General features: G+C 38.1%; 3 protein-coding genes across 9 annotated transcripts; 2 read left to right on the plus strand and 1 right to left on the minus strand.

Annotated features, from left to right (window-relative positions):
- Window positions 1–9,602: 9,602 nt before the first annotated feature.
- On the minus strand, window positions 9,603–89,428 carry garnl3 (GTPase activating Rap/RanGAP domain like 3). Of its 7 annotated transcripts, none has more exons than XM_048188478.1 (31): window positions 88,934–89,427; window positions 66,544–66,613; window positions 44,647–44,721; window positions 43,242–43,341; window positions 39,654–39,772; window positions 39,294–39,358; window positions 39,125–39,188; window positions 38,725–38,751; window positions 38,514–38,589; window positions 38,155–38,253; window positions 37,945–38,048; window positions 33,345–33,453; window positions 33,124–33,169; window positions 28,010–28,116; window positions 27,436–27,551; window positions 26,569–26,673; window positions 26,403–26,477; window positions 26,200–26,314; window positions 25,117–25,143; window positions 24,813–24,917; window positions 23,918–24,034; window positions 23,515–23,690; window positions 23,181–23,339; window positions 22,754–22,820; window positions 22,571–22,678; window positions 22,326–22,444; window positions 21,323–21,458; window positions 20,675–20,734; window positions 15,518–15,736; window positions 13,918–14,035; window positions 9,603–11,844 (listed from the first exon to the last, which is right to left on the minus strand). In XM_048188478.1, exons 1-31 carry the CDS (start codon window positions 89,032–89,034, stop codon window positions 11,694–11,696), a joined length of 3,135 nt encoding a protein of 1,044 aa, XP_048044435.1. In that variant the 5' UTR covers window positions 89,035–89,427; the 3' UTR covers window positions 9,603–11,693. The 7 variants fall into 7 exon arrangements, with proteins under 7 accessions (XP_048044435.1, XP_048044433.1, XP_048044438.1 ...); XM_048188476.1 differs by having other exon boundaries at window positions 26,569–26,691; window positions 88,934–89,426; XM_048188481.1 differs by lacking the exon at window positions 88,934–89,427 and adding an exon at window positions 79,071–79,639 and having other exon boundaries at window positions 26,569–26,691.
- A 31,607-nt stretch (window positions 89,429–121,035) lies between these two features.
- On the plus strand, window positions 121,036–125,525 carry LOC125267143 (membrane-spanning 4-domains subfamily A member 4A-like). Its single transcript, XM_048188485.1, has 5 exons — window positions 121,036–121,215; window positions 121,350–121,469; window positions 121,556–121,612; window positions 121,738–121,854; window positions 124,410–125,525. The coding sequence occupies exons 1-5, from the start codon at window positions 121,057–121,059 to the stop codon at window positions 124,545–124,547; spliced, it is 591 nt and encodes a 196-aa protein (XP_048044442.1). The 5' UTR covers window positions 121,036–121,056; the 3' UTR covers window positions 124,548–125,525.
- Window positions 125,526–126,232: 707 nt separating this feature from the next.
- LOC125267142 (membrane-spanning 4-domains subfamily A member 12-like) lies at window positions 126,233–141,540 on the plus strand. The gene is made up of 7 exons (XM_048188484.1): window positions 126,233–126,626; window positions 127,242–127,425; window positions 127,581–127,694; window positions 127,786–127,842; window positions 128,425–128,538; window positions 133,095–133,232; window positions 141,290–141,540. Exons 2-7 carry the CDS (start codon window positions 127,255–127,257, stop codon window positions 141,296–141,298), a joined length of 603 nt encoding a protein of 200 aa, XP_048044441.1. The 5' UTR covers window positions 126,233–126,626; window positions 127,242–127,254; the 3' UTR covers window positions 141,299–141,540.
- Window positions 141,541–144,179: the final 2,639 nt, after the last annotated feature.

The raw sequence follows: 144,179 nt of genomic DNA on the forward strand, positions 1-144,179 counted from the left end.
TCAGAGCGATTTCTGTCTTCCGATTTGAGAAGCAAAGTCGGAGCAACGTCACAAAAGCTGACGTCATCGTGTACTACCGGCAAGATCCGGAGTGCTGGTTGGCTCCAAGTATGGGCTGGTCGAACATGCCGACGTCAACAGTTTCTACATTTATTCATGTAAAAAAGCACATTCAATTCAATCCATGCACGAGGAAGTATCACTTCTCTCGCCTCTGTCTCTGTTGTCATTCAGAGACATGGGTTGTATTTATCAGTGCTACAACAAAAATGCATTTTCCTGCGACGCGTCCAGAGCAGAAGTTTGGGTGCATGTGGTTTGTTTTGCTGTAATCTACCATCACAAATGGAAAATATGTTCGCATGAGATCGCTTTACAGCGGATAATTCAAATGTCACAAAAGTGCTGTTCATTCACCTCTGCGTTCGGACACGCGAGCCGTGGGTATGTTTCCCTCAGCACAGCAAGCACATGAATGTTGTTTGTATTTTGCCCGCGATGCGGTCAGAACACGAACACATAAAAAAAAATAATAATACAATTGTTATGATATAGCCTACACGTGGAGCGCGCATATGATCGGTTTCAGCGCGGAGCTCTGTGATGAGTTTAACAACACTAGCCACGTGGATTACAGATCATATACAGAATAAAGTATCAGTTTTTAAAGTTTTTATAGACATATTTAACACATTCTCCTGCACCAAACATGAACCAGCACAGTGTATGCACCGGTATGCACACATATTTCATCAAGTCTTCTTCAAATGAAATATATGTGCAAACTGGACACTGATACGTGTATCTGAACGCGATGACACGATTTTTCTGATGAACAAAAGACTTAGAGAATGGACAAAAATTAAACTATGTCTTTATTCTTTACAGGGCTCGACAATAAGGACTGCCCGATGGCCGGGCCAGTGTGAACGACGCTCGGGACAGTAAGATGGAACGGTCACTTGCCCGATCGGGCCAGTGCTGTAGGGTGTGCGTTATATATCGTCTATATCGTAATTGTTGATTTAACGATCTGATATTATCGAGTATGTCCCTCACTTTACAAAAATACACCCACTGAGTGCACGCATACACTACGTGACGTAGTGTAGTAGGTTAGACTAGTGCGCGTGCATTTTTAGAGTGCACGATTTCACTGTGTGATTTAGTCTGTTAAAATGCCTTTAGAAAGCCCCAGAATTCAAGATAAGAGGCAAAAATGCCCCTGCATATATTTAATATTTATATAATTCAGTATAGTTAACCAATATTACACAAAGAGCGCCGTTTTGTCCAAATATTAGCATGATTACAAACGTTATATTGATTTTATTCAGCGTACAGTTTATTGAACAAGAACTTATCAAGTGACTTACATTTTAGACACCAAATCGTCTGTTTCGCTGTATTTCGCCAACGAAAATAGTTCCAAAGTCCACAGAATTGTTTTGCGTCTCTGAGCAACACTTCCTGAATGAATCAGCCGCTTCAATGAATGGGTTGAATCTCAATGATTCGCTCATTAACAGTGATTCACTGTCACCTACTGGCAGGTTTAATTTCACATTTAAAGTGTCTTCATATTTTTTTTTTTTTATATATAATTTCAAATAACAGTATTTAACGTTTTATATTTTCAACATTAAAAACATTTTTATGCATCTCTAACTGCTCTTGACTGATTAACTTTAATAAAGTTTAATCTATTGTTATATAGTTAGCTATAGCCTACATTAGATTACAATTTCTGTATCTGAAAATCTCCTGTTTAACCTACATGAAAAACTTGAAAAGCACCATTTATTTCATTTATGTTTGTCGGTTGTATTTATTTGTGCTATTACTCGTAATTTGATTATTTGTTACTATTTTATTACTTACTGTTTATTTGTCTAACAATATTTAAAATATAAGTCAGTTAATCTAATAGCTTTTGGTGTCATAACCCTATTTATTGAGGTTAAATGTAACAAAGACAACAAAAACAATAACTATGCTTATTTTATAGGTCCATTTTCTTGTCTTTTACTTTTACAAATTTTTTATTGTGGGGCCAATGAAAATTTTAACCACTGGCCCAACTGGGCCAGTAGAAAAAATCCTTAGCGTTGAGCCCTGCTTTAAGTGTTAAACTACGTGTCGTTTTTAATGAGACTGTAGTGCTCGTAAACGTAATGAAAGTATTATTATCCCTTTTAAATATTCTTTTGCATTTCTCCCTTGTGCTTGGGAGTTTGTTGCCATTTTCTCCATGCTCATATATTAATATTCATTTTTCTGTATAATAAGTGTGTTGTATTGTAGGTCTGTGTTTCATTGGTTGTTTGGTTGAGGGAGAGGGGCTGTCGGACTCCAATGTTAAATGACAAAATAACCTTATAAAATTCACACACTACACGGTTGAGTACATAGTGCATAAGTGCATAGTGTATAGTGTGTCATTTGGGATGCAACTTGTGTAACTTTTGGCCCTCTAGCGGTAAAAAAAAAATGCATATGCATTTTGCAGAACAACATTGCTTTGGTTGTGCTTCGGCTTTGCATGACTGTGCGGATGAATATCTCCCCTATGTTCTGGTGATGGCCCTGGGCTTACCATAGACAAAACATTCTGGATAGCCCTGAAGCACAAGGACAAAAAATAAGTTAGACTCAGTTGTTTCTGGCTCATTATTTGTCAAGCCACAATTCAAAACTATGCAAAAATTTGACAGTATTAATCTATTACATACCTAATGATGATCATAACCAGAAATTCCAGCAGCGGGCAAATTTCCAAAACAGCTGGTAGGACGAATTTTAATATTTACGATGAAAGCTCTATCTGATTTGTCAGTTTTGTTAAACATCTCTAGGGATGGACTAATGGCAAATTAGGTTGCATCTTCTTCTCCTTACGTTTCGGAAACTCACCAGAAATTTGCCAAGAACACAACCAGGCATGTCACTTATCGACGGTTGTATGCGAGAATCTCTACTATTACGGTGGCCGACAGAGCTCAACCCGCTGCAGATGAAGAAAACATATGTAAATATAAATTTATAAATTTAAAAAAGCAAATTAAGAAAAACATGTACTGCATATAAGCACAACACATCCAAATACATAAACGCACAGCAAATATTCACAACGCAACCAAATACAGAAATGTGATGCAAATAGCACAGACGACAAAGGAATTGTTTTAAGGGGATCCCAACAAGTAACGAACCTGGTTAGGACATGCTTATTGTTCAGTCTACTGGTCAGTGGGGTTGTCGATGACCTGAAACTTAAAGGGTTAGTTCACCCAAAAATGAAAATTCTGTCATTAATTACTCACCCTCATGTCGTTCCACACCCGTAAAACCTTTCATTCTCATATGTCGTTTACATCCAGCGCTTCCAGGTTCTTCATCAGAACGTCTACTCATTATTGGCTGGCTCCTGCATCAGTATCACGCATGCGTCGTGCATGCTCACATTTACAGCATTGGCCACACCTGTAAGACCTTCGTTTATCTTCGGAACACAAATTAAGATGTTTGTGATGAAATTGCTTGTCAATCGCATCATATCCGCGTTACCCTCGGTTTCTAGATTTATTTTGTAGAAACCATGGAAACACCAAAGACGCTTTAATATTTACATGTTTTAATAGACAAAGGGAACAACTTTTGATATATTTATAGACAGAAAACTAATTATTGTTATATAGCTCAATTGTTTAGTCTTATTGTTTAAATGTAATTTTTTTGCGAGTACCATGCTTTACCATGCCTCAGAGAAAACACTATTTTGTCAAGTAAGTTAGCTAACATAGCATAATCAGACGCAGCTTTATTTTTAGTAACAGTAATACAGAATTTCCTCCACCATACAGTATGTTTTAAAATTAATTGCATGGCATTTATCAACACAAGCCATCCAGCATTTATTAATATGATATTCTAAAATCGATCTAGTTCACTGCAGTGTGCAACAACTGTGCGCCGCCGAGCGAACGCACAGAGTAACGTTATAACATAATTTTCAACACACTCAAATGTATCTAATAATAAACAGAGCTTCGTTACCTCATACTCATGACTGGAAAAATGGAAGCGGTGCTGACGACTGTGGCATAATAAAAGTTCGGCTGCTCGTGAGGCGTGTGTTGCGCAATCGCTCTAGTGGCCTCGTTCAGCTCCCACAACACTCAGTCCTGCTCTGCTTCATACTACAGTAACATTAATAATCGCATCCATGAACATTGCCCGAGTCCTATCCAGATTCTTTTCCACCGGCTGTGAGGTGAAGACCACGTCCCAAGATTCCGCGTTCAAACTTGGCGTCATCAAGCTACGCCTTTGTTTTTGAATGGGCCTCTAGCGACCTCTAGTGGACAGAAAATATTACATATTGCAACTTTAATGACAGAATTTTCATTTTTGGGTGAACTAACCCTTTAAAGGTGAGTTTTTTTGTTTATTTTAACATCTTGACTGTATGTGCGTTGTGAGTATTTGCAGCGCTTGTCATGATCACTAGTGAGAGTGCCCTAATCAGCCACTAGAGGGCACTTCATCCCGGACTCTTGTTTTCACCTATTGGACTACATTATCCATACTCACTTCCCGGACTCATTACACCTTGTCATTGCAACCAGCTGTTCTGTGTATTGTTCATTAGTGTCTGTCTATTTATACCTGGTTTGTCTCTGCTCTTGTTACGGTGTTTTCATGTATGGTTTCCCGGTTCCCCGTTTTGGTTTTCATGTTTCGTGTTTTTTGTATGGACTGCCTTTATGGATTCTGACCCTTGCCTGTCTGTGGATTACGTTTCTGGATTTCCCCAATAAGTGCTGCAAATGAATCTTGTTTCCTGGACTTTGTGATTTCTGTGACAGAAAACACCATCATTTCTAGATCCAGCAGCATGAGCATTCGGATTCGTCCCCCAGCCTCCATTGGAGAGCGGATGGCTCTATTTCGGGCAGTAGTGGCTCTGCGACAGGAGGGAAGAGAGGTAGGGTGTTTTGCCCGGTTTTTCTGGACTATGGCGAGAGGGCTGCGCTATAATGATGAGGCGCTAATAGGGATTTTCAATGGATGCCTCGATGACCCTCTGCCTCAGTGTGAGTTAGAGGGGCTCCAGACCCTGGATTTTTGGGGCTTTGTCAGCTATCTCTCCCACAGAAGACATTGGGCAACACATGCTCAGCCAGAGTCCGCTCCAGCCCGTGAATCCGCTCCAGAGCCCGCTCCAGCCTGTGAGTTCGCTCCAGAGTCCACCGAGGAGGTGGGCACAGGTTCACCTCCTAACTCACGTAAAAGGAGGAAGAGGAGGAGAAAGGCTTCAGTCATTTCGCAAGGCCTGGAGGCCTTCCCGGAGTCCACTCCAGTCAGTGAGTCCACTCCAGTCAGTGAGTCCGCTCCAGCCAGTGAGTCCACTCCAGAGCCCGCTCCAGTCAGTGAGCCCGCTCCAGCCAGTGAGTCCACTCCAGAGCCCGCTCCAGCCAGTGAGTCCACTCCAGAGCCCGCTCCAGTCAGTGAGCCCGCTCCAGCCAGTGAGTCCACTCCAGAGCCCGCTCCAGCCAGTGAGTCCACTCCAGAGCCCGCTCCAGCCAGTGAGTCCACTCCAGAGTCCGCTCCAGTCAGTGAGTCCGCTCCAGCCAGTGAGTCCACCCCAGAGCCCGCTCCAGCCAGTGAGTCCACCCCAGAGCCCGTTCCAGCCAGTGAGTCCACTCCAGAGCCCGCTCCAGCCAGTGAGTCCACTCCAGAGCCCGCTCCAGTCAGTGAGCCCGCTCCAGCCTGTGAGTTCGCTCCAGAATCCACCGAGGAGGTGGGCACAGGTTCACCGCCTAACTCACGTAAAAGGAGGAAGAGGAGGAGAAAGGCTTCAGTCATTTCTCAAGGCCTGGAGTCTGCTCCAGCCAGTGAGTCCGCTCCAGCCAGTGAGTCCACTCCAGAGCCTGCTCCAGTCAGTGAGTCCGCTCCAGCCAGTGAGTCCACTCCAGAGCCTGCTCCAGCCAGTGAGTCCACTACAGAGGCCGCTCCAGTCAGTGAGTCCACTCCAGCCAGTGAGTCCACTCCAGAGCCCGCTCCAGTCAGTGAATCCGCTCCAGCCAGTGAGTCCACTTCAGAGCCCGCTCCAGCCAGTGAGTCCGCTCCAGCCAGTGAGTCCACCCCAGAGCCCGCTCCAGCCAGTGAGTCCACTCCAGAGCCCGCTCCAGCCAGTGAGTCCACTCCAGAGCCCGCTCCAGTCAGTGAGTCCGCTCCAGCCAGTGAGTCCACTCCAGAGGTTGTTCTCTGTTTTCCCAAGCGCCTTGCCTTGCCGGCGCCAACTAAGCGCCTTGCCCTGCCGGCGCCAACTAAGCGCCTTGCCCTGCCGGCGCCAACTAAGCGCCTTGCCCTGCCGGCACCGCCAGAGCAGCCCGAGCCCGCTGCCGTCACCGAGCAGCCCGAGCCCGCTGCCATCACCGAGCTGCCCGCTCTCCCTGATACGGCCACGGAGGCCGTCACCGAGCTGCCCGCTCTCCCTGATATGGCCATGGAGCACCCTTGGTCAGCCCTGCCGCCGCCATTCAAGCCTTCTGCCCTGCCGCCGCCATTCAAGCCTTCTGCCCTGCCGCTGCCACCCAGACTTTCTGCCCTGCCGCCACTGCCCAGGCCGTCTGAACTGCTGGAACCTGCCGGGTCAGTTCCTCCAGCGCCGCCCTGGCAATCAGCCAGGTCTCCAGACCAGCCGGTGCCCGCCTGGTTAGTTCCTCCAGCGCCGCCCTGGCAATCAGCCAGGACTCCAGACTTGCCGGTGCCCGCCTGGTTAGTTCCTCCAGCGCCGCCCTGGTTCCCCCTTGGCCCTCAGTTGGGGACTCTGGACCTGGCCTGCCATCCCTCCCCCCGATCCTCCTCCTGTCCACCTCCCTCCTGAGTTTTTGTGTTTTTGTGTTTTTTTCTTTTTTGTCTGGTGGAGCGTCTGGTAGCCGCTCCTTTGAGGGGGGGTAATGTCATAATCACTAGTGAGAGTGCCCTAATCAGCCACCAGAGGGCACTTCATCCCAGACTCTTGTTTTCACCCATTGGACTACATTACCCATACTCACTTCCCGGACTCATTACACCTTGTCATTGCAACCAGCTGTTCTGTGTTTTGTTCATTAGTGTCTGTCTATTTATACCTGGTTTGTCTCTGCTCTTGTTATGGTGTTTTCATGTATGGTTTCCCGGTTCCCCGTGTTGGTTTTTGGTTTTCATGTTTCGTGTTTTATGTATGGACTGCCTTTATGGATTCTGACCCTTGCCTGTCTGTGGATTACGTTTCTGGATTTCCCCAATAAATGCTGCAAATGGATCTTGTTTCCTGGACTTTGTGATTTCTGTGACAGTGCTTTTCTGTATTCAGTTGTGTTGTGAACTTTTGTAGTGCATTTCTGTATTTGTTTGCATTGCAGTATTTGCAGCGTGTTTCTGTATTTGGTTGTGTTGTGTGGTTGTGTCCTTCGGAACGAGCTCCGGGTAAATTTTTCCAAGTAGCTCCTTAAAAAAAAAAAAAAAAAAAAAAAAGATTTTCAGGGGGTAACCCATAATGAAACCATAATTATTTTCATCAATAGAACAGTTTGAGCGGCTTTCTTGTGCGATATTGTTTCAAGGTTATAGAGTTACAGAATATGCATTGTGAAGAGATGTCCAACTTAAATTTAGAAAGAAAAGTTACAGCTAGTAATTATGAATAATTAGGGCCCGAGCACTGATGGTGTGAGGACCCTATTGTAATTGCTCAGTCAATTATTCTTCTTCTCTGAAATGAATCACATTTTTGAGGGCCTAAACATGCTTGAAAACTCATGAAACTTTGCACACACATCAGAAGTGGTGAAAATTTACATCTGATATGGGTTTCAGATTTAGGTGTAGCAAAATTGCCTGAACACATCTACATGGCAATATTCAGTGACAGTCATAGCGCCACCTGCAGGCAACAGGAAATGACCTGTTTTACACTGTGATTAACTCCTCATAGAAATTTAACCAGAACCACATCATAAATGTCAGTCTAATCTTAAGGCCTTTGTGATGTTAAATTGCAAAGATCTAGAGTTTTCACTGAAGGGCGTGTCCGTGGCGGCCTGACAAAGTCTGATGTTTCGCCATGAAAGTGAAGGAAGCTGTTGTAACTCAGGCATACAATGTCCAAACTTCCCCAAACTTCACATGTGTGATAAAATTCATGGCCTGAAGACATCTATATGCCAATATTCAGTTAGTCATAGTTCCACCTGCTGGCAACAGGAAATGGCACGCTTTGCACTGTAATTCACTCCCAGAAACACATTTCAATATGCCACGAAGTACCAAACATACTAGAAACATGTTAAATTATGCAACACTTGGCTAAGTGCTAATGTATGCAATTAACACCACGAAACAGGAAGTTATTGTAACTCAGGCATACAATGTCTGATCTGCTCCAAACTTCACGTTTGATAATAGTCCTGGCCTGAAGACATCTACATGGCAATATTCTGTTACGGTCAAAGCACCACCTGTTGGTAGCAGGAAGTGTAGCACTTTGAAATGACTTTGCCAAAATTCTCCTGTTTTTACTTGCTTACATGCATGTCACCCATTGTTCACTGTTTTCCTAAGGCCAACGGGTGGCGGTGAGCCCGGGTGTGTGAGGGGGCCTTTTCATCGCTGCTTGCAGCTTTAATTTTAAAATGAAGTTCTTTCAACTTGTTAGGATATCTTAATAGAAAGAAAATTATTATTTAATTTCAACTTAAAAAAGCTTTGGGATGACAGCTGATCTTCCTAATGTATTTCCTAATACATTTAACATTAGAAGCTCCAATCCTCTAATGGATGATTTGGGCATTTCACAATATGATACTCAGTAACTACAATATGAATTAACCAAACAGTTTGTCTGAAATACAGTTAATAACCTACCAACTCTAGGTGAGGTATCCACTCCAAAAATTGAGATGCATTCAGTATAGGAATAAAAGTTACCAACCTTTTTGAACAAATTTAAAACAAAAACTGTGCCTTTGTCAATTCCTTAATAAAGCGGTCAATTTGCATTATATTTACATATTTAATGATGTAATTTGATGCACATTATGACGTCATTGATGTTTTAATAATTATTCATTTAGGCCTATTATTTCATGAAAATTTTGCTTGTATGTGGTTTTGCTTTGCGTGGCACATGTGGGCTGAACAGTTTGATTCAACAACACTACCACCTATAGGTCAGTGTTAAACATAACTGTCCTTTAATGTTGACAGCATTTTTGGAGATCACAAACACAAGGAACCATGATAATACCAGCAATTTCTTTCCACAGCAAAATAAGGTCGTACAACCACTTACTACAGGTTATCCTAAATTGGGATTAAGAACTCAGTCTTTCAAGTCAGTCTTGAAAACCCATTAAGATGCAGCTGCCTAGATAGCATTACTATCTATCATATTAGTGGCAGGTATATCTTTGTTTCAGTGGAAAAGCAAACAGTTCAATATTGGGAAACCACAAAAAAAATATGCTATTTCCTACGATATATGTCAATATATGATCTTAATGTTTAAGCATGTCTGTAGTCTGCTTACACTCGTTGAAACACAAACTGCATGGTCAAATTTCATAAATATTTATTTCATATCAATGAACAATATTAACTACAGCAGTGGGCTACAGCACTTTTTCAAATAAATGCTATAATAATAATAATAATATTTTTGAGGCCACATTTGAAACACAAACATTTACAAGTAGTACTTGGCATTAAAAACAATGGCAATACAATATTTTAAGACACTTGGTGTTTTTTTATTCATTTTTTTAATATAATTTCCGATATCACAGAGTTTCTGCAACAGTCTAAACAGTTAATATTGATATAGATACAAAACCACTGCAAAAACAGTTAGGAGTTTGAACAGAGGGAGACAATACACAGTATGCCAAAAACAAAAAACAAAAAAAAAAAAACAGAAAAATATATTCCTTCAGTCTCTGGCTTACCCATTCCCCTCAAAGAACAACTAATATAGCAAATAAATAATATGTAAAACTTTTCATTTACAAAAATATTCCAAAGTTTTCCCTTTTTATTCCAGACTGCTACTAGTGTTGAGTGGTTCACATTCAGATGAAGAAAGGTTGAGAGTGGTTGAGAGTGGTGGAGGGGGTGGGGGTGGGGTCATGCATTCAGCTAAGCAATTTAATACTTTAATACTTACTCCTCTTCTTGTGCTGTTCCTGAGGCTCTTGTGTTCTGGTGTCACTTTGATGACATTCTGAGTTTGAACTGTAAACAGCAGAATCAATATTCTCGTTCTCTTATTAGACAGCAAAAATAATGTTTCAGATTTTTGTATTGTTTTCTAGTTTTGTTGACCCTGGCTTGAATTCCTAGAGTTTTATTTATTTTTATTTTTTTTGAATTTTTACCAAATCCATGAGAAATATAAAGATAATACATCCTAATTCTAAAACATTAATACATCAAATCCCTTTTATTTTGTAGTAGGATTGAAGGGAGGCATGCAGGTGATCCAGAGCCCTTTTGAAGTAGCAACAGCACTTTAAGAATGCGTTTGACTGTGTACCTGTAAATGCGGACGTTCATGGATCGAAGCTTATACTGTTAGCATTATAAACCGCTGCAAATTTATCAGCTGTAGTTACCAAACTGTGTTCTTTAATGATTTTTGTTTGTTTCTGCCTCATGACATATGCAGTTCATGGTCAGTCTGATAGAGGGCGCTAGTGGTTGACGGGTGCAGTAGAAAATGGCACTTGTGGGAGACTCCTGCCGTTTCTGCCAAGGGTTTGAATGTCAGGGTTTAAAAGCATGGTATGGGTGAAGGCAGGTTAGATCATAATATTGATATACACAAGAAGTGAGTTTTATTTCTCCATAATACAACAGAACTAGAAAGATATATATATATATACTATATATATCTATATATATATCTATATATATGTATGTATGTTTACATTTGTATGTTCATGTGCATCTGGTCCGTGATGCATATAGAGTTTTTTACAACTTTGAAATAATCACACAATGTACAAATCACAAACATAGAAAACATTTAAAAACACAAAATAAGGAGTTAAAAAATATGTGTCATTGTTTTTAGGAGCGTCAATCTTACATTCAGGTCTTAGAGTGAAAAGTAATATTATTTTGTCTTGACCTTAGATTTTGGCTCAAACCTTTCATGCCAAAATTGTTTAAATATTCTATTTCTGTTCATATGGCTTCAGGTTTGCTACAAAGCTACAAATTTGTCCCAAAGCTGATGGAGAATGTGTCTCGTCAGTCATAAGACACTAAATCAAACACTGGCTAACTCAGATTCTTGGGCGTTTTCAACATTTTTGGTCAGTTTTTCTTTCAGCAATATTCTGAAATGATCGCTGATAATCAGATTTTCTAGTTGTATTCCTATCTTTCTTATAGAGTAAACACAGGATCATACGCACGCACACACACACATGCACACATCCACTAGGAGTGAATTTTGACATCACCATACTGTAAACTCCTTCAAGTTTAAAGCTTTGGGGATTCATTTGCACACAGAAATGGGTGGGCAGACTGAGGAAAAAACAAAATTCAATGTAACATGATAAAAAGGATGATATAAAGTAAAAGGTAAGAGGATGTGTAAGGTGAGAGGTGCACTTTAGATCCACAGACTGTGATTGTCATCACTTAAGGTCCAAAATATCCTCCTCGAAAGATGTGGATAAGGTAAAAGGGCTGGCCGTGGGTGGGCTATCATCTCGTGGCTCCACCTCAGAGCCAGATGAGCAAAGCCGCTGGATGTCAGTTTCTCCCTCTACAGACTCCATTCCCACTCTGGTTGAAGATATCTCATAGTCAGTACACATCTATTGCTCTAACATGCAGAAAAAATGCTTAAAGCTGCATATAGCTAAAAATTATGCAATATCTACTCCTGTTCAAAAGGTTAGGATTAGTAAGATTTTTATTTTGAAAGAAATTAATATTTTTTATTAATCAAGGATGCATTAAATTTATCAAAAGTGATCATAAAGATATTTATAATATTACAAAAGATTTTTATTTCAAATATTTTATAACTTTCTAATTACCAAAGAATCCTGGAGAAAAAAATGCATCACAGTTTTCACAAAAATATAAGGCAGCACAACTTTTTGGTAAGAAATGTTTCTTGAGAAATCAGCATATTAGAATGTTTTCTGAAAGATCATGTGACACTGAAGACTGAAGTAATGGCTTCAATAGAATTACAATAGAAAAGAGATATTTTTAATTGTAATAATATTACTGTTTTTACTTTAGTTTAAAGAAAAATAAAATGCAGGCTTCTTAACTAACTGCATGATCTGTCTCAGAACTGTGTACATTTTTTGCCATATGAACATTATTTTGACACTATCACCTGTGATTAACATAACTTTTTCTGCAAAGGTGCTTTGAAACAATATGTATTGTCAATAAATGTGAATTGAATTGAAATTGAACTTTAAACATTAAAAAAATCTTACTGACCCCAAAATTGAATGCATATGTTAGTAAATTATGGAAGTTTGTTTTGCCACCAAATAAAACATAAAAAAGGTAATTGTGACTTTTTATCTCACAATTGTCTTTTTTCCTCACAATTGCGAGTTCACATATCGCAATTCTGACTTCTTTTCTTAGAGATATAAATGTCAGTTATAATGTATATAATATATATAATAAATAATATAATAATAAAATAATAATATTTATAATAAATATAAATGTGAGTTATGTCAGAATTTCGAGATATAAACAATTGCAAGAAATAAAGTCAAAATTGTGAGCTATAAACTCACAACCGCACGTTATAAACTCAGTTGCGAAATATATAACCTTGCGAGTTTCTGACACGCAATTGTGAATTCTGACTTTTTTCTCACAATTGTGAGTTTATATCTCACAATTCTGTCTTTTCTCAGAATTGTGAATTATAAAGTCCAATTCCGAGGGGAAAAAAGACTGACTTTTTTCTCAGAATTGTGAGTTTATATCTTGCAATTCTGACTTTATAACTCGTAATTCTGACTTTTTTTTCATTTCTCAGAATTGTGAGTTTGTAACTCAATTGCAATTGCAAGTTATAATTTGCAATTCTGACTTTATGCCCCGGTTTCACAGACAGGGCTTAGCCTAAGCCAGGATTCGGCCTTAGTTCATTTAGGGCATTTAAATAGCTTTTATAAATTTTTACTAGAAAAAACAACTGGTGTGCATCTTGAGACAAAACAATGGCACTGACATATTTTAAGATTTGTCAGTACAAGTTACTTTCAGTTAAAACAGCTCAAACATGCATTTTAGTCTAGGACTAGCTTAAGCCTTGTCTGTGAAACCGGAGATATAACAGGCAAATGTGACTTTATATTACGCAATTCTGACTCTATAGCTCACAATTGTGAGTTTATATCATGCAATTCTGAGAAAAAAATGTCAGAATTGTGAGATAAAAAGTCGCAATTACCTTTATTTTTTTATTCAGTGGCCGAAACAAGCTTCCATAGTAAATACTGATGTTTATAAATAAAATAATTTTTCAGTACATGAATTCAAATTCATTGAATAAATCAATGGAATAAATCAACCTATTTATATAATGAATACTCATTTGCACTTTATTTTACAGTATATGCACTTTCAATGTACTTACAGTGTAACTTATCAAGAAAGTACTGAATAATATAAGGTAACTACATGGGTCAAGGTTATAGGTTTAGGGGTAGGTTCAGGACCAGTACCTAGTTATTACCCAGTTATTGTAATTACTACATCAAGTATATAGTATGTACATGTGAAATAAGACTCAAAATAAAGTGCTACCAAATTTTCAATATGTATCGGCCAGCCTTGCCACCCAATGAACATACACACACACACACTTACTGTTCAGTGGTGCTAATCTCTGCTGTTCTCCTCTGCTCTTCCTCCTTGTTCTTCTTGCTCATTCTTCTCTGTTTCACTGAGTTACCGTCTGTTTTACTGCTGGGTTCCTCAGTTAAACCTACAACAGGTACAGAGATTATAGACAAACTCAGAAACAAGAATTCTTATGCTATCGTATTTTAAAGGTGCCCTCGTATGAAAAATTGAATTTATCTTGCCATAGTTAAATAACAAGAGTTCAGTACATGGAAATGACATACAGTGAGTCTCAAACTCCATTGTTTCCTCCTTCTTATATAAATCTCATTTGTTTAAAAGACCTTCGAAGAACAGGCTAATCTCAACATAACACTGACTGTTACGTAACAGTCGGGGTGTACGCCCCCAATATTTGCATATGCCAGCCCATGTTTCCAACATTATCATTATGAAAGGCATTAGACAAGGGCAAAACGTCTGGATCAACGTCTGAATCATCAGACTAGGTAAGCAAGCAAGAACAACAGCGAAAAATGGCAGCTGGAGCAATAATAACTGACATGATCCATGATATCATGATATTTTTAGTGATATTTGTAAATTGTCTTTCTAAATGTTTCGTTAGCATGTTGCTAATGTACTGTTAAATGTGGTTAAAGTTACCATCGTTTCTTACTGTATTCACGGAGACGAGAGCCGTCGCTATTTTCATTTTTAAACACTTGCAGTCTGTATAATGCATAAACACAACTTCATTCTTTATAAATCTCTCCAACAGTGTGTAATGTTAGCTTTAGCCACGCAGCATAGCCTCAAACTCATTCAGAATCAACGTAAACAATATAACAGTATACAATACTCACATAATCCGACGCATGCATGCCGCATGCATGACGAACACTTTGTAAAGATCCATTTTGAGGGTTATATTAGCTGTGTAAACTTTGTTACGGCACTGTTTAAGGCAAGCGCGAGCTCTGTGGGCGGAGAGCACGGGATTTAAAGGGGCCACAGCATAAATCGGCGCGTTTATAATGATGCCCCAAAATAGGCAGTTAAAAAAATTAATAAAAAAAAAATCTATGGGGTATTTTGAGCTGAAACTTCACAGACACATTCAGGGGACACCTTAGACTTATATTACATCTTTTAAAAACATAATCTAGGGCACCTTTAAGCAGAATTTTTAAGATGACATTAAAGACGCACCTGCAGGAGGTGCAATAGCGCTTCCTATAGTCTACTTAGCCACTCTTATGTGTGTGTGTGGGGTGTGAAGTGTGGCAGTCTAGTAGATCTAGCAGCTTATCTAATGTGTCACTCCAACACTTAATAATGAAAAATGTCTGTCTCATCTCAATTTGACTGCAGAACAAGCATTACAACAGATCAACTATAAGTATCATTGCAGTTTTTTATCACATGCAATTAAAATGTTAATAATAAATGGTACTGAGCTGCACCACTTGGAGCTTTATTGTCCAACCCTAAAAACACGTTCAAAGCAGCACTTATCCTGTGGCAGATTTCATTCGGTACATTTCATGCCAGCCTCCCACTGCGCCACACATACATAATGATAGCTTTCATTTCAAGAGCTCACAAATAGAGAGACACTCACCCAGCAGTTCTTTCCGTGTGCGGCTGGCGATCTCTTTGATCTCCATGCGAGACAGCGAGAGGGAGGTTGTGCTTGCGATCATGGGAGCGGGGCCGATCACACTTGGGGCAGGTGCCGTTAGCACTTTATTGACCAGTGGAGACTTGAGGGGCCTCTCTATGCTCCGTCCAACTAGGTTACTCAATGGGATCTTATAGATGTGTTTTGAGGGAGCTTCACCTTGAAGAAAGAAAGGAATGGTTGGAAAGGGGCAGAAGAGAGAAGAGAGAAGAGAGAAGACTAAAAAATGAGACTTTAGAATAAATGATGCCACAGCGCTAGTGGTCGGTCTAGGAGCAGAGCAGCTGTTAGGCACATTATTATCTACTCAGCACAAAACATAATGTGCACACATTGCCTTAAGACACACATACATAGAGATACAGTCAGAGTCACTGCTGGATCCACACTACTGTAATTAGCCTAATTAGCTCAAATGAAAACAACTGTTTCTTCTTCCCACAGGTAAGCCTATTTTAAATATGCATCTGTGAGATAACTAAAAACGAGGTTTTAATATAATTCAAAAACAACAGTCTATTAGTAAACACACACTACTGTTGAAATGTTTGGGGTCAGTAAGATTATTTTTTACGTTTTTTGAAAGAAGTCTCTTAAGCTCACCAAGACTGCATTTAATTAATGAAAAAACAGTAAAAATAGTAATATTGTGAAATATTACAATTTAAAATAACAGTTTACTATTTCATGTTTTAAGGGGGGACACTACAGGCAAAACCCTTGTTTTTTCAGGCACCTGTCAATTTTGAGATTTTGCACTTTTTGGCTTTTCATAAAGTGTTTTTTCAGACTGGTGGGAAGAAAACATCCAAAATACACTTTTAAGTGTATATTTTATAGCACTTTATCTAGTTGTGTCTATAGATTCCAATTACAGTAAATATCTTTAAAGGCCGTTTTCTCAAAATGAGTTTTTTTCTCCTGCTCTGAATCAGAAATCTCCACTTCAGCAGAACTTATATACACCAAACTTTACAGTTTTATTCCTATCTATATTCTGAAGGTTTTTACAGAGGGATTTGTTGATATATAATTTGCCTGATTTTATACATTTTATTCCTATAAAAATGGTGAAAATAATTTTTTTTTTTCTGGCTGTTGACAGTATTTTCTGATTTATGGAGTGATAAAAAGAGATATCCAAAATTCCCTCGGTAAAAACCTTTGAATTTAATATGTCCAAAACATTAAATGAGAATTTTGAACCTGATGTCATCCAATATTCAGATTTTTGTTCTAGAAATGTATGCAAATTAGCACATATTTAATTAGATAATGCCTCATTTGCATATTTAAACATAACATTTTAGAAAACTTGTAATACAAAAAATGTTTGCAATTTTTAATGTAATTAATCTCATGGGGTAGTATGGTGATATCTATTAGTTAATTTTTTTACCGTTCACCTGGGGTGTCTCTCCTTAAAATATAATTTATTCCTGTGATGGCAAAGCTGAATTTTTAGCATCATTACTCCAGTCTTCAGTGTCACATGATCCTTCAGAAATAATTCCAATATGATAATTTGGTGCTCAAGAAATACTACTTTTTATTATGTTGAAAACAGCTGCTTAATATATATATTTCTTTTTGTGTAAACTGTGTTTCAGGATTATTTGATAAATAGAAAGTACATTTAAAAATAGATAAAAAGCTTATTTCTGTTATTTTATTTTTTTTGAAATAGAGGATTATAAATGTCTTTACTCACTTTTGATCAATTTAATGCATCCTTGCTGAATAAAAGTATTCATTTCTTTAAAAAAAAAATCTTACTGACTCTAAACTTTTGAACACACACACACGACCCATATGTATTGCAACACGCGTAACTATTTCATGTCTATTTTTGCGCTGTACTGTTGTTACATTGCTATAAATTCATCAGTTATGTACTGTCGCGCTGCGTTTTCACGTTCAGACAAATTACTTATATCAGGAACCTTATCACGTCACGTCTGGTTAGGACAAAGTGTTATTTAGAGTATTTTTCCCCTCTCCAAAGTGGGCTTTAGACTCATGACTTGGACGTGAGTCAGACTGGAGTCTGTTTTTAGTCGTCATTGCAATTACTTGTGACTCAAGTCAGACTTGATCTGATGACTCTGGTTGAGTTATTTATACACAGACTGACATTGTTGCTTTTTGGGTACATTGAGCCTAATCTTGTGTGTTTAAATTTGTCTACTGTCTCAAACATTCTGAGCCAGATGCAGTAAAACAGTAAGTTTAACCTGATATACAAAATAACGCCTAATGGTTCAGAACAGGAATATGATTTTTTGGAAATTTCATTGTCAGCTGCTATAAAAGTCTGACTGGTTACATTATTGATTTTTGTTTTAATGCTGTCGATTAGCATGAGAAAAAAAGCACATTTACAATGATGCTTTTACAGTAGATATCTATAGAGTAAATGTACATCACCACACTTGATTCTCATCTTTTCTATCCACTAGACTTAAGACTTGACATTAAGTCTTGACTCAGTCTTGTAAAACAATGACTTGACATCAAGAGTGGTTGAGAAAACGAGCCTCTAATTCCTGTTCCTCAGAAACAAGGGCAACCACATGGGAAAGGCAGGTGTTTAAAAGGGAAGCCACTTGATCACTGCTGGCTGTCTGCCTATATTAATGAACAATTCCATGTAAAAATCACTTGGTTTTGGGAAACTTTTGGTAGAGTGAGAGCAGGAAATGATGGAATGGCACTAACAGCTAGACCACTGCAACAAAATGGTTAACATATCAATATGAAGTGTTACCTTCACCGGTGTCTCAATGAAAAAAGAATAAACAAACAACAACAACAAAAATATATATGCTGCCAGAAGCAGCTTTATAATAAAGAAACAACACAATAAAAATCTAAAACACTTGCTACTTTTATCTAAAACATGCTAATTTTATCTGGCTAAGATGCTTCAATAAGAAAAATAATGTACATGCTATGTTATTGGTTATGCATATGACTGATACTGGTAATAGTGCATAAGCATGATTGCTCTCTTGAAAACTGTATTCACTTTTTTTGTTAATCTTTTTTAACTTTTTTTAAACTATACTTTGGATATTTGTCACAGACATGTTGATTTGGAGAAAATAAAAATACACACATATATTTAATAGCAACAAGCAAGAATCTTGAAAACTGAGGACATGTTAGATAAAAGAACAAGGATCTGGTTAGAGACATGACAGCATATACAGATTTCCAGGCGAGGAAGGATGCTTCCCCTTTAAGTTAATTTAAAATAATTAGAGAGTCATAATCAAACACAGGACTATTTCATTATAAATCCATGCGTATGTCTGGAACACACTGAAAGTATTCCACAGACATCTTTGCTCCATGGGACAGCACGATACACACATATATATACATATATAAAACGGTTCCTGTCCTTGATTCTCATTCGTCAATAGCAGTGTTTTATTCATGATAAAACACGGCTATGACCGCTTCACCAAACGAGTGCTGCAACCACTCTTAGCAACGTAAACTGTATGTTCTCAATTGATATCGTTCATTGAAGCTTACTGTATTATGTAGAAGAGTATTGTGAGAAAGAGATCGAGTGAGCGAGTTTATTACTTGCATTCAGATTTAGCATTTTCTTTCAGGTCAGTCCTATGTTCATAATAAAAAATCTGTTTAAATGTCTGATGTATTATCCTGTCCTTTTAACAGTTAAGGGGTTTTCCCATGACTGACAGTCGCTAGTCAAAGCATTTGTCAGTTGCGTCTTGTTCCGTGTTCACAACAATTCATTCTTTACAATGTAAAAGTCTTCGCTACTGACTGACACACTCATAAAGACAGTCTTTGCTGCCATCTAATGGCATAATAATGTAACTTCTGTTGCTGTTCACGGTCAGGGACTATTTTTTCCGGCGGAAGGAAGGCTTAGTGAAAGTTTACTTCATGAAAGTTGCATTGATACATATTTTTGGCTTTAATTTATGTATTGTGTGGTAACCGTTTTATAGAAGCAAAAAGGTACTCGAGGCTAGTGCTGTATCGTGAATAAGTCACGGCTGAAGGGGTTGCAGCCTTGCTAAGCAAAAGACTTTCAGAAACATTTAAAACATCTTAACGACGACAACTATAATGTTATATCAATTTTGTTGTATGCAGATTGATAGAAAACAAAAACATACAACAAAAAATGATAACACTTTATAGTCAAATTCACCAAATTAGCTAATGCATTATCTACAATGAAGAGTAATTTTTAATAGCATTTACTAATCCAGATTAATGTTAATTTATAAATATAGTATTGTTAATTGATAATTCATGTTTGTTCATAATACATGAATGATCATTTATACAGCATGAAAAGCAGAAATTAACAGATTAATACATTAATTTTCATGTTTTAGTTCATGATACCAAATGCATTAACTAATGTTGACAAACTGAACCTTAATGTAAAGTGTCGCCAAAACGTGTAGGCTGCAACACAATGTTGTTGTATCCATGTGAACATTATGATGAGATAAGTACTGCTATGATATCAGTCTATTTCCCATGGTGCAAAAATGGTAGCCACAGACAATTGGCTGGATGTTTAAAAACACCAGGATGTGGATTTTGTCACAGCCCCTTGACGGCCCTCTTCATGCTGCGTGTGTAGACAGAAGCGCTAAGCTCTGGAGGGCCGTCCAGACTGTGCGTGCGCATGAAGGGAAGAGGGGCTCTGACAAAAGTATCCATGGTGACACAGCGATCTGTAACTCATGCTGCAGCAAATGTGTCCCATTTCCCTAAAGTCTCTGTCTGTCTCTATGTATCTGTCTCTGTCTGTCTATTGATTTCCTCTGTCATCTCTCCATCTCATTCACTTCAGTTTTTCTCCACTGTTCTGTTTTTCCCCAAAGACTCCTCATGCCACCATTTCTCTATCTGTCTTTGTTATTCTTTCTGTGAGACTGCAAGAAGGAAGGGACACATTATGTTAGCTGCACACTATTTCACTCAACACCGTCTGCATGCGTCTGTTAATTGAATAATAGACATGGTGAGTCTCCATGGTAACGTGCATTAGTGAGGCAGCATGGGAAATGTAGGCAACAGAAGTGCCTGCAGTACCTTCAGAGTCTTTAGACATGTAGAGGGATAGCTTGGTGCCGTAGGGGATCCGAATACAATCTGGACCAGGGATGGAAAAGAGCAATATATCAACCCAACCCACACATAGGTTAAAAGACAAAAACACCATAAGACAATACACAAAGACAGTTAGATGACTCGCATGTACGTAACTCGTTACCCTATAACAGCAAAAAAAGCAACATATCATATACAATGGCGATGGGTGAATTTGCCCAGTATGACACTCTCTCAAATCCTACACACAAATACATGGGAATTCAGTTTAAAGTGTGTTAGTTCACCCCCCCCAAAAAAGTTTCACCCTTATGATGTTCCAAACCTGTACGAGTTTTCTTCTGCTGAACTACTAAGAAGATATTTTGAAGAATATTGGTAACCAGACAGTTGACGGTAGCCATTGAATTCCATAGTAATTTTTTTTTCATGGAAGTCAATGGCTACCGTCAACTGTTTGGTTACCAACATTCTTTTCTTTGTTGTTCAACAGAAGAAATAAACTCATACAGGTTTGGAACAACATAAGGGTGAGTAAATAATGAGAGAATTTTTTATTTTTGGGTGAACTAACCCTATAAGAAAATGAAAGTAAATTGTGTGCATGTTCCTTCAAGAGCAGAAGCGTACCATCTCCAAGCGGTGAAGGGAAGACAGGCATCTCATAGCCGGTGGGAGTCTGAGGGGAACTCTGGGAACTAGTGTCTCTGGAGCTACAGTTAGAGGCAGAGTTTATAGGTGCTGATGAGATGAAATAGATATCAGACTGTCGAAAAAAGAGAGGAAGAAATAACAAGATAAAACAGTGAGAAATGTGAGTGACAGGAATGCATTGATTATATAAAAGAATTGACACTGTCATCAATATATTTTCTGTTAAGAATTATTCATTGCATTCTTCTTTTTTTATTAGTGTACACTACTGTTCAAAAGTTTGGGGTCAGTAAGGTTTATTAATTAAACTGATAAAAATTACAGTAAAGACTTTTACACTGTTACAAAAACTCTCTATCAAAGAATTCTGAAAATATCACAGTTTCCACAAAAATATTACGCATCACAACAGTTCTCAACATTGATAATGATAAATTTGCCATAACATGAATGAATTACATTTTAAAATATATGAAAATAGAAAACAGTTATTTTAAATAACAACATGATTATATAATATTAAAATTAATACAAATATTTCACTGTATTTGTGATCAAATAAATGCAGCCTCGGTGAGCATGAGTCATTTTTCAAAAACATTACAAAAATCTTACAGACCCAAAATGTTTAAACAGTAATGTATAAAGAGTGTAGAGTTACACACTGTAATAAAAAGACAAGCGTCATATATCAAATAAATACATAAATCACATTCAGTGGGGTCCAAAATGGTTCAACAGCACATTTTTTTCTACTAATTATTTTATCAGTACATCTTAAGTATTTATTATTATTATTATTTAAATGGTTATTTGCAGGTCTACATTAGATTTTAAATCCCAGATGTTAAATATGATCTAAGACTACACAAATAAATAAAATATACTTTTGGACCCCACTGTATACCTGTTGATATATATATATATATACAGCTGTATAATGTATTTAAAATGAAAACTTTATGGCTTGAACACTTACTCTGGATGCAGTCAGCTGCAATTCTGGAACGACAGCTGTATATACTAGGTTGCCATTAACAACTAGCCGGATCTCTATGGAGTCAGTGGTGAATGCGAGGATATATGGGAACGCACACACTGTGACAAAGGAAGTGAAATAATAGGGAGATATCTCAATTATTTCCACTAAAGCAAATGCAAAATGAGTGTTGAAATGAGGATAAAGTAGTAATAATAAAGAATGCAGGTCCTAAAGGTACTGACCAATAGCGTTGGGCATTTGGTTCCAGCTGAAATGGAAGTCTGAAGAGTTGGGCTGAATCATAGGGGTGGCTCCATTAAACGGACACACCTTCTTATATACACAAATATCTGTTAGAAGAGAAGTATAGCATTAGAGGATCTGACTACACAGATACAGTCACTGACATTTTAATAGACACTAACTGTTATAGCAAAGAAGTAGTCCAGCCTCTCCATCTTCATACACATCTATGGCAGCAACAAAGTTCACCTGGAAAAAAAAGTGAAGTTATACTGTATACTGTATATATGAATATGTAGACTACCAAAGTCCCTTTAAGAAAAGTCATTTCACTCGGCGGCCATCTTTGAAACGCCTCTAAATTCTCCAAAGCTGTTTGTCAGGCTTTCGATCAGATTTCATATTTGAAATCTCTAATGAAATCTGACAACAACTGTCTCATAAATTTTGTTTCTAAAAGCTCGAATCATGACAAAAAAAATTGCATTTGTCTTACTGTTTCTATAGGAACCGGAGCCTCTAATGGCAGCTGCAGCGACTTTACCCTTCGGCGATCGGCTCTTAACTCAACCCAAACATTTGAACAGCAATGTTTGTTTGTATTCTCACCCGGTTGGCATCTACATGGTGTAGTCTGTAGGCATCTCCTGTGCTCTCATTGATCAAGTCAAACTGATGTCTGTAGGCCACACAGATCATGTGGTCATTCTCTCCTGTTGGGCCATCAACCAGAGCCATGACCACCGGGGAGTCACATAAACAGATCTCCTAAGACAAGCGACAGCAAACATCGGAAATGTTGAGATCTTAAAAGTAGCCAAATGTCTGTGAAAGAATCTTTCCTATAAGCTACAAATGAAAGTTAAATCCAGTTAACGTATGATGAAAACAGACTTCCATGCATGACATTTGTGTGTGTGTGAGAGATGAATCCGTGCCCTACCCGTATGTATTGGAACTCTTCCACAGGTGAGTCAGTAGTCCCTGTGACTGTAGCAATAGAGCTGAGGCAATCGAGGCGTGACTGTTTCCTGGTGATCAGAAGAAGCTTGTTTCTTATCGCCGCAACGATTCTAAGCTCTACCCCATGATGTGTGTTTATGGAGTAGAGATGGCAGCCTGAGGAAACACAATTCTGTTACTTTCAAATGTATGCAATGTGTATTCTTGATTTTGACAAACTTGGAAATCATTTTATTAGCTTCAGGCCACAAAAACAGTGTCTAAGATATGGTAGTGGTGATGCTATTTGTTGTCACATTGCATTGCACGCACAGCCATATTGAACACAGTTTCCTAGAATATCTCTCAAGTAGCATTTAGAATAAATTATAAGTTTTTCATACCTTTGGTTTTCTCAAGCTTGTTCTCCCGACTGTCATACTTGGTGCGGACAAGCTGCCGCTCCTCTATCCCTCTTTTGAGCGTGCTCAGTCTGTAAACATACAGTCGAGCATCTTTCCCTGCAACAGAATTGAAATTGGTCATTAAAGTAATTGAAATTAAACCAAATTTCAAGCACTCTTATACATTCCTGGTACGGTTATTCAAATGAGCGTGACTACTTCAGCTGTTTAGTGAATTCTACAAATGAAGATTTCAGGACTGAATATATGATAATAGGCAACAAATAAGAGATGCGTCTCATCAAACTAAATGACGTCTCAACTAATGCAACATTTGGATTTCAAATGCCTGTCACAGTGAATGAAAGTTGCTTGGTGACGGAGTTGCTAACGCATTCATTATTTCCCTTCTGCAGAAGCTGTACTTCCCAATAAGAGTGAGAATTTGCTGTACACCATCTTGAACTAATGATCAGTATGGAAGACGGCGGTAGAGATTAAATTACATGGATCTCTACTCTTGGTTCTCTTTATAATGAGCTATACGTCTCGACAATGCGAACCAAAGGTAATGCCCATATGTGTGTGTGTGTTTGAATACTATTTTGTGCTATTCCCAGCTGGATAAAGAGGCTCATTATTAGAGCGAAGGACCAAGAGTTTCCTTCGCCGCTTTGCTTTGGTCTCTTTCTTTCTCACACTTTATCTTTTTTTGTTAGGTAAAAAATGTTAGTCTGAATGCACTGTAAGTCGCTTTGGATAAAAGCATCTGCTAAATGCATAAATGTAAATATAAATCTTTTGGCAGATCGTTTCACACACTTTCTTCTACCCACAAAAGAACTGTGCCATATTTATATGCTTATATAATTATAAAAACAAACCCATGTCTTACCTTTATCTGCTCTTGCAATGAGGAGGTCCTGAGGTTCAAGCACGTGCAATTGTTTGACCGTCAAGGTCTTGTCAAATACCTGCACCGGAGGCAGGGTTGGTGAATCTAGACCAGCATGCAAAGCAAGATTAATTTGTGGTTTGCATGGTAACTCAATCCCCCAATGAGATTCACTTGCTTTGATTAACAGACACATTTGTTAACTGTCACTGCAAAAATGTACTGGGTACATGTTTAAATACTTTGTAATATTTATAAGCATTTATATCCACTGACTGTAGTGTTGTGGGCATGCTATACATACCTACATTGGAGAACAGTGGATCTGAGGCTAAAAGGGAGGACAGATTTGATCAGATTCAGTAAGTTAGTTTCAAAGAACAGGAAAGTGCCATATGCACCATACAAACACTACTGTTCAAATATTTTGGGGTCAGTAAGATGTTTTTTTTTCAGCAGCTGTCAAAATGTATACTTTTCAGTAAGAACACATTAAAAACATATATAATGCTACATTATATAAGTATCCTGAAAAACAAAAACAAACAAAAAAAAAACAGTTTCAGTAAGCAGCACAACCGTTTTCAACATTAACAATAACAAAAAAACTTTTTTGAGCACTAAATCAGCATATTGCAATGATTTCTGAAGGATCATGTGACACTAAAGACTGGAGCAATGCTGCTGAAAATTCAGCTTTGACATCACAGGAATAAATTAACTTTTTTTAATTTTAATATATTTTAAAATATATTTTAAATGTTAATATAATTTCACAATACTATTGTTTTTTCTGTATTTTTGATCAAATAAATGCAAAAAAAAAAAAAATAAATAAAAAAAAAATCTTACCGACCCCCTCTGAAATAGTTGTGTACATTTCATTATGTTAGCCCCCCACTATAATTGACCCAAATAAATTACAAATTTTTCACATGCATACTTTTATTCAAAGAGATGGTTCACCTAAAAATGAAAATTCTGTCAAAATGTTTTTCCCCCCATGCTCCAACATAGAATATGTTAAGCATATTCATTTCATATTTAATGCTCCCCTTTACAATTGCCCTGAAATCTGATTTGTGCAATTTAAATATTCACATTTAAATTTATTGCATCTTGTGACCAATGATATTTGGCATCACTGAAATGAAACCTGGAGGACAAATTCAAACAGCATCAAAACTTCTTTTTGTGTTCAAAGTAAGAAAAAAGTGTTTTTTTTTCCTTCAGAATTTTAATTTTTGGTGTCCGCTGATATGATCCATGTAGTTCTATCTATGTAGAAGCTGGTGAAAATTACAGCCAATGTGTCTTTACATGCCATTTTTAAGAAAAACTGCTACTCTTTCCAGCTGTGTTGTTTCACATAAAAAAGCATTCTTACCCTCCAGCAGCATGACCCCTGCTGAATCTGTGGCGACCAGTAATGACTGTCCCCATGAGTCTCCACAGACTATATCATACGGGAAGCTGCTGCAGAATGACTGTGACTCCCATGGCTGCAGAAAAAAAAATAGGAACATACTGTTAGAGATGAACCGTAAGCAAAATAATAGCATCCCTTGCTTTTTTCCTCTTGCCCCTCACCTCTTTCCTGCAAAGTCCAGTAGTGACTAGACTGGTGGGTGCATCCCCTCGAACTATGGTTTTGAGCTTCAAGGCCTGGACACAATATTATTATTATTTATTAACAACATTTCTCATACTTTTAACTATGTGGAATGTCATATTTGCATAGATGTATACACCCTACCTGCCCCACCCGAACAAACTCAGCCTGACGTGCCTCCTCTTTTTTACGGGCCGATTTGGGCGACTCTGGCAGTACATCGCTGAATGAGCGTCGGTTTAGCATGTTCTGCGGAGAGAAGGGAACCTACAGGAGCGGTAGAGATGAACATGGGTCTGAGAGACTGACCCAGAAACAGCCAGAAAGACAGAGCAAAGCAGAGACTAACAAATTCTTTTACCACTATACCTTATAAGTCATAATACTGTATGTATTATGGGTTCGGAATCATAAGGAAATAATGATGGTTCAAATTGTGGTTCCAACACAACAAGAAGATTTTATTATCTTTGTATTGTTTTGCAGCAAGTCTTTTCTTCTCATTAAAATATAAAAACTGCACATCTTTTTAAAAATGGAACCGGTTCCTGATTCCTAACCCTATAATTGAGAATAGAAACAGGAATAGACAACAATAGAAAGACAGTATCCAGCTCTAGGACAAAGCTGACAGGGACAGAATTGTGAGAAGAAACATATATGGCAGGAAAATAAAAAGTGAGGTCAAAGTGAAATACAGAAAAGTATTGTGCTAGATCAGTGGTTCTCAACCTTTTGGACTCCAAGGTCTCTCATAGTCCACTAAAATATTCAATGGCCCCATGAATTTTCCATTTGTTTGTGATTTACTGGATAATATATTTTTCTCACAATTTTAAGTTGATAAAATATTTTAGAACTTGGCATAACTAGAAAAATGTGTATTCATTATAAAAATGCTCATGATGTTATAATATTTTATTATTTTACATGACTTTTTCAGGTCTGAGGCCCCCTAATGGGCCCTTGGCCACTGGGTTGAGAACACTGTACTAGATTATGTGTCCATACCTTGGGCATGTCAGGCATGAGATCCTGGTACAGGGATCTGATCAGCATGTCCAGCGTACGCTGACGTTTTTGAGCAAAAGTGGGGGTCTCAAGAGTGGCTTTTTCTCCATTTATTACTACAAAAGACAGAAGGATAAAGGTAACAGTATTATGTAACAGAATCACCCTTAGGAAACAGCATGACACATTTTACAACTTCTGTTTAATGAAAGCATCTGCTTTACAGAGTCCATGAGCCAAAACAAATCAATAAAGCTGGCAGCAGAATAACACAGGTGTGTATTCTAACAGGAGGTCTGTGTACTGAAATGCCATGAAATGGCATTTAGAATTAAATTCTCTAATACAATCTATTTTTGACTGAAACAGGATATTCAGTCGGAAACACGTTTAGTAGGATGGGATTTCATGCTTTCAATCAGTATTAATAGGCTTTGATATAGCTTGTCTTTTTTGGATACATCAGCAGAAAAGTGTTGTTTCAGAGGCAAGTTGTTACACGTTGGTGAAAGACTATGAAAACAACTGATTTCATGCTGTCTGTAAAATGACTATATGTACTCTGTTTACTAACATTTAACTAGTAGAAAGTCCCTGAACTCCTGGTGGTCTGTGAACACTGGAGGGGAAGGGAGGGGTGGGCCAAACAGTGGCACACTCTCCTCTGAGAAAATCTTCAACCTGCAACATAAAATGATTAAGACACAAATAATATACTGCTTAAAAATTGGGGTCATAAAGATTTTTAAAATGTTTTTGAAAAAGCATTTATTTGATGAAAAATACTGTGGGGATGTGGGAAAAAACTGTGGGATGTATCAAATATACAATTTAATTAAAGAATTTTTTTATTTCAATATATTTTAAAATGTAATGTATTCATGTGATGCAAAGCTGAATTTTCAGCATCATTACTCCAGTCTTCAGTGTCACGTGATCCTTCACAAATCATTCTAATTTGCTGATTTGGTGCTGAAGAAACATTTATTGTTATTATAAATATTGAAAACAGTTGTGCTTGTGCATATTTTTTATTTTTTTGAAAACCATATTTTTTCAGGATTCTTTGATGAATAAAAGTTCAAAAGAGCAGCATTTATTTGAAATAGAAAATTTTGTAATAATGTAAAAGTCTTTACTGTCACTTCATACTCGCTAAATAAAAGTATTAATTTCACTTTAAAAAACTCTTACTGACCTCAGACTTTTGAATACGAAAGAGGATTAGGGCCAAGCAATAATAAAAAAATAAAACCATCTCGAGATTAAAGTTGTTAAAATATCGAGAAAAAAATGGTTAAAATGTTGAGAATAAACTCGTTAAATTACGAGAAAAAACTCGTTAAATTTCGAGAAAAAGGTCGAGATAAAATGTTGAGAATAAACTCGTTAAATTATGAGAAAAATGTTGTTAAATTTCGAGAAAAAAAAGTCGAGATAAAATGTTGAGAGTAAACTCATTAAATTATGAGAAAAAAGTTGTTAACAAATTCGTTAAAGGATTACTCCACTTTTAAATAAACTTTTGCTGATAATTTACTCACCCCTATGTCATCTAAGATGTCCATGTCTTTCTTTCTTCAGTCGAAAAGAAATGAAGGTTTTTGATGTAAACATTCTAGGATTTTTCTCCATATCATTCATTTCAATGGGCACCAAACAGTTGAAGGTCCAAATGGCAGTTTCAGTGCAGCTTCAAAGGGCTTTAAACGATACCAGACGATGAATAAGGGTCTTATCTAGCGAAACGATTGGTCATTTAAAAAAAAAAAAAAAAAGTTTAAGTTTTATAAGCACAAATGCTGGCCTTGCTCTTTTCTCCGATGCGCATTCGTGACGTCACGTAATACGCAATTACGTTGAAAAGGTCACGGTTGACGTAGGCGGAAGTATCGAGTCAGTGTTTACATTACAAATGTGCGGAAGGAGGATCGTATACACATATTCAAATGTCTTTGTGTCAGTTTATTGTTTAACTCTTTGAGCGGTACGTTCCCACATATGGGATGTTTATTTCTGTGTCCCTGGGCGTACGGTTCCACATATGGGATTTAGAATGTTCAGCGACGTCACATAACTGCTAGATTCAAACTGTGCTTTCGCGCTATGGCTGCGAGACGGACGCGTGCTCTCTTGTCATCACAGCTATGCAGTGTTTTCAGCCACATAATGTTTCTTTTAAGGTTTCAGACATTTAAATACGCATAAGCACTATTAAACAATACATTTGGAGTTTATAAAATACACACTGATGTCAGACGTCAGTGGAAGCATCAATAAACTGAATTCAAATATAATTTGCTGACATTTATTCATATCAGACACACATAATGGGTCTCAGTAACTATAAAGTTTACTCTCTTATTCTTCCAGTTCACCAGCCACTTACTTGCATATATTTCAGGAGAAACTGATGTATTCACGTGCTGTAAATCAGACTGACAGAACTCTGTGAACTGCAGTGCAAACTAAGATGGCGGCGCCCATCTCGCATTATAGATCAAGATAAAGATCATTTATAAAGGTTTTTAAACGACAAAACACACTCACTCACACATATTTGAGAATCAGAATATCATATAGCTGAAGACATGTAAGCAAGTTTACGAATATTTTAAATAAAAAAGGAAAAACAAAATAATAGTGATCCATCTCTCATACAGTGTTATTGTGGCTACGTTCAGCGCTCGTGACACGCACGCGTCGCCATGGAAACAATAAGGGCAAACGTTCTAAAATAAGGGTCGCCTTAAAAAAAAACTCACTCTGGCGGTCAGTTAGAATATTTTAAACTCACGCTTGAAAGGTGTGCGTATCCTGGGTGTTTTAATATTAGAAAGCCTAAAAGAAAATTTTTGTCAGGACAGAAATTTGTGACTTTTCAGAGATTTCCTATACACAAATCCGCCGCGAACTCTATGGGCGCCGCCATCTTGCCTGCCGCCATTACTGCGTGCCTGCGAAGTGTGACGGTGTGACACTTGCCGGCCGGTGCCCTCTAATGACATTTCAATTAAAGCGCATCCTGCTCATTAAAGAAAATGTCTGGTGAAAGGGAACATGGGTAGATGATGTCAGGCAGTGGCCAAAACTTACAGATAAAGGTAATTTATTGACAACATAATGTAATAATGTAAAAATGTAATGTAATGTAATTAAGAAGTGTATTAATTGATGACAACAATAAAACCGAACGCTGTCATTATAGCTGTGTTGCTAATATGTTCACAAGCTTAAGTTTCAAATAATTATTAGGCCATCCTTAAAAATATTCTTGTTTGCCATAACCCGACCGACCCTGTCAATTTAGGACCGACCAAATTAATTATTTTTTCCCCTTTTAGTCCGACCGACTTGCCGATTGTAATTGCGTTAAGACCCACGGATTTTTTTTACTCTTCAAACAGCTAATACAAATGCAATAAAATGTGAGACACACGCAATTGACGCTTTTCACACGCTCTCACGCCACACATCCATTTTCTCACGCACAGAAAAATCGCGAAGTAAAGAGGACACAGAGACCGACAGACTAGACAGAGCAGGTTACTTATGATAGAAAAAAATCTCAGCTCTCAGATTCTGTCAATTTTATTACGAAATTCAAACAATAAATACCGTTTTGGTGCTTGTAAATGTGACATGCTAGAAATACAGATTAAAAAAAATATTACAACATCAAACGACGTATAATGTTATGTTCTTGTAAACATGTTTTTCAAAATGGATTTATGTATTCACACTTACCTTCGTCTGAGGTAACGTTAAATCTCTCAGAAATGACCGACGGCTGTCAGCTAGCAGCCCCTCACACAGAACCTGTTTTGGCTGATATGTGTACTGTATTACATCTTTTTTATATTTTTACTTATATCATTAAATAAAGTTGTTATTATAATAAAAAATGCATTATATTTAAATTGTTATTTTTAAATAATACTGCCAGCTGATAGGGCTTTCTGTATGTTTACAGCATTAAGTTAGGTGAGTTGTTTTTTTCTTGAGAAAAATTATAGCCTACCTAATATTTATCCAAATGAGTCAATATTAAATCAAATCACAATAATAATTAAATAATAATAATTGAATAAAAATAATAAAAAAGTGTAGCTTACCAGAAATTGTAGCCTACCATGTAAACATTGTAACATGTCACTAAACCTAATAAAATTCAGCTTAGTTACTAAAATGTTTTGACAATCACAATACACTTAATGTGATGCAATAAAAAAAATTTTTTTTTTTACATTTTTTACGACCTACCGACCATTTTTTATTTTTTTGGCTGTTACGGCAAACCAAAATATTTTTAAGGATGGCCTTAGCCACGACCAGTTGTTGCAATAAAATACATGTTCTTATAGGTATTGAAGATTATTTTATTAATCATCTGGCATGCGATGAGCCACCTCGGTTATGTGTTTCATCCACTTTTGACGCACATCTTGGTCCTCCGCTCGACCAGGAACTCTGTGCAATCCGTATGGCCGTAAACATGGGCAGTCAATGTGCAACAAAGCTTCGTGGATTACACAAACGGTTTTATTCCAGGCCTGTAGCTTTGTGCTGTTGTTAAAACAACCAACCACACAACACGCTCTGCCCGGCATCACTGGACAGCATACGTACTAAAAAAACTATATAGCTAACATCTGCTACAGCCTACGGGACCAACACACTACTTCTGCTACTTCCTTAGCAGCAAGGCACGCAGTAATGGCGGCGCTGCTTTACTTCCGTGTTTCGCCGGATTTGTCTATACACAATCCTGAGCAAATGAAACTGTGGTTGCTATGCCTACGTCAACCATGACCTTTTCAACGTAATTGCGTATTACGTGACGTCACGAACGCGCGTCGGAGAAAAAAGCAAAGCCAGCATTTGTGCTTATAAAACTTAAACTTTTTAAAAAAAATGTTTAAATGACCAATCGTTTCGCTAGATAAGACCCTTATTCATCGTCTGGTATCGTCTGGTGTGGTTTAAAGCCCTTTGAAGCTGCACTGAAGCTGCCATTTGGACCTTCAACCGTTTGGTGCCCATTGAAATGAATGATATGGAGAAAAATCCTAGAATGTTTACATCAAAAACCTTCATTTCTTTTCGACTGAAGAAAGAAAGACATGGACATCTTGGATGACATGGGGGTGAGTAAATTATCAGCAAAAGTTTATTTAAAAGTGAACTAATCCTTTAAATTACGAATTTGTTCTCATAATTTAACAACTTTTTTTTCTCATAATTTAACGAATTTGTTCTCATAATCTAACGACTTTTTTCTCGTAATTTAATGACTTTATTCTCAACATTTTATCTCGACTTTTTTCACAAAATTTAACAATTTTTTTCTCATAATTTAACGAGTTTATTCTCAACATTTTATCTCGACTTTTTTCTTGAAATTTAACGAGTTTTTTCTCGTAATTTAATGAGTTTATTCTCAACATTTTATTTCGACTTTTTTCTCGAAATTTAAAGAGTTTTTTCTCAAAATTTAACACTTTAATCTCGAGATGGTTTTACTTTTTTTATTATTGCTTGGCCCTAATCCTCTTTCGTATTTGAATGGTAGTTTATATACAATACAATACTTATATTAAAATAAAACGTAATAAATAATATATTAAATAACACACATTTCTACATATATGCTATGCACAAAAGTAAAACGTCCAAACACACACATACCTGTAACTATCATTCTGGCTATTATATCGAACTAAGGCAAAAATATCTGTGGGGTATGTAAAGGAAATCATCCATATAATAGCTTCACATACAAAACTACTAATGTACACAAAAACTTAAAGTCATTTACACTTTTTTTTCTGTAAAAACATGCCACCCATAAATAGCCCAATCACTGACACCGAGTGACTCATTTCAGCAGTTCAACGGATGAAGGATACGTGTGAAATGGGAGCGAATCATAGAGGGCTTAAAGGACGGAGAGGCGTCATCTCCCTCCTGAAACACGATGGTCACGATGTCGTTCCCAATGTGTCTCTTCCTCTCTACCTGCACAGAGTGAAATAATTGAAGCTATAATCATACATGCCTGAAGCACATTCCAAAAAGCTGCTTTTGTTACCTAAAACTAATACACCAACTTTTTTCTCTCCAGTATTAAATGAAAAAGTATTTCATTTTGAAAAGAGTACATGCCTATGTGTGTGTTTAGTTTGGTTTGTGTGCATGTTTGGACATTCATAATGCCCTCTGACACCTCACACCCGTTAGCCAGGAAGCATAATTGAGCTTGTTAATGAGTCTGGACCATTACGCATGAAAAAGAGCTTTTATCTTTTGTCTCAAGAGCACACACACACAAACACACACACACAAAACATCCCCTTAAAGCTCAATTACTACATGGCTGCTTTTCACCTTCCCCTCTCTCCCGGTATCTCTCTCATTTTCTCTCTCTCTCACACACAAAAACACGCATCTAGACAGATACATGCGCTTGACCGCGAGCTGTGACAGGAATGAGTATTTACTTATTTCAGTGACGGATTCATTTCTACTGAGAGCTTAATTATGATTCTCTGCCATTTCTCCTCACCGTTACACAGAACATCCTTCCAGTGACACACATAACACCTGAACAATACCAAACAGGCTCCTTCCTGTTTCCAGCCGTTTGACAGGGTCAAGCAGAGTTTTCTTAGGATTATTTTAAAGGGATGGTTCACCCAAAAATTTTAATTTGATCTTTATTCGCTCACCCTCATGTTTTTCCAAACCCATATGTTGTTAATAGGAGAATTTTTAAGAGAAGCTATTAAAGTAATTTCAGGAGGAGTATGCCTATCTAATCTTCTAAGTAATACCAAGGTAAAAAAAAAAATCTGCCTCTTACCACTTCCCATTGTTAGTTCTTTCAGCATCCCTCCTCCTCCTTTTTGTATATTTTTGTCTATGTAATGGGGTGCAATCAGAGCTTGAGAATATCCTCTGAGCCCCTCTATAGCAGACAGCAAGCAAAATCTGTTTACCACTTACGTTATGATTACATGGGCACACGAACTCGTGAAAGAAACAACTTCTCCATACAACAGTTCATAGTGAACATGTCTTTCATGCAGTCCCTATAAACTGTCCTTGATGGAAAAATAGCTATGATTCTTTAAAGGATAAGTTCACTTCAGAATTAAAATTTCCTGATAATTTACTCACCCCCATGTCATCCAAGATGTTTATATCTTTTTTTTTTTTTTAAATTAAGGTTTTTGAGGAAAACATTCCAGGATTTTTCTCCATATAGTGGACTTCAACAGTTACCAACAGGGTGAAGGTCCAAATTACAGTTTCAGTGCAGCTTCAAAGGATTCTACAGGATACCAGACGAGGAATAAGGGTCTTATCTAATGAAACGATCGGTCATTTTCTAAAAAAAATAAAAATTGTATACTTTTTAACTACAAATGCTCGTCTTGCACTAGCTCTGCAATGTGCCACGCATTACGTAATCATGTTGGAAAGGACACGCGTGATGTAGGCGAAAGTACCGCGGTAGGGCGAAAAACTTCATCTTATTTTCTCCTCCAACTTCAGAATCGTCCGACATCATTGTTTTTTCTTTTGTTGTAAAGGCCGTTTGACTTAGTCTTTGCAGTTTTGCCAGACAAGACCCTTATTCCTCAACTAGGATCGTGTAGAGCCCTTTGAAGCTGCATTTAAACTGCAATTTGGACCTTTAACCCGTTGGTAGCTGTTGAAGTCCACTATATGGAGAAAAGTCCTCGAATGTTTTCCTCAAATCCTTAATTTCTTTTTGACTGAAGAAAGAAAGACATAAACATCTTGGATGACATGGGGGTGAGTAAATTATCAGGGAATTTGAAGTCTGAAGTGGACTAATCCTTTAATATCTTTCTTCATGCTCTACGGAAGAAAGAAAGTCATTTAGAATGACATGAGAGAGAGAAAATGCTGACAGAATTTTTATTTTTGGTTCAAAGAACAGTTTTCTTCTATGAAAAAACTAACTCTCCCTTGGGAACAGTACTTGATTCCTGAGTCTTCCACCTGTTCAGTATATCTGCATACTTTTAGGATCAGCAAGAGACTTTTAGAGTGTATGAGCTGTTCTGCTCTTCTCATGAGCGGTTCAGCATTGGTAAAGGTGGTTATTGATATGGAGGACTGAAGAGGCTCTCGTCTGTAGAGTGCCAAGACCTTGAACTGACACAAATACTTTGAAAATCCTGCTATTGTGAATGCTTCCAAAAGCACTCCAGTACACAAGAGCTCTACTTGTACTCAATCATATGATCTGATAGAGTGAAAGAGAAAAAGTGAGAAACGGAAGGAGAGCATGAGAGAGAGAAAAGGGATTACTGTGTGATGATATAATCAAGAAGAGAGGGATATGAAGTGAGAGAGAGTGAAGTGATTGACGCTTGATGTAATCAGGATATGGAGCTGAGGGGGGAAGGGGAAAAGGCAACAGAGAAAAGAGAGGGAGAGACTGACCGCTGTGATGTCCAGCTCTTTTGGATGTTAAATATAGCCTGTTTTCCCCTCACCACCTACCGAGCTACAGACTGGCTCCTTTCTGCCTCGACAAACACACGCAGCTCCATTCTTTCTATCATTCAAATGTCTCTTTCATTTCCCTCTCTCTCTGTCTTTATCTCATTCTATTTGTAGTTTTACATGGATGTGTTTTTGTTTTTTTGGTAGCGTTTGGAACCAGAATGTCTCTCTATAGTCCTATTGAATCCCAGGATGGGCTGATAATGATACTATTAATATCATAATCAATACTAATAATATCATAATCGATAATCTCATAATTATTTTCATGTTATGGCTGATATTAAATGTCTATACTATTGTGTCTAAATAAAACACTAAAAAGTAAAATCAGTAATTTTAAATGCTGCAATTTAGGCATCACATCATAATAATGTACAGTATGAAAAATGGGTATTTTGAGACTTGCTAAAGATTACATTTGACAGTGTTATTAAAGGTCCTCTAAGTGATGTCACGCGTTTTTAGGCCAAAACATTTTTTGTCACATACAGCAAACATCTCCTCACTATCCGCTAGCTGCCTGTCCTCTGAACACACTGTAAAAAAAGGCCTCTCTGTAGTCGCCACAGGCTCCAAAAACGGCAACAAAAACAAACTGGTGCAGCCTGGACCACGAAACATAATAAACATGCTCCAGCCAATAACCGACAAGAATGATTTTAAATGCGCGTTCATGACTGTTTCAGGAAGCACGGATGGGAGGAGGGGAGGGGGAGGAGGAGGAGGAGGAGGGAGGGTCTAGCTAGCCTCTGTTTTGTTTGACAACACTTCGAATGTCAACAGGAAGTTATCCGCTCAGGATCGCTTAGAGAACCTTTAAATTACATTATTACTGTGTTTAAAGGTTAACTTTAAGTAAATTCTAAATGATGACACATTCTTTTTATATATCCAAAACTGACCAATGTACACTACCGTTCAAAAGTTTGGGGTCAGTATGATTTTCTGGTTTCTTTTGAAAAAAATAAAATAATAATAATAATTAATTCAACAAGGAAAAAATAATATGATCGAAAGTAGGTTTACATGGAGTTACATTTTAAAAAATATTACAATAAAAAATGTTATTTTAAATTGTCATAATATTTAAGAATTTTAAATTGTAATAATATTTCGGAATGTTATTACTGCATTCTGTAAAACTTTAGTTTAGGGTCCAATTCTCACTATTAACTAGTTGCTTATTAGCATTCATATTACTAGGATATTGGCTGTTTATTAGTACTTATAATGCACATATTAATGCCATATTTTGCACAACCATATTCTTCATCCCTTAATCCTACCCAATACCCAACAACTACCTTCCTAACTATTAATAAGCAGTAATTAGGGGTTTATTGTGGCAAAAGTCGTAGTTAAGAGTTAGTTAATAGTGAGAATTGGACCCTAATCTAAAGTGTGACCTTGCATTCTTTATCACATAAACAAAGCCTTGTTGAGCATAAGAGACTTCTTTCAAAAACATTAAAAAAATCAGTCCCACTTTATATTAAGTGGCCTTAACTACTATGTACTTACATCAAAAAATAAGTACAATGTACTTATTCGGTTCATACTGAATTGCAAAATACTTTTGCTGCTTTTGAGGTGGGATACAGGTAAGGTTAGGGAAAGCTTTGGTGGTATGGGTAGGTTTAAGGGTAGGGGTAAGGTGTAAGGGATGGGTCAACAGTGTAATTATAAATATAATTACAGAAATTAATTATAGATGTAATTACATGCAGGTGTTTTTAAAATATAAGTACAATGTAAAAACATGTATGTACACAATAAGTGCATTGTATCAAATTATTAATTTAAATGTAAGTACATAGTAGTTAAGGCCACTTAATATAAAGTGGGACCAAAAAATCTTACCGACCCCAAACATTTGAAAAGTAGTGTAGGAAAACCCACTAATATCGGCCAGTAAACAATATACAACATATTGAGCATACATAGCGTATGTGTTCTACAACTTACCTGTTGCTTGTTCTCTTTAGAATAAGGTAACATGGTGGAAACATGGAACATGAGCTCATGACCCTGATAGACTGTGTAGATGGAATTCATTCCTGTAGTGTCGTCTAAACAGAGAGAGAGAGAGAAAATGAATGAGTAAAATACAGTTTAAAGGGAAAGAAATATCTCTCTGTTCATTTGTAAACATGTGTACGTGTGTATTTGTCCTACTCTTAGTGTCTAGTCCTCCTCGATACCCTGCCCAGCCCTGCAGACAGATTGTGTCGCCAAGGAGATTCAGAAATTTGTCAAAGGTCTCACTTCCTGTTTCTGAAAAAAATACATAAACATAGAAAATCAACTTGATTGTAGAGCAATAATAAATAAATAAGACATTATTTTAAAATCAATGTGAATTGCATTAATTGCATTGTACTTCCATAATGCGATGTATTTCTGAGTGAAACAGAATATTCTTTTATTTGGTTATTGGTTTTTATTATAACATAGTGTGTGAGCCAAATCTTGTCAGTAGAAAGGTAAAGAAATATTTAGTATTATAAGTATGTTATGAGTGGCTCTGTGCTCACCGTTACTGAACATTTCATCATCCGTCAGCTGCCCATCTTTGGCATAAAGAACACCAAATTTAAAGTTTACACTGCCCTGTAAGAACATACAAACATGTGAGAAGCATTCAGGGGGAATTCACTAAGAAGTTGATTTAAAAATCACTAAGAACTTCATTTATTTGCATGGCATACTTAAATCAAACACATACACACATTTGACAGTACACACCTCTTGCTCCTCCAGCACCAGTAAGTCCTGCCAACAATAAATAAATAAATAAACAGTTTAGCTCAAATCAAATCATTATATCCCAGTACAATAAAACAATCAGTTTTCATTGAGGTTAAATTTCTAAACACCAGTTAGGAGCACTAATAGCGTGGGTTACGCAAACATTACAGAGAGCATGTTCATGCATTCAAATATCTGAATGCCACTGACAATGGCCTTTGATTAGCGGCAAACGTTTCCACAAAAGCTAAGCTCTCTGGAGCAATAGAAGCTCAGACAGCGGCTGCGTTTGAATCCTAAAGTGATTGTGAAGCAGAACAACAAACCAGAGCAAAAATAGACAGTAATTAACAGAGAGGAGGACATGTAATGTTGATTGACAGGTGTGGGTGGGCACCTTCTGAATCTCTGGGTTAAGGATCTCCCTCGGGCCCTTTTCGAAACGATCCACATTCATGGCACTGGAGGGTGAAAGGGTCAAGAGGGGCAAATTAATGCATTTTAATTTATTTCGCTCAAATTGAATCTTCGCATGTGTGAATAGGGTGCATCACAGACAGACTTACCTTAATATAGATTTGACTGATAGTGTTTTTGTTGGACTGTATGGAAGGCTGATTTTTAGAGTACCCTGAAAGAGATGGACATATATTATACATATATAAAGCGAAATGTGACATGGCATAAGAAGACAGCAAGCCAGTGTTGCTGGAGGCTATGACACAAGGTTTTATAACCGAGACCTTGTTGCTCATAGGAAGGTGACATTTAATACCGTGTCACTGTGCATTCAGGGTTTTTAGGCATTTAGTCTTCACATACTGGCCTTTGAGACATCAGAACAAAACAGTGTAGTCACTTCACGAAGAGGTCGATCTGTTATGTGAGTCACTGCTCAGAGCAAAAGTGACGCACACACGACTCACCGACTTGCGCCAGAGGATGGCTCGGTACTGTGGGACCCGCTGGTTGTTCTGGTCTGACAGAACCACAGACAGGAAGAAGGGGTTCTTTTCCGCATCCGTCCCCACATAGTTCTGATGAACTACAGAAAGAAGGGACAGAAAAGCTTTTTTTTTTTTTTAAATGTATTTTATTCCTGTGATGGCAAAGCTAAATTTCCAGAAGCCATTACATTCATTGTCACATTAATTATAATCCTTCAGAAATAATTCTAATATATTGATTTGGTGCTCAAGAAACATTTATTATCAATGTTGAAACCAGTTGTACTGCTTAATATTTGTAGTGATGTTTGGTTCTTGAACGAATCGTTCTTTTGAGCCGGTTCATAGGAAGTAACCGGTCGAGCCGGTTCACTAATCGAACTGAATCAAACCTTATCTTCAGGTTGATGACACACGACGCACAAGCCGACGTAGCTTGCTTAAGCACAAGCTTATCCAAGATGTATGCTACTCAATATTGATCAGTCGTATCCGACATAAAGAATCCGTGAATGACAGTATGACCACAAACACCATTAACTTAAGTGAAAGAAAGGCAATAATCCGAAATATGCATAACTTTTTATTTGAATGTTTCATAAAACAACGAATTGTTAGAAAAGATGCGTGGAGACATATCACATCATATCACGCAAGGAACGGATGAAACGGTTTTTGAACTGTCCGGTTTGTGGAAATGAATTGGACTTTACAGTGTTCATTTTTTTTTAGGATTCTTTGATGAATAGAAAGCTCAAAAGAACAGAACTATTTGAAGTATAAATCTTTTATAACATTATTAATTTCTCTACTGACCCTTGTGATCAATTTAATGCATCCTTGCTGTATCATGGGTTGCTTGTGTTGAAGGGATAGTTCACCCAAAAATGAAAATTTGATGTTTATCTGCTTACCCCCAGGGCATCCAAGATGTAGGTGACTTAGTTTCTTCAGTAGAACACAAATGATGATTTTTAACTCCAACCGTTGCCGTCTGTCAATCTTATAATGCGAGTGAATGGTAACACAATCTATAAGAGTCAAAAAATATGCACAGACAAATCCATATTAAACCCTGCGGCTCGTGACGACACATTGATGTCCTAAGACACGAAACGATCGGTTTGTGCAAGAAACTGAACATTATTTATATCATTTTTTACCTCTAATACACCACTATGTCCAACTGCGTTCAGCACTCGCTTAGTGAGGTCTGATCGCGCTCTGACAACGGCAGTGATGTCTGGCACTCATTGAAGTATAAGTGCGAGACATCACTGCCGTTGTCAGAGCGCGATCAGACCTCACTAAGCGAGTGCTGAACGCAGTTGGACATCAATGTGTCATCACGAGCCGCAGGGTTTAATTTGGATTTGTCTATGCATATTTTTGACTCTTATAAATTGTGTTACCATTCACTCGCATTATAAGACTGACAGACGGCAACGGTTGGAGTTAAAAATCATCATTTGTGTTCTACTGAAAAAACAAATTCACCTACATCTTGGATGCCTTGGGGGTAAGCAGATAAACATCAAATTTTCATTTTTGGGTGAACTATCCCTTTAATCAAAAGGGTGATGCATGATGCAGAATGAACGAAGATATACTACTTTTATTAAATATGAAGAGAACTCAAACGCAACAATCCATAAACGTTTACACAAGACAATGAACTGAGGAAGACAGAAGGCTTAAATAGAGGGTATGCACATGACGTCACCGTCGGCCGTTATGACTGCGGTTACGCCCGCTGAGTGGCAAAAAGACTGAGTGGCAGTATTGGTTTTCAGCATGAATGCCTCGAAAAACACACAAAACACATCCAAAACGAGAAAGAGCTTTGCGATTGACTGTACAAATAGCTTTGGCACAAAATCTGATATATTTTTTACAAACTACTGAAAACTACAGAAAAAAAAGAAGAGAAGCAAATGGATCGGTGCAATTCGCAGAAGCATCAGGCACATATTTATGTCAGCAACCATGATTCCTGGCTGCATGTCAATATCCATGGATTAAGTTTCTTTGACATGTTATAAGGAACACTTTCGAGCCCAACCTTTAGTGATATCATTTGTTTTACTCGCGTTTTTGCTGTTTCCCTTATTAAATCCAGTCATGCAGCAGGTTCTTTTACCACTCTGTCCAGCTGAGGGAGCGCGTTCCAGCGGGAAAGTGACGTCAATGCATACCCTCTTTATGAAGAGGATGATGATTAACAGAACAGGGAACAGGTGTGGGGTAATTAGAAACCATGACAACGAATGAATGACTAGAATTCTGGCAAAACAGACAATGGTTGCATCTCAAACAGCTCCCTAGCTTGAGAATCAGTAAATCATGTATACGGATCTGGGCACTGGTAAGGACCCTGGTTTACTACACATTTGGAAAGTGATTACTCAATTTCTGGCAACATGACTTTGTACATCATCAACATAGTAAAATGTTACAGCTGGATTAATCAATACAGGCATGAAGTTTCAGAAATGTGACATAATGAAACAGTATTTTAAGACCAATGCATCAGCTGGATTTTAATCAATGCATCAAGAAAACAAGTGAATCTAACTTCTAATTTTTTTTTCTTTTTGGCTATTTTCTTTTCTGAATAATGTAACTTGTGCTGCCTTAATGTGCTGCCTGCACAATGATGCCGATAGATTCCACACCAAAGCACTGTGACCATGTGAACTGTCCTCTGAGACGTGACTGTGAAGATGCCTGTTTATTTAGAATCTATTCCTGGAGCATCAGAATAAGAGGGAAAGAGGAAGGAAGGGATGGAAGCCTGCTGTTTAAGGCGAATATTTTGGACTGAGACAGTCCAGGTTTACAGACAGAAGACAAATGAAAAGAGGCTGAAATCCAATTAGAAGACAAGATCTGGTCTGTCTCTGTATCTCCACCCTTCCTCTGTAGAATATTCTGTCTCTCTTCCTTTCTCTCATTCAATCTCTCTCTCATTGAATAAAAGGTATTTGCAGTGATTTAAATCAATTAAAGAGACATAATGCAGAATCTGCCTCGGGAATGTGTGTGGGAACAACAGTGTTTGTATTTGTTTGTGAGGAAGGGAGATAAAGAAAGACAAAAAAAAAGAAAAACAGAGTGATGAAGTGTAAAACAGAGTATTTTAGTATAAAATATAAAACACTAGTATAAAATACCAGTATTTGGTGCTTCGTCCTCCTCAGCATGAGAATGCAGACATTCAAAAATTGTTAACAGTACCATATATAATAAAATTTATTTGTTTCCACTATTTTTTTTTTTAATAAAATGGAACTGGTTCTGAACTCAAGGCAGCCATACTAATTTCAAACGTTGTTTAATTATTCCCTACATAATTCAATTTATCTTTCCCACAAACTTGTTAGCCAAAATTTCACAGAATGGGATTTCTCAAAACAATGCCACATTTATGCTCTCCATTAAGCTGTGTTGAGTATCCCAACATGTACTGTATGTGTGTGCATGTACAGTATGCATATACAGTACAAGAGAATTTGTAAATCTGTGTGTGTATGTGTGCATACTCTATACTTGGCAGTGGAATCCCACCTTTTCCCAGAAAGTACTTGAAGTACCATCTGGTGTGGTACTCTGGGTTCTCCAAATGGACATCAGTTCTCCTCCATGTTCCAGGCGTGTAGTCAGAGGTCTGCGGAAAAGCCCCATCAATAATTTAACTAGGTGCAGGACTCAACAGTAAAGATTTTGTTTTTTTTGTACTTGCCCTGTAACATTTTCCTTGACCCCTAATATATATATATATATAATTAACTGTAACTTTATAAGCACATTTTGGCTAGAAAATTGTCATGTGAAAACATTTCTGAGTGGACACTATTTTGTAGTTTGTTTTTTTACTGACACATTCAAGACACAATCACGTCATTCTTGCAATTTTGACAAATTTGCAGCAACAATATAGAATGTATCATAAAAAAACCCTAAATTTTAATTTCAAAATACATTAAAATGGATGCACATTGCACACAATAAATGAAATGTAAGATTTCCATTGGCAATGCAACACTGGATCAAAAGGACAAATGACTATTTCGTCAACTAGCCAGAGACACTATGTTTTTTTATTTATAGAGCTTTGTGGTAGGGAACACACACATACTTGCGAACACAAACATGTCTGGTTGGTTATTACCTCTCCTCACCCAATAATCAATTCCATCATGTTCCAGAACAAATTCCAATTGCTATTTTCAGGCTGACAAAAAAAAAAAAAAAAAAAAAACTCAACATAAACAACAGCTTTCCTATATACTCTGAGAGTCAGGAACCCTAATCACTATGGTGACGGTCCACCCTAAATCATTAACAACCAATCAGAGGTCTGTTTTGGTGGGATAAAGCATTGGAGGTTGTCATAGCTACAGTCCGGTTCTTGAAATTAAAAGGACAAGTGGATGGAGGGAAAGCGAGAGAGAGATAGAGGGAAAATGAGAGCGAGAACATTGAGGATTGATTGAATTGCTTTGCTTTGATTGTTGTTTTTGCTGATGCATGTGTATTTCATTGAAACACCTACAGACACAATCACAAAACACAAAAGCTGGCAGTTTTGGTTTGTTACTCACTGCCAGAAGATGAATACATTTGTTCCCTCTCTCTTTTCTTCATCCTTCCTCCCACTTCTTTTAATCTGTGTTCCTCTTCCTGTCCACCTTCACTTCTTATGCATGTATTTAAATACATTGTATCGCCCCCATGCCTGCAGTACTGCACTGACTTGAACCCACAGCCAACAGTATGCATGTGGATAAGTTCAAAACCTTATTGAATCTCTCCATGGTCATGAGAACTTCAACAATTGTAGGGCTGTTTAACCTCTATCCTGGCAATTTTCATAATAGTTTTGTAACGCTTAGTGGTCTATTGCAATCCAGCACATTCAGTGCACACACACACACATTTCAGACTGCACAATATTTAATGAGTATCTTACCTCATCTATTGAGCCGTTCTCTACTCTGAATCTCCCAGCTCTCTGTATGGCCCCGTCTGCATCACTGGAGATGAGCTGAGGAGAAACACAGATACGGCATGAATGTGAGACCACCTGCATCATGTGGAAGAGCTATACAGTAGGGTCCAAAAGTCTAGTAAAATGCATTTCATTAAAAATTATATTATCAGCATAACAATTTGAGTATTCAAAAGTTTGGGGTCAGTAAGTTTTTTTTTTTTTTTTTTTCCCCAGAAATTAATATTTTTATAAAGCAGACCATCTACAGGAAAAGCCAGATTCCACCAAAGCATTTTTATATTTATGCACACAATAATAATCTTTTACATTGTAATCCTTATTTTTAATGTTTGGAGTGTCCCTGTGTGTGTAATAAGCAGAGTGTACGCGCGTTGTGCTCCCGCCTATAGGCGCATATTACTAACGCGCTCTTTAAATAACGGAAAAAATATTCTGCCATTGACTTTAGACCAGGTTTCTGTTGGTCAATGGCGCAGTCTATTTCAGTTGCTTTAAAATATTAACACGCCAACAATGTGCCTGAACACACCTCGCTTTCAGACCAGAGCACAAATGGGTGCAAATGCATTTGCTGTTTAAACAACGTAGTTGTTTAAATCACTCGCGTCGCACCTTGTGCCGGGTGTATGATAGGGCCCTTAATGTTTATATCCTGAAAACATTCGTATAAAGTTTTATTTTATCAGAAAACAATTTACATCTTATATGGCACTTTTAACATTGACTTTAGACCAGGTTTCTGTTGGTCAATGGCGCAGTCTATTTCAGTTGCTTTAAAGGTGCCCAAGAATACTTTTTCACAAGATGTAACATAAGTCTAAGGTGTCCCCTGAATGTGTCTGTGAAGTTTCAGCTCAAAATACCCCATAGATTTTTTTAAATTAATTTTTTAAACTGCCTATTTTGGGGCATCATTAACTATAAAATCAGGGTATAGTTATACCAGGGTATAGTTATAAAGGGTATAGTTATACCCTTTAAATCGTGTGCTCCCTGCCACACGAGCTCTCGACTATATTACAGTGCATTTACAAAGTTCACACAGCTAATATAACCCTCAAATGGATCTTTACAAGATGTTCGTCATGCATGCTGTATGCATGCTTCGAATTATGTGAGTAAAGTATTTATTTTGATGTTTACATTTGATTCTCTATGAGTTTGAGGCTATATGCTCTGTGGCTAATGGCTAATGCTACACTGTTGGAGAGATTTATAAAGAATGAAGTTGTTTATGCCTTATACAGACTCCACATGTTTAAAAATGAAAATAGCGACGGCTCTTGTCTCCGTGAATACAGTAAGAAACTATGGTAACTTTAACCACATTTAACAGTACATTAGCAACATGCTAATAAACATTTAGAAAGACAATTTACAAATATCACTAAAAATATCATGCTATCATGGATTATGTCAGTTATTAATGCTCCATCTGCCATTTTTCGCTGTTGTTCTTGCTGGCTTACCTTGTCTGTGCACAGATCCAGACGTTAATACTGCCTTTCCTTGTCTAATGCCTTGAACATGGGCTGGCATATATGCAAATATTGGGGTCATACATATTAATGATCCAGACTGTTACGTAACAGTCGGTGTTATGTTGAAATACGTGTGTTTTCCGGAAGTCTTTTAAACAAATGAGATTTATATAAGAAGGAGGAAGCAATGAGGTTTGAAACTCATTGTATGTCTTTTCCATGTACTGAACTCTTGTTATTTAACTATGCCCAGATAAATTAAATTTTTGATTCTAGGGCACCTTTAAAATATTAACACGCCAACAATGCGCCTGAACACACCTTGCTTTCAGACCAGAGCACAAATGGGTGCAAATGGATTTGCTGTTTAAACAACGTAGCACAGAACGTGAAAATGCTAACTGCGTCGGTCTGAAACTACCAAAATCACTCGCGTCGCACCTGACGCCGCATTGCGCCGGGTGTATGATAGGGCCCTTAATGTTTATATCCTGAAAACATTCATTTTATTTTTAAAACAGAAGTTTTATTTGATCAGAAAACAGATATTCCTTATTTGTCAATTTACATCTTATATGGCACTTTTAACCTCTTAAACCACTGATTCATGCTGGAATAACACACTTGATTCCCCCTTCGCTTCTCTCAAACTTTGACATTGATGATTGTGTCTATTATCTAAATGTAAATGTTACAATAGATATTGTTTCTTTGATTTAAGGATTTCTAAAATCCTAAAATGTTATTTATTTCCGGATTTAAATTCGAATCACAGATTTTATTGTAGCCTCAGACTTGCCTCCCGTGCATTCATTCTCTTTGCTGTTGAATTTTTCTCTTTAACGATTCAGTTATTTTCAATAAGAAGCAATATAAGAAGTTTAAGAAATGCCTAAAAAGACACATGAAAGACAGCGAAAAGGCAGCATACCTAATCTGCTGTGACATACACTCAGAACACATACAGATGATTTTGTTTACATAAAACCCCTTCAATGTAGAAGCAGCTGCACACACAATCAGACTAATTACAGACAAGTGATCCCTGTGTGTCTGATCTATCTGTGTGGAGCATTGATCACTTCATCTGTGTGTCTCTGCACACACACACACACACACACACACACACACACACACACACACACACACACACACACACACACACACACACACACACACACACCACACACACACACACACACTTGTATATGTGGTTTACGGGGACTCTCCATAGGTGTAATGGGTTTTATACTGTTGGCTACAAACTGTATATTCTGTCCCCTTACACTACCCCTACCCCTACACCTACCCATCACAGAAAACTGTCTGCATTTGAATGTCAAAAAAACACATTTTAGTATGTTTTTTAAGCCATTTGGTTTACAAGGACACAGGAAGTGTCATCATAAACCATGTTTACGTTGTAATACCCATGTCATTATACACATTTGTGTCCCCATAAACCATGTATACAAGAACACACAATCTGTTTGTTTTAGCACATACCTGTAAGAGAAGTAGTTTCAGTGAAAGTCTACCTGCTCAGATATTGTGTGTGTGGGACAATCACTTGCACCTGACACGATGTAATCTGGTCTTTGCAGTAAAATTGCAACATCCCCCCAGATGGAACAATGTTAGTTGCTAGGCAACAGAACACAGAACCTCTCCCATTTCCTTTTTCTTCAGTCACCTTGTTTTCCTCCTCACATTTCTCTCACCTTTCTTCTCCACCTGTTGGTCTGCCTTCCTCTCTTGCACTCTCTCGTTCTCTTTCTCTTCCCTTTTCTGTGTATCTGGCAGACTGCTAAAAACAGACTGCAGCTGTGTGTGTTAGATTGCCATTGTATGTGTGTGTGTGTGTGTGTGTGTGTGTGTGGAAGATGGTCTGTCTTGGCTTGAGAATGCTAATGGTCCAAGCAGATCATTCTAGATAGACTCTTGCTCTCACACTAATCAATTAATAAGCACTTATTATATGGCATCCTAGTAGAGGGGGCGAAGTTATTTTATAAAAAAAAAAAATGCTCCACTTGGCTCAAATATCTGAACTGCTATGATGCTTGTTTTCTTATGATTAATAATATGTGTTAATATTAGGTTTACTTCTGGTTGAAGCTAGATATTTTACTTCATAACTTGTTAAATATGGATGTTTTTTTTTACACAAACGCATCGCTTCACTTCAGAAGGCCTTTATTATGGCCTGGAGCCATGTGGAATATGCTTATGATGGATGGATGTGGATGGAGACACTTTCTTCAGCTCATACTCGTTGATCCTGTTCACTGCCATTATAAAGCTCGGATTGTGTTCATCAGAAAGAAGAAAGTCATATACACCTAGAATGGCTTGAAGGTGAGTAAAGCTTGGGCTAATTTTCATTTGAAAGTGAATCCTTTAACACTTTTCAATAAGGCGCCAATTGTTAACATTAGTTAATTTATTAGTTAACATTAACTAGCAATAAAAATACTTCTAAAGCATGTATTAATCTTAGTTAATGTTAGTTTCAACATTTAATAGCTACTGTATTATTAAAATCAAAACCTGTGCTAACATGAACGTCTCGGTTACAAAGGTAACCCTCGTTCCCTGAAGGAGGGAACGGAGACGTACGTCGGATGACCGACGAATAGGAATCTCGCTAGAGAGGCCAATCTACTTCGAGTGTAACTAAACGAGCCAATGCACATTGGCATGCAATCATATGCATCAGCTGCTCGCCTCGCAGCGCGGGTATATAATGAGCAGCAGGTGCGTTGCATCTTCAGGTTTTCGCTAAGGGGCCGAACCCAGCGGGTGGCAGCATTAGCAGGACAGCGCCTGTGGCGACGGGACGTACGTCTCCGTTCCCTCCTTCAGGGAACGAGGGTTACCTTTGTAACCGAGACGTTCCCATTCAGTCGGTCACTTCGACGTACGTCGGATGACCGACGAATAGGAATCCCTACCAAAGCGCCACAGGAGGTGCCCTCTTCCAGTGCTCTGTTGTGAGCCACCTGAACCCCCTTGCCTAAGGACGGTGGGACCGGGCTCACACAGAGAGGGTCGATCACTGTTGTTCCCAAAACCCACTCAGTGAGACTATAGATACCACTGGGAGCGTAACCTTACGTCAGATAAGGAACGCTGCGGAAGCCATATCCTTCCCCGAAGGAGTTATATGGATAAGTACATATGGACTAACCTTGTAGGTTGTACAACATATGGAAGAACTGGGGTGACTCCAACTTGGTGGGTTCTCCCAGAGGGAAAGACACGGGCTTCGATTAGGAGCAACCGTGGAAAGCCGCATATGGGATCCCCGTAGGGTCACACATATGGAACCCAGCCTAAATCCGGTTCTCAAGGATTCAACGGAGTAAGGCCTGGCGACCGACGCTCCGCCACGTCGGCTGCCGAAGGATGTCGGAGGACTCGACAGGGTCTGCCTTGTAGGGACTCTCTGGAGAAAAGAAGCGCATGTCGCGCAGCAAGCGGACACTAAGCCGGGGCCTCTCCGTGCCTCTGACCTGAGGCGAGAACACGGGAGGAGACCGGCTCCACACGAAGGCTATAGTACCTAGCGAACGTGTTAGGTGTCGCCCAGCCCGCAGCTCTACAAATGTCTGTCAGCGAGGCGCCACGAGCCAGCGCCCAGGAGGATGCTACACCTCTCGTGGAGTGAGCATGCAACCTGAGCGGGCAGGGCACGCCCTGAGCTTGATAAGCCAGGGCGATGGCATCCACTATCCAGTGGGCCATCCTCTGCTTGGAGACAGCCTTTCCCTTCTGCTGGCCTCCGTAACAGACAAAGAGCTGGTCTGAGGTCCTGAAGCTTCGAGTTCTGTCTATGTACCGTCGCAAAGCGCGGACTGGACAGAGCAAAGCCAGGGCTGGGTCTGCCTCCTCCGAGGGCAGCGCTTGCAGGCTCACCACCTGGTCCCTGAAGGGAGTGGTGGGAACCTTGGGCACGTAGCCAGGCCGGGGTCTCAGTACCACGTGGCTGTCGCCCGGCCCGAACTCCAGGCACGATTCGTCGACCGAAAATGACTGCAGGTCCCCTACCCTCTTGATGGAGGCCAATGCAACCAGCAGCAAAGTCTTCATAGACAGAATCTTTAAGTCTGCTGATTGCAAAGGCTCAAAGGGAGCAATCTGGAGTGCTCTTAGCACCAGAGCGAGGTCCCAAGAGGGTATGGAGGGAGGTCGAGGAGGATTTAACCGTCTCGCCCCCCTAAGGAACCTGATGACCAGGTCGTGCTGACCAACAGATTTGCCATCTATGTGGTCGTGGTAAGCGGAGATAGCAGCAGTCTGGACTTTGAGGGTGGAGGGGGACAGCCTACGCTCCAACCCTTGCTGCAAGAAGGAAAGCACGACTCCGATCGAGCATCTTCGGGGGTCTTCTCGGCGAGAAGAGCACCACTCGACGAACAGGTTCCACTTCGAGGCGTAAGCACGTCTTGTAGACGGTGCACGTGCCGAAGTGATGGTGTTAAGTACCTCAGGGGGTAAGTCACCTAGAACCTCCGCGTCCCGTCCAGGGGCCAGACATGGAGTTTCCAGAGGTCTGGACGCGGGTGCCAGAGAGTGCCCCGTCTCTGAGAAAGAAGGTCCTTCCTCAGAGGGATGGGCCAGGGAGGGGCTGTCGCGAGGAGAGAGAGTTCTGGGAACCAGGTCCGGTTGGGCCAGTAGGGCGCAACTAGCAAGACCTGCTCCTCGTCCTCCCTGACTTTGCACAGTGTCTGTGCAAGTAGGCTCACTGGGGGAAACGCATATTTGCGCAGGCCCCGGGGCCAGCTGTGTGCCAGTGCGTCTGTCCCGAGTGTTCCCTCGGTCAGAGAGTAAAACAACTGGCAGTGGGAGGTCTCTAGAGAGGCATACAGGTCTACCTGAGCCTCTCCGAACTCTTTCCAGATCAGCTGAACCACCTGGGGGTGGAGTCGCCACTCTCCTGGCAGCGCAGCTCGTGACAGCTCGTCGGCCACACGGTTGAGCACACCGGGAACATGAATGGCGCGAAGCGACCTCAGATGCTTCTGACTCCAGAGGAGGAGATGGCGGGCGAGTTGCGACATGCGACGGGAGCGTAGACCACCTTGATGGTTGATGTACGCAACGGTCGCAGTGTTGTCCGTACGGACCAGTACATGCTTGCCCCGTAGCAGGCCTTTGAGGCGGCCCAGAGCAAGACGTACTGCCAGCAACTCGAGGCAGTTGATGTGCCAATGCAGATGGGGTCCCGTCCAAACCCCTGACACTGCATGCCCGTTGTACGTGGCACCCCAGCCGGTGGCCGAAGCATCTGTGAATACCACAGCATGCCGGGACACTTGTTCTAGGGGCACTCCTGCCCGAAGAAACAAAGGGTCCGACCACGGGCTGAAGGCTTGGCGGCACTCCTGAGTGATTGGCACCCGGAACGTGCCGTGTAGCCACGCCCATCTCGGGACTCGGCCGTGAAGCCAGTGCTGAAGCGGTCTCATATGAAGCAGACCGAGCGGTGTTACAGCCGCTGCGGCCGCCATATGCCCCAGGAGCCTCTGAAAAAATTTCAGTGGGACCGCTGTCCTGCCGTTGAAAGTATTCAGGCAGTTCAACACCGACCGAGCACGTTCCTCTGTGAGGCGTGCTATCTGTTCGACCGAATCCAACTCCATACCGAGAAAAGAGATCCTCTGCACTGGGGCGAGTTTGCTCTTTTCCCAGTTGACCTGAAGCCCCAACTGGCTGAGGTGACTGAGCACCAGTCCCTGTGTTCGCACAACTGATCCCGAGACTGTGCTAGGATAAGCCAGTCGTCTAGATAGTTGAGGATGCGAACACCCTGTTCTCTCATGGGAACAAGGGCTCCCTCCACGACTTTCGTGAAGACGCGGGGAGACAGGGCGAGCCCGAAGGGTAGGACCCTGTACTGGTATGCTCGACCTTCGAACGCGAACCTCAGGAATGGCCTGTGTCGCGGAAGAATCGAAACATGAAAGTACGCGTCCTTCAGGTCGATCGCTGCAAACCAATCTCGGGGACGGATGCATTCGAAAATGCGTTTCTGCGTGAGCATTTTGAACGGTAGCTTGTGGAGGCTCCGATTCAAAAGACGCAGGTCCAAGATCGGTCGTAACCCGCCGCTTTTCTTGGGTACAATGAAGTAGGGACTGTAGAACCCTGACCTCATATCGGCTGGAGGGACCGGCTCGATCGCGTCCTTCGCCAGTAGGACTGCGATCTCCGCACGCAGGACAGGGGCATCGGCAGCTTTCACTGTAGTGAAGAGGATGCCCCTGAACTTGGGGGGGCGCCGGGCGAACTGAATCGCATAGCCGAGCCTGATGGTCCGAAGGAGCCAGCGAGACGGACTGGGGAGCGCTAGCCAGGCTCCCAGAGACCGAGCAAGCGGCACCAAGGGGACCACCGGCGTACCCGCCGCGGGGCAGCGAGGTGGAACGCAGGGACGCGGCCCGGGGGGCTCTCTGTATGAGGCGGCCCGAAGCGGGGTCACAGTGTGCTGTGCAACACTTACCTGCTTCCACAGGTGGACAGAGGGAGCAGTCGAGGTTTTGTCTGCCTGCTGCTCGCTGCTGTCCGCTGGCGACAGAAGAGGTGGATGAGAGTGGTGAGGTTCTTGCCCTCCCACTGCCCTCCGAGCCCTCTTCGGACCCGGAGATAGAGGAAACTGCTCTTTTATTGAAAATTTGGGTACCGCTGGTCGTTGGGCCAGCGGCGGAACAAAAAGGGGAAACAAAAGATTCTCCACCCGGCCCTCCTCCGGGGGAAGGAGCGGTGCGGTCACCACCTCCTGAAGAGCAGTCCCATCCATCTCCGGGTCGCCCGTCCTAGGGCCGCTTGGACTTGGCCTTGCCACCCTTCTTTTTAGGGGGTGGCGGGACGGGCTGGGCACCCCGCCCGCGACCGGCTCCACGACGCCGCTTGGATGGAGGCTGCTGCTGCGGCGTGGGAGCGGGGGCGGCCGCAGGGGGGCGCCCTCGGCGACGGGCAGACTGAGGTGCCGCCGGCGGTGGGGGTGCAGCAGCTGACCGCCTCGGCAGGATGTGACTAATGGCCTCAGACTGCTTTTGTACAGCCGAGAACTGTTGGGCAAAGTTCTCGACCGCGTCGCCGAAGAGGCCGGTCTGGGACACGGGGGAATTAAGAAACCTGACCTTGTCGGTATCCCTCATGTCCGCGAGACACAGCCAGAGATGGCGTTCCTGGACCACCATGGTGGACATCGCACGACCCACTGACCGCGCCGTAACCTTCGTCGCACGAAGCGCGAGGTCCGTCGCGGTACGAAGTTCTTGTAGAACTTGCGGATCATGACCACCCTCGTGTAGGTCCTTCAGTGCCTTGGCCTGATGGACCTGCAACAACGCCATAGCGTGTAAGGCAGAAGCGGCTTCCCCACAGGCCTGATAAGCCTTGCCGGTAAGATCCGACGAGTGCTTACAGGCCCGGGAAGGGAGAGACGGCTCCCCCCGCCAGGTGGAGTTAGGGCACAGTTGCATAGCAACGGCCCGTTCCACAGGGGGTATGCGCGCATAACCCTTCGCCGCTCCGCCATCAAGGGTGGTGAGGGAGGAGGACCCACCGACACGGTTTCGGGCAGTAAAAGGTGCCGTCCATGTGCCAGTGAGTTCTTCATGCACCTCCGGGAAGAAAGGCACTGGGGTGGGGGACTGAGAACCAGCCCTTGCCACCCCGAGAAACCAATCGTCCAACCGCGAGGGCTCGGGACACGGTGGAGGATTCCACACGAGCCCGACCCTGTTGGCGGCCCGGGAAAGCATAGCCATCATTTCCGGGTCTGAATCGGGCACAGATGTCACTCCCGAAGGAGGCAGCTGCGCCGAATCGTCATCCCCGAAAGTATCAGGCTCACCCTCCGATGCAGCGATCGACATCTGGTCGTCATGGGGAGCTCCGAAGGATACGGATGGTACACACCTCTGGGGTGGTCCACCGCGTTCCCCCGGCAGCTCTACTGGCTGCGGAGTGCACGAGGGATGAGGGTTCCTAGGGGGTTGGTTCCCCGAAGGAAGCGCGCTCACCATGATCCTCAAGTCACCAGTCCCAGCGCCCGAAGCAACCCTCTGAGGAGGATTGGAACGAGGCGCCGGGACCGGGACTCCACCCCTTTGCAGGAAGTGGAGTCTCGACCGCAACTCCGCGACGGTCATCATCCCACAATGGGTGCATGACTCGTCCACAAACGCCGCCTCAGCGTGCCTTAAGCCCAAGCACGTGATACAGCGCTGGTGACCATCCCGAGGCGCCAGGTAACGACCGCATCCAGAAACACACAAGTAGAACGACATCTTTAAAAAGACGCGAACTACTCGTGTAAGCTCTTTCAGGAACTGCTCTTTCAAGTGCCGAAGCACGCAGGGGAAAGCCGCTGCAGCACAGACAGGGAAATGTGCAGCCTGTCGTGTGCACTCTCTTTGGAGATGCCGCTCTTACCAGCCGTGAAAACAGCTTTTCAGCGCTCTTTAAAGCGCACCGTACCAGCCGTAAGAACGGCTTTCACAGCTGACACACAGCTTTCTTTGCTCAGTGGGCAAAAAAAGAAAATAAACAAAAGGAGAGAATCGGCCCCGCTGCTGTGCTGTTCCACCTGCACCAGACGAGAGAGCAGTAGAGAGAGCTGGCTTGTTCCTTTCACACTCGCTCGTAGATACTACCATGTGTAGTTCGGCTCCGAAGCGAAAAGCTGAAGATGCAACGCACCTGCTGCTCATTATATACCCGCGCTGCGAGGCGAGCAGCTGATGCATATGATTGCATGCCAATGTGCATTGGCTCGTTTAGTTACACTCGAAGTAGATTGGCCTCTCTAGCGAGATTCCTATTCGTCGGTCATCCGACGTACGTCGAAGTGACCGACTGAATGGGAACTGTTGTTTCAGAAGCCATCTTTATTTTTTAACATAACTGCCACAGAATGTAACGCACAGATTTGTGGGATAGATTAAGGTATCTCAGGAGACAGAAAGTGAAGCTAACATTATATTCGGTCATCCCTTGATGCCTTCCTACTTTTGGAATCCATCCAAAGCAGCATTTTTACGCTTACGGACGCAGCCAACGTTTTCATAACTTAATAGGGATGTTAGCAAAACATTCTTCAAGCATATTTTTGTTAGCTGGGTTTGAGCAGTGGAAAACTTCAGCCTGTATTAATGTGCAGAACAGTGAATGCAGACTGACTGCAAAACAGGCAAATCAGTGGTAGGTAAAGTATTAAAAGGTTTTGTGGATAAATTTCATACTGTTTGAAAAATAGATGCAGCTGAATCAAGACTTGACATTTGCCCATGACACATGCCTATGATACACAACATCCCCGCTAATGGACACCCCAGGAATCTACTTTAAGCACACAGGGACACAATTATGTGTGTCACATGATAATTTTTTCTTTTGCTCAGTGACATTCTGTGATGCTATTAAGGTGTTTTGATAAATGGCATGAGGTTAATGATAGCAGGATAATGACAGGACAGTCTACCTAACTCAACCAAAAGTTCAAAACACACACACACACACACACACACACACACACACACACACACACACAAAGAGAGAGAGAGCAGGAAAGAGAGCAAGAGAATCAATGCTATTGTGACTGGGGATGTAGCATTGATCTTTTTAGAGAGCTTCTGTATGTGTTCTCATGCCTCACACAATAGAGCAAGAGAAAGAGAGAGAGACAGATGAGATGAGGAAAGAATATGGAGAGAGACACACATGGAGAAAGCAAAGCATCTGAATCTGAGAGGAAAACAAAAGGAAACATTTCCATATTCTAAATCAGTCTACACAGTGGAACTGAGCTTTGGGTGAATTATGAAATACCGAACAGGGTTAATATACAATGAGACCATCAAACAAAGGCCTACAATTACCATAAAATATTTTTGACCGTGGCAGGAAATTAATCACAGCAAGTTTTGTGCTACTTCAACTTTTTTTTTGCTACTTAAACAGTTTAATTGCATACACGTTAACAAAGTGTATAAACCTGAGGTTGAATATCAACATAAGCTCATTGGAAAAATGTGCCTCTATATTTTTGCGAAACCTGAAAACCGCACATGTAGACCTATTTTGTGTTTGCAAACAGCGATGACATTTTTGTGGGCGGAGCCTACCTGGTGGCAGAAAATGACAGTTCTGCAGTAGCAGTCTGTGGAAGCCACGGAATAAAAGAATAAAAAAAGTTAATTTCATCATTACCACGGTCAACTTGTCAAGGCCCAAAAAGGTGGTTTAACCTTAATTTTATGAAAAGACGAGAATACTTTTTGTGCGCAAAAACAAAACAATCTAATCTCTTCCATGTCAGTGTCCTATGCAGTTGATGCAGTAAGCACAGTGCAGCACTTCCGTGTTTACGTCAGAACGCCGACTCATTATTGGCCGGCCCCTGCGTCAGCATCACAGGCGTGCGTCATGCTGCTCAACCAATACTGAACTGCCGTTTGGACGTAAACACAGAAGTCTTCACTGTGCTTACTGCATCAACTGCGTAGGAGACTAACAGAGTAGAGAAGAAATTGTTGAATAAAGTCGTTATTTTTGTTTTGTTTTTGCACATAAGAAGTATTTTCGTTGCTTCATAAAAATAAGGTTGAACCACTGCAGTCACGTTGACTGTTTTAACAATGTCTTTAGTACCTTTCTGGGCCTTGACAGTGGTAATTAAAGGTGCCCTCGAATGAAAAATTTAATTTATCTTGGCATTGTTAAATAACAAGAGTTCAGTACATGGAAATGACATACAGTGAGTCTCAAACTCCATTGTTTCCTCCTTTTTATATAAATCTCATTTGTTTAAAAGACCTCCGAAGAACAGGCGAATCTCAACATAACAACGACTGTTACGTAACAGTCGGGGTGTACGCCCCCAATATTTGCATATGCCAGCCCACGTTTCCAACATTATAAAAGGCATTAGACAAGGGCAGCCAGTATTAACGTCTGGATCTGCACAACCAAATCATCAGACTAGGTAAGCAAGCAAGAACAATAGCGAAAAATGGCAGATGGAGCAATAATAACTGACATGATCCATGATATCATGATATTTTTAGTGATATTTGTAAACTGTCTTTCTAAATGTTTCGTTAGCATGTTGCTAATGTACTGTTAAATGTGGTTAAAGTTACCATCGGTTATTACTGTATTCACGGAGACAAGAGAGCCGTCGCTATTTTCATTTTTAAACACTTGCAGTCTGTATAATTCATAAACACAACTTCATTCTTTACAAATCTCTCCAACAGTGTAGCATTACCCGTTAGCCACGGAGCACTATCAAACTCATTCAAAATCAGAAGTAAACAATATAACAGTATACAATACTCACATAATCCGCCGCATGCATGCCGCATGCATGCCGCATGCATGACGAACACTTTGTAAAGATCCATTTTGAGGGTTATATTAGCTGTGTAAACTTTGTTAAAGCACTGTTCAAGGCAAGCACGAGCTCTGTGGGCGTGGACCACGGGATTTAAAGGGGCTGCAGCATAAAATCGGCGCGTTTATAATGATGCCCCAAAATAGGCAGTTAAAAAAATTAATTAAAACAAATCTATGGGGTATTTTGATCTGAAACTTCACAGACACATTCAGGGGACACCTTAGACTTATATTACATCTTTTAAAAACATAATCTAGGGCACCTTTAAATTGCTGTCTGTGGAGGAGTCAGACAGCTCTTGGATTTCATCAAAAATATCTTAATTTGTGTTCCGAAGATAATTTTGGATAAAATTAAACACGCTTTTAGTGCCACTCACTGGACAATTCACTTTGAAATTGTTGTGAAAACGTGCAAATAGTGGTGTAACCTCACTTTGCAGAAATGTAGCCAGAGGCGTGTTTTTCCAATGAGCCTGGGTTGTGGAAAATAATGCCACTTTATGACACAAATGCAGCGATGGATAAATGCCAGAGGAGCTGCTTCATGTGCCCTTTTGGTGAGTGGTGGACCTTTATTTTTAAAGTTTAAGGGGCACAGGTAGTAGCAGTGACATAAAACATGCGGCATTTTGTGCAATGGTATTTTTAAGAATGCGTGTTTGTGACTTAATGACGATCTCACTCTTACGTCTTTCTCTAAAACTTTATAAAACACACACATACAGTAGAAAAACAGAATACCAGTGTAGGGGAGTCACTAGTTAAAATTCAAGGTTTGGTGGTTCACGTAAATGAACAGATTCACAAAAATATATACATATTGCCCCATTAGGTAACCTCAATGTAGTTAGCTACTTTTTGTTTGTAGCTTACATTAACTGTTTCTAAATATTATTAGCTAGATTTAAAGTAGCCAACCCTGTCTGCACAATACATACACATGAAATTGTCCACTACAGTTGAATGAACTTGAGAAAAGAGAGAGAAAAAAGGAAGGGAGAATGAGAAAATAGTAAAACTAGCTTTAGTTCAGGATTTCCCTCTAACACACACCCACACATACTGTAAATGAGCTAATCATACTGACTTGATGTGTATATGCGCTGTTCTTTGCCACGTAAGCCATTTCTCACCAGAACTTCACAAAAAATCTTTGACAAGTACCCCGAACTCACAGCTAACCTTCAGACAATCCATAACTAAACTAATATGTCTTCAATATTGCTTAATTCTGTCCCATCTTTGTGAAAGTGACCCACCCACAGCATTGGACACAGTGAGCATGAGTCACTCCTAGTTCCTCATATGATAGAGCTGCAGGCAACATGTTCCACTGAGCCCAACATGCTAATTTTACACACCGCAGTCGCTCTGCAGCCAACCCTCCCTCTGCTCAGCATATGTGTGTGGGGTTTGAAGGCGTTTGGACTTGGTTAGAATCAAATTATTATAATAACAGCAATAAGTCACAGGCAGAAGATGCATACTGTGAGATGTGTATGTGTCATCATGAAGCATTATTAGAAATTTCAATACGGCCAAAGGGAGGCCCTCATGACATACATGTTTAATTCTCCGGTCAGCTATATCTGTTATTATATCTGTATCAATATAAGTTAATGCAAACAACAACCTCTAAAACTCAGGAGATCATCCTCAAGAACTATTTGTATCTATAAGAAAGTATCAGAAATTATAATTATAAACTACTAAACCGCACAGTGCCGGCATGTAAATATAAAGATCCAACTCCATCCTTTATATTAATTGTATTCATATTTATTGTGTGTGCATATATATATATATATATATATATATATATATATATATATATATAATACAATCTTATTGTTATCTTATTTTATCTGTTTGTTTATTTGTGCCTGTATAATGTGCCTGTTTTATTACTTTAAAGTCCCCCTGTGGTGAAAATCATGCCTTTCTCCACTGATGTTCTGAGTTGTTCAAAGCGTCAAACATGGTTTGTGTAACATTAGCAACATGTTATTAGCTGTTTGATAACGTAGTTAAGCAAAACGCTAATCATATTAATTACCACCATGTGTCCGACGTTTTAAAAAGCGATACCATTGTGCAGCATTTACCGCCGTAAGTTGACAAGTGGATCTTGTCTAAGCGAGTGGAGGCGGGGCTAATTATCATATTCATAGATCCATGTATATTAAATGAGGGAAGAGTTACATTCAAGCTATTTTAAGGCATTAAGATTTTTTTTTTACAACCAAAAAAAGTTAAAATATGTCATTTTGGTGATCAAAGAAGAGCTTTAAGGGATAAAATTATTGACTACAGGGGGACTTTAACACACTGGAACATGAAAGCGTTCACTAGTATTTATTTTAGCCTGTAGGCTACAAGCATTTTTGTCATTGCAACATACAGTGGCATGAAAAAGTATGTGAACGCCTTGCAGAATCTGTGAAAATTAGAATTATTTTAATACGTCCAAACGAAGCCGGAGCTTACCCTAAACCGATATTTTTTTTTCCTCGTCTCAAAAAATATCTGCGTCCACACGAAACAACTAAAACGACTCAAAACGATGTAGTATACATGCCAGACCATTATGTGGCGCTGTAATTCTGCCGCAGAAATGCACTTAAAGCAGCGAAGAAGACTTGGAGCATGCGCATAAACCTTGCGCGCTGAATACAAACTTTAGCAAAGCTTAGAAATAACACTTTATTTTGGTTCAGTAGCTTCTGCAGCATGAACGCAAGCATGTAGAGTCTCCGTGTGGACGGGGCCTAGAGGGATAATAAAAAATGCATGTTATTTTTTGTTTAGTACTGTCCTGAGTAAGATATTTTACATAAAAGATGTTTGCATTTAGTTCACAAGACAAAAAAATAGCTGAATTTATTAAAATAACCCCATTCATAAGTATGTGAACCATTGATTCTCAATACTGTGTGTGGTTCCCTGATGATCTACGACTGTTTTTATGTTTTGTGATGGTTGTTCATGAGTCTCTTGTTTGTCCTGAGCAGTTAAACTGAGCTCTGTTCTTCAGAAAAATCCTCCAGCTCCTGCAGATTCTTCAGTTTTCAAGCATTTTTGCATATTTGAACCCTTTCCAGCAGTGACTGTAGGATTTTGAGATTCATCTTTTCACACTGAGGACAATGAGGGATGAAAACTTTTGAATTCAAATATCAAGGTAAATTGTACTTAATTTTTCTGCCAGGAAACATGCAAGTATCTTCTGTTGGTTCCGAAGGGCAGTACTAAATGAAAAACAATGATATTTAAACAAAATAAGAAAAATTGTGACATCTTCATCCTGTTCAAAAGTTTTCACACCCCGACTCTTAATGCATCGTGTTTCCTTCTGGAGCATCAGTGAATGTTTGAACCTTTTTTAACAGTTGTGTTTGAGTCCCTCAATTGTCCTCAGTATGAAAACACGGATCTCAAAATCCTACAGTCACTGCTGTAAAGGGTTCAAATATGCAAAAATGCTTGAAAACTGAAGAATCTGCAGGAGCTGGAGGATTTTTCTGAAGAACAGAGCTCAGTTTAACTGCTCAGGACAAACAAGAGACTCATGAACAACCATCACAAAACATAAAAACAGTCGTAGATCATCAGGGAACCACACACAGTATTGAGAATCAATGGTCCACATACTTATGAATGGGGTTATTTTAATAAATTCAGCTATTGTTTTGTCTTGTGAACTAAATGCAATCATCTTTTATATCTTTTATCTAAAATATCTTACTCAAGACAGTACTAAACAAAAAATAACATGCATTTTTTATTATCCCTCTTATTTTATTCCAATAATTCTCATTTTCACAGATTCTGCAAGGGGTTCACATACTTTTTCATGCCACTGTAGACTCACTGAAATAATGTGCCTCTACCTACATTTCTGAAAAAAAAAAAAAAATTTGTCCCATATAGAATTTATTGCATTTTACATCTGAAATGACCACTAGATACAAATGCACGCAATATAACAATTTAACTAATATAATAGTATAATACAGGTTAATATATTAATTTCTAAATTCCGCACTTTTTTTGTCATCTGTAATTCGCAATAAATATTAATTTATCAATAATATCCATTTCTGATAATCCCAAATTTCTATAGTCACACGTTTGTCACGTGGTCATGAGAAACAGATGTCGTTCCCTCAACATAGGATCTCGAGGAAACAACATAAGGATGTTGTTACCTTGATAAAATCTAGGTAACAACACATGTCTTGTGGCCACGACATATATATCATCTCGTTCCCAAGAGTTAATAAGTGAATCGAGCATGTGCCCTTCTGGTCACCGTATATGCTGTAGACATAACCAAGCAAACGTGGCTACAATGCTTCTTTCTCGATTGAAATTGAATAATAATTTATTTACTCCTATCAATTGCTCAATCAGGTGCCATAAAAAAGAAAAAAACAAGACCTCTTCATCTGGTTAGTTTTTGAAGCTATTTATAAATGTCCATTTAAAAAGAGCTTTAAGAATGAGTGACAATCAAACAAAGTTCCAGGAAGGGAAAATCCTCACATAAACTTTTTTTTAATGCATACAAAAGTAAGAAATATAATGGTGAGTGACTGAGAGACCGAAATTGAATGAGGAACATTGAGGCATTAAAGAGCTCATACAGCAATGTGTCTGAATGGAGAAAAGGTGATGAAATGAAAGAGGGACAGTGAAGCTTAGTACTGTTTGTCTAGCTATCACCAGACCAAGCTCAATTTAAAATTGAACATTGGTCTGGGGAGTCTGTATGTATTTTCTACTGCACAAGAGGCGTGATCAGCGAGCATTATTCACGGATAGTCCTTCAACCAATCAGATCAACGATCCGGGTGACGTACTTTGCAGAGCGACGCTAAAACTCCAGACAGGTTTAGTTTGTATTGGTTTGTAGCATTGATCAGTGGTTTGCAGAAGCAGCAATGGCACCGAGCGATTTTTGCAGGTTGTGCAAAAAAAACATGAAAGTGAGTGGTATTTACACCCACTCGAGCGATTTGTTTGCTAAACTAAAGAAGTCATTCGGCGTCGTCGAGAGGTTAAAAGGAACTGGACTGATGGTCGTGCTTGCCATCGCTTCTCTATCGTCATCGTGTTATACCCGCCAATAGCGAGCAAGGTGGATAAGCCAGTCTGTGATTGGTTCCCGCAAAAGTGTAACAGAAGCAGTAGAAATGAATGTACGGGTTTCCAGACTGAGTTGCCGGGCGAAATCAAATCGCCGGCAGATCAGGCTGGGTTCACCCAGTCTATAGTTCTGTGTCACTCCATATCATTTCTGTTCCTCAAAATTTCTTTTGGGATTATAAAGGTTCTCCAACACATCTTCAACCTGTATACAGGTGTGCACTGTAGGTCAGCTGTGTTCTCTCCATCTTTGATGTTATCTGCTTTCACGTACATCTGAGTCCTGTCATAGACTTTAGTGATGCTGCTGTTATGACAAAGCATTTTCACCTGCTCTCTTTGAAACAAACATTTCCCGCTCCTTCATATGCGGATTACAGATGATGCAACAAGCTCTGGTAACAAGAGCTTGTTAATGTTAATCCCAGTTTTTGAACAATCAATATACAGTATATTAACCCTCAAACATGGATGAGAGATTGATCGTGTAAGTTTAGAAACATTGGATATTTACAAATTCTGTTACAAACACTATATAAAGCATGCATATTGCTGGAAGCTGCAGTAACAACCATAGACACTGAGGGGGACAAGTCCACCCCAATAATTAGATATAGCCAAATTGCCTCCACCAATATTTGATATTATTGATGTTACTGTCCTTCACTCCATTACACACAACTCGTTGTAAGGATGCTTCGACTTTCAAAAAGATAGGGATGGTCAATCAAATCAAAGAAGAAGTGCTTTAATGTTCGCAGACGCTGAACACTTCAGGTTTAACAGTAAAAGAGTGTAATGTAAGAAGTAGCTAAACAACTACCTTTCTGGACATCAAAAGATCTATGTGTGGATCAGATACCCTCGGATTTCATCAAAAATATCTTAATTTGTGTTCCGAAGATGAACAAAGTTCTTACAGGTGTGGAACAACATGAGGGTGAGTATGACAGAAATTTCATTTTTGGGTGAACTTACCCTTTAATATTTAACTGTTTTACAATATAAATGACAGTAATATACAGTGATGCAACCTATTCTATACTATACTAACTTTTGTTTTGTCAAATCTCACTGTTTTGAATTGAAAATAGGCTATACAGTACCATTTACGTAATTATTTTAATGTAATTAGTAACTGAATGTTAAAGACAAGAAAAATTAACAGCCATGATTAAGAGTGAATGTGAGCACTTTAAAATAATAATAATAAAAAAATATAAATAAAAATTACCATTACATTTTGTGACATTTGTCTCCCTCTCCAGTGTTCAAGATATGGTTACAGCCTTGGATGGAATCATATTTTCTTGGTATCTCATTGAATATGTTAATTAAGTAGTCAACCTTTGACATCACAGTCCCTGCATGCAAATATATCTACTTCCATACTATAAAGTATGCAAAAAACAGTACGTCAAATGAGCAGTATGTCCAAAGTCAACACTGCTGATGCATTTCGTACAGATTGTATTCATACTACACACATGCATATGTTACATACTTTATTAACAATGGAGAAGTCATCGAATGCAGCACATATTCTGGTTTCCAAAAATATTGCATTGGCTGTTGATCAATGATCAGGTCCAATGTCTTGTTTGGGTTTGCTATGATTATAGGTTGCAGAGTTTCTAGATGATGTCTAGCCACTTCTAGAAATGGTTGATCGGCATGTAATAGCATCTAAACAACAGTCATGTTTACATTAGGCTAACATTCAGTAATGAGAGGATGGAGCACTTGGGAAGCTTTTAACTTAAAACCCTTACATAGACATACACACATTACATACTTCAACCCTTACATACACACTTTGCACTTAGAGGTCATAAAATCACCTATAAGAGGATCCCTAGAGCTAATGCACTTACATAAACCAACTGAAACATACAGCTAGCCAGCCATGCATATAGAAACTGCATCTAAAGCATCAAGAGCATACACACTTTGGTTCTCAGGTTGCAGCCTATGAAGAAGTATAGTCACAAAATGTCCCTATAATCATGCTCTGATTATAATTCATATAGTCTGTGTGTAATCTGTAAGGCTATCTTCCTTGTGTATGTTTGCACAGTATAATTGTGTAATAATGTGACGAAGGTGGACAATATGTATATTTTTTCCTCATGATGATTAACACTATTAAATGCAAAACACACACATGCAAGTGCAAATGTAAAATGATGCAAACACTGGCATAAAAACTGTAATAGAATCAATTAGCAGTATAATATAATAATTGATATAACAGAAATACGCTGTCAGACAGATAAATACACAAAACAACCAATGATTCCAACCAAAATAAGAGACTTACACACATTCTGGAATAATGAATGTAATTAAGCACAGCAATCATTCGAGAAAAAGAGAGAAACAGTACAAGCACGTTTCTTAGTAACTCATCCTAATTTAATAAGAGAAATGCGGCAAAGCAAAACAAACAGTAAGAAATGGAATAAAAACAAAACATTCAAATGACAACATAACAAATGTAAATGTGGCATTACTTTTTTTTTTTTTTTTAAATAAACTGGATATTTCTTGCTTTAAATTTACAACGGATATAAGAAAGGGGTAATGTGCAATCAGATGGTCATTACGCAAAATAAACCACAACAGAGAGAAGAGGGACGCGGTGTGAAACATATTACACGGTTACTTACTAAATAAATAAACAGACATGAAGTATTGATTTGAGTTTAAATCATTTTATTTTGTGAAAAGAAAGAGCGCATGGAGTGTCCAGGATCGACCTTTCCATGTTTATTTTTGTGGTAATGACTTTCTGAATAATTATGTAAATTCTTAAAAAAATACACGGACATGAAATATTGATTTGAGATGACAATTGGAGATGTAATATTTTACTGCCTTGTAGAAACTGTGAAGAAACAGAACACATTCACAGTATTGGTCAGTTTGCCCTGGACAACGGTCATTATTCAGAAATATCAGAATAAGCGACTGACCAAACCAATCAAGTATTACAGAGCGCAATCAATGTAGGTACTCTTATGCAATTATGCTACATTTTCTACACAACCCAAAAAATTCTTACCAATATTAATGTCAAAACATCATGGTCACTCAATCATAAAAGCTAGTTCTGTTCAAAAATCTGGGAAACAGCAAAAACAAAAAAATCCAAATGCTAATATATTCTAAGATTCATGTATGTTTTACAAAACTTAAAAAAAATTTACATTAGTGGTCTAAGACTTTTTGACACAACTGTAGCTTTAGATACTTAAGAACAATGGCACATGCGGCAACAAATGCCCTTCTCTCTCCTTTTTTCACACACATTTATATTCTCCATCTGTCGTGCATGATAATGCATGTGGTTTTGTGACATGACTCTATCTGACACAAGGTCACCCATTTCATTCCACCCACAAACCTCTTGCACGTTTCACATAGGAAGTAGTATCTAGTGTGGTATTAAGCCACTTCCGTGCAACAACTATCTAGGAGAGACAGACACTGCTGAAAAGTAACACACCCACACCGACTCAATACAGCACATGTGTTTGACCAGTCAAAACACTCATAAATGATGCTGACTATTTCACCTATTGCAATGCTCATGGTATGGTGAGATGATATTTGAGTGAACGTCATCTCAATTTAATTACAAAGATGTACGAATCACATTTGACATAACAGACTGAACCACAGATACATGTAGCTTCTACATTCACAGCAATGCACAGGCCAAGAAAATAGATTAGAAGGAAGAAGAAAAAGAAGAAGGAGGAGGTGGAATATGTAAATATGTACAGAAGAGCTAAAACATGACAGTCCTCACCAGTTCAACTGATCCATAGTGTTTTCGGCTGAACTCTCCTCTCCTGCACCCAAGATCCTCTGATGCTGAGCTGCAAAACAAAGCGTATAACAATTCAAACTGATTTCATGATTTTTAATAACACACAATACGATCTTTTCATTCTCTTGTAAAGAATTATTTGTATGTTTTACACTTTTAAGACAGTCTTATTGTAAATGGGATTCCTTACAGAGAAATGCTTTGCTATTTGACTCATCATATGTGAACATACAGAAACAGCATTTTAGTTTCAATACCAGAAACCTGCATTCCAAAAAGTAGAAGCCCTGGCCTCTCCACCTCACAACCCTGTGATGTTGCAGGTTTTTTGACTTTTTGAGTGAAATTGTTTCAGATTATTAGAGCGAGAACTACATGCTCAGTGACTCAGCTGACAACTAGACATCACACATGTTCCCAAAACCTCAATTCCAACCAATTCACAGGAAGACCAAAGAAGCACTAAAGGTGTGTCATTTCTGTGCCACTATTATGATGAAATAAAATAGCAAAAATAGTACTGTTTTCAAACAGGTTTTCCAAATTTCCCCCAACAAAAAAGGATAGACCACTAGCACAGAACTACGCATCACTTGCCCTGTCAAATCAATGCAGGTGCCTTTTGACAGCAATAAAAATGTTTATAAGCCATTGTTTCCAACAAAAGCGTGTGCATTGCTTTTATGGAGTTATATTACAGTTGTATAATTTCCAGCTATCACTGCAAATATTAACTAGCTTAAACAATTATATGAAATACACACATACACACACACACACAGGTTTGTTTTGCTATCAAAGTGAGGACATTCCATAGGTTTTTATACTATACAAACTGTACATTCTATCCCCCTACACTACCCCTACTCCTAAACCTACCCATCACAGAAAACTGTCTGCATTTTTACATTTTTATTAAAACATTGTTTAGTATGTTTTTAAAGTTATTTTAAATATGAGGACTCATTAAATATTTACGTCGTAATACCAGTGTAATACTCATGTCATTATACAAATTTGTGTCCTCATAAATCACAAAAACGCACGCACACGCACACACACGCACACACACACACACACACACACCAGGGCAGGTACAAATCTGAACTACTCTCCTGATTTGGTACCTAAACCTTAAGCCCTGATACCATTGGTTGAGCCAATGTCAGGTTAAGATGCTGAAACAAAAAATCCATCATAAGAGCAACAGTGTTTACTTTTCAGAGGCATCAACCTACAGATGTCTTATTTATAGATGTCTCTGTATATTAAACTGGGATATGAAAAAGTATTTTTTTTTAAATACAAACCTCAACTTTAATAATGCTGTTGTTTTAGCAAATTACTTGTGACTCTGGCTAAGTGATATGAAGTACTCCTCAAAACTATTTTCTTTTTCATAATATTTGCTTTATCGAGGACAACATCTCCTCTGATTGAGGTTTAACAATTTATATGCTGAGCCACATGAACGCTTACATTTATTATAGCCATTTCACTTCAAGTGCAATGCAAATAGTGGATGTGAGCAAACACATTTCCTCTATGTGAGGGCTATCATTATGTTTCCATTAGTGCAGAATGCAGCTTAGAATGTCTTTATGGACAACAGAAGAGATACTGCACATGCATGCATACGATATATATGTTATAACCAGGTGGAATCTTCAGACATTGTTTGCATTTTTGAGCTGATTTTTATGGATTTAAAGGTGCCATCGAATTGAAAATTGAATTTACCTCGGCATAGATGAATAATAAGAGTTCAGTACATGGAAATGACATACAGTGAGTCTCAAACTCCATTGTTTCCTCCTTCTTATATAAATCTCATTTGTTTAAAAGACCTCTGAAGAACAGGCGAATCTCAACATAACACCGACTGTTACGTAACAGTCGGGGTGTACGCCCCCAATATTTGCACATGCCAGCCCATGATTGAGGCATTACACAAGGGCAGCCAGTATTAACGTCTGGATGTGAACAGCTGAATCATCAGACTAGGTAAGCAAGCAAGAACAATAGTGAACAATGGCAGATGGAGCGATAATAACTGACATGATCCATGATAACATGATATTTTTAGTGATATTTATAAATTGTCTTTCTAAATGGTTCGTTAGCATGTTGCTAATGTACTGTTAAATGTGGTTAAAGTTACCATTGTTTCTTACTGTATTCACGGAGACAAGAGCCGTCGCTATTTTCATTTTTAAACACTTGCAGTCTGTATAATGCATAAACACATCTTCATTCTTTATAAATCTCTCCAACAGTGTGTAATGTTAGCTTTAGCCACGGAGCATAGCCTCAAACTCATTCAGAATCAAATGTAAACATCCAAATAAATACCATACTTACGCGATAAGACATGTTGCATGACAAACACTTTGTAAAGATCCATTTTGAGGGTTATATTAGCTGTGTAAACTTTGTTTATGCACTGTTTAAGGCAAGCACGAGCTCCGTGGGCGGGGAGCGTGAGCATTTAAAGGGGCCGCAGCCGAAATCGGCTCATATTTAATGACGTCCCAAAAAATTAATTTAAAAAAATCTATGGGGTATTTTGAGCTGAAACTTCACAGACACATTCAGGGGACACCTTAGACTTATATTACATCTTTTAAAAAGACGTTCTACGGCACCTTTAAATATAGTAAAATCAAATACTATAGATAAACAAAGACGGTGCACTCCTATTAGTTATGAATGGTAGACACTGCAACGTGCCAATATTGCGGAATATGTCCTGTCTTCTAAAGTAAAGTAATTACATCACTGCAGCTGCTGTTAGAAGCTCCGGTTCCAATCGAAACCTGAGATTCACGCTTAGGACTGCACATGCTCATTAGCTCGCATAGCCTTTAAAATATGCTTTTTAATGCTATTTGAGCATAAGAAACAACATTTATGGGTCAGTTCACGTCAGATTTTGAGATTTCAGGATTCCCCCAATCAAATCAAAAAGACTTGGTCTTGGATGTAACCTTGGTCTAGGAGGCGTTGCAAATATGGTCGCCGAGTGAATAGACTTTCCTTGAAAGGGTAAAATGTGTTTAACGGCACTCTTATTTGTATTATGAAATTAGCCAAAATATTTATTGAAGCATTAGTTCACTTTCAAATGAAAATAAGCCCAAGCTTTACTCACCCTCAAGCCATCCGAGGTGAATATGACTTTCTTCTTTCTGATGAACACAATCTGAGATATTTTATTAAACATTCTGACGCATCCGAGCTTTATAATGGCAGTGAACAGGGGTCACGAGGGTGAGCTGAAGAAAGTGCCTCCATCCACATCCATCCATCATAAACGTACTCCACACAGCTCCGGGAGGTTAATAAAGGCCTTCTAAAGCGAATTGATGCATTTGTGTAAGAAAAATATCCATATTTAACAAGTTATGAAGTAAAATATCTAACTTCCGCCAGACCGTGCCTTCTGTATTCAAGTTACGAAGAAAGCGTAAAACTCGTGCAGTTCACAAAGCTTACGCTACATCCTACGCCTTCCCTATTCAACTTGTGGAAAAAGTGTTATGTCAGATCATAGTGTTAAGTGTTATGTTCAATTAATCGAGGTTTTGATTTTAATCGTCCAGCCCTAGAAGGCAGTCTGGCAGAAGTTAGATATTTTACTACATAATTTGTTAAATATGGATATTTTTCTTACACAAACGCATCACTTCACTTCAGAAGGCCTTTATTAACTTCCCGGAGCCACGTGGAGTACGTTTATGATGGATGGATGTGGATGGAAGCACTTTCCTCAGCTTATACTTGTGACCCTGTTCACTGCCATTATAAAGCTTGGATGCGTCAGGATATTTATTAAAATATCTCTGATTGTGTTCATCAGAAAGAAGAAAGTCATATACACCTAGGATGGCTTGAGGGTGAGTAAAGCTTGGGCTAATTTTCATTTGAAAGTGAATTAATCCTTTAAATTAAAAAAATAAATGAAATACTGAATTCTGCAGATCCTGTGTAGTCATGGTTATATATAATATGTTGAAATTGCAAATGCACATGCATTCTTTGATTATATAGGCTAGCTTGAGAAGAAGTTTAAACATAGATGCCTCATTTCCTATGCACCTATGCAGTCAGATGGGGGAAGGGAGATGGTTAATTGAAAGAGGGGGAAAAAATGAAATGAGGTAAAAGGTCGACTTCAGAAATGGCCTCATAATCCTGTCAGAATGACCCACTGTTGAATTACAGTCAGTTAGGCATATCTTATTTGACTAAGAGCATTTAAAGACCAATGTGATTTTGGAGAACAAGTAAAAGAAAGGAGTGGCTCATCATTAGATGATTTATTGTGGCACGGGGCTGAAAGAAAGATGCTTTACTAAATTCAGAAGAAAGAAGTCACAAAAATGAGATTATTTTTACGAAAAGAAATCCAATAATGATGACAAAAGTGCGCCGGCACAGGATTGTGTTTGCGATTATGATGACAGCAACAGCATGACATAATTAGCGTGGCCATTACCCTCTGGTGATACTGAGAAACCAAATACGGTCAAGTTTGTTCACAGTAATCACTCCTGTTATGCATCTTCAATAATAATTTAGTCATAATGATCTGGCAATGATATCATGTTTCCAATGATGCAGAGCTCAAAGACTCAGACATTTTCAGACCGCGCATCTCTGATGTCTTGCCACATGACCAAAGAAAAGGTTACAAGTGAAGCTGCCACAGACAGTCTGACAACGAACATCTGACATTGCAATCATTAAGAACAAAATTGCCTCGAGCTCCAACTTTCTTATTATGTGCCAACACTGTTGCAGAAAAAAGCAATGGCATTGTTAAAACAGATTAATATAATTAAGCCAGCACTAACTGCAGCGAGAGTTCAGGGAACTTGCCTTTTGAGAATATGTGATAAAAGTGCATAATAGAGATAAACACATACAAAGATATCAGTGCTAAAGAATGTAAGAGAAAATCTCTTATTTTAATTGAAAGATGAACACATTGCAGATATACAACTTGAAGCATTTTTATGGCATTTGTGGTGATAATTCAGTAGCAGGCTAGCTGAAATATGAGTCTATATTACATTAATTAGCCTATATGGAGAGTTCTTAGTAGCCTATGTGTTGCATTGTTGAGGTAACACATGATCTGACATTCTATGCTAAGTGTGTGGGTTTGTTTTGTAAAAAAAAAATACTGTTGCTGTAACAGATGTGTGATACACTCCTGCTGCCTATTTGGGACATGTCAACAGGTGGATTTGTGCTTTTTTGTCCTGTAGGCCTACTCACTGGAGGTTACATTATGTTGTCATGTAAATAATTGCAGAGTGACATCACACTCACCTCAAATTACCGCAGATTCGCTGCGGTGTTCAGGAAAACCGCCTGCTATGATTGCGCATGCCTCACTGTCACAACACAATACCATGACAAGAAATACACTATATAACGCCTTAAAATGAACAGCAAATCAGTTTTTAGGTAGTTCCTGTTTTCTTTCATATTTTAATCAGAGGAAACATCACGTTTACAGTGACACCAGTCACTGTGGCGCATGGATGTCCATTCTACCGAGGCATTCGCATGAATAATTTACTGTTTTTCCGCACTAGTATATCCCACTACACAGTGGGAAAGTCTAAAACATTGTGTTTCATCACCACTGAATCCTATAGGATAAGACAAAACAGAGTTTTCCTCCTTCCCAGCTGAATTTAATCTTAACACTTGCGATGCAAAGACTTGTGGACTAGTATGTACAAATATTACTGCGGTGCTGAAGAGAAATAAGAGCGCAGCTGCTTCTTAAAGGGACAGTTCACACAAAAATGAAAATTCTGTAATTCACTCACTCTCTTTTTGTTTCAAATCTGTATATGACTTCTAAACACAGAATGAGATGCTAGACAAAATGAGCTCAGTCACCGCTGACTTTCACTGCATATTTCCATACAATGAAAGTGAATAGTGACTGAGACTGTCATTCTCCTTTGCATCTGACAGGAAAAAAGTCATACGGGGTTTGGGACAATATGAGGGTGAGTAAAAGATGACAGAATTTTCGTTTTTAGGTGAAGTGTCCCTTTAAGTTTACTAGACCGCGACATTATTAAGACACACACACACACACACACACACACACACACACACACACACATACATTTAACATAAATAAAATATAAGCTTCAAATACCAGTTCGTAAAAAGAAAAATGAATGATTCCTGTTGGAATTGCATGTTTCCAATATCCGCATCCAATATGCTGATTGATCACTCCTGGGAGGGTGCCGCTTGTTGCACGTTGAAATGAGATGTGTTGAGTATATAACCCCTGATACTGCTGCAATGACTGTGTCAGAATAACCTCCACAAACTAACATCTGCTTTCAGATATCTTATTTTAAATATCAGTACCTATAAACATGAAATACAGTAACTGAATGCTTTACCGTTGGTTGAAACTCAACAGTTTGTTCGCTGCAGGGTCTGCAGCGCTCATGGCCCCATGCGATGTTATTCTCTCCCGCAGTCCAAGTTCTTCTGTCCCTCGCCTTTTTTCTTAGTCTACTCTTTCAAAGAGACAGATTAGTAACCATGATTCTCCCTACAGCTGCCCGTGCTGCTGTATCCCTTCATTGCGTTGCCTTTTTAGTAGCCTAGGCTATTGGAAGTAGCGCGTTTCTGCCGGTCGCTTTCTTAATGCACCTTGATGGACGCAGTGGTTAGATTCACATGGACACACCTCGCACGTAACTGAACATTCAAGAAACAGATTCTCATGGACTGGAGTCCCCTCACGGTCGCGCGCCGTGCTCGTGACAGAGAAAGTCAGGTGGGGAGCTTGTTAACTGCATATTCTCTTTACGTTGCTAAAGCAGTAGACCCGTTGCAAAATCATAAAAGACGAGAAAATATTGAAGCAGCCTGTGAATAAGCAGCAATTGCAACAACACATAATAAGGGTAACACACACGACACTAAATTAATGCTATAAACCAAATAACATAAAATCAACATAGCACTCCAATTCAAACAACATTGCTAAAAAACTTTTAAATAAAATCCAAATAAATGTGATGTAATTCTCATACTAAGGCGACTCATGCATAATTTCTATATATTAAAAACATAATTTTAACAATAATTTACCATAAAAGATTATATATTATTGTTAAGTAAAATATAGATTTTATTTTTCTATAACAAAAAATACTTCTTTTTTCACAAATTACATTTTTAAGGGATTCTGGAGTTAACCAATTAATGTGCAGAGATAGACAAGGCTGGTTTCTCGTCTCTCTCTCTCTCTCTCTCTCTCTCTCTCTCTCTCTCTCTCTCTCATACAAAAACACTTGGTGAAATATTTTAATTGGAATATTTAATTGCCTTTGTGGCAAAGTGATTTAAAGGGTGAAAGATTATTATTAATCGAGTGCATTCACTGAAATGCTGAGCATCTTTTTATTAGCAAAATTTCCATGTCTGTTAGTTTTGCTGTCAACATCATTTTGAGGCATTTACACAGGCACTGCCTATGGTGTGCTGAACAGCATGTAACGCTACCCGAGACCATCATGCTGTAGAGCCAGACAGCTTCTCATTATGACACTCATTTACATTAGATTCAGGCTTGCATGATTTTCAATAATGTCACAATTGGTGACTGTGACTTACAGCTGCTTCATCACAGGTAAAGGAATAACTGTTGTCACCAGCTCTGTATGCAAACACATTATGAAGTGAGTCCATGCAAATGATGGTATTTTTTCCACTGGGCTTTATTTCAAAAGGCAGATCATTAGCCATATGTGTTTGCATGCATGTGAGATGTGAATGTGTGCATGTTTTGACATCTGTCTCCAAGGACGCTGCACACTTTGCATTCACAAAATGGACTGAGAACAACAACCGCTAATGAAAAGCATTCCTCCTGCGCTGTTTATGTGTTTCTAGACAGTGTTTTTTGCCCTTATGATCTCATAACCTTCATTTTTCTTTCCACTGCCCTGGGTCTATCCATAATCCTCCTGTCTAGCACAGAAGTGAGGGGCGCAATGAGGTCATTGTTCACACAATAACCTTTTCTTCTCATTTAATCTCTCTCTCTCTTGACTCACCCTCAATGTCTGATGATGTCATACAGTCAGACACATCTACATGCCTGTTCTGTTCATTATACACCTGCAGAGCATGTAAATGTTTAAATGCTAGAGAGTTAGCGAGACCGAGAGAAAGGGGGTGAAAGACCCCCTGTGGTGAAAATCAAGTTTTTAATGTTGTTTATATGTCTATGTGGTGTTTTTAATATGCTTTAAGACAAACCATGTGAAAATTCATAAGTCAACACCATTACTGAATATTTTCTCTTTAAAACTCCATTAAACAAAAGACATTCTCAGAAATGTGGTTTGAAATCTCCGATCTTTCTTATGTCACAAACTACCTTGTAACCAATCACGTCAGGGTGTGGGCAGTCTTTAGCATATCATTAACTATGCTGTGAAGCAGGGGAGTCTCAAGAGAAGCCAGGTTATCTTGAAATATTTTACTGTTGATATGAAAAATCGGGTACTTTTAGCAATAAAGCGGGTGAATTATGTATATGATGTATATTACGATGTTATGATGAACTTTCTCCATTGACGTTCCAAGTTCTTCAAAGCATTTCCAATGATACTGATTTTTGTAATATTACATGGTTTGTGTAATAGCAAAACATTATTAGCTGTTTGATAACGTAGTCAAGCACAAGGCTAATCATATTAACACCGTTATGTATCTGATGTTGTAAAGAGTGATACCATTGTGCAGCGTTTACTACAGTAACTTGAGTAAAGCTGATCGAGTGGATCTCTGAGCTGGTGTGAGTGAGTGGAGGAGGGGCTAATTTGCATATTCATTGATCCGTACATACTAAATGAAGCAAGGGTGTAGAGTTACATTCAAGCTATTTTAAAGCTTGACAAAAAAAAATTCATAGGAAAAAACATTTAAATATGTAATTTTAGATCAAAGATGAGTTTTAAGGGATACAATTACTGACTACACGGGGACTTTAAGGAATATAAAAACCCTGATATATGCAAAAGAAAGTGATTAGAGATTTAATTTCAGACTTATTACTCTTTATAATTATTACTAGCAGAACAGCATGTTATTAGCTGAGGCATGCAGTAAACAGACTCCAACACAAAAGTCTGTGTATCACGTATCAGCGTGTATCTGGTATGTAAGTCCTTCCCTGGTGACATCACAGGTAGTAATGGAATGACTGGGAAGAGGTAATGAATAGATTTGGAAACCTATATTGAAAGAAAATTGGGATGTTTGTTTTATTTGATATGTTTTAAGAATTGAAGTGTAAGGACAGCATAGTACAATTAATTATTCAATTAATCTAGTTATAAAGGACTTTGAATGAACAACAAAAAAAGCACTTAAAACATGTAAAATTATAAAAGAACTGCAATTTTTGTAAGATTATTTGTTTGGAAACTGGCAAACAGAAGAAAATCAAACCATTTACAATTACAAATTTACATAAAATCAAGCTGAGCATGCAGGGGTGTTTATGTGCTGAATGGTTTGTGTTCAGGTGTGTGTGTGCTCAGGCTTTTGTGTGTGTTTGTAACCTAAACTCTTTTGTTTCGAGGCTTGTGGGTATTATAGCACCAAATGAAATGTGCGGTTGAGCACCTCATTGTCAACATAAGAGTTCAAATTACAGGTGCAGTAATCACATACAGGTCCACACACACACACTTCACAACAATACACACGCATACACGTTACAAAAGAATATTACACAACAGTTTAAACCATAATGACATTTTTCGACCAAAGCAGCACACGCAAAATCCAGATGCTAATGACTATAAACAACAGACAGGTGCACGGTAGTCACGTTAGAAACAGCTAGTCTTTGAAAAATTCAGCACATGATAACAGCATTCATCTCACATTGGCTCTTCCAGCTGAACAGCACATTAGACAGGACCGTGTTTGTGTAGTTGTGAGCTACGCTTTGCATGTGTGGTCAGGAAGAGTGAAGCAATTGAATACTGAAGCAGATCAAACTTTCAATGTATGTGGAAGAGGGGATCTTGTGAGCAAGGTGAAAAACAAATCCGTCTCACTGAAATGTGGATCATTTGCACATACACAAACATGTTATTCTCTTCACAACATGTTTAGCTAGTATACTTCTTAAAAACTTGAAATAAATATAACCACACTTCTGTAATGTTTTAAAACATGTAAAACATTCATTTATTGACAGTAGCTCCACAACCTTCTGGCGCCCGATGCGCACACCTGCCCGCCTACATTTACACATCAACAATAGGCCTACCTGTTCGCTATTCAAAAACTTAGCCCGAAACTTTCTTTCTAAAGAATGAAATGTTAGAAACCTCAGTGCTTCAGACTTTGCAAAGAGGCTGTTGTTGTTATAACGGCAATGTAAGTGCAGTATAGCTTGTGAGTACATGTAAAATTTCACATGCAAAGAGGACATTTACATAGCCTACTATAGAAGTCTTACAGGCACAGAAACATGAAATTTAATATTATGAATTGACTCTATGTGCTATAGCTTTTGCATTTAGCCTCAGTGGCCACTGCAACTTGCTGGCACAGTTCAAGAAATTTTGAAAAAATTAAGCACAAATGTATATACTGAAGAAGTTTCCCACAACAGGACAAAGCAATATTGATATGATCCACTTTTTCGCTAAGCTTCTCATGTTTTAAAGGTGCAATGTGTAAAATTTGGGAGGATCTATTGACAGAAATGCAATATAATATACATAACTATGTTTTCAGTGGTACATAAAGACCTTACATAATGAACCGTTATGTTTTTATTAGAATGAGCCATACTATCACATACACTGCAGGTCCCCCCTCCATGTCAAGTCGCCATTATGCGCCGGCATGTTTCTACAGCAGCCCTATATGGACAAACACTACAGAGCGTGTTTTGTCACTATGTTGTTCTTATTCTAAATTGTTTGTGTTTTTAGAGGCAGCTTGCATCGTCACTACGTAGTAGTAGGAGTAGTAGTAAGTCGTCCAGTTTATTAGCAGAGACCGTTCTTTAGAACGTTTGTTAGAAGTAAGAAGAAACCTCATTGCTTCACACAAGCTACACTCTGCTCTCTCAGACGACGACATGTCGGCCAGACGACCACCTTAGTTTCTCTGAAAGGGAGGGGTGTGATGAGTGTGCGCTGTTAGTTGCAGTTCGCAACCTCACCGCTAGATGCTGCTTAAATTTACACACTGCACCTTTAATATACTAAAATGTTACTTTTACTATAGTTAATAATATATACACTGTATTATAATATTGACAGTTTTTAGAAATATGACAGAACAAGTTTGCTATGACAGAATACTATAAAACTGAATCAACATGCACCAATGCTAAATTTTTCTATATATCCTAATCATTTGTTAACAACATGTATTCTTTACTTCATTGAGCTCATTGTTTCTGCTTTAAATTAATACATTGTTTAAACTAATACATTGTTAGCTAATGGCATGATTCCTATATGTACAATTCTGAAATTCATAATTTGGACTGATAACAGCCTGATAACAGGTCACTCTAAATTGTAATGTAGGCATGCATTTTCTGTAAATCTGAATTTGAAACGATATGTATTGTGAAAAGTGCTATACAAATAAATGTGAATTGAATTGAACTATACTGAAAGCTGAGATTTTGATTATAAATAACCAATTCCTAAGTGTTGTTGGTGCAAAACAGTTTAGGAACATTAACACAAAAATGTATGAGAAGACCTTAAATAACAGTAGTAGACTTTGTTACTGTATATTATAAAATGAAACAATATCACACAAGCAAGGGAGTGGAATATCTTCACATATGTGATCATACAACAACAGGGCAGCAATTTCCCCCACGCCGCTTGAGGCAATATCAGCTCAAAAGCAAAGCTTCTAGCCAGCATTTCTATAGTGCCTCGACAGATATCATATGTGCTACTGCAAGATCCTTGGCAATTCCCTTTTGTGTAAAATATGATCCTTTTGATAAGCCAAAAGATACCTTGCATCAGTTCAAATGATTTGCAGCAACAACTTGCAGAAGACAAGTACTCTATCCAAAGCAGGTCTTTCCAAAAACATCCATTGATGGGGAAAGTACAGCTATCCCTGGTTATTCTTGTAGCTTTGGAACTATCAGACACAGCACTGAATGCCTTAAAAATAAATAATTTCTATTTGCATACAAATTGAATTTGTATTTTCAAGCACAGATATTGGACTTGTTTAGCATCAGCTAGTTTATGCATCTGGCAACATTCAAACATTAGATCTGTTCAGCTAAAATGAAAGAACATGTCCAAAAATCCCCGAATGGGATTGTCCAATATAAAATCAATGCAATCAGCACATTAATGCATATTTTAGTGTGTTTAGCTGTTAGCAATCTGAATAAAGTTAATTGGGAAAAACATTTTTTCCCAATAATACCTTACCTATTAGTGTTCTGATACTTTAAGCAGATCATGGGTGAGTCCTTGACTTCTGAGGGTTGCAGGAAAAAAAGCTCAAAATGGCAAAGCTGAAATCCTTGCAAAAGTAAAGATGTCAATCTTCATTAAAACAGCAAAAACATTATTAAAATCCTCATTGGTCATGAACAAGGTCCTCGTAAGTCGGCTTAAACCCTATTACTGCTCCCATCATGAATGTTGTGTGGACCATAAGAAGATTTTTTTTGTAAATCAAAGTAGGCCGTTAGAGCGACACAGGAATAACTGTCCGGTAGAATTCTGCTAAGCGAGCAGTGCTATTTGTTGGAATATTTGTTGTTGTCTATGTACCTGAGAACTAGAAATGTGTTAGAAAATCCTGTAATACCACACCACTGATCCTCTGCTTTCTCTCTCACACACACACACACACACACCTTGGAGAGCAAAGATCGAGTGGGCCCAAAATCACATGAACATATTGTGTGTTTCCTTGCCAAGTACAGACTTAAGCACAGCACGATCTTTTCCCACATAGATCAGCCTTGATGTAAAGCACCCTCACTGACATCATGCTATACAAAATCAGCAATTTTGCACTATCAAAAAAAAAAAAACTTTAGCTCCATTCTATATTGAGTATTCCAATCATTTGCCAAATGCTGGCTTTCATAGGAACTGGTTAAATGATGACAGAATTTTCATTTTTGTGTGAAAACAGAAAGAATAACAGCATCAATGCTAACAATGATGCTGACTATTTAGAGCTTAAAAAATTTGCTTATAGATTGATTTTATGATAATATCTAAATTCTATTTTAACAAAGCACAATAAAAGCATTACTAATGCATCAAAATTCATTAGACTTTTAGTGAAAGAAAACAATGCAAATGCATAGCTAGCATTCAAACATCCTTAGGATAATATGCTAATAATACTGCATGGTTATATAAAATTTTTCACATTGATTTGAGTCTTTTTTCCTTATTACGTTAGTTGTGATATGTTACATAGTACCAACATTTATCAAGAATTTAGAAATATCAACACAGTGTACACATGCTAACCCTCTATGGGACTAATTGTGAAACCACAGCTAGAAAAAAAAAATTACTTTATATTTTACATTTAAGACTAAAATCATTTTCCAGAATTAGATTTCTACATCTGACCTTTGACCTTTTTTAGGATGCCATCATTTATAACTGACTTTGTCAGTTTAGGGTAAATCATTTTTGCCAAATTGTCTGAAACTTCACATACATTCAAATGCATTTTCAATATCATCTGAAAAGTATTAAAAAAGTCTTAGTGTTAAAAAAAAAAAAAAAACTTACAATTTTTCATAACATTCCATTTAATCTTGTGCTAGTACATTTCATTTGGAACTCACATGTAAAAATGTCAAAAACTTGACACAAATTCAGATTCAACTTTACTGCCTGGAAGTGTTTCAAAAAGCATTACAAAAATTAACATTGTTTCTTTCTTGGAATTTCAAATCAATGATTGTAGCACAAGTGAAAGTCAACAAGACTCTTCTCTTTCAGTGTAGTCCACACTTTCCACATGCAACTCGATTTTGACCTGTTTAGTCATTTTTGGAGCATCCATGCTTGTCAGTGTAGTGAGGCCAATAGGCAATAGCATCTGACATTTGGTTGTATTATGGATCACATCTTCCAAACTGCCAGAGGGTAATGTACCAAAATGCCTGACTTCCACAACAATCTACGATTTATATTCTTCATCTCTGGTATCACCCTCACTGCTTCTATTCTCTCTGATCCTCAAATTTCTTTCTTGCTACGACCTAGTTTTCTGGTGCACTGCCATCACTACCATCAATACTTTTAGGAAAAGGAACAGCTTTTCCATTCTGTCTTCTATAAAACTTACTAAAATCAACCTAAAACACAGGAAAAAAGACTATTATACTGCCTGCAAGAACTGAACAATAGTGCCATTTACGCAGAAAATATGTATCCCCTACAAGTTATTTATGCATGATGCAGTTTTTTTTTTTTTTTTTGGTCTTTGAGTTACTGTTTTTACAAAATGTGTATTAAAAATTACCAAAAACTTTAGAAAGCACATTTGGATGTACAATGAAATGGTTTAAAAATTAAAATGTATATGTATTTTCATGTCTAAAATGAACTCACTACGGTGCCTTGACAGCATAACATGTCTCTTTCACTTCCTTGTTGCCAAAAATGTTAAGCACAAGGCAAATAGATTTTAATTTTATTGGTTGAAGGGGATGTCATATTACTATTTTTTAACATTATTATTGTATTTTAAATGCAATTTAGAGTCATTTATAAATGACGATGTCCCATAGAGAGCTAACCTACACTGTAAACATCAAATAATGTGTTAATGCTATATATTAGGAGTGACTTTTGTTTGGTTACAATCTCATGAGAGTTTAAAAGAAACGGTAGTTTTGAACACAGAACACGAGGACAAGAAAAGAGCATTTCTGACCATACAGAACAGCAACCTTTTCCCTTTTAAACTTGGATGTAGATGATCCGAAAAATCATGACTCTGACACAAACATGCCCATGCATATAAATGCACATATCTGCAGCTGGCCAGCTGTGGCACAAAGGTTAAGTCCTTTGATTAGGATAAAAAGTGGGGTCATTCTTCATGGTGTGTGTTTGACAGGGCGACATTTTCAGAGCCCAACCTATGAACTGCTGGCATTTTGGAGCAGATCAGACTGAGGGCAGATGTTAGACTGAGGGCTAAATGCTCCCTGAGGAAAGAAGAATGTACCAAAGCAAATATTCTTTAAAAAATGTTAGAAATGCATTAGACAAAATTCTGAGCATGTTCAGTGTGATTAACAAAAACACAGTCTCTTATTTTATTGTTTAAATTGAATAATAATGCAGTTGGATACTATAGGCTGGATCGATTGGCAGCTTAACAGCAAAACTTACAGCCACCATTTGTATTGTGCCTCAATGTGTATCATATATAGTACTGCAAGACCCTTGGCAGGTAAACATCACATCATTTACCTTTCTTTTGTGAAAAATATGGGCTTTTGACAAACCAAAGGACACACTTTCTTTGTTTAAATGTTTTGTGTCAACTACAGATCTCTCAGAAAATATCAACTGACTTTTGTACAGCAAAATTATGATACCTGGTTCAAAATCCAATGGGTTACATATATTGGACCACAGTGTCCTCTAGTGGTAATATGTGTCTATTGCAGAACCAGATACAGTTGGTAATGTGATCTACTTGACTAGATGCATTAAAGTCATCTAAATCAACCTTTCCCCTCTGATTTAGAGGTAATTCCTTACAGTCAAGAAAATAACTCATCTAAAGGCAGCAAAGCTCTGAGATTTATTGTGAGTTAATATCCAATAATTATATACACAAGGAAGAATTACAGAAAATATACTACATTTCTTAAAGGGATAGTTCACCCAAAAATAAAAATTCTGTCATCATTTACTCACTCTCAAGTTGTTCCAAACCTGTATGAATTTCTTTCTTCTGCTGAACACAAAAGAAGATATTTTGAAGAATATCGGTTACCAAACAGTTGATGGATCCCATTGACTTCCATAGCATTTTTCCCCCCATACTATGGAATTAAATGGGGCCCATCAACTGTTTGGCTACCCATATTTAAAGTCCCCCTGAAATCAAAATTTAAGTTTTTTAGCTTTTAGTATGAATATGTTAGCCTTAATGATATGAATAAGCTGGTGTGTTCCAAAACAATGACAAAATTCACATTTAGGAGATATAAGCATTCAAAACTTAGTCTCTCACTTCCGCTAAAATGGATCACAGATTTTCATGACATCACATAGCACTTCAGCTTCTCATCAAATCTTCTGTCCAATCAAATGCTCTCTAGAATCTGAAGTCCCACCCCCTCCTACACTATCAACATACAAGCTGCGTGTGAAATCGGTCATTTGTTCACACATTTACTAGTTTCTACATGGTGAATGGCTCATAGTGCACTATATAGAGAATAGGGAACAATTCAGATGTAAATATGCTTTCCATCCTCCCGTTTTTGTGTTAGTATAACGTGAACCGCCGCAGCTCGAGCACAGTCTGCTCTGGGACACAAGAGCACAGAGCGGATCATATCCGTAAGTCGGCTCAGACCACGAAAGGTATCGGATCCATTTGAATTGTACACAGAATGCTGTATTTTAAAGTGATATAGAGGAGATTAGGAGGATGAACTGTTAAAAGGAAACAGAGGTTTTACTGAGTTTAACAGCTCTGGCCGAGCTGTGATATAAACGAAACGCTATTGGCTATTTTAAAAAATGGGTGGGGCTGTTTGAGATATCACCCTGTCTTCCTGTTTCAGTTGAAATTACGTCAACACAACAGTGGGCCTTTAAATGAGAGAATTTTCATTTTTGGGTGAACTATCCCTTCAAAGCAGCTACACTGATAGTACTCTGACTCACATAGTTTTTATTTTTATTTTATTTTTTTATTCCAATCACTTTTTGCTTACTAGTTAGTTATGTAGGCTACAATGAATCGAGATTTTCAACAAAAATGTTTTTGAAACAAAATGATATGAAATTCCGTTCCTAAAACTGTAAGTACTGAAATGCTGATGTTTTCCATTAGCAGAGGAAAATATGACCTAATAAAAAAAAATATGTATCTGAACATTCTAAAAGTATGTATCTAAATATTTTAAAAAGATAATGTGACTATATATTTATATTAAGTATTTGCGGATATAATATGAATACGTTGCTATAATAATTACAATCTTATTGTCAGAAGTTGTGGTCACTGACCACCAGGTGGGGCAAACTAGACAAACTATATACAGTACATACTGTACAGTCAAACCAAAATTTATTCAGACACCTAGAACATTTCATTCATTATTACAGTTTATTCGCTATAGTTTAAAAAAAAAAAATGGTAATAAAATATGACAAGATCTCAGAGTTAAACTGTCAGAGAAAAATTAATCTTAATTATGTCAGATAACACTTAAGCAAAACATGGTCAAAGTGTCTGAATAATTTTTGGTCAATCAATTTTACTGGTAGTCCACTGTATGAAGAATTGTTGGGTATAATATGTCATTGTTTACTTTATTTTGCTATCCTCACTTACATAAATGAACAACCCACTAGTAAAAATATATCAAAAATATAAAAAATGTCTGAATAATTAACTGATAGGAACTCAACCCTGCTCCAGGAGCTCCATTCCAGCCCTGCTCCAACACACCTGACTGTATTTTTAATACACTCCATAACTTTAATTATATGAACAATAAAAAAAAAAAGTGTCACTTCATATGTGAAAAATATTTCCTTTACCTCTCTGTTCAGGTATATATAATAGGCCTACCTACATATAACACCATGTCAGAGGGCATTACACATACAGCACTTCCAATTTAAAGATCCCTAACCCTAGCCATCCTAACACAGAGCCACACCACTAAATTTACGCTACACACACCCAGTGTGAATGCCCTTGCGGTGGGGAGCTAACCAACAGTATTTTAAACAGTGGTCCCGCCAAAGGCTAAACTCCAAAAAGCTCCATCCATCCTACGCTGGGTGCGTTCCAGGGTTGCTATAATGGGAAGAGAGTCTTTCCTAGTGAGGCTTCCTGCAGCGAAAAACACTAATGTGTAGGTATGCGTCTTTAAACCTTAAATGGAAGCATATGTGGGCGCGGAATGAAAGTTTACATAGGGCTGTAATCAGAGCGGGACTCTTTCTTTTATTCCGCTGCTTGATTTCCGTCTATTTTTCTCAAATGAGGAGGTTGTGCTCGAGCACATGCAGACCGCACAGCTGAGAGTGATTAGTGTTAGCTGTAGTGCTAGTATTATCAGATTGGTACGAACTGCAGGGCTAGCTGCTCAGACGCAAAAGAGAGAGAAAGAGAGATGACTGAAAATAGAAAGAACTTTAGTCTCTTTGCAGGCACAATCCAAATGATTCAAATGAGTTTAATGAGATACTATACAGGCTCACGCTCAGGTTACTGGATGAGTTTGTGTGCAGCTGCTCAGCATACACACATTCACACACGCTCAAACACAAATGAGCTCAGTGTGAGTCATAGAGTGTCATCTCCACCCTAACAGCTTAAATGGTGCCGTGAACTTTCTCACTTTCATTTCTGTGTTCACTATTCACTCTATTAGTAATAACTACAGAATGCAGGGGGCTTGTGTTTGTTAACTTGTTTATTAACTTTAGATTCAGAATTAGTTTGCTTAGATTGCTTAGCAATGAGTGCTAAAATTCAAAAAGACAGGAAAAAAATCAAGGCATAAATTTGGCATGAATGTTTGGTCGCACTGTATTTTAGGGTGTGCTTGTTACAGTGTAATTATACAAATAAGTACTAAGTAGTATTAAATAACAACATGTACTTACTATATAATTAGGGTTAGGGGTAGAATTTGGTTTAGGGCTAATTGCTTTTAATTATGCATAATTTACTGTTATTACTATAGTAAGAACATGTAAGATGTGTAACCGTCAAATAAAGTGTTACCAAATATTTAAACAATTATAGAATTATTCTTTCTAACTTCTGAAAATCAGGATTTATTTATTTATTTGTTAAAGTTTTGGTGTGTATTTGTGCATGTGCTGGCTTGCATTTAACTACATTAACAGCGATCCTTTCTTGTATTCTCCTGTGGAGAATGTGGGCAGTCCACTGTTATTTCTACTTTTTATGGCGGCTATACAAAGGAAGTAGGAAGTAACACAAAACCAACTGTCAAATCCACAAGAATACATTAATTCTCCTACCTCTAGTGAAAAGGAAGAATTGGCTATATAAAATGCTTTGTTATACTTTCTATGATCACAATGAGGCTTTGTTATTGTACTACAGTATGTCTGCTTTGAAAAATGGTATTTGATTAGCTCTTGTTATTTAATATATTTCATTATTTAAAAAAAAAAAACGAAGTGGGAGTCTGGAATTGATGCTCTCATTGATTTTCAATTTCTTACATTTCACAGTGTTTTTATTATTTTAGTTTGTTTGACTAGTTATTTTGAAGGACTGAAAAAGACAACAGGTATCTTTGTGTCTTGAATGATTTATAATGTTGAGGAAATTAAAGTCCCATTAGAGTTGTTTACAACTGATTCCTGACAGAGAAGCTACTAAAGAAAGTAGATAAAAGACAGCAAAATAAATGGTGCATGAATGAGCACAGAAAGGACCTAGTAAGTAAGAGAGAGAGAGAAAGGAGGACTTTGTAATTAAAGCAGTGTTCAGTACAGAAAGAAAAAAAGGTAGCAAAATAAAAAGCTGTTACAGACATACCATAGACCTCCATAATGGACAGAAATATTTTTTAAACAGCCTTTTCACAGCATTTCACCAGACCTTCTTTGTAAATAGACATAAAGTACTGTGCATGTGTGTTTGTGTGTGGCCTTCAAAACAACTGAATGATCATGTTATACTCTGCCACTTGAGAAAAAACAGTCTTCGTGATAAAACATTATGGAGAAATAAAATGAAAGCAGTGGGTCTCTCGCCTACACGTCATTAGGGGCTGATGCATTCTCCTCCTCATCAATGTCCTTGTCTGAGCACATTAAGTCTGTCCGCAGGAGTAATTTGTTGCTTGTTTGGGGAGTAGTATGTAATTTGCAGTTTATATGGGAAGGGATTTGTGTAGCTTTTATTGAAATAAGGTACATTCCATGGAGCCCATTGAAGATATAAAGCAATTTTTGGTCACACTTTACAGACTTCATGTTTCTGTGTAACTAATTACTTGCAAGTGCTTGAATTATTCTGCAGTTGATTTTATACTTTAATGGTTCAATGTACAATCCGTTAATATTTACATTTTAGACACGATATTGCCAGTTTGTCTAATTTTGTGCCAAAAACTAAAATAATTCAAAACGTAGCCACAGTAGAAATAGCCATTGTGTATCTGAGCAATGCCCATTAGTTTCGTTCTTGAATTGACTCGGTTAAATTAATGATTCAATGACGTGATCATAAAGATGAGTAGGTACTTTTCTGAATAAGAACATTAAAATTTGTCATGTTCAAATTCATCATGTTGTCATTGTCATGTGACCTCCCAGCGTCAGTTCAATTCACTGCCATTCACAAATCCTCTCCTGTGGCCTCATGGGATAGTAAAGTGTCCATTGGATGTGCGGAAGTAGTAGATCATCTGGGTACATTTTCACCTACTCTTTTCACATACTATTTTTTTGCCTGCTATATAGTAAAGTAGTATGCATATTCGGATGCACTTGTTTAGTTTATAAAAGTCTCAGTGTTTTTGAACAACTCGGTTAAGTAAATGATTCAATGATTTGTTCATAAAGGCAGTCACTTGTTTTGTTCCTGCATGAATCAGTGATTTGAATGAATTGATTTGGAATGAATGATTCAACGATTCTCTCACAAAGACAGTAATTTGTCAGCACATACTTGCATAATTAACCAGGAGAAAGGGTCTCTTAAAAATATCTACCACTAAAAACAGACTGACAGTCATACAGACAAGAGGAGTGATACAAACATTGCTCCGCCAGCTAAATTTGAGGACCAGAACAGTTAGCCATATTATAGGCCTGCTAATCAATTATAATAACACGTAATACAGACACAGTAATGTCATCAATTTTTTACTCAAGCAACTTAATGAAAGACCTATGCAGATTTGCAGAACTTGTATTAGATTAATTAGTATTAATTAATTAATAAATTAATTAGTAAATACTGGGTCTCTCATTTTAAAATAACCTAAGATTCAGTAGAAATAGGCTATACAGTATTGTCTCAACATAACACCGCAGTCTACACCATGATGGTCCTAACACAGGCGATAGGCTAAAATGGGGTGTAACCTCTTTCTCATTCTCTTTCTATGTATCTCTGCATTTCTGACATAAACACAGACACACTACATTCATTTGCTGAACCACCAGTGCTTGTGTTGGTGTGTCTGACAGTGATGCAGAACCATTACTGAGCATGAGCTTTAACATCCTGTCACTTTCACTGACAGAAATAGAAAACAACATTGAAAACACAATACTCTTGCACATGCAAGAACAACGGGTCGATACTTGAGATGTGCATTTATAGGAAGGAATATTTCTCTATTATAGCCTATAGAGGGGGTGGGGTGTGTGTGTGTGTGTGTGTGTGTGTGTGTGTGTGTGTGTGTGTGTGTGTGTGTGTGTGTGTTTGCAGAAAACCCGGATCTCCTCACGACTGTTCATGGGGAATCCCGATGGAAAAAGTGGGTTATTGCCAATAGAGGCTGATGTCTCAGCGTTTAATGGACCATGACTCGCGTCTAAACTCTCAAGAAATTTTATATTAAATATATATATATATATATATATATATATATATATATATATATATATATATATATATATATATACACACACACACACATATGTATATGTCAATTTACATTATATTTTACCACCACCCCCCTTTCCCCTTTTTATTTCCCCTCTGGTTTTATGTGCCTTTATTTTCTGTTACTGTATTTTCTGTTTCATTTTCAATACTTTAAGTGCTGCACATATATTTTGGCAATATATGCTGACAATCATGCCAATAAAGCTTTGTTGACTCTGAGATCCCTAGCGACAGCCTTAAGACCCTTTTAATATGCTGCTGGTCTATGCCAAATCCCCCTGAAAGCCAGTCCAAACCCACACACTTGAGTAAACATGTCTATCTCAGATGCCCTAAACACTGCTGTGATAATTTACAACCCAACCATCCGGTAACCGGATGATGCGGTGCTCTCAAAATGCCCACTCCCCACATAAAACCCCTTCCCCATATATCAACTCACCTCGTTATTTCGAAACTGCAGCCTTTCCTGAGTAGCAGGGCTCTCTTTCGCATGATCCCCGTTTTCTCTCGCCCCAAGTACATGTTAATATCCGAATTCATGGTGGTGGGATAGCAGGGCACACTGGTCCTGACTGCACGCGCAGAGACAGAGGCAGCGCGAGCGCTGATGATGATGGTGATGCGGCTCTGCTCCGCGTCTGGCGAATGGAGAACCGGGAGGGCGCACAAAGAGAGAGGGGGATATAAGATCAACAGAAGGTCCTCCTCCACGGAAAAACCAAAAAGTGAACCACACACTTTCTTTGGCCAGAGAAGATATGATTCAAGTGTATAAAACGTTCCCTGGGTTGAGGAAGGGCTTCGTAAACTCCATTCACACTGGATCCTTTGGATCAAAAGTGCAAAAAGTCGTAGGTTAGATAATCTCCGGGTCGATCCCCCGTTCACCGTCGTTTAGGGCATGTATACTGGAGTAATATACCACTCTAGCTGTAGAGTCTGCGCGGTCCTAATGTCTACCCAGAAGAATGGAAGAAAATACATGAATTTTTGTGGGGCGGTGCTCTCAAATTAACGAACATATACGCGCTGTATTTTTTTCTTCTTCTACTTTTCTGGTGAGAACAGTATAATTACCGAGACACAGTTTTCCTTTAATTCATTTCTTTATTACCACTGTGTCATACATTACGCATATTCTGAAGAACTCACAGGGAGCCAAACCTCAAAGCATCACAGCCAAGTTTATAATATAACAGCAGGTAGCTACTGATACCTGATACCTAATGATATAGCTACTGATAACTACTGATACATCCATCCATCCATATATATATATATATATATATATATATATATATAAGTTCTTTTTTTTTCCTCATTAATGTACACACAGCACCCCATATTGACAGAAAAACACAGAATTGTTGACATTTTTGCATATTTATTAAAAAATAAAAACTGAAATATCACATGGTCCTAAGTATTCAGACCCTTTGCTGTGACACTCATATATTTAACTCAGGTGCTGTCCATGGTTCTACACCTTCATTTGAGTCCAGCTGTGTTTGATTATACTGATTGGACTTGATTAGGAAAGCCACACACCTGTCTATATAAGACCTTACAGCTCACAGTGCATGTCAGAGCAAATGAGAATCATGAGGTCAAGGAACTGCCTGAAGAGCTCAGAGACAGAATTGTGGCAAGGCACAGATCTGGCCAAGGTTACAAAAAAATTTCTGCTGCACTTAAGGTTCCTAAGAGCAGAGTGGCCTCCATAATCCTTAAATGGAAGACGTTTGGGATGACCAGAACCTTTCCTAGAGCTGGCCGTCCGGCCAAACTGAGCTATTGGGGGAGAAGAGCCTTGGTGAGAGAGGTAAAGAAGAACCCAAAGATCACTGTGGCTGAGCTCCAGAGATGCAGTCGGGAGATGGGAGAAAGTTGTAGAAAGTCAACCATCACTGCAGCCCTCCACCAGTCGGGCTTTATGGCAGAGTGGCCCGACGGAAGCCTCTCCTCAGTGCAAGACACATGAAAGCCCGCATGGAGTTTGCCAAGATGGTAAGAAATAAGATTCTCTGGTCTGATGAGACCAAGATAGAACTTTTTGGCCTTAATTCTAAGCGGTATGTGTGGAGAAAACCAGGCACTGCTCATCACCTGTCCAATACAGTCCCAACAGTGAAGCATGGTGGTGGCAGCAGGGACAGGACGTTTTTCAGCTGCAGGGACAGAGCGACTGGTTGCAATCAAGGGAAAGATGAATGCGGCCAAGTACAGGGATATCCTGGACGAAAACCTTCTCCAGAGTGCTCAGGACCTCAGACTGGGCCGAAGGTTTACCTTCCAACAAGACAATGACACTAAGCACACAGGTAAAATAATGAAGGAGTGGCTTCACAACAACTCCGTGACTGTTCTTGAATGGCCCAGCCAGAGCCCTGACTTAAACCCAATTGAGCATCTCTGGAGAGACCTAAAAATGGCTGTCCACCAACGTTTACCATCCAACCTGACAGAACTGGAGAGGATCTGCAACAGTGGCGTAGCCAGAATTTTATTTTTGGGGGGGCCCATCTAAAAATGAGGGGGCCGCTACTATATATATATATATATGACACTAATAATGACTACAATGACACTAATAATTCTTAACTTCTAAAAGAAATGCAAAATCAATCGGTAGTTATTAATAGAATAACGAGACATAAACCTTTATATTCAATCGCATTTGGTCCCATTTATATTTGATCACAGTGCATACTACATATACAAACTTTTACTCTCAAAGTGCGCACATTTGTAGAAATACACGTTTACCTCATATTTCATTAGATAGAATTTATAGAACATGTACGCAGAGTTTCATAATTACAGAGGTAATAAAATGTAGTTTGGGGGGTACGGGGGCATGCTCCCCCGAGAAAATTTAGATTTCCTTGGTGTACATATGTGCATTTTTAAGACGTTAAGGCCAAAAAATCGGATAACAATAGCTTTAAAACTATGTCAACAAATACATGCATGCACAGTTTTGAGGCAGCTTTAATAGCATGTTTGGCAATTTCATTTTCAAACGACGGTCATTGCTCGTAGTTTCTATTGCGCTTTTTTAAAGCTATAATAAAGTAATTATGCAGCGCGCGCCGGCGCATTTGCGCATGCAATTCTTGAGTGCGCGCCAAGAGCACAGTAGCCTATAACGTCTGATTGGACAGTCGTGTTATTTTTTCTGAGTTTTACCGACATAGGCTTACATGATCTCATCTGACCTCTTCTAGCAACATTAAATCCAGGAGAGAAGACAATTCTAGAGAAAATGCATGTTTGATTTACATGGAACAAAGTTTGAGCACGCACAGCCGCACTCGAAATATCTGAGCGAGAGCAAATAACGCCACGGAAACTGTCTCAAATTAACTAATTAATTAAATGACGAGAAGATAGCTGTGTGCGCTGCAGTCAGAGGTTCTTGATTCTCTAACGACTTTTTATTGGTTAAAATGAATGAAGAGTATCTGAGCTCGAGCATCCACCGGATTTCACTGCATTGAGATGCGCGTCCTGGAAACGGGAAGCCTCGGGTGCGGCTTCACATTGCCACTCACCGCATAATAACGAAGTCTCACGCGCAAAGATAATAACAGCAGAGACTACGCGCAACACGTGAAATAATCAAACCAATAAGTCTAAAAATAGCTGTTGCATTTTATCGCGCAGCATATACATCAGTGTAAATCAACATAAAAAATAAAAATCGCTCAGAAATCAGTGGCGTAGCCACGGGGGGGGGGCCTGAGGGGGCGTAGGCCCCCTCATTAACATGCAGGCCCCCCCGTGGCTACGCCACTGATCTGCAAGGAGGAATGGCAGAGGATCCCCAAATCCAGGTGTGAAAAACTTGTTGCATCTTTCCCAAAAAGACTCATGGCTGTATTAGATCAAAAGGATACTTCAACTAAATACTGAGCAAAGCGTCTGAATACTTAGGACCATGTGATATTTCAGTTTTTCTTTTTTAATAAATCTGCAAAAATGTCAACAATTCTGTGTTTTCCTGTCAATATGGGGTGCTGTGTGTACATTAATGAGGAGAAAAAGAACTTAATGATTTTAGCAAATGGCTGCAATATAACAAAGAGTGAAAAATTTAAGGGGGTCTGAATACTTTCCGTACCCACTGTATATATATATATATATATATATATATATATATATATATATATATATATATATATTACTTCAAATTATTAGTATTAATGGTAACACTTTACAATATGGGAGCAGCACTAATACGCATTAATTCATGCTTAACTAATGCACAAATAATCATGTTTTAATGTATGACTCATGAAGAACTAAACCATTAATTAATGATTGCTGCATCAGCAACTATTAAAGAGTCTATATGATTAATAGATTAAGTAATATATAAATTGTTATTAATTAAATGTGTCATAATGTATTAATTCCTTAATAACATATTTTATTAACTAATAGTGGAAGTTAATGTGTTAACTACTTCAACTTCCAGTTGTCTGCTTTAATTAATCATTAACTAATGATTTGAAAATGTATCATTATGTTATGACTTTACTTGTCGAGGCACATGACTAATAACTAATTGTTAAGTAATATGTATAATGGGTTTTGACAGTTGCACATGCAGTGAGTGTAATATCAGAGAATGTGTTTGAAGGATAGGTAAGTTGGGCTGCACACAAATATCAGCACACCAGAATCTGAACTACTGACCGCTGTTACACTGTGTTTAAACTGGACGCGACCATTATCGAGTCATGTGACAGACCATTGCAAGTCCGTTTGTCCTTCATAACAGAAGTGACGTTTTGTTGTGTTGTGTTGTGTTGTGTTGTGTTGTGTTGTGTTGTGTTGCATCGTGCCACATTCAGCGTAGCATCACGATTATAATGGGTTCTATTCTCTTTGTCCGGTCTTAACAAAGTGTTACGAAATAGCAGTGCTCGATCGTATGTTCTCAGTGTTCCACCTTTGAATTCTAGACCTCAAGCTTAACCTGACACATTCCTGTGCCATGAACAACAAGGTTATGGATGCAGCAGTTCATCTAATAAAGTGGAATCACGGTTGTAGATGGTTGGAAATTGAAATCATGGCTTAACCCAGGTGACAAAGAAGTACATTTCAATAAAGTATTTAAAGTGCTCTATTTTTGCACACTAATTTTGAACTTAATATACTAAAAATTAAGATAATCTTAAGAACATCTAACTGTACTCAACTGTGCTATTTTGAGACACCATGAAATATGAACTAAATGTGCTTTTAATACTATCTCTGTATTTAAAAAATATATTTAGTTACCACTTGCAGTACACTATGGGTTCAAATGTACTATAAGTAGTATCTAAATACATTTTTAAATATAGTGATAGTATATTAAAAGCACATTTAAGTTCATATTTCATGGTGTCTCAGAATAGCACAGTTGAGTACACTTAGATGTTCTTAAGAAGTACTAAAGAAGAATTTTTTGTATATTAAGTACAAAACTAGTGCACGAAAATAGAGTACTTTAAGTACATAATAGAAATGTACTTTTTTTCACCTGGGCTATTGTAGATGTCAAAACCATAATGATATATTACTTAAAGGTGCACTAGAATCAAAAATTGAATTTACCTTGGCATAGTTGAATAACAAGAGTTCAGTACATGGAAATGACATACAGTGAGTCTCAAACACCATTGTTTCCTCCTTCTTGTGTAAATCTCATTTGTTTAAAAGACCTCCGAAAAACAGGCGAATCTCAACATAACACCAACTGTTACGTAACCGTCGGGATCATTAATATGTATGACCCCAATATTTGCATATGTCAGGCCATGTTCAAGGCATTACACAAGGGTAGGCAGTATTAACGTAAATTTAAAGGGGCCGCAGCCTGAATTGGTGCATAGTTAATGATGCCCCAAAATAGGCAGTTAAAAAAAATAATAAAAAAAAATCTATGGGGCATTTTGAGCTGAAACTTCACAGACACATTCGGGGACACCTTAGACTTATATTACATCTAGTAAAAACTGGTTCTAGGGCACCTTTAACAATTAGTTAATAGTCACGTGCCTCAACAAGTAAAGTCATAACATAATGATACATTTGCAAATCATTAGCTAATGATAAATTAATGCAGATAATTTGAAGTTGAAATACATGGTTTCAAGCCATTATGGTAATTAATACATTAATTTACACAATTAATAAAAATGTTATTAAGGAATTAACACATTATGACAAATTAATAACAATTTATATATTACTTAATCTATTAAACATATAGAAACTTTATTAGTTGCTGATGCAGCAATCATTAATTAATGGTTTAGTTCTTCATGAGTCATACATTAACACATGATTATCTGTGCATTAGTTAAGTATGAATTAATGCATATTAGTGCACCCATATTGTAAAGTGTTATCGTATTAATAATAACCATATTGTGAAAAGCAATATACAAATAAATTGAAACTAAAACTCAGGCCAAGTTAACAGGTTATTTATCAAACACACTTATACACAAGCTCAAAACTTTGATAGAAAGATTCACAAAATACTCAAAAAGAGCAGATGGACCCACAAAAGGGTGGCAGGTCTGTTTTGATTGGGTCATGAACAGCAGGGAAATAGCAATGCTAAATGCAAATACAGTGCAAATAACCACATAATCTTATAGTAACACAACAAAATAAATAAGCTTATCAGCTTTTAAAAGGGAGACAAAAGCTTCCTGTATCTTGTTATTGTTGACTTCAACCACAGATCAAGTTTTAATATTGCCAGTTGTGTGCTAGTGTTTGTGTGTACAGTGATTCTTGAAGTGTTACTGAAAGTTCTGTCTGAGCATGACTCATGCCTGTCTAGTGGCAGCAAGAATCACGCTTGAGGTCATTTAATTTACTCTGAAGGTATATGTTTGTCTTCATCTGAATGCGTTTCATATTGGTTCGCCTGACACCACATTTAGCCTACCACTTCTCAACATGTGCATCATGAGCACAGTAATTTATAATGTACTTTAACCTATTTTATTTTATGCTCTTGTACTATTTAAGTACTTGAATGCCTTAGCAATACTGTAATGATTACAGTCACATCAATAAAGCTTTGTTGGTTTTGACTTGCATAAACTGAAACAGAGACAGAGAGTGAGAGAGAAAGAGAGAGCTTTTAAACAAACCAGCTGCCCTTGATTTACTTGGCATAGATGTCTTAGTCAGTAGAGTAATGGCTAAGACATTTGACCAGTCAGATTTTTTTATTTCTCACTTAACAACAGAATCAACACCTCAGCCAAACAAAGGTAGCTATAAAAACTGATAAAGGTCTATGACATGCCTATTTGTGCTATGTATATTTTGAATGAGAGATGGTGTCCAGCCTCAACTTGTACGGATTCTTTGTTGTCCAGATGGTAATACTGTGTACATTTCACTCACTGAAGGAGAACGTGTGGTATGTGTGTGTGTGTATGTGTGTAGAACTTGGCTGGTAAGCAGCATGTCGATTTCTCTGAGACAGCAGGACGGGAAGAAGAGAGAGAAACAGTAACAACAAAAATAAAATTTTGGTTATTGTCAGGCAGACTTGTCTTATTTTTGTGAAGTAATTTCATTGTTAATGCACAAACAATTGCATCATTTGTATTCCATCAGGTTTCTTATTCTGGTATCACAATGACATTTAGTGCATCTTGGTCAAATTTATATGCTGTTCTTCTGTCCACAATCAGTGGTCTTCTTCTATAAAGCCTGCCAAAATAGCACAGAGGGATGGGGGATGCTGGTAAAGAAAAAAAACATCCTCCATGTATTTAGCAGAAGGTTACCCTGGATACGTCAATGGGTATTTTGGGAAGCTCTGATCAGCTGATAATGTGACTTTGATGAATGGGAGCACACTGATGTACATTTTGAGATCATAATTAGCTGTAATAGGTTTACAAGGGCATTAACAGTGTGATAACAGGAAGAGAACAGACCTATATAGTCAATATTTAATAACTATGGTCTTCATTCAGGAAATACATGCAAAATGAATTTCCGTTCTTGCATATACTGTTGCATGGAATTGAATAACAGAGTTTACATAAGCATGGTTTTTACAAACAATTTACATAAGATGTTGTAACTTCACCATCTGTTTCTAAAAAGTTTCTTTGTTTATTGATTGCTATGCAAAATTAGCTGTGTATTCTGAAAAAAAATTATTCATCATTATTTGCAAGCGAGCAACATTTATATGTATACACATTCAATTTGTTTTTGATCAAAGGTAACAGTTGTCACAGTCTGTTTAGTTTCATTACCATGTTTGGTTTCGTTTTCCCCGTCACCTTTTGCCTGAGTTCTAGTTCATTATTAGTTGTCATGGTTTCTAATTAGGTCTCACCTGTTCCCTGTTCTGTTAATGATCTTCCTCTGTGTATTTAAGCCCTCTGTTTCGTTTGTTCATTGCCTGGCGTTAAAGTGATGGTAGTTGTGTTAAAGTTATTCCTGATCGTTCATTCTGCGTAACGCATCATCTTTTGAATTCTATACTAGTGTTGCAAAGTCCGATTCATTTCCGCGAACCGGTTCTTTTCGGACAGTTCGGCTCAATGAACCGGTTCAAAAAGCCGATCCATATAGGTTCCTGGCGTCATCATGCTATGACGCCACTATGCATTTCTTTTCTAACAGCTCTGTGTCATATTATATCAATGAAACGTTCAAATTAAGTCATTTGTGTCAACGCATATTGAAATTCAAATAAAAAGTTATTTATGTGAAAGCATATTGCTGATTATTGCCTTTCATTCGCATTCATACAAGTTTGTGGTCACAGTTTCATTGGATCGCGGATACTTTATGCCGGATATGACTGACCAATACTGATTAGCCTACATCTTGGATAAGATTCGCAACTACAACACACATATTTATGCACAAACGCAGATATGTTCTATGTCTAAAATATAAAATAAACTCATTGATTTCACTTAATTTAAAATATAATCTGCATGTATAATAAACCATAGTAAAATTTATTTACATATCTTGAAAAAAAGGTTTTTGCAGGTTTTAATTATGTTATTTAATAACAGTAGTCATAATAAGCATATTTTGTATGTGCCTCAGGCTTGCATGTTGTCGTCAACTGACTCATCAGACTCTTCAGTAATCCTCGGCAAACTTCGACATCATGGGTGAACCGGCTCATTCGGTTCTTTTTGAGTTGGACGTGCTACTTCGGCTTGTGCGTCTTGTGTCATCAACCCGAAACTAAAGTTCGATTCAGTTCGATTAGTAAACCGGCTTGACTGGTTACTTCTTACAAACCGGTTTCAACCGGCTCAAAAGAACGATTCCCTCAAGAACTGAACATCACTATTCTATACAGCTCAACCATTACAACAGTATAGACTCTTAGGCTGAATCCCAAATAGCACACTTCTATGTACTTTTGGTCTTGTAGACCCACAATGGCTGCCGCGTATGATTTTAAAATACTGTATATTAAAATATTTCATAATACTACAGTTTTACTATCTTTTAAATGCAGTTTGCCCATTCATCCAGTGGAGCATTTGTGAAGTCAGGCACTGATGTTGGACAAGAAGGCCTGGCTCACAATCGAGTTCAAGTTCATCCCAAAGATCTTTGCAGCCCAGTAAAGATTTTCCACACCAAATGCATCCAACCATAGAAAAGTGCCTTCCACTGTTCCCACAAAGCTGGAAGCATAGCATTGTCCAAAATGTCTTAATATGATAAAGCATTAAGATTTCCCTTTATTGGATGTAAGGAGCCTAGCCCAACCCCTGTAGCCAAGTATGGTGTCCCATACTCAGAATTTGTGCTTGAGTTTTGTGCTTGGAATTTGAGACTCGAGCCTGTGACCTTTGGGTTACAAGTCCAACTCTCTAAGCATTAGGCCACAGCTGCCCACTGAAAACAGCCCAATACCATTGTCCCTCTTCTAACAAACTTTGCAGTTTGCTCAATGCAGTCAGGCAGGTAATGTTCTCTTGGTGTTTACAAAATCCAGACTCGCCCATCAGACTGCCAAACAGACAAGCGTGATTTGTCACTCCACAGAACAAGTTTCCACTGCTCCAGAGTCCAGTAGCCGTGTGCTTTACACTACTCCATCTGATGCTTGGCATTGTACTTGGTGATGTGAAACTTGCATGCAGTTGATGCATGCAAAAGATGTGTCAAATGCTCCCGCTACACAGTTTTTGAGCTGATATTAATGCCAGTGGAAGTTCAGAACTCTGACGACTTTTATGCACCATGCGCCTCAGCACTCGGTGACCCTGTTCTGTGACTTTAGGCTATACTAGGTAGGCAATAGTTTTCATGGGTTTATTTTGATTGACAAGTTCTATGGTCCCATGAGCAAAGACAGATTTCAAATCACATACTTCCAGGACCCTTTGACATTCATCCCATTGAGATGATTTGGAATGCTAGCAGATATTTCTCCAGGTGGGCTATTATAGATGTCCTTGGATGAATACCATAATATTTTTTTGTTGTTGTGAAATGTAGTTGTTGAGTCAGTGTTAAATGAGTCATGTAGGTCCAGCTGGAATGTGGAATTGTACATTAGATTGTTGAGCTCAATTTAAGTAGTAATGCAAGAAATAATCTTTGTGTTCTCTGATAAATTCTCCTACACTTCCATAAACACTCAGTGGCACATATGCATTTTTTCAAAGATCAAGCATGTGCGCACACACACGCACACACCTTCCAAAGTGAAATTTTTCCACTGACATGGGGTGCTTGTTTTGATGTTCCACCCAGGGTGCATTTCTGCTCAGACAGTCTTAAGGTTAATCCCTGAACCAAAAAAAAAAAACATGCATTTGCACACACGCTCACACACACACACGCGCGCACACACACATATATGAACACACACACACACACACAGGGTACATTGTGTCCCTGGGGCATCTGAAGGAAAGATGAGAGCTACTAAGAGATTAATTAGACTCACTTCAATAAGTCATTGAGATTCGCACACACACACACACACACACACACACTCTGGTTCCCTCTTTTTCTCTCTCCCACTCTCCTCTTCACTTCCTACCCACTCCTGGCAGTACCATTTGCATGAGTTTCATCTTACCAGAACTTTCTTTTTTTGTCATGTCTTCTCCTTCCTTCTATCTCTAAGGTGACCTCTTTAAGAACACTGCCATAGCAACCGTAAGCACATTTGGTGCACTTGACCCCTCCAGCTGGTCACTATGTACCCGGCAGAGGCCCTAAACTAGAGCTGGTTTTACTGAGTACTTCATTATGACATTATTACTGGAGGAGAATACATGAATGTAAATGAAACAGTCATTCATTTTGATTGAACAAGGACAAATCTAAAGTATTAATGCATTAGAGATGGAGACACTTTCATGAATAAATGTGGCCAATGAGCCTTGACATGCTACAAATAATAAGAAGTTTAATGTGGGAAAACATTATGCGTTTGACACATATTTTATGTCAGTTATCATGGGAATAGTATAACAGGTGCATTTATCTGAGAGTAAATGCAACAAATAGGTAGATTAGACTAGATTGAATTTCCATGACTTTTTCAGTTAATGGTAATTCATTTAATCATTTTGTAAGGGAAAATGTCAAGGGATAGTGAAACGCTATCCACCTTTACACTAAATTCAAAGTTCTGTCATAAAACTCTAGATGGCGCAGGCTAACAGGTCCTTTAACTCAACCTGTAAATAATTACTTTCAAATGACAGTAATATATAATGTATTGCATTTTGGAAGTAACTTGCCCAACTCTGCCCATTACCATGCCAAACACTCAAGAGAGTTGTCATGACAGAACTGTATCTATACTGTAGCTTATGGGACTCATTACTAACATATTATATTAATATACTAAAATGTTACTTCTACTATAGTTAATTATATAAATTATATATAATAAAATGTAAGTCTATTCCTCTCGTTTTTATCCACATAAAATTCAACATGGTGCCTACCTTGACCAGTATAAGTATATAACTGGTGAAATATTTTAAAGGCAAAAATAATTACAAGGATTTTCTAATTATTTTCCAGTCATGGGAAGCCTGCAAAGATCAAGGTTAGAAATCATTTATATAAAATGTATTTTATATAAATGATTTCTACCTTGATCTTTGCAGGCTTTCCATGACTGTGGGAGCCCTGATGGACAGATGGATGGATGGATTTTGCAAGTCTTACAAATGTTACAGCCCATGGGGTGGAAAATAATTAGAAAATCCTTGTTCCAAATAAGAAATGTCCTTCCAGCTGTATGTACATTAGGAGGTTATTGTTGTTGTTGTTGTTATATCATTCCTTTCTTAGCTCACAAACCTTTGCAAGACAAAGTCAGCCTGTCCAGCTCTCCTCTCTGTTTTGCTATTAATGTCTCAATTAGCAGATGGGATGTTATGTGTACTTTCTTTCATAAACATATCATTCCACTGTTACATTTCTTCATAATTTGACCAGTCAATCCAAAACGCATCCACATAAAACTCTTTCTCACACACATACACCCACACTGAGCCAAGCCGAACACTGACACCTTAATTGGAAAATCAGATTAATGCAAATTTTTTTTGGCTACAGTTGGCCAAAGTGTTGATAAATCAATCTAATTTGCATCATTTACCACGCAAGAAAAGACATCCAGTACATTAGAAGGCAGCTGGCTGTAGTACAGATATGCAGAAGAAATTTCTGTGTTTCTGTTTGGGACCATGATCATAACAGATAACAACATCCCTATCTGTTAGCAGAGCACAAAATCATCCAGACCTGATCACATGTGTGGTCATCCAATCCTAAAGGTCACACTAAATCATCTATGACAGATTTGAGGAATGTAACCCCTTGCTTTCCATAATGGACAGGCTCAAGCATGAAGTCCCATTGTAAGAGAATAAAGGAGGATAAAAAGTGGTGAATTCTGCTTTTCTCCATTTATGAAGTATCAGTCAGTGGTTTGGACACACTTACTCATTCTTTAATACTGGTATTCAGCATTTTATAATAATAATAATATTATCAAATTAAGTTCACGGTTCTCTGATGATGGTTAATGGTCACAGGACTTGCAGGTAAACAATTTTTAAAATCTTTTTTTAGTAAATATTTTATTTTGTGTTTATTTAAAAATTATTTATTTTAATTTTACATTTTTATGAATTAATTACTAAATAGCCTTCAGTAAACTCACGAAACCCCAGTCTGGGAAACCCGAATGTAATGTAATATTTAATACACTTCATGTTGTTTATAACAAAGAATAGAATATATATATATTTTTCTTTTTATCTATATATAATTGATTATTATATCAACAAGCTTATCCTATTCAAATCACTGTGATAAATGAGTCAATCTAAAAGTAATAAAAAAAGTATAAAATACATTACCTAAAATGGGTAATCGAGATTACATTATTAATTACCAATTTTGTCATGCAATTTGGAATCAGTAACCGACTACAACTTGTAAGTTATCTAGTACCCAGCACTGGGTATTGAGTATGTCTAAAATTATAATATTGTGGCACTGCTGGTTACCCAGCATGCTTTGAAGCTATAGGGTCAAATAAAATTGAGTTTAAGATGATTACTTGCAAGGACTAAAAATGTGTGGGAAGTTTTAGGAAGGTATTCATAGTTGGATGAAGATTTACATTTTGCTGTAATATCGCAGTATTACGGAAGATGATTGGGGCCAAGCAATAATAAAAAAATAAAACCATCTCGAGATTAAAGTTGTTAAATTTCGAGATAAAACTCGTTAAATTTCGAGAAAAAAGTCGAGATAAAATGTTGAGAATAAACTCATTAAATTACGAGAAAAAACTCGTTAAATTACGAGAAAAAACTCGTTAAATTACGAGAACAAAATCGTTAAATTATGAGAAAAATGTTACATTTAAAAAAAAGTCGAGATAAAACGTTGAGAATAAACTCATTAAATTACGAGAAAAAACTCATTAAATTACGAGAACAAATTCGTTAAATTATGAGAATATGTTAAATTTCGAGAAAAAAGTCGAGATAAAATGTTGAGAATAAACTTGTTAAATTACGAGAAAAAACTCGTTAAATTTAGAGAAAAAAGTCGAGATAAAATGTTGAGAATAAACTCATTAAATTACGAGAAAAAACTCGTTCAATTACGAGAACAACTTTGTTAAATTATGAGAAAAATGTTAAATTTCGAGAAAAAAGGCGAGATAAAATGTTGAGAATAAACTCATTAAATTACGAGAAAAAACTCGTTAAATTACGAGAAAAAACTCGTTAAATTTCGAGAAAAAAGTCGAGATAAAATGTTGAGAATAAACTTGTTAAATTACGAGAAAAAACTCGTTAAATTTAGAGAAAAAAGTCGTTAAATTACGAGAACAAAATCGTTAAATTATGAGAATATGTTACATTTCGAGAAAAAAGTCGAGATAAAATGTTGAGAATAAACTCATTAAATTATGAGAAAAAACTCGTTAAATTACGAGAAAAAAAGTCGAGATAAAATGTTGAGAAGCAAGTCATTAAATTACGAGAAAAAAGTCATTAAATTACAAGAACAAATTCGTTTAATTATGAGAAAAATGTTACACTTCGAGAAAAAAGTCGAGCTAAAATGTTGAGAATAAACTCGTTCAATTATGAGAAAAAAGTCGTTAAATTACGAGAACAAATTCGTTAAATTACGATTTTTTTCTCATAATTTTAACGACTTTTTTCCCGTAATTTAATGACTTTATTCTCAACATTTTATCTTGACTTTTTTCTTGAAATTTAACGAGTTTTTTCTAGTAATTTAATGAGTTTATTCTCAACATTTTATTTCGACTTTTTTCTCGAAATTTAACAACTTTAATCTCGAGATGGTTTTATTTTTTTATTATTGCTTGGCCCTTATCCTCTTCCATATTTGTTGAGATTTATAGTCCAAATCATGAGATTCTGAAGTTCATGTTAGTTTTCCTATTTAAATGTAAATATGGGATAACATAATGTTTATTTAAAGAAATGTATTAAGTTAGCAATATTTTCATATCTGACCTCAGATTGAGATGACTTCATACTGTCTTTGGCTCTTTAAAAAAGTAACCAAGGATTTAGAAGAAATGAGCAGGAAAAGATAAAGGGTGAGAAAGAAATAAAGGAGACAAGCAGAGAGAATGAATGATAGATCGTGACGCATTCAGTTCTGTGCCATCTGCTACATTCAGACAACCATGCCATGGGGTTAAACTAAGGTCGCAACAGAGTCTGGCTCCCCATCTCTGATATATAATACACAAACTCATTCATATGTGCTGTTCCTTCACACATTATGCATTATGTCTCTGCACAGTGTAATGGAGGTTGAACTATTGTCCTGTGTGTATCGTTATGCTTTAGACTTATAATGCTGTAATTTTCCCCATGGGAAGATCCCCATAGCAACATGAACTTGTATAGTGCAATGTATGTGTGTGATTTTGACTTTTAATGTAGGGCTTATATTGTGACATTAATACCAGGCAACGTGATCCATAACTGGTGTAAAGAAACCAAACATAAACAATGCACAACGCACAACTGAACAATTATGTTGAGTGTCCTTCATGCTGAAAGAAGATAGATTCAATATATAATTCTGTCAAATGAATTTAATTGTCATATTACAGTCCTTGTGAACCTGTTGAGTGTTTGTATTTGAAAAAAAAAAGGAAAAACCTTTTTTGAACAATAATAATCTAACACAGTATGCAATTGCCTGAAAGAATACTGCTAGACCTACTGCTGAATGCTTTTTATGTTAAATGTGTGTGAAATTTATGTTCTGAATTGTTTAAATTGTGTAAATGTGAATTCATTAATTGTTGTGAAGGTGAATGAAATGGATGATATCTTGCATAATTGGAAATGATAGGTAATTGTATTTTTTAATTGCTAACTAAAACCAAAGTCCCTTTAAGACAAGTCATTTCACTCGGCGGCCATCTTTGAAATGCCTCTCGGGCATCCTGGGCATCATGCAGCTCCTATCTCTTTGAATGGGGAAACATCAGATTCTCCAAAACTGTTCGCCAACCTTACGATTAAATTTCATATTTGAAATCACCAATGAAATCTAACAACAACCAACTCATACATTTAGTTTCTAAACGCTCGAATCATGACAAAAAAGCTGTATTTTTTCAGGCTGGATCAAGCTAATGCACATGCGCAGACCTAAATGCACGTCTCTTCGGAGGCGCGCGTCTGACTGTTTCTATAGAAACCGGTGATTCTAACGGTCGCTGAAGTGATGCGATGACTTTACCAGTCGGCGATTGGCTCTTGGCTTTAGAAGGCGGGACTTATTCCGCCATATTGCCCGTTACACTTTCTCCCATTCAAAACAATACGAGTGACATGACACGTCTTGTGTTATTCTATTCTTTGCTAAAACTTGACAGGCAGAAAATGAACTTGAGATTGGCTGTCTGTTTCTGCAGTAGGTTATAATGCTAATGAAATAACTCATATGGCACATTCAGTCTCTTTTTTACACAAACGTGCAAAAACATGAATATTCCGGACTGTAGGTTTCCACTGTATGAAGCCCTAGCTTGACGCTTTGTCCACTCCCTTAGTCAGAATCCACATCAATAAATCCACGGAACCACTCGTGAAAAGAAATAACGTATCCGTTTACTCAGTTAGCATCAAAAAACATCAGCACAGGAATATTACATAAAATAACAACGGTTAATTACCGACAAAAGAAAAAGAGAGAGGGAGAAAAGAAGGTCAAAAAACTGTGTGGCTCCACTCTATGCTTGCCTGACCGTTCCCCAAAGAAGCCTTCATTTTTTTTTTTTTCGTCAGAGTATCCCAAGCAATTAAAGGTACATGCAATTAAAGATAAAAATGCGATTACAGTCCTCTATTTCCAAAGTATATCCAATGTCATATGCACTCTAAATTATCCATACACATTTTAGAAAATGACACAATTAACTCCTTCCATTACTGTAAATATTAACTGCATACACCTGTAAATACTGTAAATATTACCTTCAATTTCCTCCACAAAAATGAATCATGTAAATTACTATTTAACGCATAAATTAAAATTATGTATCAGCTAACTGCATTTAGGCTCCTACATTACCGGCCCCTAATTGTTATCAATGTCCTTGAAACAATTACTTAAAACTTAAATTAAAGGAGCCTACATGTTAACTAACAAACTATCTAAAGAAATCTTCTTGTTCTTCGCCCTGTCCGAAACAGGGTTTTTCCTTTGGAACCGTTTTAGGCTATACATTGTCCTCAGATCCTTGAAGAAGACATAGCTTTGTTATTGGGCGACAAAGCTCGCTGCTCTTAGTCTTGACTTTCACTTGACGAACGAAGCCTTTCTTGTCAGGAAAAATCTCCACAATTTTTCCAAGTGGCCATGAATTTCTGGGCGATGTATCATCCACAATCAGCACTACATCACCAACACTGAAGTTTCTTCCAGGAGTGGACCATCGTTGACGTTCTTGGAGCTGCATAAGATATTCTTTACACCAGCGTTTCCAGAAGACATCCGCAAGGTACTGGACTTGCCTCCATCTGCGGTTAGCGTACTGGTCATCCTTGCTGAACACTCCTGGGGGTAACTCAGGCTTGATCTTGAGTAACAACAGGTGGTTGGGCGTTAAGGCCTCTAAATCATTGAGATCTGAAGATGCCTGGGTGATTGGCCTGCTGTTTATGATGGCCTCAGCTTCACACAGTAAGGTATGGAGACCTTCTTCATCCAAAAGTTGTTCCTTCACGGAGATGTTCAGAATTTTTCTCACCGAGCGTATCAGCCGCTCCCAGCATCCTCCGTGGTGAGAACCTGCTGGCGGATTAAAGTGCCACTGAACTCCCTTCTCCTGCAAGTTCTTTGCTATCTTGCTGGTGTTCCATTCTTTTATTGATTTTTTTAACTCACTGTCAGCCGACCTGAAGTTGGTTCCATTATCAGAGTACATCTCTTTGACTTGTCCTCTTCTTGCAATAAATCTTCTAATTGCATTGAGGCATGCATCGGTGTCAAGTGAAGATGCTACTTCCAGATGTACTGCTCGTATGGCAAGACATGTAAAGATGACACCATATCTCTTTACTTGCCCTCTTCCTCTTTTCACCAAAAATGGACCAAAGTAGTCAACACCGACTCTTGTGAATGGAGGACTGTCAGGCAGGACCCTGCATCTTGGTAGATCAGCCATGAGTTGCTTACCAGCAGTTCCGTGTAGTTTCTTACAGCTGATGCACCTGGACAAGAACTTTCTAATAGCGCCGTTTGCTCCGGGGACCCAGAATCTTTGACGCAGTTGTGCCAACATATGATTTCTCCCAGCATGAGCCGTAACATCGTGAATGTGCTTCAGCACAAGCCTCGTGATATGTGAATCTTTTGATAAGATGGCTTGCTGCTTGGAATCCTCTGGCATTGCTGCGCGGCTCATTCTTCCACCGACTCTAATGACTCCATTTTGAAGTACGGGGTTCAACTTGTAGAGCGAACTACTCTTCTTTACCCTTTGATGTTCCTTTAGCATATTCAAGTCTTCTTTGAAGCTTTGTTTTTGAGAGTATTTCACAATTTCTCTTTCTGCTTCAGTCAAACCTTCACAGGTTAGGTGCGTTCCTTTGAAAGCTTTCTTGAACTGATTAATTTTGTTTTCTCCATGTGAGTTTGGTTCCTTTCTCTTTGCTTTCAGTTCCTTAAGCAAATCTCTAAATTTCAGAAACCAGGCGACAGCACGTTTTAGTTTTGTCCAGGATGAGTTATAGGTCACCAACTGTTCCATAGGATCTTTGGACTCTTGCGTCTGAAGAACATGCACTTCAACTACCTTTTTAACCTCAGAGTCCTCAATGTCCAGCATTCCAAAATCTGGATTTTTGGGCCACTGGTCTTGTGTACAGAGCAGGAAGCTTGGTCCTGAAAGCCAGCTTTCATTATTCAAGAACGCTTCAACAGTCTGTCCTCTCGAGACATGATCAGCAGGGTTCAGATTGGTATTCACATATCTCCACTGTGAAATCTGAGAGTGCTCCAGGATTGTTGTGATCCTATTGGCAACGAAAGTCTTGAATCTTGTACCTTCGCTGTTCAAATATTTCAGCACAGCCGTGCTATCTGTCCAAAAAATTGACTCGTTAAGTTCCAGTTCAAGCTCTTTCTTCAGAAGCTTGTCCATCTTGACAGCAACTGTGGCTGCAGTCAATTCCATTCTTGGTATGGTTGGAGACTTTAAGGGCGCAACCCTTGCCTTTGCCATAATCAGGGTGGATTGAGCTTCACCACTTGCAGTGCGTAGCAGTAGGTAACTTGTTGTTCCATATGCGTCTTGACTAGCATCAGCAAAATGATGTAACTGTGCAAAGACTGGCACACCAAACTGCTTTGACTTAACACATCTGTCAACTCCAAAGGTCTCAAGCTGTTTCAATCCAGACATCCACCTTTTCCAACTCTTAATGACGTTATCAGGCAGATCTTCATCCCAGCTATACTTCTGCCGGCATAAGTCTTGCAAGATTCTTTTGGCAGGCAGTACCACTGGAGCAAGAAAACCCATCGGATCAAAAATGGAGCAGACGAGGGAAAGCAGGCCTCTCCTAGTGTGTGGTCGAACTTTGAGGTTAATTTTGAACTTGAACTGATCCGTTTCAGCACACCACTGAATTCCCAATGCTCTCTCCATTGGCAAGTTATCTTCATCCAAGTCCAAATCCTGAAAACCTTTGGCCCTTTCCTCTTCAGGAATGGAGTTGAGCAACCTTCGACTGTTACTCGACCATTTCGTTAGTCGAAATCCACCTTTTGCCAACATGGTCCTTAAGTCAGCACAAAGGGTGATTGCTGTGTCTTCATCTGTAACTGATTTAAGACAATCGTCTACATAAAAATTTTTCTTCACTGTTTTGGCAGCTTCTTGACCAAATTCATCCTCAAAATCTGTAGCACATTTCTGAAGTGCAAAAGTAGCAACACTTGGTGAAGAGGTTGCGCCGAAGATGTGGACCAACATCTTGTGTTCGACAAGTGCCTGCTCGCAGTTCCCCTCGGGCCACCAAAGAAACCTGAAAAAATCTGTGTCTTCATTGCTGACTCTGACTTGGTGGAACATAGCCTCCACGTCAGCCATGACCGCCACGGTCTCTTGTCGGAACCTTAAAAGGACCCCCACTAGCGAGCTTGTTAGGTCCGGTCCCTGCAGGAGCTGTTGGTTCAGCGATGTTCCTTGAAAGCTCGCTCCACAATCAAAAACAACACGCAGTTTTTGCTTAACAGGATGTCTAACTCCATGATGAGGCAGATACCATGTTCGTCCCTCAGTAGGCTTACATTCAACGCTATCCAGCTTCACTGCATAGCCTTTCTTGAGGAGGTCATCCATAAATGCAATGTATTCAGCATGAAACTTTACATCTCTGGAGAATCTTTTCCGTAGGTTCAACGCACGTTGCTCTGCGACTGATCTGTTATTTGGCATGCATAATGACTTGTTCTTCACCGGCAGGCAAACACTGTAATGACCATCCACAAGTTTTGAGGACTGAGACACCATGTCAATAAACTGGTGATCATCTTTGGACATTTCAATGTCTTCATTTTGTCCAGCATAAGGAAAGTCCTGCTTGAACTGCAGTTGCCAGAGCTCCTCTAGTTTGGCTACTGAAATTCGATTGGTGGTGACTCCTGTAAATGTGTTTGTCTCCCTCATACCGCTTCCACCTCTGAGTGGCCCATTTACTGTCCAGCCTAATATTGTTCTCACGGCATATGGGCCGTCATCCATGCTGTTAACCACCTGCAGTGGCTCCATCGCCTTGGGAACATTTGCTCCTATGAGTAATCCAACCTCTGCTTGGATAGTGGGGAGTTTCACCTCCTTTAGATGAGGCCAACTGTCAACATCCTCTTGGCGGGGAATATTGTCTTTGGTTACAGGGATGTTCTTCTGTGAAAACACCTCTGAAAGTTCAATAAAGTGATTGCCATCCAAGCTACTGATTTCCATTCCATTCACAATACAAGTGTTGACAATAGATTCATTCCCCATTGTTTGTAACAAGATGCTTGTATTGCGTCCATTCATATTCAACTGGTTTATTAAAGACTCCGTAGCGAAAGTAGCTGAGCTACCTGGATCCAAAAATGCGTACGTTGTCACTGCCTTGGTTCCCTTTTGTGCTTTGACACATACTGGAATGATCGAAAGAACACAGTTTTCCTTACCGGCCCCGGTGACTTTTTCTTTCATGTGTACAAGGGCACTTGAAACAGATTGCTGCTCACAATGTTCGCTTGTGGCTTCTTCTCGCAAACCTTTACTGTTTATGTGCAGCAGTGTGGGATGCAGTCGAGAACATTCTTGACATTGAGCTTTCTCTTTACAGCCGCTACTCATATGACCATGTTTCAAACATGCAAAACACAGACCTTTGCTTCGTAGGAAGTCAATCTTTTCCTTGTGCGGCTTGCTCTTAAGTTTTCTGCAGACTGTAAGACTGTGTTGCTCTCCCTTGCAATAAACACAAGGCTTGCTGTTTGCATCCACTAAGACATTTTGTGCTTTTGGCGTTGTTTGTTTGTTATTTTCAGTTTGGGAAGAGACAATAGCCGCTGTGAATACTTTCTTTGGTTTGAGTATCTCTGCGTATTTTAGGTTTGATTTCTGTTGTACTGGTTGTTTTGGCCTGGTGGTTTCTTGTATGTTCCCATAGAGTGGGTGAAGTAAATATCTAACTTGCTTGTTGACAAATTCGACAAAATCCTTGAATTTCACCCTTTTTTTTGTTTTTTCTTGTTGGTCGCACGCAGACTTTCTCCAAGCTTCCTTGAGTTTGTATGGCAACTTGTTAGCTAGTGCCTTTATGTTAGCTGTGTTGTCCAAGTCTTCCATGTAGCTTATATCAGTCATTGTGTTGCAACAGCCTGTGAGAAACAATGCGAAAGACTGCAGTGCAGCGCCATCTTCTGATTTGATTGTCTGCCAATCCAAAGCCTCCTTTATGTAGGCTTCTGCAATCTTGTAGTCGTCACCATAAAACTCCTTCAGCATTTCTTTTGCTTTAGCATAACCTGCTGAGGATTCCATGTGAATGCAGCTTTTTACCAACTCATGTGGTTGTCCACTTGTGTACTGCAACAAAAACTGTAAGCGATCACGACTGTCACCAGTGCGATCTTCAACTCCGTGTTCAATAGACCTGATAAAGGATTTATACTCAAGCGGATCGCCCTTGAACGTTGGAATGGTGAGCTCAGGGAGTAATGTGGCTTTGTGATTCTTCACAAGGTACTCAGTGACATCAACTTGCTGAGAGATAGCCTTGCATAAATTATTAAGCACTGGTCCATCATTGAGGTCCATGTTCGATGCAGGCCGGGTTCTTTGCAGCCTTGCAAGATGAACCTTGTTTTCAAGTTTGGACTTAGGCAGGGTGTGCTGTGTTGGTGGTTGGTAGATGGTGTTCACCTTTGTTTCAGAGATCTGTTCATTAGCTTCTATACTGCTCTCGGCTGCTTGTGTGCATTCATATTTTTGCAAAACTTCCATTTTTGCATCTGACTCAGCAAGAGCGGTCTGCATTGCATGCATCTCCTTTCTAGCCTTTATCGCAGCCTCTATTCGGTTTTGCTCAGCCTCAAACTCCGCCTCTCGCCGTTTTTCTTCTGCTTGCCGCTGAGCTTCCCTGCATCTTTTTTCTGCATGCCAATCTGCTTCTTCTTTTTCTATGGCTAGCTTCTCACTTAAAGCTGCAGCCTTTGCCTTTAATGAAGCACGCTCCATTTCTGCCTTTATTCTGACTGAAGATGATGATGACACACTTCCACATCGTGATCCAGGTCTGCTTGAGCGTTTTGTGTTGCTTTTTGAGGATGTAGACCTACTATCTGTTGGCATTACGTGTTTATCACACTCTTCAGCCTGCTCAGAGCGTTTCATGACGTCTTTCATCCATTCCTCACATTTCCAGAAGAAATCATTTATTGGCTTATTTTTAAGATCAAACCAATTCTTTTGATTATCCAGGAATTCTTCTTCAGACACAAATCTTCTCAAACCAGCATTTAAGTCGGAAAATTCTTGCTGCAAACCACTGAAGTCCACACGCAATTTATTTTTAACAATATCAGCCTTTGCATCATCTTCCATTAACTGCTCAATATGCTTTATCATGCTCGTTAGCTGGGATAACTTATTCCTGCGTGCATGGAGTTGTCTAGACTTGTGTTCTTCCACGGCCTTCTCAGTCATTTTTACTGTCCGTTTTTCACTGTCTTGTTCATCCATAACAAACGAATGTTTCCACACTTATTTAATGCAAATGTCAAAACCGTAAGGTGAGCTTAACATACACGCAATGCGTTCCACTTCGTCGTTCAGCCGAACGGCGTCCTTTTTATTTATTTATTTCTCTCTTACGGCTGTGCGCACATCAACCGCGCTCCTCATGATTCGATTCACCATCCACAGCAGAGCAAGGAAAGCTACAACTCACAGATTCACCGTGAAAGTTTCCTCCTTCAGTCCTTTGTCTCGAGTCAGGCCGTTCCAAAGTCCGATAAATCCGTGCAGAGTCAGTTTTTTGACAAAAATGTAGGTTTCCACTAGGGATGGGCGATATTATCGTTTGCGATAAATACCGTTGAAAATTCTCCTCATGATAAAAATTTGTCTCCTCGCGATAATTACGATAAGTCTAGTTGTTGACTTATTTCGTGCGCGACCGATTCACTGTTCATGTGTGGAGTTAAAACAAGCATGACGAAAGACGTGAGGCTGAGGAGCAGCTTGTTGTTAAGCGAAGAGTTCCCTTCACAATTTGGAACTGGTTTGGTTATAGAAAATCAGATGTGGAGCAAACTACGGTAATCACTATAAACAAATGTTCAATGAATGAGCCGTATGTCATTCACGCCATCATCACCCGGGTTTTGATAGCGCGCGAGTGCAGGTGAGACCTGAACATCTCACGTTGCTATTGTTTAAACTAAACTCATTTAAACCTTGCCAGTTGCCACTTTAAACATTCAACTGTAAGACGCAAAAGAGAACTTGCGCGCGCTGTGAGGAGATTTATGTGTACTCATCCGAAGCGCGTACACGGAGAGCTGCGTCAGATATATTTTGTAAACTATCTGAAGACATAGTTGGGATTGTTACTTTTTGATACAGTTAGGGCTGTTACGGTCGGCATGACAATCGCGCGACATTATATATAAATAAATAAATAAATAAATATATATATATATATATATATATATATATATATATATATATATATATGAGGTTGCGTTAACTGTTTTTGTTTTTTAGCAATGAAAAATATGAAGGCCGTCCGTCAGATTACTGAGCCTGATGTAGCTTGTAAATGTAATTCCCGCCCCTGCCCAGTAGGTGGTGAGCGCGCTCCAGTGTGGCAGCAGAGCGCGAGTTCAGTCTCCAGAATAAAATGATGCGTTTGATTACAAGCACACAGTTTAGGTATATTTATGATAATAAAGTTATGATACTTATACTTAAATAATTCAGTTTCTAATCCAGTTCATTTTGTTTTAAATGGTTTGTTTTCTTATTTTTCTTGCTGACTAATGACTATCAAGTTTATGGTGTAATATATATATATATATATATATATATATATATATATATATATATATATATATATATATATATATATTATCGTCATTGGTATCGTTATCGCAATAAATACCTGAAATTATCGTGATAATTTTTTTAGGCCATATCGCCCATCCCTAGTTTCCACTGTATGAAGCCCTAGCTTGACGCTTTGTCCACTCCCTTAGTCAGAATCCACATCAATAAATCCACGGAACCACTCGTGAAAAGAAATAACGTATCCGTTTACTCAGTTAGCATCAAAAAACATCAGCACAGGAATATTACATAAAATAACAACGGTTAATTACCGACAAAAGAAAAAGAGAGAGGGAGAAAAGAAGGTCAAAAAACTGTGTGGCTCCACTCTATGCTTGCCTGACCGTTCCCCAAAGAAGCCTTCATTTTTTTTTTTTCGTCAGAGTATCCCAAGCAATTAAAGGTACATGCAATTAAAGATAAAAATGCGATTACAGTCCTCTATTTCCAAAGTATATCCAATGTCATATGCACTCTAAATTATCCATACACATTTTAGAAAATGACACAATTAACTCCTTCCATTACTGTAAATATTAACTGCATACACCTGTAAATACTGTAAATATTACCTTCAATTTCCTCCACAAAAATGAATCATGTAAATTACTATTTAACGCATAAATTAAAATTATGTATCAGCTAACTGCATTTAGGCTCCTACACGGACTATACAGTATACCGTAAACAGTGTTTTCTGAGTATAACATTGTAGAAGCATTAAAAATGACCCTCAAAAATGATGGGCAGAAGTATGTGCACTTGATTGACCCCATTAAAAATGGTCAAAATTTATATAACAGCTGTTCGAGCTCAGAAGGTGCAGCATTCATAGTGTTCACTGTAAACAAATGGCATTTCTTCTTTGTAGTCTGGTGATGCTTAAATTTGCTGCATGTGAACTCGAGAGAGAATGCTGTCCTTTGCCCTCCCCTCTGCCATAAACAAGAGGAACTGTTTGCATTGTTCTCAATAATGGCACTAACCTTCTAAACTTACAAAAGGTCATATGCTGAGGATAATGTTTTATCAATTACTTATCCTCATATGTAGACAATGGGGTTTGAATCTCCTTTTTTTCTGCCTTTCTCCCCCTCGCCCTTTGTTTATAGTACGTGTGCATGTCCAACACCCTGACACAGCAAACTCAAAGTGAGAAATTACATTCTCATCCCCTTAAGAACTGCTGCATCTGCATTTCACAGCGGCCTGTATTTATTTGCAAACACACATACACACACACAGACAGAGAGAGAGAGAGAGAGAGAGCGAGAGCACTAAATAACATGCTATTAAGTGAACCCATAGTTTTATTGAGGAACAAGGGAGCCACTCTCCTCCAATTGTTAAAAATGCTCAGAGCATTAGGGGCTGTGTGCATGTGTGTGTGGTGCAGGTACTCAGTGTAAATGGGATCTCATTTAAATGAACAACCTCTCTTGCTTCTCTGTTTCTATTTGGTAACCTGTAATGGACAAGGTTTACATCTAATGAGGTTTAATTTGCATGTAATTTCAACTATACGATCAACCAGCGCAACAGAAAACAACTTGCTCTCTCTAAAGGTTAAATGGTCCTATCGCACAAAAGCACATTGGTGAAGAATCACCCTTATTTTATTTGAGTTCATTGATGGTTCCTAACAAATAAAGAAATAAGAGAGCACATGCAATGTTATAGCTCACTATTACTGTTCTCTCTGCCTCATTATCATTGTATTGATTGTGGTGAAAAGATGGATCAGTTGTGGAAACAAACCTTCTCTTTCACTTTCTACGCAGAGTAATCAATGTGTTGATTTAAAAAGAATGATTTTATTGTCATAATAAGCCATTAATTATCTTTACACTGCTATAGAGCTGTTAAAAAATTCTGCCTCATTTCCTGCACTGCTCAAATACACACCACAGGGGGGTGCCAGGATATTAAATGATTAGATTGACAAACAAATCTGGAGACATTATTCATACATATTTGAATAAAATATACCTCCATTTTGAGTCTCTTTACCAGCCAAAATCAAATATCATTGTTGCATCCACTTGTCCTCCTGATTTTTGAAAGTATAAGAGCTGTACACATACTTTCAAAATGTTCTATGATAGAAATATTATAACATCTCCAAATAACCAACACTGTTTTATTTAATTCTATAGGATATTACAATATAGCAAAACATAATTACAGTATAATACTATATTTTAACAATTTTAGGAAAATGACGAAAATAAGGCCTCTATACGAATTTCACAAAATCTTATATTTGATAAAAAATGTATCAAACTATATTAGACATAATTTAGGCCCAATCATATTCACAATGATTACTTTTTTTCTTTTATTTAAACAAAATAATCATTTATATTACAGTTGCCCTTTTAGGAAAATCCAGGTTCAGTTGAAAAGTCGAAAAGTATTCTACAGTTACACAGCATTATTTCCCCCTCAAAAATAGGGTTAAATACTGGGACAAATCCATCACATCTCTGGGAGTGAGCTGAGAATCGATTGTGAGGAGAGCCTCTCCATGGGTGGTATTGATCTGCTCAACTTAACAAAAAGAAGTTCAGCTTTTGGTCCAGACACTGGTTCTTGCTGGCCCAGAACCATATTTGGAGTGGTCAATGCTTGACTATTATAAAAACAAGATCGCAAAGCCTTGGAAAAGCAAAGACTATCGTACTAAAAGGGAGACACTGTTAGGCACAGTTGACAACCTCATCCAGATCAATGGCTCCTAAGAGAGGCCAAGCAATCATTGGAGAGAGTTCACCAGGTCCCACTCCCAATGTAATAGATGCCTGTTTGATTTTTACAGGACTAGTGAGAGATTTAAAGGAGAAAAAGAAGCTTTGCTTTTTTTATGGTTGGGGTACCAACATTTAAACAAGGGTCAAACAATCTGTGTTTCAGAAAAAAGGCTTTTTAAAAAATATTTTTATATAAAAACAAACATTAGCAGTTTCTGATAAAGATACTGTTCAAGAAAATTTGTGAACAAGAGAAAACAGAATTTAAATATGATAAAAAGATATAATTAGATGCTTTTGAAAAAAATAAAGAATTGCATTTAAAAATATTTAATTAGTAAATTAATAAATTAATAAAGACATTTAATTTCTACCACTGCAATGCTGCATGTGCACCCGCATGCTTTTTACTGGTATATACCATTTCATTACAGTACAGCTTTCTGAACAATTCTTTCCTGTTTTATATATTACTTGCTAATGCTGTCAACGAGTGTGTGTGTGTGTGTGTGTGTGTGTCTGTGTCTGTGTGTTTTCAATTGACTGGATCATTGATGAGAGTCTGCAGGTCTAGAGCTTATTAAGAAAGCCAGACTCTCAGTCCTCATTTATATTGATTTGTGTTGCAGAAAGGGAGAAGGTTTGTGTGGACAATTAAATCAGAAATAAACAACAATAATAAACTATTACATAAACACGGAGTCATTTGTTATATGTACATTTATAAATATAACATCGAATGCCATATATGATACATTCTACTTTCATCAGCAACAGAATGTGCATGAACTACATAAAATGAGATAAAACATTTGTATTATCTATAATGTGCCATCTGGGGGCAGTAGCTCTAAGCTTTAATGTGCATGAACGTTTGTTTCACTATATTAGGACATTGCATATACTTCAATTGATTTTATATCAGGTTAATGATATTTTCTATAGCTTATCCCAACCCATACCCCTCAACCTACCCATCACAGAAATGTGTGCAAAACACTATTTAGATAAAAACATGTTTTTGGCTGATTTATAAGCCTTTTTAACTAGTGAGAACCAGTAAAATGTTCTCACTAGTCGGTTGTCATAATATTTCATTATAAGTGAAGATATTTGACACTAACATGTATAGCCAAACCTGTACAAACACACACACACTGACACACACTTCTGTTCTATGCCATCAGAGACCAGTACCGATTGATGTCATTTGAGAATCGAAAGCACATCAAATGACAATTTTGACCTTTTTTGTCGTTTTTGGTAACATTTAAAAAACCACAATGAAGACATGCAGTTTAATTGTTAGATTTGCACTTAATCTTGGGTTCATTTACAAGGTTTACTTAAAGTCTGGAATAAGAATTCTAAGTTTAATGTATATTAAAACCATGTTTCAAGAAGCAGTTCCTGTGAATGTCAAGATAGCATTACTGGTAAGCCTTTGTGGTTTGCGGTGAGTTCATCCTCTGCATCTGTTCTCAATGATTCTGACCAATGTTTCGGTAATTTGATGCCTCAAAAGTATAGATATTAATCATAATGTTGCATCGTGTATGTTGCTGATATGCTCTTGCTCAAGTTGAGGTTTTATCAAAAAAATGTCACATTACCTAAAACAGCAAATGGTACAGCTAGCAGATTGAAAAGGAAATATAAGGCAACCACAGATATGTTGTGATAAACTGCCTTTAACTTGATTGGTGTGAAAATAGGGCAGTTTGCTGTATTTTGTCTGAATGTGCAAAAAGTGACTTATTTCAATAATATCAGTCCCTGCATTCCCAGGGAATTAAACACATGACCTTAACATGGATAGTGCCATGCTATACTGTTTGATCTCAATAATATTAGATTTCTGTTCAGAAGCGATCAAGGAACCTTTCCTTAAAAGCTTTATCCCTTTTCTGTTTATTGTAATGTTGTGGAGTAAATAGTTATCATATGGCATGTGGCTGTTGTTGAATTAAAAGTGACAATGATGGATCTACTGTGAACTAAGTAACTCTGTGCCTAAAATCTAAACATTAACAGAGTGAGAAAGAATGTTGAAGGACTTTTCAACCAATTATTTCAGTTATTTCATTTTTAATTTACAAATCATTACATTATCATATTTAACTGATGGCCGGTTTTCTTAGGTTACGTGATCTCAGTGGTGGTGGGATTTTGTTCTGTCATGAACTTTCAAAAGACGGCCGGTTTGATTACTTCGCTCTCTTACGAGATTTCGAAGACAAAGACGGACGGTTTTCTTATATCACGAGATTTCACTGATGGCCGGTTTTGTTAGGTTATGCGATCTCAGTGATGGTAGGATTTTGTTGTGTTATGAACTTTCAAAAGATAGCTGGTTTGGTTTCGATTTGATTTTCTGTCTCTAGATTTCACTGATGGCCGGTTTTCTTAGGACACGCTATCTCAGTGGTGGTGAGATTTTGTTCTGTCATGAACTTTCAAAAGACAGCCGGTTTGGTTACTTTGCTTTTTTTACGAGGTATCGAAGACAAAGACGGACAGTTTTCTTATATCACAAGATTTCACTGATGGCCGGTTTTGTTAGGTTATGCGATCTCAGTGATGGTAGGATTTTGTTGTGTTATGAACTTTCAAAAGATAGCTGGTTTGGTTTCGATTTGATTTTCTGTCTCTAGATTTCACTGATGGCCGGTTTTCTTAGGACACGCTATCTCAGTGGTGGTGAGATTTTGTTCTGTCATGAACTTTCAAAAGACAGCCGGTTTGGTTACTTTGCTTTTTTTACGAGGTATCGAAGACAAAGACGGACAGTTTTCTTATATCACAAGATTTCACTGATGGCCGGTTTTGTTAGGTTATGCGATCTCAGTGATGGTAGGATTTTGTTCTGTCATGAACTTTCAAAAGACGGCCGGTTGGGTTTCTTTGATTTCTTACGAGATTTTGAAGACAAAGTCGGTCGGTTTTGTTCTTTCTCTAGATTTCACTGATGGCCGGTCTTCTTAGGACACGCTATCTCAGTGGTGGTGGGATTTTGTTGTGTTATGAACTTTCAAAAGACGGCCAGTTTGGTTACTTCGCTCTCTTACCGAATTTTGAAGATAAAAGCGGTCGGTCTCGTTATATCATGAGATTTCACTGATGGCCATTTTTTTTAGGTTACGCTATCTCAGTGGTGGTGGGATTTTGTTCTGTCATGAACTTTCAAAAGACGGCCATTTTAATTACTTTGCTTTTTTTACGAGATTTCGAAGACAAAAGCGGTCAGTCACGTTATATCATGAGATTTCACTGATGACCATTTTTTTTAGGTTATGCAATCTCAGTGGTGGTGGGATTTTGTTCTGTCATGAACTTTCAAAAGTCGGCCGGTTTTATTCCTTTGCTCTCATACAAGATTTTGAAGACAAAGGCTTTTGGTTTTGTTCGGTTACAAGATCTCAGTTGCGGTCAGCTTTGTTTTATCATGAGCTTTCAAAGGTCGGCTGGTTTGGTTCCTTCATTCTCTTACCAGATTTTGAAGACAAAGGCAGTCGGTTTCATTATATCATGAGATTTTACTGATGGCCGGTTTTGTTAGGTTACGCAGTCTCATTGGTGGTGGGATTTTGTTCTGTCAAGAGCTTTCAAAAGTCGGCCGGTTTTGTTCCTTCTCTCTCTTACGAGATTTCGAAGACAAAGGCTTTTGGTTTTGTTCGGTTACAAGATCTCATTTGCGGTCAGCTTTGTTTTGTCATGAGCTTTCAAAAGACAGCTGGTTTTCTTCTTTCGCTCTCTTACCAGATTTTGAAGAAAAAACAAGAGCACATGGCCAAAACCAAACTAGACATGAGTGCCGACATCCGAACACCACGCTCCGAACACGAAACAAGGCACACGGACAAGAGCACACTTGAAACCGCATGCTCACACAAAGACAAGATGATACGGGAGTGTCAGGGCTCTGTCACAACACAAAGAATAAACTAGACCAAAGAAATTGGTTGAATTTGCTTATATTCTTGACATCATGGAGAGACTAACAATGTGAAATAAATTCAACAATGTTAATTGTTTTGCAGCCTTAGTTAAAGCTGCTGTCCGTAACTTTTTTTGTGTTCAAAATTTACAAAAATTATATAATGAGAACGTACAACATGAATCCATTTCCCATTTTCCGTGTTTTTGTCTTACCCTGAATCATTATGGTACACTTATAATAAGTGTTTATATTCAGACTATTTCAGACCGGACTGGTAGGAGCTGCCGCAGAGTATCACAGTAACTGCGTGACTTGCCATAGACTGAGAAAGGTAGCTCTGGCTACAATGTTCTTCCGCAAGATGCGTGCAGTTCTGTTTATTAACTGCTAGAGGGCCAAAAATCGCGGACTGCAGCTTTAAAATTATTAGGAAACTATCATATTTTTTGTAAGGGAAAATCTGTTTTTTAAAATCATTAAACTGCTGCGATTAGATCTATTTCTCATATTTTTTGCAACCGCCACTGACATTATTATTATTATTATTATTAATGGCCTCTGCAAAATGCATAGGGATATCTCTTAATAATGCATTCTTTAGTATTTAAACTAGAAAACATATATCTTTCGCCCTTCAAATGGCCATAAGTTATTCTGCCTTGTAGTTTATTTTTCATCTATATGTAAAGCGCTTAGTACTTAAAGAGGAAGCATTCAACAGAAACTTTTTAGCCCCTCCTTAAATGTTCTTCAAAGAGTCACACACACAAAGATGCATCACAAGATACTACTCATAAAAAATCTCATTGCAGGTAAAATATTTTATAAACTTATTTTACTTAACATCTATGTTCCTGTTTTTTTTTTAGATTGTCTGTTTACATAAAATTTTCTGATAAAATCATTTTAAGAAAATTTGTTTTGAAAAATATTATCTTTCACACCAGTGACTGTTTTAATGCAAGTTATTGCTCATTTATTGTTTGGTACTAAATGTTTTTCTTTGGACAAAGGCATCCTTGTCAAAAAAATAAAAAATAAAAAATAAATAATTGTCCTCTTTAAATAGCTTTCATTTCTCCAATGCAAAATATTTTGCTCACATTTCTTACTTAACTTTAACAAGAGTAATATGAACATGCTTATTACAGGTGAAATCCAAACATTTTCCTAAAATGGCAACCAGCGAGGCCTTCTCAACTGACAAAGCTAAATTTGTCAGATTAAAGGTGACACAAGAAAATGTAATTTTTATTGACGGACAGGAGGCTGGAGGAAAAAAACACAATACAGTTCTTACAGGATTTTTGAAATTACAACCAAAGGCATTGGGGGTAATGCATTTACTCATAAATTATAATGATGCATGGTTTGGGGAATTTTCAAAGTATTTATTTTCTTCTAGATCATTGTATCCAAACATGCATGTCATCATGGATAAAACACTTGACCTATGTCTGCCCTTTAGACTTTCCAGGTAATGAATGGAGTGATGATCTTCTTTCTTGGAATTCTACTCACTATCCATAACTACAATTACCCTGCTATTCTAGCCCATAGTGGCATAACCTACTGGGGATCCCTTATTGTAAGTTTCTTTAACGGTTTTGTTTTATTGCCTCTCATTTTAATTACCAGAATCATCTTTGGAAATGTTGTGTGTTTCTTTTTCAGTACATCAGTGCTGGATCTCTGTCTTTTGCAGCTCAGAATAAACTTCATCCATATGTGGTATGTATATAACACCCACCAATTTCAGCACATTATAACTGTCACATTATTTCGAATGTATTTCCACACTATTATTGGTTATGACTGTGCACTTTAAATCACCTAATAAAATTCTGTTATTGTAGATGAAAGCATCTTTTGGAATGAATGTGTTCAGTGCCATAACTGCAGGCATCACCATTGTTCTGATGTCCGTACAATTAGGATTAATAATGATGATGGATCCAAGTTTATATGATGAGGTATTACAGTATATATTTTGCATACATGTGTAATGTGCATTCATTTGTTTTTAGTTTTTAATTGCTGTGTTATTTATTTAAAGGGACAGTTTCTGTCATCATTCACTTACTGCCATATGTCTCCAAACCGGTATGACATTATTTCTTCCATAGAACACATGGAGAAATTCTGAAGACTGTACTGGTCGCTCTTTTGCATACAATTACAATGAGGACAAGATATTTGTAAGTGTTATAAAAGCAGTCCATATGATCTGTGCACTACACTCCAAGCCATATAATAGCCCTGTGTGAGAAACAGGCTGAGATTTAAGTCATTATTTACTAAAAATTGTAAATCTCACTCTCATGACAGATGACATTGGTTGTTATGAATGAATAGCTTGAATTCTCTGTTACCGTTCATTATAAATGTGTGGAAAACAGTCTTCAAAATTTGCCATGTTTCACAGAAGAAATGTATACAGGTTTGGAATGATGACAGATTTTTTTTCTCAATGGGCTAGTTGCACATAGATGGCCATCATGTTGGATTTCCGATCTAGCAAGTGTGTGCATAGACCTGTTGAATCAAATCCTGTTGAAATTTTATCCTGTAAAAATTCACACATTTGCCCTGTGAGACACAGGCTACAATTTATCTCAATAAATACTATTTTGTCAATTCTGCGCATATTTTCACTTATCTACATCAACTTGCACCATCAATACTGTCACCACATATTTAACAATTACACCCTGTTCTGTTTGCATCAGCTATCTTTTTAGTTAAAAACAAGGGCTGTAAAAAGTTAATCTTAATAATAAAACAATAGTTGTGATTAACTTACATTTTTGTGTAATTGTAGTTAATGCAAACAGTTTTCAATATAAGTAAATTAAAAGTTGTGTGTATATTTTACTGGTAAAATATATTGTATGTGCTGCTTATAGATACAAGACAGTTGATTTATGCAGCTGATGCTCATTACTCATCTTACTTAGACAAAAATAAATGCATTAATTCATAGAAATGCACAGGGGAAATACAAACACTCAATATTTTATGTAAACCTATATTAATTAACATATTAAATAATACAAACAGTTTGCAATGTTGTGATGCCATCCACAAAGAACATCTTCTGGTTTCAAATTAGTTCACCCAAAAATGGAAATTCTGTCATTAATTACTCACCCTCATGTCATTCCACACCTGTAAGACCATCGTTCATCTTCAGAACACAAATGAAGATATTTTTGATAAAATCCGATGGTTCAGTGAGGCCTCCATTGACAACAAGATAATTTACACTTTCAAATGCCCAGAAAGCTACTAAAGACATATTTAAAACAGTTCATGTGACTACAGTGGTTCAAACTTAATATTATGAAGCGTCAAGAATACTTTTTTTTTGCACCAAAAAAACTAAATAACGATTTTATTCAACAAAATGTAGTTAAGGGTGATTTCAAAACAATTCGTTTTACGAATCTTTTTTTGGCAGTTTGATACACGCTTCGAACCACTGATTCAAAACAAAAGATTCGTAAAACTTCAAAACTTCATGACGCAGTGTTTTGAAATCACCCTTCACTACATTTTGTTGAATAAAGTCGTTATTTCATTTTTTTGGCGCAAAAAAGTATTCTTGCCTCTTCATAACATTAAGCTTGAACCACTGTAGTCACATGAACTGTTTTAAATATGTCTTTAGTTTTCTGGGCATCTGAAAGTGTTAATTATCTTACTGGCAATGGAATGACATGAGGGTGAGTAATTAATGACAGAATTTTTATTTTTGGGTGAACTAACCCTTTGACAGGTTAAAGTAGCTTTTTTGAACTACGTTCTTTGCGTCAATCACTCCAGGTCTCATTCCGTACAATCTCATCTAACTCTCTCATCTTCTTGTACACTCTCGTATATTCTCGTGAGAACACACACAATTATAGTACAGCAATAATATTACCAATTAAAGTTACTAAACCACACACCGAGTCTACATTGTATCATCATGCTTGTTTATGAGGATTGATACTTCAGTTGACAATTATAGCAAAAATTAGATCTTGATGAGGTGATGTTCCACACAGAAAGAGAAGTTTTGAGCCATTTAGTCCCCCAGCAGTCAGAACAAAATCAGGACATGTGTATTATACACTTGAGTGTTTTGTATGAAAGAAGAGATCCCTGTGGATTTTCACTGTGTCTGAACTGCAGAATGAACAGAATAATGAATGAAAGGTAATCTCCCGACATAGGCCTATTGATGTATCTCGATGTATTACTGCACAGAGGTACACAATAATATAAGAAAAATGTTTAGAAAAACATTCATTATATAGCCAAGTTTCATATATAAGTTTCTCCTTGCAGCAAATGTTAACGTCGCTAAGACAGAAAGAGTAGGCTATGAGTGGAAGTAAACATGCACACACTCGCATCCCTGAAGCTCTCAGGTGACATCTTGTGCACCTAGCCCATTATTCCTTAAATATATATCCTGATTGTTAAGAGGCTTCGATAATTAATTCAACATGATGCCTGCTTCAATATAAATTTTGTTTTGCAGTATCTTATTTTGCGGATCGTCGGAATAATGCTGGTGTTCACCATTCCTCAGTTCATCATCTCCATCTATATCTCCGCATTTGCCTGCAAAGCCACCTGCAACAGAGACTCTACAGTGGTCAATGTTTTATTAAACTAGGTAAATGATTTAATCATGGTTTTAGCCCAACAACCAACAGCTATTTGTGTTGTAGTTGATGTTTTTAGGGAATGACACAAATCCTCTAAATAAGCCACCACCAAATGTCAAGTTAGCAGAATGAAAAGTAAATATAACGTGACCAGGATGTTTCATGGTAAACTGACTTTAATATTAGTGCACATCATACTGTATAAAACAGTATGGCAGATTTAAAGGGAATGGGAGAGAAGACTTTATTGCACGTTACGTTACGGCCAAAACACACCCATTACTCATTAAAAGACTAGGGACAACCCTTTTAGACCATGCGCCGGGCACCCTGACCATTTTTCCGGTCATTAAACCTGCAAAAGTGGATTCGGACACAACATAGGTGCACTTGCACCGTGCACTTTAGACCATGCGCTTAGATCTTTAAAATAGGGCCCACAGTATCTGTTACTTCTCAGAGATACTGAATTACAGTGAAGAGATTGATGTATTATTGCTCCTGATTTTTCTAGAATATTTGTGCATATCATACTTCTGCATTAAGCAAGGCCCAACATTTTGTCATGTGTTTTCATTTCATGTTTGATGTGGACCAAAGATTGTATTTGTTATCCAAGTTCCTGAATTAGTATATTCTGGACTTGTATGTTTTGTTTGTTGTGATACAGTGGAACACACTTACACTGAATTGAATTTGAAGTAGAAATTAAATATCTTCTCCCCACCTAACCCTTACAGGAAACTTCCAGCATTTTTAGAATACATTTAAAAATAAATTACAAATGAGTACAATTTTTTTTATTATTATTATATATTTTGTCAGGTTTAGCTCACTTCTGGGTACAAATATGGTTAAGTGGTACAAACACACACAAATTTTGTGGTCAAAAGCCAATAGTCAGACAAGGTAAAAACATCTGTGTTATCCATACCAAGTCAACAAAGAAGAGTAACTATAAGACCAAACTTCAGAAACTTCAGTGCATTCAAATGGACACACACGCACACACACACACACACACGCACACACACACACACACACACACACACACACACACACACACACACACACACACACACACACACACACACACACACACAGAGTTCTGTTCTACATCATTACAGAGACCAGCATACTGATTAATGTAATTTGACAACTCAATGTACATTAAATGACTTAATTTTTGACACAAATACAACTTTTTTTTGTCTTTTTTTGCGTCTTTTTAATGTTGCTGTCATTTACTGCAGTTAGATAAAGAATCTCTTGCCAAGAGTAAAGGTACAGCTAGCAGAATGGTAAGGAAATATAAAACAACCACACTGGTAAACAGCTCTTAACCTCACTGATGTGAAACTTGAGTTCTGCAGCTGTCTACTCTGCACTTATTTAAAAGAAGACATCTACAGTACATTATTCATTATTACATTACATTAAATCTACATTATTATTACTTTTTAGAGTAACTCACAATGCATTTAAAGTATTAATTTAAAGCCTAACCCAATGTGAAAAAACTTTAAGGACAAAAATGTATTTTTTTAGTAATGCCACAGTAGTGCTCTCCCTCTTATCAATGTCATTGTGGTAATATTTCAGATATGTTGATACAAAAATTGCAAAATCCTCAGATAAATACAGATAAATGAGTGCCCAATTACATAATTACTGTGTTTGTGTTTTTGAACACAGACACGTCAAGGGCCTGTTTGATAAAACAATTTGCCAAATAAGCTAGGCTTATTTCAGTTATTTTGAACCAAATCAACTGACAATAAATCACTTACTGAAATAAACCTGGATTATTTGGTAAACTTCTTTTATGAAACAGGCCCCTGATGGTGCTTTTAAGCACAGATATTTTTGTCCTCAATCAATGGCCATAATTTATGATTTCTTGTAGTTTTTATGTATATGTAAAGCCCTTTGAATTTCAGGAGGAACGGCATCAACATAATCCTTAAAAGTACAAAAGCAAGCTTATTTGAAGCAAGCTCCTCCTCAGTGATTTTTCAGTGTCCACACACACAAAGATAAGAGCGATCAGATATGAGCGATCACGTCAACAACTCATGTCATTTCAGGTAAAATATTTAATGCATCAGTTAACATCTATATGTTTGTTTTAATTGTTTTTTTTTTTAAACATACTTTTATATACTTTGATAAGCATCAATTAAAGCATCTTTTGACTGTTGTGATCAGTAATAGTTTTAGTATAAGCTGCTGCTCATTTATTGTTATACTTTTTCACATAAAAATCCATTTAAATATGTTTTGTGATTTGTTTAGACAGCAGTCTACAAAATATACAATCAAGCAAAATGTTTGTGAAGAATGTAAATTTTACATTCTCTGATCTTTCAGAAGAGAAGAGAAACTCCAAATACATCCTTGTCAAAAGTACCCTATACATTTATCTTACCTGTTTATATCTGAAAACAAATAATTATGACATGAGTATAAGATTTTTTAGCTTTGCAGTACTTTTTTAAACTTTTACTTTTTTTTTTATTACAGTATATGCTAATGTAAGTCTTAGCAATATTCTTGTTTGAGAAACCCTGACAGTATCACAGGTTTATCACAGGTTTGCCATTAGCTAATGCTTTAAATATAATTGTTGTACTGTAAATTAAATGCAGAAAAAGCAACCTTAAGTGAGTTGTGAACTGCAGAATTTAAATGCTTAATTACAGGTGAAAACATAAAATGGAAATGGAAAGCAAGATCATCTCAACTGACAAAGCTACAGTTGTCATCCAAATAAATCCACAGGTGACACAAAATACTGTTATGAGTGATGATGGACGGGAGGCCAGAGGAGCATATCACAATACGACTCTCACAAGATTTTTCAAAGCACAACCAAAGGCATTGGGGGTAATGCATTTAATTATGATAATAAAATAAAAAGCTGGTGGTCTGATTAATATAGCTTTTTTTGTTTGTGTGTATTCAAATGTGAATTATGTCCTTATGAAAAAAAAAAAAAAAAAAAAAAAAAAAAACAGTTTACCCATATCTGCCCTGTATAGACTGTCCAGATAATGATTGGAGTGGTGTGTTTCTTATTTGGCATCATACAATCCAGTGGAGGCTACCCATCTATTTTACTTGTTAGTGGCATAACCTACTGGGGATCCCTTATTGTAAGTTTGATTTAATGGTTTTGCTTTATTGACACATAATTTACAGTAATTTCCTAAAAGAACTTTGAAATTTCCTGTGTTTCTTTCTCAGTACATCAGTGCTGGATCTCTGTCTGTTGCTGCGCAGAATAAACTTCACCCGTGTGTGGTATGTATATATAATGTGAGAAATCTGTGGGTAATATCTCTTCTTTTGTTGAGTTGTTTCTAATTCTCAAATAATTGTTGTGCAATTTAAAACACTACAAGCTGTCAAAAATATAGCAGCAGTTCAGATATCCGTACTACTCATCATCTGTTAGCAGCAAAGCATTGAAATGGTGGTAAAATGACCAAGAAAATTAGAAGTTGCTTCAGTTCCACAACTGACCTTGCCTAACTCATCTGGTTTTCAATAATTTCTGTGAGCACAAAGCACTTTCAGTCATCTGTTGTTTGAATAAACACTGAATGCTGTAAGGTACATTGGGGCTATGGGGTAAAAGGCCAAAATTATTTTATTTTTGTCCCTAAACACCAAATAGCACCATGAATCAACACAGCACTTTCCTATCCTATCTACCTTCCGTCTCTATATTTACATGATTTTTAATAAGAACTGTAACTTTTCAGAAAAAAGTGTGTTGCTCCAATATCAATTGTGGCTTTTTGTCACAGGTGTACACCATTACCATTACTATATTACAATTACTATATTTCACCTTTCACATGTCAGTTTTTCTTCCTGTAGGTCAAAGCCTCTCTTGTAATGAATGTGTTCAGTGCCATAACTGCAGGGGTCGCCATTGTTCTGATGTCCATAGAGATAGCAGTCCTTCGTGGTCGAATTAGCGATTACATTTCGGTAAGGTATAATAATGCACAATGTGCAATGCTATATTAATATGATCTGTTTAAATTTGTTCTTAGGCTTTAATTGCCATTTTATTCATTTAAATTTCACCCAAAATAACAATTTTATCATCATTTACTAACTGAATTAGTCAAGTGACTGTATCAAATTTTCATGTTGCGATAATTGCTAAAGCTTTTATCACGGTATACAGTATCATGATATTGAAACAAGTTGCAAAAAAGTGTTGTCATACTATAACAGGTTTAATAACTTTTTTATAACTTAAAGAACTGAACATTTAAATACGATAAAGCAACACACACACACACAAAAAACAAAAAAAAATAAAGTAAACAAATGTTTTAAACAGATTAAAGGTGCTACAGAGGATGTTTTCGACGACTGAGAAACCAAAGACTGTTAGTGAGTTTTTGAAATGAGCGCATGCGTAAGAACAACCCCCCTCTTTAACAGCTCATTTCGAGGGAACGCCTCCCAAAACTCGTGCACGAGTATTGGAACACGAGTGTTTATCACCGGCATTCGTTGTGTCGTGTTAGTGGATTCATTACAGTATGTCGGACTCACCGCAGGTAACTCATAATCTGCAGTAGTTACTCCTGACAAAAACATTGCATGCGGCGCCTGTGGAGTGTGGAAAGTTACTGGAGCACGCACTTCTCTCACAAAGAACGTCATAGCAGTGATTGACAAGCCAGAGGGCCAATCGTTTGTGTGATGATCGCGTAAACGATTGGCTGATGTTTTTAAGGCCCTACCTCGTGCACAGATGATGTATATTAATATTATTCCTTTCAGTGCACCTAATAAATTGTCTTTTATCAGTTAGTAAAGACAGTTTCAAGTAATATTGCAAAAATGTATAAAACAAAACATCCTCTATAGCACCTTTAAAATGCAAAAGAATTATAAAGAACAATAGGAAACTCTTTACAATAAGGTCTCATTTAACATTAGTTATGGCATTCACTTGAGCAATAGCTACATTTGTTACAGAATTTATTAATATACAACTGATCTTTGTTCTTTCATGTAGCTCAGGTCCATTGAATAATAAAATGATTTAAATACCAGAGGTGTAAATTATTTTAGGAAATGTAATTAGTTACTGTACTTAAGTTTCTTTTTGGCTACTTTTTAGTTGTACCGAATATCAAAGATATTAGCAACTTACATTTTTGAACAAATAAATGTACTTTTTACTCTAATACATTTGCGATTAGTAATGCAATTACACATTACATTTTACATGGCACCTAACTTTTTCTGCAGCAGTTTGTTTCTGCTATAAAGAAGTGATATCATCTAAGGACATTGAAGATACTATATCTTGTGCATTTTGCCCTTACTCACCCAAACTTGTCAACAAGGCTACTTTACGAGAATTCGAGTGCACTAGCAGGTAGTTGCTGATCACAGGTTTATGTGTTTGGTTTATGAGAAGAGGTCATGACTGTAGCCGGTGATGAAGCTCAAGCCAGCACATCCAGTGCAATCGACTTTGAATATTTAATTTTACTTATTTATCTGCTATACTGAGACAAAACAATGGCTCTAACATATTTTAAAGGATTAGTCCACTTTTAAATAAATTTTTCCTGATAATTTACTCACCCCCATGTCATCCAAGATGTTCATGTCTTTCTTTCGTCAGTCGAAAAGAAATTAAGGTTTTTGATGAAAATATTCTAGGATTATTTTCCTTATAGTGGACTTCAATGGTCTCCAGACAGTTGAAGGTCAAAATTACAGTTTCAGTGCAGCTTCAAAGGGCTTTAAATGATACCAGACGAGGAATAAGGGTCTTATCTAGCGAGACGATAATACTGGTGCTGATGTCTCTATGGCATTGATTTTTTTTTAAAAACATTATACATTCAACATTACAGTATAACTAAAAGCTATCAATTTCAACATTTATTAGTCTTTAAAAAACAACTTAATTTAAGTGAACATAAATTATCCTTACGTAGTTGCCGCAGTAAGCACAGCGAAGGCTTCCATTTTTACATCCGAATGCCGGCTCAGTATTGGCCAAAGCTGCACACGTGAGCAGCACGACGCATGCGTGTGATGCTGACGCAGGAGCCAGCCAATAATGAGTCGGCGTTCTGATGTAGAACCTGGAAGCGCTGACCGTGAACAACATATAAGAATGACACAGAATAGAAGATATTGTTGAATAAACGTTATTTTTGTTTTGTTTTTGCGCAAAGTATTCTCGTCGCTGTAGTCAATTGCATTCATGCAACACCGGAAAGGAAAGCGATTGGCTGTTGTCACTATGACGGCTGCATCATACATGCCCTCTGACAAGCGTTGACGCTGATGCCCTGTGTGAATTCAGCATATGTGACGTGGATCTGACACACATCTAATTTTCTCACAACTCTTTAGTTCATTTAAGACGTATGATACCTTGACAAAGACTTTGTGCCGAAACGTTGGTCAATAAAAACTTTCTGCAAGTGTGTGTGCAGTCAAATCTCATATATATACATATATATTCTGATCAGAGATGGGCACTCAAGTTAGAGACTCGGACTCGAGTCGCATTTTAACAGACTTCAGACTCGAACTCGGACTCGACCTGAAATGACTTCAGACTTGACTCGACTCGGCACAAAAGACTCGGAATATTTTAAAAACGACTCTAAGTCTTTTACCCTTAATAAATAAAGAATTTGTGTTGTGTTTAAATGGTTTTATAATATCTGCGTCACATATATTTCCTTCCGTGTCGGGGTAGATTGGACTCTTGCCATAGAATTTGATTATGTCTGTGCGCATAAACTCCGAAATGTCATTAGTCCCATGCAACATGACGGGAACCACCGTGCCATATGTTCTTTCGTTTGGGTTTATTATCACGTCAGATCGACTAGATGCACAGAATGTGGGAAAACAATTAAAGACACCGGAACAACATCATCAAATTTTATGAGACATCGCATCCACAAAGGTTAGTCACATTAACTCACACAACTAGCTATTATACTGTGGTGTAGCTGCATGGCTCATTTGAATTGCCAGCCTGTTAAAATATGCACAAAAAAATCTAGACTTTAAACCTAGCACTAAGTTTTATCAACCTTCGTATTATTTGCAGCTTTTCTATTTCTTAATGTGTGTCCATAAGAAAGAGAGATAGAAAGAGATGTTAATCCATTTATTACTTAAAGCTCATATTTTAACGTATCACAATCAGCATGTGTAGAGTTTTCTATTGACATTCTTAAACATTCCGAAGTTTGATATTTTCTGATAATGACTGTCGTCAATAACAACGAAGCTGTATAACAAACAGCTGTATAACAAACCGTGACTCACTGGCGCCATCTTGTGTCCACTTAGCGACTGTATTGAAAATGACTACTCGTGTTGCCAGGACGACTGTTTTGTACATTGTAATGCATTATAAAGCAAAAAACTGGATGTACGTTATCCCTTACATCATAGGACCTTAATTTCAAATAAAACAGATTATAGAAAGATATAATTTTTCTATATAATACAACTAGGATAAACTAGGATTTGATTATGATATTTTTTTTTTTTTTTTTTTTTTTAATGACTCGAGACTCGACTCGGACTCGTGACAAAAGACTCCAGACTTGACTCGGACTCCAGCTTAAAGACTCCAGACTTGACTCGGACTCCAGCTTAAAGACTTCAGACTTGACTCGGACTCCAGATAAAAGACTCGTGAACATCTCTGATTCTGATTAACAGTAATGACATAGACAACAGCAAGGCTGCTGTCACTTTAAAACCGAATGCACTGATCCAAAATAATGATAGGCCTACACATCCTTCTCCTGTCCTCTTTCTCGAGACATAACCGACTGTATTTACTTGCCAAGACTGGTATTTTGATCTAATTTTGTGTGTGTATGTGTCCATCCAAGTGCAAGTCGCGAAAGAGGAATCTGAAACGCGCCTCTCTGTATGTGCGTATCGAGTGTATAACTAGCCATGAATTATCTCGCTTATACCATGGTTACTTGCCAACACTGACTAGTTAAAGCTGTCATTGATGTTTGAAGTGCAAAATCTGCAATTTGCAATTATTTTCATTAGCTATGACAAATCTAGCATTCTGCATGCTTTAAATCACAAACAGAGATAAAGTAGTGTGATAAAATTACATTTATTTGATTGAATTGTAGCATTTATTTTAATTAAATAGAATTACCTGTGTCTGTGCAGCGTCCCTCTCTACTAACAGTGAAGCTGTGAGATTAATTACTGACAAAAACAGCATTGCTACCCCCTTGTTGCTGGATAATCCCCCAGTGGTTTAAGCCTAGTCCCAGACTACAATGCATGTTTGAGCTGTTTTAACTGAAAGCAATTTAGATTGACATATCTTAAAATATGTCAATGCCACTGTTTTGTCTCAATATGCACACCAGTAATGTTTTTTTTTTCTTCTCTAAGGCGTGTTTATAAAAGCTTCTAATAAATATAACTTCAAATCAATATAATTTATGGGATATTGTTTGTGAAACTACTTTCAAATGATCATGTTGAATAATTTTTAGAGATATATTCTGGGGATCCATGGAATATTGCTGGTGTTCACCATCCTTCAGTTCATCATCTCCATCTGTATCTCAGGATTTGCCTGCAAAGCCACCTGCAACAGAGACTCTACAGTGGTCAATGTGGCACTAAACCAGGTAAACGATTTAGTGGTGTAATTGCTACATTGTTTTAACTCAACAGCCTCTAGTAAATTTTAATTTTAGATTCAGCAGGCTCCTACCAAGAAGGTAAAAGCTGAAGGAAAGGAAATGTAAAGTGACCAGAATATGCTCTATTGTAAACTGCCTTTAACCTCAGTGGTCTGAAAATAAGAAAGTCTACTACATGGGTTCTCAACTCTGGGCCTCAAGGGCCACTTTCCTGCAGAGTTTAGTTCCATGCTTGATCAAACTCACCTGTGACTTTCCAGTAATCCTGAAGACCTTTGCTGTGTTTGAAATCACCATACCCGCATTCACTACTCCCTACATTACCCCACTAATATAGTCCACTTGAAGGAGTGAATGAAACCAGTGAGTGAATTCGGACACTGAGTGCGCTGGAAGGGCTGCCGCTTTTACATAGTTTGTGCTTGCTGTTTCATAATTGGTCCAAATATTCTGGCGAGACGCGGGAATTCATTTGGCACACAACTCTCACATTGCATTATGGGTATTCTCTAGCCATTGAGCGTTCATCAGTTGTACACTCATTATTGCGGTGCATTGTGGGATCGAATGAGTGCACTCAATCTCGTCCACTATGGTTTCAGACACCCCTACAAATGGCTGTTCCCTCAAACAGTGCCCTATTTAAGGGTATAGGGGCGATTTCAAACACAGCCCTTGATTAGCTTGTTCAGGTGTCTTCAATTAAGGTTGGAGTTAAAAGGCTTGTTTGACTTGATGCAGCGCTGCACAGACCGATCGGCGGCTGACTTGAAGCAGTGCATGCCGGTAAGAAATTTTGTCCGACTTGAGACTGCGCAGATGCCATGTGACTGTGACGTATGGCTTCAAAGTACCGCAAGAGCGATTCGAGATCAGCCACCTAAGTCAGCCAGCGCAGTTTCTCAAGAGGAGCTGAATGAGCGCTGATGACGACACAGCTGTTTCATGATTGGCCGGTATCAGCCAATAAATGAGAAAACAAAGAAACTTGCATTACTTATTTTAAAATGTAACTTATATTTTGTTGTAAATGTAAAAGATATGCATTACTAGTTACTTACTAGTTATCAATCACATGCATTATATGTGGGTATTTGGCTCACGTGGTTTATGTTTTGCACTTCAGAACTTCCGTTAAGGCAACATAGTGAGCATCATGCTGCCTGGTTTTCACGGTGCATTGTGGGACTTTTTAGGGTGGGAATATTTCAGTGCGCTGGAAGGATTTTGCAATTGAGACAGCCCTTAAAATGGCCTACTATCTGATCAGTACCCTGACTACTGGGAGCTGATTGAGATGGACCCAAGATCTTCAGTATTACAAGAAAGTTAAGGCAGCTGAGTTTGCTAAAGATTGGAGCTAAACTCTGCGGGACCTCGAGGGCCAGAGTTAGAAACCCTGGTCTCAACTGTTCAATTTTCAATAGACAATCTTTAGTCTTGTATTGTTGAAATGTAGTTATTCCACAGCACATAACTTATTTACTCCTGTAATTTAAAACAACAACAACTGGCTGCCGCTCCTCTCTCCGGGTTTATTGATTTTAAATATCGATTGGATTACCTGAAGACTGCCCGAAGTGGTATATGAGGGTTTTGGAGCAAGGGAAGTGCCCTAGTGCTACCCTCACTATTGAAATGCGGAATTATGTTTTAATCTTCGGCCTGCTGTTTTTATCTTTGAACTACTTCTGTTGCATGGACAACAACACACGATCCTGCAAGCTTGCTGCTTCTCCCGTCATGGCTTTGAGGTACACTGCTGGAAAACTGATTTACTTAAAAAGAAATGATTTTTTAGCGAATGACACCTTTAAACTTTGTCGGAATTCTGCGTCCTATGCGCTATACAGGTCCTTCTCAAAAAATTAGCATATTGTGATAAAGTTCATTATTTTCCATAATGTAATGATAAAAATTAAACTTTCATATATTTTAGATTCATTGCACACCAACTGAAATATTTCATCTCAAAAAATTAGCATATCATGAAAAGGTTCTCTAAACGAGCTATTAACCTAATCATCTGAATCAACTAATTAACTCTAAACACCTGCAAAAGATTCCTGAGGCTTTTAAAAACTCCCAGCCTGGTTCATTACTCAAAACCGCAATCATGGGTAAGACTGCCGACCAGAAGGCCATCATTGACACCCTCAAGCGAGAGGGTAAGACACAGAAAGAAATTTCTGAACGAATAGGCTGTTCCCAGAGTGCTGTATCAAGGCACCTCAGTGGGAAGTCTGTGGGAAGGAAAAAGTGTGGCAAAAAACGCTGCACAACGAGAAGAGGTGACCGGACCCTGAGGAAGATTGTGGAGAAGGACCGATTCCAGACCTTGGGGGACCTGCGGAAGCAGTGGACTGAGTCTGGAGTAGAAACATCCAGAGCCACCGTGCACAGGCGTGTGCAGGAAATGGGCTACAGGTGCCGCATTCCCCAGGTCAAGCCACTTTTGAACCAGAAACAGCGGCAGAAGCGCCTGACCTGGGCTACAGAGAAGCAGCACCAATGTTCCCTCTAAGCTGCGCGCGTGCGCGGCCGCGCACTTCTGAAGCCGCGGCCGCGCAGAAGAAATAATTGCCGCGCAGAGAACAGACATGAAAATGATTGTAGTAGTTTAAATGAGAAATAATTGCAGTGCTCTGGACAACCGCTATAGAGTTATTGTCGCTATAGAGAACCGGTGAATGCGGTTTATAGGTTTCATAGAAAGAGAACGATTGAGCGCGTGTGAGCTGGCTGGCCCTGAGCCAAATCAGTCATGGTAAGAATACTGTCATGTTTGCGGACTAAATACTTCAATACGAGAGGCAACGCGAAACGAAAAGAAATGTGAAATAAAACGTCATGTTTTAATGAAAAGTGGTGGAAATAACGGATGATGGGCACAGAATGCTAACAAAACTCTGAGACATTTACAATCACATGGTGTAGCTTGCAAACTCAAAATACATAAGTGATATACCTCAGTTTAAATAGATTTTTGTGTGTGGTGGTGCTGTGGGTTTCAGGGATGTTTAGATAACTATAAACGAGTTAACGTTCACTTTTCTTAAAAATATTTAGCTATCAGATCTGTTTAAATGCTTCAGTTTGTTTTCACTTTATAATATATTAAAACAAATGGAATCATTTAAACTGATATAATACTTTATATCAGTTTAAATACTTAAATATTATATTATATTTTATTATATTATAATGTAAGCCTAATAAAAAATTGATCTCACAAGGGGATTGTTTAGGGCTCCTTGCCACGAAAAATCTTGAAACCTCCTGGTATATAAAATCTGGGAAATTCATAAGCAATAAACATGTAATTTTGATGGTTTAACACTGTCTGTTGCTAATAATTGACTGTACAAAAACACATTATGGTTGTCCCAAACCATCATTGTAACTGCTCATATTATATTATTATAAAGAATTGAACTGTCCTGCAGCTGCAGGAGGACAGAAATTATTTTTTAATAGAATTTCTTGGTAAAGACTGGTAAAGTTAATACAGCAATGTGAAAAAATCTCAAGTAACCTAAAATGTGCTTAATTTAGTGACTGAACTGCTTGTTTTCAAACATATTATTTAATAAATCACTAAGTTACATCAAGGGTCAAATAAAATAGAAACGGCACATTAAAGTTAAATGTTACAGTTGCATGATAAAACCATTTTTTTGTGTGTGTGTGTGTGTGTGTTTACATTCATTGTACAGGTCTGATATAAAGTATGTTTTTGCTCAGGTGGCCAAAATGTGCGCTCAGCAGAGAAAAGTTTTGCTCAGCGAGAAAAAAAATTAGAGGGAACATTGAGCAGCACTGGACTGTTGCTCAGTTTTGCATGTCATTCGGAAATCAAGGTGCCAGAGTCTGGAGGAAGACTGGGGAGAAGGAAAAGCCAAAATGCGTGAAGTCCAGTGTCAAGTACCCACAGTCAGTGATGGTCTGGGGTGCCATGTCAGCTGCTGGTGTTGGTCCACTGTGTTTTATCAAGGGCAAGGTCAATGCAGCTAGCTATCAGGAGATTTTGGAGCACTTCATGCTTCCATCTGCTGAAAAGCTTTATGGAGATGAAGATTTCGTTTTTCAGCACGACCTGGCACCTGCTCACAGTGCCAAAACCACTGGTAAATGGTTTACTGACCATGGTATTACTGTGCTCAATTGGCCTGCCAACTCTCCTGACCTGAACCCCATAGAGAATCTGTGGGATATTGTGAAGAGAAAGTTGAGAGACGCAAGACCCAATACTCTGGATGAGCTTAAGGCCGCTATCGAAGCATCCTGGGCCTCCATAACACCTCAGCAGTGCCACAGGCTGATTGCCTCCATGCCACGCCGCATTGAAGCAGTCATTTCTGCAAAAGGATTCCCGACCAAGTATTGAGTGCATAACTGAACATAATTATTTGAAGGTTGACTTTTTTTGTATTAAAAACACTTTTCTTTTATTGGTCGGATGAAATATGCTAATTTTTTGAGATAGGAATTTTGGGTTTTCATGAGCTGTATGCCAAAATCATCAGTATTAAAACAATAAAAGACCTGAAATATTTCAGTTGGTGTGCAATGAATCTAAAATATATGAAAGTTTAATTTTTATCATTACATTATGGAAAATAATGAACTTTATCACAATATGCTAATTTTTTGAGAAGGACCTGTATGCATCGCGCGTCAAGGCGCAAGTTTACACACAACATATCTGACTCCATCGCTGTGCCCGTCAACGTTAAACAAACAGTCTACTGTGCAATGGTGTGGATTTTAACAACTTGTCAGTGCTCAAACGTGTGGAGATCGCTCCGTCATTCGTAACGCCTCCGAGTCTGAAGAAATCGGCTCTTTTTAATGCTCGCCTCGTGAACAATAAGGCAGTGATTTCATCTGATATTATCATTGAAAAAAAAACTGGACTTGGTCTGCTTAACAGAAACATGGCACAAACAGGGCGATGGACTTTTGTTTAACGAACTTACTCCATCTGGCTACGGTTTATTTGATGCCCCGCGACCATCCGGCAGGGGTGAGGGCATCGTTGTGCTATATAATCAAAGATTTACAATAAGTCCAGTAGTCATCCCCCATTTTAATTCTTTTGAATGTCTTGTTTTGAGTGTCTCTGCACCCATCACTACCGTTATAGCTACAGTCTACAAACCTCCTAAGACAACTGAACACTTTTTATCTGAATTTGCAGAACTGCTGTCTATGTTAGGCCTCAAGTTTGAGAGAACTCTTATCCTGGGGATTTTAACATCCACATTGACAAAAAAGACTCTGCAGGACTTTCGGACTTTCTGTCTTTACTGGAATGTTTTGATTTGAAGCAGCTTGTGGACTTCTCTACACATATCAAGGGTCACACCCTTGATCTCATCATGCAAATGGATCATTCCTGTCACAGTTCTCCTCCGCTGACTTAGGATTGTCTGATCACTTTGCTATCTTTTTTAATATGGAACTGTCACATCCTAACACTGTCTCATCCCGTACTGTAAATTACCGCAAATGGAAATTCATCGATCTACCTGACTTCTCTACCTGTATTGAGTCCTCATAAAGTGTTTTCTCTCCTTCTGACCCTCTGGAGGACAAAATCTCTCTGTTAAATACTGTTCTTATGTCTGGTTTGGAATCATTTGCACCTATGAAATCCCGGTCTGTGGCCTTTGTGCGTTCTGCTCCCTGGTATAATGACGAGCTGCGCTCTATGAAGGCAGCTTGTCGTAAGATGGAGCGAAGGTGGCGTCTTTCTGGCCTGAATGTGCATCACCAAGCTTGGAAAGACCATATACTTGAATATAAGGCAGAGATTGTTTCAGTCAGGTCTCAATATTTCTCTCAGATAATTGACAATAACCAAAATAACCCCAGACGACTGTTTCATACCATTAACAAACTTCTCAAAGGAAACAGCTCCTCTAGTGTACCTACCTCAGTTCATCTTTGTAATAGGTTTCTTGATCATTTCAGTTCAAAGATTGCCAATGCTCGCAAATGCATTACTTCTGTTTTGTCTGATTCGGCTTTTAGGATCACACATTTTTCTGGCTCCTATTTCTCAAATTTTTCCTCACATGATTTTGTTTCCCTTGGAAAGGAAGTTTCAAAATTGAAATCTACCACTTCCATAGTTGATCCCATACCTTGTGAATTGTTTAAATCATGTTTTGCTTCTTTATGCCCTGTTGTCCTGAGTATAGTAAATGACTCACTGCACATGGGTGTTGCGCCTGCTGCACTTAAAATTGCTGCTGTAACACCTATACCAAAAAAGACCAATGCAGACTGGGACAACCTCAATAATTTTCGTCCCATCTCAAACCCCCCCTTTCTTGCTAAATTGCTTGAGCGAACTGTGGCTTCTCAATTATACGCTCACCTCTCTGTCAATAATCTTTTTGAGCCCCTCCAATCTGGCTTCAGCAAACTACATAGCACAGAAACAGCATTAGTTAAGGTCACAAATGACTTGTTAATCACTGCGGACTCTGGCTGTCTTTCAATTCTGATTCTTCTCGATCTTCGCGCAGCTTTTGACACAGTGGATCATTTTCTTTTACTCAATCGTTTGGAAACTGTTTTTGGTGTTACTGACACTGGTTCAAGTCTTTTCTCTCAGATCAAAGGCAGTTTGTGTCCCTGGGTGGATGCAGATCCAATGTTGGGGCAGTGCAATTTGGAGTTCCCCAGGGATCTGTTTTGAGTCCCTTGCTTTTTAGTATGTACATTTTTCCCCTGGGTCAACTTCTCAGATCCTTGGGTCTTAAGTTCCATTTTTATGCAGACGACACCCAAATTTATATTCATTCAAAACCTGGCGATAATACGGCTGTTGGCTTTCTAGAACATTGTTTCTCTGAGATAAAAATATGGATGTCTCATAATTTTCTCTGTCTCAACAGCGACAAGACTGAGGTTATGCTCATCGGTTCACCCCAACAAATTCGTAAAGCTGATGCTGTAACCTTAATGGTGGATGGCTCTGCTTTGGAGTTTCAAACTAAATAAAAAAATTTGGGGGTGATATTTGATGCAAATTTAACATTTGATCCTCATGTCCAAAATATGGTCAAAACTTCATTTTTTTCATCTTAGAAACATTGCACGATTGCGCCCCATGTTATCTTTCTCGGTGGCTGAAAAACTGATCAATTCATTTGTCTTTTCTCGCATCGACTATTGTAACGCTCTGCTTGCTGGGGTTTCCCTAAACAAATTACAGTATGTCCAAAACTCAGCGGCCAGAATCCTGACAAGTTCCAGGACAAGTGAGCACATCACTCCCATCTTGGAGTCATTGCACTGGCTTCCAGTCAGGTTTCGCATCGATTTTAAAATTCTCATGCTCACCTACAAGGCCTTGCATGGTTTAGCGCCACAATATCTGTCCGAACTTTTAACTGCATACACCCCAAGACGCAATCTTCGTTCTTCTGATTCTGGCTTTTTAATTGTTCCTTCTACGCGTTTACGTTCTATGGGTGACCGGGCTTTTTCTTCTTTTGCTCCCAAACTCTGGAATGCTCTTCCCAATGAGATCAGACATGCTGACTCTTTTAGTGTTTTTAAATCTTCACTTAAAACTTATTTTTTTAGGCTTGCATACAAGTGATTATTATTAAAAATGTGTTTTGTTTTGCTTTTTTTTATAATGCATCTTTCTCTCTTAATTTTGGATAAAAGTAAACTGGAACTCTATGCACATGCACATGCATTTATCTAACTCAAATGTATGTTTATTGTATTTATATGTTTCTGTGAAGCGCTTTAAGATGTAACTTTTAAAGGCGCTATATAAAATAAAGTTTATTATTTATTATTATTATTATTATAGGTCAATCACAATATGTTTGTGAACTACAGCCTTTCCCTATCTGCTAGACTGTTGAACTGGGTGACAGTAGGCTTTTCACTTCATTCATCACCGTGCAGCCTATAAAATAGTCTTTATGGTGTGTAAACCTTGTTAGTGAAATTAAAAAAAGATAACGAGTCTGAGTCTCATGCACTAACATATCTTTTCTTTTACTTCCCAGGGATACTGAGTCACAGTGAGGAGATCCTACAATCCAAACATTGCAAGGAATTAATATCTCAATGTTGCTTCTAAGCAAGTTTTTTTTTTTTTTTTTTTTTTAAGTGTTACAGGAATGGAACACAAAAAAAAGAAAGAAAACTGAACATTGAAAATACATCAAATGATTTGTGACGTGTACATCAAATGTTTGTTGACACTTTTGTGTCTCTGGTGTGTCTTTTTTGTTTTAAAAATAAAAATAATAATAAAACTTGCAACAAAGAAACAAATTAAATTTAATTGTTGATTTTACACTCAATCTTGGGGTCAATACATTTTTAACATTCAACAGGGGACCAGGCACGTTAGAAATGTCTAAAAAATTTAAACCCAGGTTTCAGTTTAATGAACAAGAATCTGTCATTGCGCATGACAAGAATCATCAAATGTTTGTGGTCAATTCATCCTCTGCATCCAGTCTCAGGATCTGTAAACTCAACTGCATCTATAGTGACCAGTGTTTCACTGAACCAATTAAAGGTGCAATATGTAATATTGTCTGTCCGCTATAGAGGTCGCTAGAGGCCTATTCAAAACAAAAGAAAAGGCATAGAGACAGAGCGCATTTATGTTAATCTGAAAGCCACGCCCACCGGGGGGGAAAACAATCCAACCGTCTCCATTGAGTTTGTATTGCGTGAGGCTGCCTCCTTGTCTTTTCTGACTTATTACAAAAAACAGAACAATGTCTAAAAGCTGCTGTGTGACAAGGTGTACAGCTAACAAACTTAAAAAACCCAGAAATAAGTTTTTATAAGCTGTCGACCCCCAAAAACGAATGTTTAAGGACATAAAAGTGGATACAGGCAGTGAGACAGAGAGCAACGGGTCATATTACTATAAGAAATGCATTGGAGGGGAACGTAATCCCCAGCAGCTTTTAGACATTGTTCTGTTTTTTGTTATAAGCCAGAAAAGACAAGGAGGCAGCCTCACGCAATACAAAGTCAATGGAGACGGTTGGATTGTTTTCCCCCCCGGTGGGCGTGGTCTTCAGATTATGACGCGTGTCGCTCTGTCTCTATAGCTTGATGATGCCAAGTTTGAGCGCGGTATATTGGGACATGTGGACTTCACCTCAACAGCCGGTGGAAAAGAATTGGGAGAGGACTCGGGAAGAAGTTATGTTCATGGATGCGATTATTAATGTTACCGTAGTATGAAGCAGAGCAGGACCGAGTGTTGTGGGAGCTGAACGAGGCCACTGGAGCGATTGTGCAACACACACCTCACGAGCAGCGGAACTTTCGCCGGCACCGCTTCCGCTTTTCCGGTCATGAGTATGAGGTAACGCAGCTCTGTTTATCATATTTGAGTGTGTTGAAAATGATGTTATAACATTATTCTGTGCGTTCCCTCGGCGGCTGCTGTGAGACACTTGTTTGAGACACACTGCAGTAAGCTAGATCGATTTTAGAATATCATATTAAATGCTGGATGGCTTGTGTTGATAAATGGCATGCAATTAATTTTAAAACGTATTGTATGATGGAGAAAATGCTGTATTACTGTTATTAAAAATAAAGCTGCATCTGATTATGCTATGTTAGCTACTTAACAAAATAGTGTTTTTCTCTGAGGCATGGTAAAGCATGGTACTCACAAAAAACTCACTTCAAATGTGGTCACCCTAGGGCACTACACTGTGTTAATCCGGGCCTGATGCTATAGCTACACTATGTTCATGCAGGCCTCATGTATAAAACTTTCCATAGATAGTTTTATACTATACACATATATGCATAAAAGCCATATTTTGTGTAAACACAAAAGTTTTCAGATTTATAAAACCATGTGTAGTATGTCAGAACCAGTGCAAAATTCTCTTTATAAAACCCAGACAGTGGACGATTGTGCATAAATGCATCTTCACCCCCAGGGTGAAGTGTATTTTAAAATAAAATACAAAATACCTTAATTTTAAATGTATCAAAATAAACTACAAAATACAGCAGCCACAAAATGTATCAAAATAAAATACTGTATTTTTGTATTTTAAAAATACTACAAAATACTTTTACAAGGGAGCATGAAATTTCTTCACAAACCTTCCATCAATTGGCCTATTTGATCAATCCCTTCACCAATACACTGACTCAGTTCATGAAGAAAATAATGTTTCATAGTCATGCAATAAATCTGACATATGCAACCAGTTAAAGGCACAAATATGTAGGGTTTTTATATTAAAATATCCAAAAACCACTAGAACAATGTTATATATTTTGTTGACTAGTGTACTTACATTATCCCAAATGTTTCCAAGAATGTTTAAATCCAGAGAAATATGCAATTTTAACCAGAACATAGACCATGACATCAATGACATCATACCCGCGTTACCCTCGATTTCTGGTTTTATTTTATAGAAACCGCGGAAACACCAAAGACGCATTATATTCCTCATCTGTCTAATAGAATATATGTTTTATTAGACAGAGGATGAACTGTTTGGATTCATTCATCGACTGAAAACTAATCATATTATATAGCTTCTTGTTTAAATCTCGTTTTCTTGATTTACTGTGAGTACCATGTTTTACCATGACTAATATCGATCTAGTTTACTGGAGTGTGCAACATGTGTCTCATAGCAGATGCCTAGTGAACACACAGAGTAGCATTATAACAACTTTCAACACACAAATGTATCTAATATGATAAACAGCGCTGCTTTACCCAACATACGCTAGACCAAAAAAAGCGGAAGTGATGACGGCAGCATAATAAAAGTCCTGCTGGCATGTGTTGCGCTCGTCTCTCATTATCAATCTCTCCAGCAGTCTTGTTCAGCTCCAACATCACTCGCCCTGCTCTGCTTCATACTACAGTAACGTTAATAATCTCAT

Source organism: Megalobrama amblycephala, linkage group LG4, assembly GCF_018812025.1.
Source record: "Megalobrama amblycephala isolate DHTTF-2021 linkage group LG4, ASM1881202v1, whole genome shotgun sequence".
Lineage (NCBI taxonomy): Eukaryota > Metazoa > Chordata > Actinopteri > Cypriniformes > Xenocyprididae > Megalobrama > Megalobrama amblycephala.

Excerpts from the sequence above, each read along its gene's own strand:
- garnl3 (XM_048188476.1), bottom strand. The coding sequence starts at position 89,034 with ATGAATTCGGATATTAACATGTACTTGGGGCGAGAGAAAACGGGGATC. Across the intron at positions 66,614-88,933 it reads TGCAGTTTCGAAATAACGAG|CTCAGCATCAGAGGATCTTG; the intron begins GTGAGTTGATAT and ends TTTGTTTTGCAG. Across the intron at positions 38,752-39,124 it reads TTAACCCAGAGATTCAGAAG|GACTTACTGGTGCTGGAGGA; the intron begins GTGCCCACCCAC and ends TATTGTTGGCAG.
- LOC125267143 (XM_048188485.1), top strand. The coding sequence starts at position 121,057 with ATGGCAACCAGCGAGGCCTTCTCAACTGACAAAGCTAAATTTGTCAGA. Across the intron at positions 121,216-121,349 it reads TACAACCAAAGGCATTGGGG|ACTTTCCAGGTAATGAATGG; the intron begins GTAATGCATTTA and ends TCTGCCCTTTAG. Across the intron at positions 121,470-121,555 it reads CCTACTGGGGATCCCTTATT|TACATCAGTGCTGGATCTCT; the intron begins GTAAGTTTCTTT and ends TTTCTTTTTCAG.
- LOC125267142 (XM_048188484.1), top strand. The coding sequence starts at position 127,255 with ATGGAAATGGAAAGCAAGATCATCTCAACTGACAAAGCTACAGTTGTC. Across the intron at positions 127,426-127,580 it reads CACAACCAAAGGCATTGGGG|ACTGTCCAGATAATGATTGG; the intron begins GTAATGCATTTA and ends TGCCCTGTATAG. Across the intron at positions 127,843-128,424 it reads ATAAACTTCACCCGTGTGTG|GTCAAAGCCTCTCTTGTAAT; the intron begins GTATGTATATAT and ends TTCTTCCTGTAG.